We start from the raw sequence: 103,523 nt of genomic DNA, 5'->3' as shown, positions 1-103,523 counted from the left end.
ATCCACTAAAATGGGTCACATATAAATAATAAAATTATTAATATAGACACTTTTAGCAATTTGTTTCCCTTAATCCCCAGTTATATGGATAACCCGGTCAAGTGGAAACAGACTGAAATGTGCTCAAGGAAGCTGTATTCACTGTTTCCTCCAGTTGGTTAGCTATGTCTGAAAGACTTTACAAACGTGTAAAGTAAAAAGGGAAGTTTTCTGCTACTTTTTGAGGGAAATTTATACAGTAAGGCAAAAATGGCTACTCTGTTCCCTCTGCATAGACAACATGTTGTTACTTTCTTCCCACCTCTCTGTGTAGAAGGCGATTGAGAGGGACAGCACATAACCCAGGATTGGTTTCCTTTGGAAAAAGAGACCACTGGAGGCTTAGGGCATTTTGTTAATATTTGAGTTTATTTACAAATACACAACGTAAGCACAGGTGGAGGGAAACAGTGCAACACCCGCCTTCCACTTTTAGCACCGCTTGTTTCCCTCGAACTTTCCTTGGCTATGAGCGGCGGGCGCGGCGCTACGGAGCCCTCTTCGAACTCTGGGCAGCAGGCGGCGGCGAAGAGAGGCGGAGTTTGCGAGCTGTATGCAGATGAGGCGCCGCCGCGGAGCATTGTGGGGAGGCGAGAACCGGGGCGCGAGGCGGGCATGGAAAGGTCGGAGCTCCGTCAGGCTGGGCCGGTAGATGATGCCCGGCTGCGGGCGAGCGAAGGGAAGCGAGGACGGGGCCCTCGGCCGGGCCTTGGTGTGCTCGCTGTGCCTTGAAGAGGTGCGGGAGGAAGGCGGCCCGGGTCCTGTCTGAAGAGAAAGCATACTTACCTGGCAGGGGAGACACCTTGATCATGAAGGAGGTTTTCCCAGGGTGAGGCTCATCCATTGCACTGCGGGTGTGCTGACCCCTGCGATTTCCCCAAATGCGGGAAACTCGACTGCATAATTTGTGGTAGTGGGGGACTGCGTTCGCGCTTTCCCCTGACAATTCATGTGCAAAAAACAGACGAGAAAATGCTTGGTGTTATGTTAAGGCTGGGTTGTTTTCTGCTAGCTAGTTTTTACTTTAACGCAGGAACTGTGTAAGTGGGAAAATAATATTTGTATGTTAGGACACCACCGCAGCGAACAGATGCAAGAGCTGTCATCGGCTCTTTTGACTTGTAACTTATTAGGTTGATGCGGAGCAGTTAGTAAGCGCTCTTTGGGTTTTGCTCAATCGGCTACAATGCCATCTAACAGTTACCGGTCCAGTCCACATTTTACTAGCTTCTCCACAATAATATCACAGGGGATTTTGTCGAAAGCCTTAAAGCAGTGTTCCCAATTGCTAATTAATGAGGACTCCCTATTTTTCAAAAGCCAAGCCACGGACCCCCTACTTTTGAAAATTTTGATAACTCTATGGTAGTTACCTCTGCAAAGAATTTGCACTCTATGGTAGTTTCTTCTGCAAAAAAATTTTTTTAACACAATGTGGGTTAAAGATAAAGGGACCCCTGACCATTAAGTCCAGTCCCCCTAATAAACAAAGGATTTTAGGTATACTAAAAAACAGACTAGGGCTGAGCGATACCTGATTTTCAACGTCGTGATATAACAGCAGTTAAACATTACAATATTCCGATATATCACGATGTCTGAATGAAATTGGGGATCAAGCGTGAGGATGTGTATTGAAATTGGCTGCCTTGCTCTCTCCCATGAGGAGCGATAGAATGCTGCGTATTGCAAGGTTAGAATCGTTTTCCCGCAAAACCGATTTTGGCCAATATATTGAAAGATCGCAGAGCGCTAAAACAGATTAAAAAAAATTATATTACCATACAAAAGGGATAAAATAATTAGAACAAGTGAAGGCGGTGAAAACATCTGGAAGCAGTCCGATATTAACGAAAAGCACACGACAAACAGCATTTTCTCTTCTATTTTTTGTACATGAATTGCCAGGGGAAAGCGCGAACGCAGTCCCCCACTACCACAAATTATGCAGTCGAGTTTCCCGCATTTGGGGAAATCGCAGGGGTCAGCACACCCGCAGTGCAATGGATGAGCCTCACCCTGGGAAAACCTCCTTCATGATCAAGGTGTCTCCCCTGCCAGGTAAGTATGCTTTCTCTTCAGACCGGACCCGGGCCGCCTTCCTCCCGCACCTCTTCAAGGCACAGCGAGTATACCAAGGCCCGGCCGAGGGCCCCGTCCTCGCTTCCCTTCGCTCGCCCGCAGCCGGACAGCATCTACCGGCCCAGCCTGACGGAGCTTCGACCTTTCCATGCCCGCCTTGCGCCCCGGTTCGCGCCTCCCCACAATGCTCCGCGGCGCCGCCTCATCTGCATGCGGGAGTCTCTCCGCCTCCTCACGCCCTTCCCTGCCAAGCCGCGTTCAGGCCAAAGAGGGGGCGGAGCTGCTGAGTCTCAGTCCCAGCGGCCGCCTCTCTGTTTAGGGCACCGCCGGAGGAAGAAGAGAAGTTGGTTTAAGGCAGAGTTTCTTCGTTCGCCTTGTCGTCCTCGCGCTGCCGAGCACCCGGCTTGCAAGGGCGATGACCAGGCACGCTTTGGCTCCACAGCCCAGGAGACAGGGCGGGAGAAATAGATTTCAGTATTCGCTCACATTCCCAGCCCATTTTTCCGGCCTCTTTTGCTCTGCTCCTCCCATGCCCTCCCCCAGCTACTGAGTTTTGCTCAGGACAAACTTTAAAAACCGAAAATTTATGACAGTATAGTTAACAAAATACCACAGAGAGAGCGATTAGAGCTACTCTCACGAGGAGAAGCTACTGGACAAAACAGAGTGGCAGAGAAGACAATCCACACGAACATGACCGGTTGCCTCGGGATTAAAAAGAAACCCCCGGGCCGTGGGGAAACGGTGAAAACCCACTAAGAATAAATAATCTGAAAGTGACAGCAACCTGGAAAAGAAACCTCTTTTAGCTGAACAATACTGAACGTCTACAGTAGTTCCTCTGCACTCTTGCTCGTTCCATGGACACCGTAGGATGGCGCTGCTGGAAAGCCGTTGTCTCCAGAGAAGCACATATTTGAAATAATTTATTGTCACTTGTACAACTTGTATACAGTGAGATTACACGTGCACCCCCCACTCAGCTCTCTTAGTCTTAATTCCCCTCGTTTACTGACTCACACCCACCAAACCTGAAAGTCAGTTGCCCAGTTGTTATTTTTCATTCAGCAGTCTAACAGCCCAGGGTAAAGCTGTTCTTTACCCTGTTGGTATGACTAATCATGCTTCTATATCTTCTGCCAGAGGGCAAGAGATCAAGAAAGTGCCGTCCAGGGTGTGAATCATCCCTGAGAATTTTCCTCACTCTCCTGAGGCAACGTTCTTCTGCTATTTCATCCAGCGGTTTCACGGGACAGCCCATAATATCTTGTGCTGTATTCACCACCCTCTGTAGGCACTTCCTATCAGTTGGTGTCAAACCAGCGTACCACACCCTGATGCAGTATGGAAGGACACTTTCTATTGTGGACGGGTAGAAGGAGACGCGGGTGGTGCTGTGGGTAAAACCTCAGTGCTTAGGACTTGCCGATCGCATGGTCGGCGGTTCGAATCCCTGCGGCGGGGTGAGCTCCCGTCGTTCGGTCCCAGCTCCTGCCCACCTAGCAGTTCGAAAGCCCCCTTAAGTTCAAGTAGATAAATAGGTACCGCTTTATAGCGGGAAGGTAAATGGCGTTTCCGTGTGCTGTGCTGGTGCTGGCTCGCCAGAGCAGACTTGTCACTCTGGCCATGTGACCCGGAAGTGTCTGCAGACAGCGCTGGCCCCCGACCTCTTAAGTGAGATGAGCACACAACCCTGGAGTCGGACACGACTGGCCCATAGGGGCAGGGGTACCTTTACCTTTACCTAGAAGGAGATCATCAAATGTTGATTGACATCGTTCCTCAATACTCTGAGGAGATGGAGTCTCTGTTGGGGTTTCTTAACCACCTGGGTTGTATTTATTTTCCAAGTAAGGTCTTCACTGAGATAAACTCCTAGGAATTTAAAGGAAGAGACTCACTCCACACAGCCCTCCCCGATGTACAGCAGGGCTAGTTCTCCTCTCTTTCTCCGAAAGTCCAACACCATCTCCTTTCTCTTGCAGATATTAAGGAGCTAGTTGTTCCCAAGGCACCATGTAGATATTTTTTATATATTATGTATTCATATATATGAAGGCCAGACAACTTCCTACGGAGACCTGTGGAAAACACACGTTAATATTAGAACGTAAGATTAAATGCCCTTCGGGATGAGATCCAAGGCCCACTAGGGACAACACTCTTCTCACAGCAGACAAGCCCACGAGCAGGCTGTGAGCACAGCAACCCTTTCCCCGCTCGTGATTCCCAGGCGGTTTTCTGAAAGCTCTCCGAACTACGACAAAAAGGCAACTGAAAACATTGAGCAAAACAGAAGTCAAAAACTTCGTAAACCCAAGTATTTTTATTCAGCAACACACGCTAAATCTGCTTTTGTACACCAGTTATCAGGGGAAAGCGCGAACGCAGTCCCCCACTACCACAAATTATGCAGTCGAGTTTCCCGCATTTGGGGAAATCGCAGGGGTCAGCACACCCGCAGTGCAATGGATGAGCCTCACCCTGGGAAAACCTCCTTCATGATCAAGGTGTCTCCCCTGCCAGGTAAGTATGCTTTCTCATCAGACCGGACCCGGGCCGCCGCCACCCCGCACCTCTTCAAAGCACAGCGAACATACCAAGCCCCACCCGAGGGCCCGGTCCTCGCTTCCCTTCGCTCGCTCGCAGTCGGGCGTCATCTACCGGCCCAGCCTGACGGAGCCCCGATCTCTTCGTGCTCGCCTCGCGCCCCGGTTCTCGCCTCCCCACAATGCTCCGCGGCGGCGCCTCATCTGCATACAGCTCGCAAACTCCACCTGAAATATACTCAGAGTCGCAAAGTGATTTCATGCTCTTTATTCAGCTCATAGTGGTGAGGAGGAATGAATGAAAGTCCCCTCAAGGTATCTGCTTTATATACATTATTTACACAATGGGCTGCACATGATTGGCTAATTCCGGAATTCTACTGTAAGCCAATCAGGTTGTGGATTCACTTCTATCTGGAGCATGATTGGGTGGTTCCTGCCAACCAATCATATTGCTGCATTGTTCTAGGACCAATCTGACTGCTGCATTCTGAATCCTATTGTTCTAGGACCAATCAGACTGCTGCAGTTTGGATCCTATTCAACTCAGTACATAACACCCCTCCCCTCTAAGTTCCAGTCCTGCCCGGGAGGTCGCATTCATAGTCCTCGAGGTACGCCGGTGGCCTACGTGTGCGTTGCGGCCTAGGGTGTTCCCTGGTCCGGGGTTCAGGTTCTGGCTCATGTTCCAAGGATGCTGGCTGTGATGGGCCTGTCTGGTCTGGTGCAACCGGCTCGCTCAGTCGTGGTTCTGGTTCCGGTGTCCTTTTGGCTTCGCGGGTCCTTTCTGTATTTACTGATTCTGCCTCTCCTGCTGGCCCCTCCTGCTCTATGGGCCTCACTGCCCCTCTGTTCCCTTGGGACTCCTCTGACCTTTCCTCCTCCTGGTTTTCTCCCGGGAATCGTCGCCGTATCTGGTCGCAGTGGCGGCGCCAGCATTGCCCCCCATCCGTTAGCACCTCGTACGACACTGGACCAGTGACCCTGGTGACTGTGGCGGGTACCCATGCTGGGCCTGCCCCAAAATTCTTTGCGTACACTGGGTCCTGGGCCTCGAAGGTCCGGGGGTTCCTGCCTTCCCCCACCACTACCTCATCCTGAGCTCTATCGGGGTGAAGGCGGTCCAATCTGATTGCAAGGCGCCGACCCATTAGTAGTTCAGCGGGGCTCCGGCCAGTTGTTGAGCTGGGGGTGCTGTGTTGTGCTAGGAGGAATGTGGCAAGGCGGTACTCCCAATCCCCTTGCGTCATGCGGCGAAGGGTGTCCTTGGTGGTCCGCACCATGCGTTCTGCTTGGCCATTGGTGGCAGGGTGGAATGGCGCCGAACGGATGTGGCGGATGGCGTTCTGCGCTGTGAAGGTTTGGAATTCTCCTGACGTAAATGCAGTCCCGTTGTCTGAGACGAGAGTGTCAGGGAGCCCGTGGGTTGCAAACAGCCTGCGTAGTACCCGGATGGCTGCGGAAGTAGAAGTGGACGGTACCAGTGCGACTTCCAGCCATTTGGTGTAGGAGTCCACCACTATGAAGAATGTTTTCCCCTGAAAGGGGCCAGCGAAGTCCACATGCAGGCGTGACCATGGTGCTCGGGCGGACTCCCAGGACTGGACTGGGGCCCTTGGGGGATCTGGGCGGGATTCTTGGCAGGCCTGGCAGTGTTTGACCCAGGCCTCTATCTCTCCGTCGATCCCCGGCCACCACACATAACTCCTGGCAAGGGCCTTCATTCTTACTACCCCTGGGTGTGTCTCGTGTAGGGCTGTGAGGACCGTTTTGCGGAGGGGCTGGGGAACAACGACCCTGCTTCCCCATAACAGGCACCCCTTGTGGGCCGACAGTTCATGTTTGCGGGTTGTGTAGCCGGCGAATTCTGGCCCGGGGCTGCTGCTGGGCCATCCCCTCCACACCCAGTCCAGGACGCGGGAGATGACCCTATCTTTCTTGGAATGGTGTGCAACTTCTTGTGCCTGAATGGGGCGGTCGGGAAGCAGCTCCAGGCTCATAACCTCTTGTGCAGGTGCTGGGTCGGGGCCTGTTTCCGGTAGTGGTAGCCTGCTGAGGGCGTCCGCATGGCCCATCGCCTTCCCAGGGCGGTGAATCAGTGCATACTGGTAGCTGGCAAGGAAAATTGACCACCTGAGGACACGAGGAGACAGCACTTGGGGGGTCTGCTTTTCGGAGGCAAACAAGCCAAGCAAGGGCTTGTGGTCAGTCACCACGGTGAAGGGCCGCCCGTACAAGAAATCATGGAATTTTTTTACTCCCTTCACGATTGCCAGACCCTCCTTGTCGATTTGCGAGTAGTTCCGCTCGGTTGCGTTGAGTGTCTGGGAAAAGTATGCCACCGGTACCTCTCTTCCATCCGGGAGTTGGTGTCCCAGGACAGCGCCAATGCCATAGGGTGAGGCGTCGCATGCTAGCACCACCGGCAGCCTCTCGTCGAAGTGTGCCAAGACCGAGTTTGAGACAAGCAAGTCCTTGACTGCCTGGAATGCGGCCTCCTGGCGCTGGCCCCACACCCAAGGGGCCCGCTTGTCCAGGAGTCTGTGTAGGGGCTCCGCTACCGCCGCCTTGTGGGGAAGGAAGGAATGGTAAAAGTTCAATAGTCCCAAGAAGGCCTGAAGTTCAGTCTTGTTCTTGGGCGCTGGGGCATCACAAATGGCCCGTACCTTGTCCCCAGTCGGGTGGACCCCTTCTGCGTCCACCATAAATCCCAGAAAGTCCACCTGAGGCACTCCTAGTAGACATTTTTCCCGCTTCACCTTGAGACCCGCCGTCTGGAAACGGTGCAGAACGGTGCGGAGGCGGTCCTCAAACTCCTCTGGTGTGGGCCCGGCAATCAACACATCATCGAAGAAGGGGGTGACGCCAGGAATCCCTTTAAGGAGAGAGTCCATTAGATTCTGGAATATGCCTGGTGCCACGCTGACACCGAATTGCAGCCGCTTTACCCTGAACGCTCCTCTGTGCGTCACAATCGTCTGTGCCTCTGCTGTGGCCTCATCTACTGGCAGTTGTTGATATGCTTGGGCCAAGTCCAGCTTGCCAAAAATTTTCGACCCAGCCAGGGTGGCAAGGACATGGCTGACCACTGGCACTGGGTATGCATGGGCCGTGAGGGCCTTGTTTATGGTACATTTGTAGTCTGCGCAGATGCGGACCGAACCATTCGGCTTGACGGGTGTGACGATTGGGGTTTCCCAGGGGGCATTAGGCACCGGCTCCAGCACGCCTTGCTCCACGAGTCGGTCCAATTCCTCGTCTATACGGGGTTTCAGGGCGAACGGGACCCGGCGGGCCTTGAGCCTGACTGGTCGTACTGCGGGGTCAAGCTGTAGAGCAATGGGGGGGCCCGTATACTGTCCCAATTTCCCATCAAAAACCCCCGGAAATTCCTTGCATATGGCGTCCACGTCCACTTGTAAGCTTGTGTGGTTCACCCCGGTGACGGCTAGCCCCAGTGGTCCAAACCATGCCAATCCCAGTAAGCTAATGTAGGGGCCCTTGACCACAAGCAAGTCCAGTTGCCGCGTCCGCCCTCGGTATTGCACCCTGAAGGTCCCCACCCCCATTGTGGGGACCTTACGTTTCTGGAAGTCCCGGAGGGTGAATGGGGCCGGCCTGAGTTTGGGACCCCCAGTAGGACACAGTTTCCTTAAGGTCCTTGCCGAGATTATGGATAGAGTTGAACCCGTGTCAAGCTCCATGCGGCATGGGGCCCCCTCTATCTGTACCTCTACATAAATTTTCTCTACGTTGGGGTGGGGCAACTGGTATACCTGGAAGTCCGTGAGCTCCGTCGAGTTGCCTTGGTGTGCTGGGCCCCGGGACCTGGGGCTCTTGGATTGGTCATCTGATGCCTGGCGTCGGGTGGGCCGAGCTCGACACACCCGGGCGATGTGTCCCAATTTTCTGCACTGCCTGCACTCTGCGTTGCGGAAACGGCAGGTCCTCCTCTCGTGACTGTCTCCACAGCTTGCGCAGTTCCCTGCTTCTCGTCGAGGCAGCTGTGGTATGTGGGCTGCTTGAGTGCGCTGCTGTACTCGGTGCACCTCCTCCCTGTTGGATCCTGAGTCGTCGGTGAGGTCTTCGTGGTGGACCCTCGGTTGGGACGGCTGGCTCGGCCGTGCCTCTTGCGTCGACCTCTCGGCAGCTTCCGTTGCCAGGGCCTCCTCCAGAGCGACCTGGAACGTTAGGTCCTTCTTAGCGTAGAGGCGTCGTTGCAGCTTCTCATCCTTCAGGCCACCGACGAGGCGGTCACGAAGCATGTTCTCCAGCTCTGAGAAGTTGCAGAACCGGGCAGCTTGGCGGAGAGAGGTCACAAACCCAGTTATGGTTTCCCCAGGGGCTTGCCGCTTTGCATAGAAGGCATTTCGACGAGCCACCACAGAGGGCTGTGGCGAAAAGTGCCCCTTCAGCTGTTCCATTATTGTTTTGTATGGAACAGTAGCGACGTCTTCGGGTGCAAGGAGAGCCCGGGCGATTTCAAACGTCTCCTCTCCGCAGACGCTGAAGAATATCGCCCTCTTCTTGGCGTCTTCTTCATCGGTGACCCCTTTGGCTTCTAGGAGGAAGGTGAAACGGGAGGCATACGCTTCCCAGTCTCCAGATGCTGGGTTGAACGGCGAGAAGCTGCTGTCGGTTGCCATTCTGAGTTCCTTGTGTCCCGGAGCTGAAGCCTGGATACACGGTGCGAGGCAGCGGTGCGGCAGGTGGCGGTGCTGCGGTGCTGTGTGTGGCAGTCAGCTCAGCGGGATCCCACCTTCGTCGCCAGTGAAATATACTCAGAGTCGCAAAGTGATTTCATGCTCTTTATTCAGCTCATAGTGGTGAGGAGGAATGAATGAAAGTCCCCTCAAGGTATCTGCTTTATATACATTATTTACACAATGGGCTGCACATGATTGGCTAATTCCGGAATTCTACTGTAAGCCAATCAGGTTGTGGATTCACTTCTATCTGGAGCATGATTGGGTGGTTCCTGCCAACCAATCATATTGCTGCATTGTTCTAGGACCAATCTGACTGCTGCATTCTGAATCCTATTGTTCTAGGACCAATCAGACTGCTGCAGTTTGGATCCTATTCAACTCAGTACATAACACCACCCCTCCGCACAACCCTAGAGTCGGACACAGGCAGGGGTACTTTTACCTTTACCTTATATTCCTTTGTATGCCAACCACAAAAGGAGGAAGTGTTGGAGCGGAGAGAAGGCAGTTGGGGGAGGGGTTACCATACCTCCATTATCCTTTCTATGGGGATGAATAATTTGTCAGTGGTAGATGCTTTGCAAGCAGAAAGTCCCAGGTTCACTCCATATAGTTTTTTTTAAAGGATCAGGTAGGTGTTGTGAAAACATTCTGCCACAGTACCTGCAAACCTACTGTTAGATCTGATATATATAAGACCAGTTAAAAGGTAAAGGTAAAGGGACCCCTGACCATTAGGTCCAGTCGTGGCTGACTCTGGGGTTGCAGCGCTCATCTTGCTTTATTGGCCGAGGGAGCCGGCGTACAGCTTCCGGGTCATGTGGCCAGCATGACTTAGCCGCTTCTGGCGAACCAGAGCAGCGCATGGAAACGCCGTTTACCTTCCTGCCGGAGCGGTACCTATTTATCTACTTGCACTTTGACGTGCTTTTGAACTGCTAGGTTGGCAGGAGCAGGGACCAAGCAACGGGAGCTCATCCCGTTGCGGGGATTCAAACCGCCGACCTTCTGATCGGCAAGTCCTAGGCTCTGTGGTTTAACCCACAACGCCACCGTGTCCCATAAGACCAATTACTCCCATAAGACCAATGTTCTAAATTATCTCTTCTGGAGACAGATTTGTGTTGCTTGTTATTGTTGTTTGTAATATCAATGTGTGCATGTAACTAGACCTTAAGGCTGGAACCAATATTTATCTCTGTGGTGGAACAGAAGTAGTTTCCTTTTTAACATTACAGTGGCATTGTTTGTTTTCTTCGGAATCAAAACTCCCTTTTTCATGTTTCTGTGTCCCTTTTTGTTTTGTGCTGTATTGTAAAAAAAAACCCTGAAATCTGATATGATGAAAGGTGGTGCAAAAATGTTTTAAATAAAGGGGTGCATTAATGTTCAGGTGTTTTAATACTTCCATACTAAGTAAACTAACTTTGTTAGGGGTGGGGGGAAAACCTCAGTTTGCTATGTATTTTTATTAAATTTTATTGATGGGGGGGCAGCAGCCCCACTCTGCCTGTGCCCATGGGTGTATGTATTTTATATGCTATAGACATTCAAGTATCAAACACAGGTTGAGGAACATTTTTCATCCCGAGGGCCTCATTCTCTTTCGGGCAATCTTCCAGGAGCCACATATCTGTGATGGACAGGACTAGATGCAAAACTGGGCAAAGCAACAAATGTAAATTTTACCTTTGTATAGGAGGCTAGTTTCTGCAGTCTCACGCTTCTCCATCCTGGCAAGCAAGTGGCAATATTCGAGTTAAATGACACATACCAGCCAGGCAAGAACACTCAAGGAGTGTGTGAAGCAGGGGTGGTGGCTGTGGAAAGTCTCAAGGTCTTGGAGGCCTTGTCACTGGCCATGCAGAAAGTCAAGCAGAGCTACCTAACATCCTGGCAAGGCCGGCATGGGAAGAAATCACATGTTTCTTTTTACCCACATTAAGGCGTGACATTATTACCATACTTCAATGGCTCATTTATGAATCAGATTTGATTCCTACAAGTCATTTTCTGTCTCCCTGTGTTGGGCATTACAACTCATTCAAGAAAACGGATCCGAAACACACACGCTGGAGTATACAGAACAAACCACAAAACTGCTTTAAAAATTCTTTATTTTCATAAAATGCATACGTAATCAGCAAATGTTCCTATAAATTAAGCTTAGCAAGTACAGGGCAACTCTGTAGCAAACAATCCTGCTATAACAGGAATAATAATTAATCTGCAATTTTAGTGAGTGGCTTTCAAGGAAACACACATTTTCACTTTATTGTATGAAACAAAACAAAGCAATGCAAAGTGCTGTTTTGGGTGTGTGCAACACTTACAAATGACTCAACAGTAGTTGTTCTTTAGTATATATTGCCAGCATCCTACATTTAGGTGGCACAAGAGCTTCTGTTTCACTTGATTTTTTTCAAGTTTTCTTGTTTCTCAAGTTTATTTATTACTTACATTTATAAACTACTCACCATCCTGTAAGATGATCCCAGGGCAGATGATGCACAATAACGCAATAAATTTAAATGTAATTAAAATGGCACTAAACCCATAAAAAGTCCAGTAGCATCATGAAAAAAAGCTGTACCCACTCAACGACTTCCTAATGCCTCTGTGAAGAGAAATGTTCTAAAATCTATCAACGGTGGTGGGTCTGCCTTCTCACCAGAGGGAAGGGGAGGTTCCACACACAGCAGCCACCAAGGGCAGCCTTATCTTGCATCACCACATAGCAAAGCCACCCTATTTCCCCTTCTTTCCTTCCTTGATTTGTCAAGTTCCATAACAGTCGTGCAGAAATGCTTTGGGAGTCACAGAAGTAAAAGACACCATTGTGGATAAAGCAACTGCTGCTTTGTTCTGCTTTTTTTTGCCAGGTAAGGCTAGCAGGACTCGTTAAAAAGAAAATTTTACTGATACAAAAATGAACCAAGGGTCTAGAGTAACCAATGATGTGGGAGAGGAAAAGGCCTCTTACCTTTGGTGTGCCAGTTGACTTCTAAGTGGCTACAGCATGGTTCAATGTGGGCAAGTCACCTTCTGAACTTCCACTGAAACCACTGTCTTCTAGACAGTGTGAAGTAGAGAATAGCGTATTGGACTGAACCAGGGTTTCAACCCATCTTCAGTTGCAAAGGTCATTGGAGGACCTCAGGCCAGTCACACACAGAGTTCAATCTCTTGCACAGGGTGGTTCTGAAGATAAATGGAATAATCCCTCTACTCCTCAGAGGAACAGTAGGATACAAAGGTGAAGCACACATGCATATAGTGTCAAGGTAAAGGGTCCAGCTTAGTTCCTTAATCATTTAATGAGCAAAAAAATTCTTATTAGAATCCAGTTCCTATTAGAATATAGACTTTCCCCATGGCTTACATTTAAGATACTTTAGATATCTTAATTCTGCCACTGACTGGGAAGATCAGGAGAATGTGTGAATGCATGCATTGCAGAAAATATTCACATATGAATATTTTGCTAAGCATTTCCTGATTTTAAATTTTAGCCAGCACCTAGGAGCAGTATTTCTTCTTCTTCCTGGGACTAGAGAAGAATCGCACAACAACAGTACTGGAAAATGTCATATTAGTGAATTCACAGTATTTGACAGCCTCTCAGAGTATACCAAAATATCAGAATAAAGGAAAAATAATTGACTAGGAGGGAGAAAACTGCACCAATGAGCTAGAATATCCTTCTGGAGATACATACAATTTCCTGAGATTACACTTTATTGTGTCCAATATAATGCAATAGAAGAAACATTACAATGGACATAGTAAGGAGTAAATTAATTGAGATTTCACTTTGCTGTTAGATAAACGGAGGCTAGCAAGTCATTCCCAGTTTAGTCGAGTGTATTCAATTCAGAGAGAAAATGTAAAGTGGATCAATAAAAACTGGGCAAAACAAGAAGTCAAGACTTATGCAAAGAAGCATCACTGAGCTTTAGGGCAGATTTAAGCGCAGAGATACAATGCAAATACTCAGTTGAGTATGGGAATTGCCTATACTGAGGAACGCCATGTGAACTGATGTAGTGATGTAAATTTCTGCCTAGGACTTGCGCTGTGGTGGCTCTTTCCCACATGCAAGCCATCACCTGATGCCGTGATCCTGGACAGACATATATGCATGTATATAAACTCTTTCAGTCAACTCCCCAGCCTCCAAAATTTAGGAATATGAAAGCAATAGGTTTCTGGAAAAAATGACGAGTTTAAGATTTCATTATGTTCAAATGACAAACTACATTTTACTATTACATGCCCAAGTCTCAGGCTATGAGGACATCAGAAGCTTTTGCTGTTGTTTTCAATTAACTGCAATTTATTGTTCAGGAGTGCCTTACCTTGTATACTCCTCCCTGGTCACTTCAATCTTGGGGATAGCTCAATTGGTAGAGCACAAGACTCTTAATTTCAGGGTTGTGGGTTCATGCCCCACGTTGGGCAAAAGATTCCTGCATTGCAGGGGTTGGACTTGATGCTCCTTGTGGTCTGTTCCAACTCTACAATTCTATGAGAGACACTCTTAGTACTGCCATGATTCCAAGGTTCATCTTATGTTCATTTAAGTGTGGTAGTACATGGAATTAGAAAAGTCCTTCCAATGAACATTAGGCAGGCACCTAAAGTATTGACATTTAGGTGCTTGCTTAAAACTCACCAGTTCATCCGGTCTTTCTCTGAAATCTAGTTATGTTGGTGTATTCATTTGACCTACTGATTTGTGATGCATCTTTGTTTTATGGATGTGATATTATTGTTCGCCTCCCATGTATTTTTCTTGGTGATCCAGAAAATGCTAAACAAACAAATGAATGTTTCGTCCAAACCTAAAACTGTGGTTAATTTTAAGTGTGGTTTACGGAAACAAGCCCACTTCATGAGCCATGGCTTGAAGTTGGCTTGTTTCCTTAAACCATAACCACAGTTTATTTGGGTTCAGACATAAAGCTAAACTGTAGTTTGTATGTTTTCAATTCTCTTTTTATCTATCACAACAGTGTTGAAGGATTATTTTGCTGATGAATCCCAAGCTTGTTCAATTAACACTAAATTACGGTATATGAATGAGGCCATTAGTTCTCACATTATGCTTCTTAAAGGTAGGAATTTAGAGGATAATTTCTGTTATCCTAAACCATGTATGTATGAGGTACACGGACTATGGCACATATATAGGCTTTGTGTATGCCATGATTTCACAGGAATGCAGTTAGGAGCAGAATGTGGTGGTGGATACAGAATCTGGTTGAGTGCCTCAGGTTATTTTTCAAAAAAGCAAATCTCTGGTTTTCTGGATGAAATCCCAAAAGCCAGAGGCTAAATAAGATTTTCAGAGGTTGTCGTTGGGCTCAAAATTCCTCATCCTCTTCATGGACTGGTAAAAAAAGCAATATTATGCATAAGAAGCCATCATCACAATTATTTCTGCCTTTATTCATCAGCTTATCTCACAAAGATTTTATGTACAATATAAAGAAGTAATTTTTTTTAATTACACACAATATTCTTTAGTACAGACTATACACAACCCTGGGTAACTGAGAGTACCTGCTACTTTGCTAGAACTGCTCTACTGTGTCTCCTGTTCAACTTCTATTTCTTATAGAAACTGTGGAAACTGATTTTAAGTTAATGTTAAACTTCAACTTGGAAAAGGATGTCATGGAAAAATATGTTTACATCTCCATCATGTTCTGTACACCATGTTCTATACATCCTTCTGCTTCATAACTACACCTATGTACTTACCTTATTTGCATATGATCCCCACTGTCAGAACAGCACCCTGTCAGTCATGATGCAGGTCAAGAAATAGACAAAATGGGGTTTTTCCATTAAACAATATATTTATTTTGTGGCTCCATTCATAACACAGCAGTAGGATTTATCTGCACTATTAAATATTTTATTTTAATTGAAATTAATATATCTCCTATGCTATATAACAGGTGTAACCATCCTGCCAATTAGACTTAATGAAGAACCATTCTACTATAGTGGAGCACTTGTCTATTGAAAGAATCAAAACACAACTTGGGACGACATCGGCAGAGTTCACTACTGCAGCTATCAAATGTCACAATTCAGCCTAAGGCAATCCTAACGACCGCTCATTCCATTATATGTGACTTGTAAACATAATAGTGTCTATTTTTGAAAGAGCAGTTCCCAAAGAATGCAAGCTGCCATGCTTATTATAGATGCATTTGATCATGGACTCCCATGGTTAGTATCAATATGCATCAAAGTATCATACACAGTGAAGTCATTGTATGGCGAAATCATCCTCATCTTCAGCATGAGGATCACCCTTGTCTTCTCCTGCTTTCGGTCACAGAGTCTGGTAGTAAGTGATACAGGGTTGTATTCAACAGAGAACTAAGGTGAACATCCCATCAGTTCAAGGATTCTACCTTTCATAACTGGAGTTCCTCCTGTCCCTCTGTGCACCTCCTAAATCTGTTCTGGAGGTTCCCCAAACACTTTGGAGATTTGTGGACAGGGCAGGGCAAGGCATGCACAGAGGGAGGGAGGGAAAGAAATCCCATTGTGCTAACACAAGAATTTGAGTACTGCCCACACCGTCCCTATGGAGGTACCATTTGTGTAGCTGGATGATGGTCACACCCAATTTTGGAATAAGTCCCTATGATGCAGGAGGCAACACAATCCAGAGTGAAGCAAACTGTAACCGAATATAGAATATACACACTTAAAAGTAGTTGGGAAGAAGGTGAAGGGTGGAACCAGAATGACAAGTGAGAAAATGTAAGGGGAAGAAGTTGCAGTGTGCCTTCTCCAGCCCCAGGTAAGTAACTGTAAAATCTTTAGAAAGATTTGTAAATTTACACAGCATCAATGTATATTATCCTATCACATACACTCTGGTGACCCACAACTCCCACAAATATAAAACAACAATCCCCAAAGTAATGAAAATATAGTAGAGAGAAAAAAGAAGAAACTAGAAAAAGTAACATGAGAGAGAAGGGTGATGGGGTTGTGTTAGTGCAAATCGATAGGAGCGCTCATGCTTAAAAACTGAAATAAAACCAACTTTTCTGCCAGATTAAAACAAATTGAATGTGAAAGGCACTTTGGTCAAGTGATATGTGAGGAAAATGGATTTTTGTGTGCAAGGATACTGGTTTATCCATCTCTGTTCTGCAAAAACCATTTGTCAGAATGCGAAGAGGCTATGAAAACACTGGACAGGTGTCTGTGGCAGTGATGGACTGGATGCGAGCCAATAAACGGAGGCTGAATCCTGATAGGATGGAAACACTTGGGTGTTTTCCACGAATCAGAATTAGGTGTATACCCTTTTTCTGGGAGATGCTGCACTCCCCCTAAAAGATCAGCCTGAGAGTGCTCCGAGCTCCCAACTTGTCACTGAAGTCTCAACTGGCTTCTGTGGCTAGGAGTGCTGAAGCCCAACTTAGGCTGGTTTGCTAGCTTTAGCTGTTCCTGGGCTGGGATAGCCTGCCCTTTGTTGTCCATGCTCTAGTAACCTCCTTGGAGTATAGGTGGTGGCCATTTTAGGTGCGTTCAGCTGACGCGCGATCGTTGACACGCAGGTTCTTTTGAACCCAAAAGAAGGCGGAATGAGGGCGGGACATGTTTATAGACACTCTGCCAACATGCACAAGGGCCAGGAGTGGAATTCCCATGAGAAATGGTCGCCACCGGTACTTGATGGTCCGGGAGCTCCAGGTGGTGCAGAATGCAACTGCTACATTAGCAAGTAGGGCAGCCGGATGGGACCATAACAACAACAACAATAATGGTACTCAAGTGGTATGTCCCAAGTCATTGATCAAAGCATTCCACCCTCCTACTCAGGAGTGTACCAGTGAATTATAGTATTGACAACATTTCCCCTACGCATTTTAGGAAGCCAGATAGATACAGGAAGTATTCAGTGTTTCTCATAAACACCTCATTCCAAGCTCAAAGATCAAGGAGTCCACTAACTTTTAATACTAAGCTGATAGTAAAATGCAAATTGCTCTTAGTGAGGGCAACCAATGTGCCATTTACACAAAGAATATTGCATACATTATTTAATACCTACCCTGTTTTTCAATTACAATTCTACAAAGCTGTGACAGATAATTATTCAGAAGCTGAATAATTATCACTTTGAGGATGTCAAACATGTGGAATGAAAGCCTCCATAAATTACTTTTATAATTCATTAGTTTATTATTTTTTTGCTACTATTCAAATAGTCATTAATGACCCAAGTACATGGGTCCTATTGAAGTTCATGGGTCTAATGATGGGTGGGGACTCAAGACAGCCTTTTCAGAAGTGGTGCCCAAGATCTGAACAGCCTCCCAAGGGACAGCTGCCTCATCCCTCTTCTGCTTTTAGATAGACAGCGAAGATCGTTTTATTTCAACAAGCTTTTGTAGATTATTTCCCTCATATTATTTCATCCTGTCAAGCCCTTTTAAACCATTTTCAAGACTGTCATGGTTTCATTTATTTCATCATTTTTTCTGACTATAAGTTGTCTTGAAAATCATTGTTAGAAAGGCAGGACATACATGCTGAAAAATAAAGCCAAGGCAATGCGTCTCCCACGTGGACTGTCCACAACTGTTCTTCAGAGGCATTCCATGGAGTCTCAAAGAAAGTAAAAGGAAAAAGAAAAGAAAACTATGAAAAAATAGGTGTCACTCTTGTTGGTCCATTGGAATATCCATTACATACTTCCAGTCATATTGGTTCAAGTAAATACTATTTCAATTGTTCATCTCTTTCTTCCCCCTCTTGCCACCTCTCCCTTCTTGCAAAAGGGGGTGTATGGGGTGTTAGAGGAGGAGCAGGACCTGGGGGGGCATCATGCTCCGTCTGGGGTAGTTTGTCCATCTTTGGTCCCCATCTTGCATTCAGATCTCACCTGTGGCTCCTAGAAGCTGTCAGCACAAGACTTGAAAATGGCTTTGACTGGCCAGCTAAATCAGGTGAGGGTAGCTGATGGGTCTCAAATCCTCGGTGAGTTAGGGACTTCTGCTGCATGTGAAGACAGGCTCCAGTGGATTGAGTGGACGAGACCAATAGTGGGACCAATGGTCAAGAACGTGGGTTCTGTATGTGATGTAGAGGGAAGGGAGGGGCAGATGGGGCTTGTCAATCTGAGAACGTAGCGCATCTGGGAAAAGGAAAACACCTAAACATCAGCTGCCTTGTGGGATATCTTCGGGAGAAGAAAAGTCTAACGAGGAAACCCTACACAAATCCGGAATGCAGTCCCTAAGACAGCAGGATGGCATCCAGCAACTCCTGCAGCCAAGCTGGTGCCAAACGTATTGCTCTGCTTTCCTTTGGACCACATAAATGAGGCCGAGAGGGGAGTCTTGTTGTCTTGGCAGCCCAGGACCTCCATACAGGCTGCCCACGCTTGTGCCCTGCAGAGGTCACTTTGGTGCTGCTTATGCAGCAGTTTGACTTCACCCTCAGGGGCGCACTCCACTATCTCGCTTGAGATACAGATGCAAACAATCGCTACATATCGTATGTGCGGCAAGTTGTCCATAGGTGGTGCTATCAAACCATAGGAGTCAGGGAAAGGTGAATGAACACATAGAACAGGAATAGAAGAATTGCAACCACAAATATATAAATGACTCCACATAATGTAATGAACTATAATATGACGCTTGGTAGTATCAAAAGGCACCAAAGTTGTGACTGAAAATGATGGTAAACCAGCCATTAAAGTACAGTACAATTACTTATATCCAAATATAGTATGACAGGGAGATTCAGACCTGAGTTAGACAAGATGCAGTGAGAATCCTAGGTCTTCCATTTCCCCTCCTTCATTCTGCAAAGAGCAGTAAGCCACAACAGCCAGCTTAACTAAGTACCATGCGGAAGTAAGTTGGTTTATATATGAAAGGCATCACTACATAAAAACTCACAATTCAGTCACCTCTGCAGAGTTCAAACATGAGATTCTCCTGAGCATCTTTATCTGAAAGATCCAGTTGTTATTCCAGCAATGTAGGTTCCCTTTGTCTTCTCACAAAATTGTGAGTTTCATTTAGAAACAAAGAGTGCAACTCTTGAACTTCATAAGGTCACAAGAGCTTCTAATTTCCCATGTCTCCTCGTAATTACTGTGAAATGCAGGCCCACAAATAGCTTGCCAAATAATAAAAAGTCACAGTGCGACAAAATAGGAAAGTATACATATGAATAAGCTTTTGTAGCCATTTAACATTCTGCACTGTATCCAAATATTCTATTGTTCATTCTGGGAACAGTTTCCAAATTATACATAATTAATCAGACTAGAAAATGTCAAGTAAACAAATATATTACAATGATAAACCATTCATTAAATACTAAACAGTGGCCCTCCTTCAATACAGCAAAAAATGCCCTCCTCATTACTAATGTACCCGTGAATAAAAATAATTTGCTAGGCAATCACAAACTGATTGGCTAAGAAGAGTTAATGAAGCATATTTCAAGACCACCACCACCACCCTTTTTCTAAAAGAAAACTAAGATAGCAATGGTCTCATTCAAACGATTTGGCACCTTCTCCATCCATATAATTCATAACACAAACCACTGAATTGGAACTCAAAAAGGACAAAAGCAGTTCATTGCATTTGTTCGTTAGCAAGCATGCAAAACGGAGCATGTAACAAGACAGAGAGAACATTGTATGTAAAGTTGCTTGACCATCCTCCTTGAGGCAAATCATTTTCTCTCCAACATAAAATAAAGCCTTCTTCTTAGGACAGTTGAAATGGCTTTTAATCTCCATGCACACACTAATGCTTTCTGGCGTTAATGTGCACATTTAATTTTGTGTGTGAAGAATAAAATTGTTTTGAACAGGAAGTTTATAAGGAAACACGGCATGTTAATGACCAAGGGCTCCGACATTCCGCAAAGAGTTGAAGGGATCATCTTTTTAAGCAAACCACACAAACACACACACACACACAAATTAGAGCAGCCTATATAATATATGGTCGACTAAGTCATTCACTAGGTTCGTAGTGAAAGTTTATTGTTCTGTTTTCTAGTACAATAAACTACAAAGTTTGTACAGTAAAAAATAACAACAGCCACAAAGCAACAATGCAATTGTAATGCTGACATTCTGCGACAGTACAGAAGAAGAAATGTCCATGGCCTCATCTTTCCACTCTACTGCACGCATAAAAGCTAGAACTACTAATTTTAACACAAAAACCTTTCACATTTAGATGCAAGCTCCATATAACTCGGGGGTGCTGGATATCACCAGGTAGAATTCCAAGGAATGCAATAGGGAAGAACACAAAAAAACGAAATTTCAAAAGAAAAGAACCGCACAACTCTCCAGAGGGCGAATGACAAGTTCCACGTCACCCTGTGTTCAGTTCTCATCAAAGCAAACTGCCTGCAGGGAAAAGGAAACTGTTACAGAAAAGTAGTTAAGTTTTGGGGACTGTGAGAAAAAAGCAGACTGCTGATCAGTAGTCAGGCTTTCCCTCAATTTTTTGAACTGTGGCATTCCAATACCCTCCAGCCACCATGCAACATATAGAGGAGATTGGACATCAAATAGACATGCACAACTGACAAGTCTATCAATGCCCTAATGTCCAAATTATTATCGAGCGGACAACGCTATCATTGTTCATTCTTTAGGTCATTCTCAAAAACTCACCAAGACACAGGAGCTCTTACCTTGTAGGTAGAAAAATTCTACTTGACAAATTGCGTCAGATGTACTTTGTGCGATTGAGGGCTCTCTCAGCAAAATGACCACTTTCATCGGTGATTTTCTCCCAATCCGTTTGTCCCACCACAAAACCAATGGCCCTCTTTCTGTCTGCATCCTTTTTTTCTTCAAGGTCTGCCCACCTTACCTACGAAGAACACAGCATTGGGATGATACTCAGTTCCAGAAACGAAGTGAGACATTTTTGCCAATAATACGGTTTTGCGCTCAGCGAAGGCTTCGGACAACTTAGAAAAAGGGAAGGCAACTTTACTGGTTCCGCATTCTAGAATGCTCAAAGATTTGAGGCCCTCACAAGTTTGCAAGTAGAATTTATTTAGTGTCATATTTATTTATTAAATTTAGATCCCACATCTTCTTCCGAAGAGCATAGGAGCTAGTGCTCTGAATGTGCAAAGCAGGGAGCCTTTCACGAAGACTTTTGCCCCCTCTTCAGCAGATGCGAAACTGTTCACAAGGAATTCGCTGGGGGAAAAGAGTGAACCTGTCCCAGTTGCCAAGACAAGAGAGATGACATTCCTTCGCTCGGCTCCATTTGCGTTTAGTTTAGTAGTTGGGCAGGAAGGGGATATGTATAAAGATGCACATCCAAATGTGGGTCTTACTACTGTAAGGGAGTGCAGATGATGTCCAGATGTGATTCTTCCATTTGATTTGCATGGCATTACTTTCAATGGGATGCATGGGACAAGGAAACTGCAGGCGCACTGTAGCAAGTTGTCCAGGCAACGAGGATGTGCTCCCTTCCCACCACAACAGATGCAGGTGCGAAAGTGGAAAGAAGTGCAGGGTTTTTTCCTGTGTCCCCACACCCCCTTCCAATGTTTGGTACAAAAAATCAAACATCATTAAAATTTGGCTTAGCACTAAGTAGAACCAATCCTTCTTCAGGGAACCTGTACAAACTTCAGGACAGCTCTAATGTGTGTACTCAAGCCATACTGCAAATCTACCAAATACCAAATATTTTCCATTTCCCTACTTATTTACTGTTTCCACATCTTCTTACTAAGTAGCCTCTGCTGCCTTTAGCTATAAATGTGTACTACTAAGCTTTGCTATCTCCCCTGTTTTTACAGGAGCATGACGAGATACGAATTTTTAGAAGAAATTTTCAGAAAGAGAAATTGAATCTAACGGACATTAAAATGAAAGCAATGGCCCCACAGTGCTTCCAGACATAGATTAGCTGAACTAAACATATAGTTCATGCTTTAGGGAAAACTTTCTGGGTGAGACCCTCTGAGACATTAAACCAAAATTACTTTATTACCCTCTTCTTTCCAGGTTCAGAAGCACGGGTATCATAATCATCTGGAAGCTGAAGATAATCTTCCATTCTGCTGGCAATTGCTTCCCAATCACGCTTCCTCTTAGCACCAGTTCGCAAGCCATCCAATTTGTCTGAGAACAAACATACAGCCTCAGGGTTAAAGGGGAAAAGCACACTTGTGTAATGCCCAATACAAACAAGATGCAAGGGAATGCTTTCAGAAGGGCAAGTTGCTATCTTATAGCAGTGGTATATGCAAATTCTTGGGTGTCTTCGTGAGTAAAATGGCAAAACCCATTGTCACTTTTTTGAAGCATCAATCTGTGATGATCCGGGAGAACAATTTGTGCTGGATAATCATACAACAGGCCATATAATGTAGCGATACTTGAACATGTTTTTGAAACGATACAAATTTAAATACTAAAGGAAGTTTTTAATACCTTGTGTTATGCCAACACTGTGGCAAATGCGTATCAGTGCACCTGCCAGATATCTACATTTATTTTTGAAAGACTATAAGACAGCTTTTGAACTGCCTGTGTTGGAGTCAAGGACATTTGACTTGTGGTGCAGAGCACCAGCCATAAAAGGAATAAACCCACAAGTTTCTCACTTTCTTCCTTTGATTGAACGGGTATGACTGTCCTCATGTGAAGTTCAGTATTACTGTTCTAATAAACTTTTGGTGTGGTCAATTTTTCCTGAACATTAATCTTTAAGAATGTGTATTATCAGGAAGCAGTTGCTACTGCCGAGAAGCAAACTGGTATGAATAGGTGAAATTTGTGTCAGAGCTCACAAATATTTTCTATATGCATAATTTGCTCCCACCCACCCAGGTTCATAATGTACTACACAATTCAAATAACGTACTACACAATTCAAAATTATTTATACCAATCTATTTTAAGTGTACAACAGTATGTTTAATGCTATAGGTTGTCTAAATGGTTCCCAGAGATTGCTATTAAAAATTAGCAAACCTCAAACTATCTGTTTGTAGGCAGAGCTTTGCCTTGCCTATTTGCCAGAAAGCAGAAAATATCAATGTAAAGAACTGCAAAAATTAGCTTATTTATTAATCCAGTGAACCAAAGTAGCAGCTATATCTAATTTAACATCAAACGACAAAATAATTTTCTGTAAATCAGAACAAAAAATGTTAAGTATGAAATAAATTCCATTCAAATAACCTAAACCCTATTTTTCTATTTTTGCTGGAACTACTTCAAGCCTGAATGATGATATATAAAAATTACTCAAAATTATATTATTTGGAAGAATATTTATCTATTATTTAGCTACACTTACATTAACCTGTTTTTAAAAGTTAAAAACGCAAACTATATCCAATTAAAAATGGCAGTTACAGCTCCAAAGATACCATCTGCCAATAGTCAGATAAAAGTATTGTTAACATTCTGCAATAATAGAAGTGTTTTGAAATCTGAGTGTTATGCACAACATTGCTCAGAAAAAAAACATTTTCTATCAAAGAGTTTAGAATCATGAATAGAAACAATTAATGTATAAATGCCATGTTAGCAGATATCTTTACATATTCATTTAAGATTAGAAGTATATAAGATATGTTGGAACTTGTACAAAAGAGGGCCAGGAGCCAAAATGTGCTTGTGTATACGTTGCAGATTTTTCTTTCCATATGTCATTCTTCAATGCTGCATGAAAATATGTTCCAGAACATCACCCCATCTTCAAAGCAACATTGGGGGCGGGGCTATAGGAGGGGAGAAAATCGCTGCAGCTCATGCAGCTCCTTGGACACTCATCCAGGAATCAAATTGTTCTGAATGAAAGCATAAACTGGCATATCTGATCATCAGCATAGAAGTGTTTATTCCCTCATTCAGGTGGGATATGAATGATGTATGCAATAGAAAAGTGAGAAAGAGGTACTGAACAAAAAGTCCTTGTTCATTCAGCGATCTGTTTCATAATATTTCGTTCCTTTTCACAATGTATTTTTAAAACGTGATGTAATTTTAAAAGGTATTATGGCACAATTTCTCCTGCTTATTTCCAATATGGAAGCCCTTCAAGCTTCTGATCAAATGCCATTCACATTGATATGGCTGTATTGTTTTCTGACCATGATGCATATGTTTTATACAAATATGCTATAGTGAGTAAACGTCTGCTTAAGCTTTTTTCTGTAGTTATTCCACAAGCACATCCATGGTACACTGAGGATTCCAATCACTGAGGTTTTTTCACTGCTTTAGTGACCTCGTTGCATTGTTATGTGTGGTGTTCTTTCTGTTGCCTGCATTTAACTTCCTTGTAAAATAAATTTCCACGAGGAAAGAAAAAAGTGATGTGAACCTTAAAATGCAAAATTCAACAAATACTTACCTCAATAAACATAAAATAAACAAAGAACAGCTTAAGATATAAGGTGCCAATAGTGATAGCCATTTCACACATTGTTTTTATAAAACAGTGGAGACGAACATTAGATCTATCTTTTCCATGAAGTTTGATTTGGTACCAAAATAATGTGGAAAAAAATGAATGAAAAGAGTCACTGCAAATGTGAAGTTGTTAGATGGACTCACGATCACTTAGCAGCAGTTACATTTTTAGCTGAGGTAATAATTCATTTGGAAGCAGGTAGGTATGCAAGAAAATTTCAGGTACATAGTATTCAGACGAATGCCAATGCAGCATTTTATGTTATAGGCAACATTTACTACAATAAAAGGTTTAGCGTTTTACATACATCTATGAATCAGGAATCTAACACAGTGGCATTTCATTGAGGTTTATGAGGGAGCACTCACAGGGGAAAACATTTGGATCAGATTGCAACATTCAACAGCATTTTGTTTCAGAGCAACTTGGGATGATGAGCAGTATTCCTACACTACCTAAATGATTTTCTTTCTAAGTTGCCCTCGTAAAATAACTTTCACCAGGAGGGATGGGATGTGGGGTATGTCAGCTATGAATATCGCTGGCCATGGTACTTCTGGTATGTTAAGTTGGGAACAGGAGGGACTGTGCTTCTGTTCCTATGTGACCAGTCAGTTCCAAAAGGTACTCTGCTCCATGGAATTTATGCTGCAGGGTTCCAAAAATATCCATCTTGAGTTCCTTGCTGTGTAATGTGCGTCTGAAATGACTGAGAGAGGTCACCTGCAGACCTGGTCTGAATTGCCATCAGTATTAACATTTGACACACGATTCTCTTTCCATCTACATCAAAATGGACTACAGAAGCTCTGAACATGTTTGAAATTGGGAAAGAGGTTGGAAAAATAAAGATAGACCTTCTGATTAGCTTTAATCAGATGAAAGGTTAAACATTCTTTTTGTCAGAGTGGTCAACCAGACACTTCAGGGAATCCCACCAGAATGGTATGAGGCCAACAACCCCCCCCCACCCCTTGCTGGTACCCAGGAACTGGTAGTTAGAAACACTGCAAAGTAAGACTGAAGTACTGTTGGCTGGTGATGTAGTTGAGCAAGAAAGGATTTGGACAGTTCTTGGTGGGCTTGCATTCACCCTAAAGGATACCAAAGCCTGGTATTGTTAGGTCTGGTCTTGCAGATAACTTGAGTACCCTTCATGGCTCATAGCACCTTTTAAGCAACCTCACTTGGTACACAAGCCGTGGTCATTTTTTGAAAAACAAGATCTGACCAGAGTTATGCATGCCTTGATAACCTCCAGATTAGATCAGTGCTATTTGCTTTAAGTGAGATATCCTTTCAAGATCATCCAGAAATTTCAAATAATTTAGAACAAAGTGGCAAGTCTTACCTAGAACCGATAAGACTGATAGAAGGAACATTCTCAACAGCACTTAAAGAGGTTTCCTGTCTTCCAATTTGTTTCTAGGCACAATTCATGATGTTGGCTCTAATTTACAGAGCTCTAAAGCATTGGCTTGGGGCCAGGTTAGCTGAAAAACCACCTATTTCCTAACAAACATGCCCAGTTATTGTCTTCACAGGTTCTACTAAGCATGCCCCTACCTTTGAGTTGACATGGAGGGCAACGAAGGCTGGTGCCTTCTGGCTCATTGCACCATCTGTAGAGCTCCCTCTAATGTCCATTTGCTTAGTACCTTCCTTCGACCGTTTTCAAGATGCCAGCGAAAGGCATTGGCTCTTTGCATACCCTTTATTACCTTTGTTTTCACGGCTGTCTTAAAACTGCTTTGAGAGATGGTTAAAATTGCTTCTAACCCCCATCACCCCAATTGTCAACAGTTATGTTTTGACAATGGACTGAATTATTTATTTACATGAATTTCAATACCCTTGGAAGCTGCCTCAAATCAAAGCTGAGAGCTGAAGCACTAACATTTTAAAAGTAAATTAATGTAGGATTCTTCCTTATATAAAAAATGTTACTGCTGGAAGTTTTACATACAATGTTCTTATGAGACTACTGGTTTGTTTACAACAGTCACATAAAGACAAATTGTGCCTCTGCAGTGAGTATGTGACCCCAACAATTATCAGTTCACGAACTTATCTACACACACCTCATTCAGCGTCCACCCAACCATAAGGGCAACACGGTAAGACAGATGTTTCCTACTATTTGTTACAGTGCAACAGTTAGAAATTACAGGAACCCCCAGGTACAGAGTAAGTGAAGGGTGTTTCCTATATAATTCTGCCATTTCCTCCCCACTGAATGTAGTATGCACAGCTGAATGTCTTCTATGCAAATCACGATGTACTGCTATCTCCTGCTTCGGCACCTCCAGAATTACCATCAGAAACCTTGGCCACCAGTTCCAAGTCACTAAATATCTAATTTAACCTAATGGACTGAAAGCTCATGAAACTACTATAATACTGAGACGATAGTAAGGAACACTCTCTGAACTTGAACAGGGACTGAATATGTAAAAACTCTCAATTATGCATTTGTATATAAAATTAATTACTGAATGCAAAAGGAAAAACTTCCTATAGTTACTATAGTTAGTCAGATATACAAGAGTATATAAGGTCAAAATGCACACACTCCCATAAGAAAATTATGTACCGGTAACTATTTACGAACTATGTTAAATCCATCAAGATTTTACACTACGCAGGTATGACAAAATATGACATTGAATTAGAGACAGTAATATATACATTTCTTGCATGTGAAGACTTTATTGGGTAGATTCTTTTCAACTACTTAGCTCTCCAGCATGAGATTTTGGCTGATATTAGGAATTTACGATGCTCTTTTGGGATTTCAGTAGCACATCCAACAGAACTTAGCAGCAGAAAAGGTGAAAAGGCTATTTTATGCAAATAGTACAAGCAGTGAAATAGTCTCTTTATACTGCACCCTAACACTGAGTATGAGCGTATACACTGTGTGTGTATGTATTGTGAGCATGCACCAATATTCAAATTCAAACTCTGAAGGGTCACCACACACACTTTGTTTTCCAGCTTATGCTACATACTCTCAATGTAATCCAAAGCAGAGCGATAGCTTCTCAGATAGCATGTTCAATTAATCAATTCTAAATTGATTATGGAAACCCCTTTCCTCTGTTGTATGATTGACACCAACCCAGACTGATATAGATATCTGCTCTGCAGTTTAATATAGATGATTTTATTTACTGTTTCAGATGATTTTTTAACTTTAGTATTGCCGTTGTGTATTACATTGACTTTTACAGCACTGAGACTGCTGTGATAAAGGGCAGGTTATCAGTGCTTTAAATACATAGACAAATGCTGAATATGCCTGCAGTACCTAAAATCCTGGAAGTTGAAGGTACAATGGAACCTCGGAAGCCGAACGTAATCTGCTCTGGAAGAACATTCGACTTCCGAAACGTTCAAATTCAGAGGCGCGGCTTCCAGCTGGCTGACAGCTGGGCTTTTTGCAGATCAGAAGTCGAACGTTCAGATTCCGAGGAATGTTTGAAAACCAGAACATTTACTTTCGACGTTCGGGAGCCGAAATGTTCGGGAATGAAGTGGTTTGAGAACCGAGGTTCTACTTTACAATGAAGGGAATCGGGTACAGTGGTACCTCAGGTTACATACACTTCAGGTTACAGACTCCACTAACCCAGAAATAGTGCTTCAGGTTAAGAACTTGGCTTCAGGATAAGAACAGAAATCATGCTCCGGTAGCACGAGGCCCCATTAGCTAAAGTGGTGCTTCAGGTTAAGAACAGTTTCAGGTTAAGTACGGACCTCCGGAACGAATTAAGTACTTAACCTGAGGTACCACTGTGCTTTATTAGTATTTTGTCCAGCAAAGCTTTCAAGACTGATGTTGGAAAGCAGCACTAATGGTTTAGTTCAATCTGTTTAACAGAGAAACTAAAAAGTAATGGGAGTTCCTTTATGCCAACATACATCGTATTGTTCGGCATTATGTATATATTATTTCTTTGATTATTTCTTTGACAAATGTGCTAATAAAATTGATTTCAATGGTCAGGCCAACTTCCTTTTGAATAAGGTTTATTCCTATGAATCCTATGAAACAAAAGCTGCACTTCTACAAGGCTTTTCGATGCATTATTTAGGCTGGTCAATTAAATTACTGCATTATGGCAGTAGTATAAGAGGAAGCATGCTATTAAATAAGATGGTTGAAAATAAACGTAAGACAGAAACAAGATGAAGTATGGGCTTCATATCTTCACTCAGAAGTACTGAGGCTTAATTACATGTAAAGAATGAACTGACACTTGATGTCATCACAAGTTGACCAAACTTTCTAGTAACAGTACTTAGACATACTTGTGGTCATTTGTTGTTCCCAACTATGCTAAAGCAAAGCATAATGCCGAGCAACGTATGAAAACTAATCAGTTTAATATAAATGCCTCGTAAATAAAATTATAGTGTAAAGAAGAATATAAATTGATTCTATTATCCTCAGCAGCTCAGCAGGAAATGCAAATGCAACTCACTTATTTGAATGCTAGAATAAAAGTAACATCATTACGCAAACCACACAAAAAGCTACAAGTTAAAGGATTCGATTATTTGTACCTTTTCCAACAATAAAAGGTAAGTGCATATTACACAGCTCAGAGATATTTGTATTTTCAGAAATGGCATACCCAATTCATATCATTTTGCCTTAGGCAAGTGTTCAGAGCTGCAAACAAGAGATGTGCAAATACTGTCATATATATTTTACTTGGAAAAAAGAAATGAAATACCCACCTAGTTTTGCTTCAGAAGTATCCATCTCCCATTTGCTTTTCGGAATGTAACCCTAAATCATATACAGAGAGAAGCTCGAAGGATTAGAGAGAGATAAGAGACATAACATACATTTTAATTTGCAAAAGCATTATACTGTAAACATTTCCTTAGGGCTACCTGAATGAGAACTGTGAATGGGAAGAATGTTTTTTAAAATGCAAACTACTACAAAATAATAATAATCATAATTCCATCATATCCAGTGCAAGATATCACTCTCAGTAAATAAAGGGCTCCTGAGTCAGTTTACAGCAACAACAGTAGAAAGACATATTACATACTTCTCAATGTGGCATGATCTGAAGTATATTTGTGACAAGTCACAGAGACCCATGCACATCATGGCTCTCCAGATTTCCCCAACTCTGTGTGCTGCATCATAATGCCCTAATTTTTGGGAGGGGGAGAGGGTGGAGCAGGAAGGAGGCTTAAGAGGTTCTAGGGTTTGAGTAAAGAGTTTTACCCATTGTTATTTGCATTCTTTTCAGAATATTTTCCACAAACATAGGATCAAATTATTTATTCTGAAACAGGTATCTTTTTTCAACCGTACAGAAGAATTCCGCAATTTGTGTTCCGACTACATAGTGTATTTTTATTAAACAATTTTATAATGGCACAAATATTTAATATGAGAGAACATAAAAATGCCGTGTGAATCCAGTTTTATTCCTTTGGCTAGCTTTAGATTATATTTTATATATGAGGATATCTCCATATGCTCAGCTTGAGTTTGATGATGTTTATGTTATATGGTGCTAGTCACAGATGTAATGCCAAGTGTAATGTGTGAACTTAAACAAGTCCGGTTCCGATCCAACGGAGCATGTCTGAAGTACTTCATGAGTAACTTGCTTTTTCAAAAATAAGAAGAAATCCCATCAACCGGCTATTTGGTAGCAAATGGGACTGAATACAGTGCTTGTTCTTTCTCCTGAGCAGCTGACACTATTTCAGCTTTGTAAAGAAAACAATGTTTATGCAGCCCGGGCAGCTGGATTGGAAAGCGGTACTGAGAAATAAACACATGTTTTGTGAACAAGACTGCCCCATTCAGCTACCGACACACATGCACGGGCCCTAAGTAGACCAAAGTGAAAGTCTGTAATAACAAAAGTACAACCCTAACAATCATTCTTTATTAAGATTTTATGTGAACGGTGTGTCTCAACTGAATATAACAAACATTTAACTTCATCCAGATAGGACAGATGTACAGTTAGTTGGTAGAAAACCTGATCTAGAAGCAGATGTACAACCTGTTTTGGATGTACTCTGCATTCCTTTTGATGAATCAGGTTTGTAGCATGAAGAATGCTCCTTGTTCCAGTGCTGATTTTCAAGATTGTGACTTGGGAGTGTCTTTTACCTACTTAGCCTGTTATACCAGCTGCTACCTTCCCTGGAAAATTCACATCTGGTTGTAGTCATTTATGCACCACAAAACTTTGTAACCCGCGCTACATGGGGTTGCCCTTGAAAAGTGTCCCAAGACTTTAAATAGTGCAAAATACCACAGCCAGGTTGCCAGCAGGAACGAGCCAGTCAGAGCATATTATTCCAAGTACTGGTTGATCTGCATTGTCTGCTGATTGGTTTCCAAATTGAGTTCAAGGTGTTTGTTCATACCTTTAAAGCCCTACACATCTTGGGCCCTATGTATCTTAAAGGCCAATGTATCTCTGGTAATTACTACCTCAAGGGCACGCACAATGCAAAGTTTGACGCTTGATAGGTAACGAGTTTGGTGAATGTCCACCAAATTTTTAGTAGTACTGCTAGTTCTATGAAATGCTCTCCCTAGAAAGAATCACCTAGCCCCAAAACGGTATGCCTCCAGGTGCTAGTCAAAAACTTGACTCTTTGGGAAGATGTTTGGAGCCTGGTGATTCTGTTCTCTCACGTATGAGTTATTCCATAGTCCCGTGTTTCCACTGAAATGACCATGTTGTCTATTTTTGTTCTGCCACTGCGTACTTTTGCTTTGGTTTTTACTGTGCTCTTTCTATTGACCATGTTGCTACCTGTCTGGATTATTTATATAATAAAGCATGATATAAATATTTTAAATAAACAAACCTTGTAAACCCTTATAGGTAATTCAGTTCATATAAATCCAATGAATGAGTCTGAATTCCATAAGTACATTTAGTTTCCTCATTTTAGAAATTCAGGAGTTTACTGCTTCTGTGAGAATGTTATTAATCTGATCCTTAGTTCAAACCATGAAAAACAAACAACAGAGGCCGAAGACAGAAGTGAAAAAAGGCAGAGGAGGAACTCTTTCTTCTTCTGATAGCCCCACAACTGCTTTTCTCATTCCTTCTCCACCCACCCTTTTGAAATACTGCCCCGGTTGTTGCGTTTCCTTACAAAACAAATTGAGGGAAATGTACACAAAATTTTGTATAGTGTGTAATTTGGCCCTCACTTCTGCTATAAAGAAATGGCATAACACCAATGGAGTAATTCCGATTTGAATGAAAGAATGAAAAGCAAAGAACCTCTCAAATGGCGCAATATCCCTATGTATTTAGAATATTTCCCAGCTATTAGGCATTGGGCCAAATTTCTTCAAGCTGTTTTCAATGGCGCTGAACCTTACCTGTGAGTTCTTCTCACAAAATGGGGCTTCCCTCTCCACTGCAACTTTCTGCACACCAAGAAAAGCAGTTCCTGAGGGTTTGGAGACCCTCTGGAAGGGCATGAAATAAGCATGGAAAGACTGCAATGGGAAGGGAGAAGTGCTGAACATATGTAGTATCTTCCCTTGTGTAAGGAGAAGTACCTTTTGCTTGGCATCTTTGGGTCCAAACCATTGTCATAGTGGATCAGAAAATGTGGATCAAGAAGTGGTGAAATAAAAGAAAGTGCACAGTAAGAATAAATGGACTGTTATTCCAATGGAGGGCTGTAGAAAGTAGAGTCCCCCGAGATTTGGTATTGGGACAGGCACTTTTTAACAATGTAGAATTAGGGGAGAGAAGTGAGGAGGCCAAGTTTGCTGATGTTCACAGTCATTAAAACAAAAAGAGATTGTGAAGAGCTCTGAAAGGACCTCTCCAAACTGTGATAATGGATGACTAAAATGGCAAATGCATTTCAATGTAAAGAAGAGTAAAGTGATACACGACGGTGCAAAAAATATAAATCTCACGTATATGTTCAAGCAGTCTGAACTAGTGTTGACTGACCAGGAACAAGACCTTGGGGTCGTAGTGCATAGCTCGATGGATATGTGAATATGTTGACCCAGTGTGCAGCAGCTGTGAAAAAGGCAAATTCCATGCTTCGGATCGTTAGGAAGGGAACTGAAAATAAAATTGCCGATATCATAATGCCATTTCACAAATCTATAGTGCGACCGCATTTGGAATACCGTGTGCCTTTCTGGTTGCCTATCCTTAAAAAAGATATTGTAGAATTGGAGAAGGTTCAGGAAAGGGCAACCAAAATGATAAAGGGGATGGAGCATCTCCCCTGTGAGAGAAGGTTAAAAACATTTCAGGCTCTTTGGTTTAGAGAAAAGCTGAGCCAGAGGCAACATGATAGAAGTGCATTGCGCCATGTACGTTATGGAGAAAATAGATAATTCCCCCCTCTCTCATAGCAACAGAATTCATGGACATCCATCCAACGAAGCTGAATGTTTCGAGATTCAGGAAAGATAAAAGAAAGTACTTCTTCACATAGTACACAAATTATGGAATTCTATCCATAAGAGGCAGTGATGGCCACCAACTTTAGAAGAGAGGCTTTAAAAGAGAATTAGACAAATGCCATCAAGGGCTACTGACCCTGATAGTTGTGTCCACTGTCAGAGGAAGTATGCTTCTGAATAGCAGCTGCTTAAGTGCTGTTGCTGGGGGAAGGTCCAGGACGCTGGTGACCTTCCTTTGCCAAGGTCATAAGTCAGTCTTAGGCTAACAAGCTTTGGTATTTGTCCATCCATCTGGTGTTTGAAGATCTTCAGGAACAATGACAACCTCCAAACCGGTCCTCTCAGTCCCTCACTGAGTCAGCAGAAAACAACGCCCCAAAGACTAAACCAGACGCATCGATGACTACATATTTATGAACTGTTCTCAATAGACCTAACTTTTAGTTTAACAGTATAAACCACATTTGTGTGGATTTTTAATAGCTGCTATCCTTCATCCTAATAGTTGTTTCTCATTAACATTCAGAAGGGGATTATTGGGAAACAGTCAGGAAAAGACTACCCTCCTGAGGAAGGCAACATCCTCATGGTCTTTTACATGGTCTGTAAAAGATCTGTGTCCCCCCCACAAAAAAAATATCTACTTGATGGTGCTGGATCTGCAGACTTTTAAACAAGAGAACTCAGTGGCTATACCAGATGAACAGACTTTGAGCATCTGTAGCTCTTACACCTTGTGAGGTAAATACTGAATACTCTATGAACATAAAGTCAAAACCATTGCTCTTTGAGTTGGAGTATATCATTCAAATAGTTCACCTTGCATATGCATTTAGAGTTCCAAGCTCCAGCTTAATAGGAAGCTCAACCAGCAGTCCACTTTTGTACAAAGCCTTAGAACTGAAATTAAGACAGCAAAAATACTTACAATGATGAAGTACTACAAATAGAAATAATTGATTCTAGAGCGTGGAAACGTCCTTGTGTCCTCATATAATTCACAATGGACCTCCCCACAAGCAGTAGTACTATAAATATGTCACCCTCAAAATATGTAATAATAATTATGTATCAACTATATATCTGATACACTCATTTTATAACCCTTTAAAATGGTTATATTCCTGTTTGGGTTCTGTAAACAAAAAATGATTTAAAATAAAACTCAAATACAATACTGTAAACGTTCTATCCTTTCAAAAATAAAAATTTGAAAAGTAAATAAACAATTTACCAATTTGAAACATGTCACTAACAAGCTTCTAAAAATGGCTCTTGGCCCAATATACCAGGGAGGAATTAGGAGTTCTGAATATATATGCACTGTGAAGCATTTTGATTATATCACAACTTAAATGTATCCACTATCATAAAGTTTCACTCATTTGAGACATGGAATTATATCTCGTTGTACGTTTAACCTCCAGTATCTTTGTCTTCCAGGTTACCCAGACTTTTATTCTTGCCATCAGCAGAACTTCCAAAGATCTCAGGAACCAGTTGCTGGATGCTTTGAGAGATATCAAAATGTTACCAGTCATTGCTGGGGCATCTCCTCTCATCTCTAGCTACTGCTGCTCAACTTCCAGGCAGATCAACAAAGCCAACTGAATTCCAGGTGCTGGGATTTGGCTGTTTGCGGTGCATACATAAATATATACATGTTGTTGTTGTTTAGTCGTTTCCGACTCTTCGTGACCCCATGGACCAGAGCATGCCAGGCACTCCTGTCTTCCACTGCCTCTCGCAGTTTGGTCAAACTCATGCTGGTAGCTTCGAGAACACTGTCCAACCATCTCGTCCTCTGTCGTCCCCTTCTCCTTGTGCCCTCCATCTTTCCCAACATTAGGGTCTTTTCCAGGGAGTCTTCTCTTCTCATGAGGTGGCCAAAGTATTGGAGCCTCAGCTTCACGATCTGTCCTTCCAGTGAGCACTCAGGGCTGATTTACATATACATATACATATACATATACATATACATATACATATACATGTGTGTGCACGAGAGAGAATAATCAAAGAAACATGGTCTCCATAAAACAGTCAGGATCACCTCAGCTTTGCTCGTTCAAATTATTGTCACCAAAAAGCAGGAATATGTATCAAAGTCCAAAGAGGCCGTTCCACTGGCATGATGCTCGTAGCTTCCAGCTGTTTTTTCCAGTACCTTGAGTAACTGTTTTACCTTGATATTGGTTATTTCTTTGTCAGAGATGCATCAATTATTTCTTGACATGTCTCTGAATACAGCACCTTCTCATGGTTCAATTATGTATGAATCTCAGAAATCTCATAAGTAAGCTGCAGAACCCAAGAATAGTCAAAATCAACTGATGCATGGCACTTTGTCTTCTTCAGGAACTTCAATTCAGAATTCTTTTTGGGGTGAACTGGTTCAGGATCTTGTAGTTCATAAAGTGTTAACTGTGCCCTATTATCACTGAAGGGGAGGGAAGGTACCAGTGGAACTTCCTTGATGAGTTGTTCAACAGTGGAATGTAAGACCTGTAAGTGCTGTTCAACAGTCGAAACGACTACCTTCCATATCTCAGAAATAAGTAATGGCACCAAAAGCTTAATTGGATTTCTTCTTTTTTAGTGGGGAGGCTTGGCCTGGTTAGGAAAGACAGGACAAATCTGGCACAATACACACAATCCAGCTGTTCTCTCTCTTGGACATCTTGGCTGGGGATTGTGAACTGCCATATGCTGTAGCAACAACCCACTTCCCACAGGCAACGGATTCTGTGTTGGGCTGTTGTCCGATTTCTTCCTGACTTTGGTGTTGCATTAGAAAGAAGGGCCTATCTGGTTGTCAGCTTCTTAACCAAGCAATCTTGGGTCTTCTAACTTCCTCTAAGCCATTAAACATATAATCTCCACTCACGCAGAGCAAAGGAAACAACCACCTCCCTTTGGCTATGAGCCTTATGTTCCAATGTTCCAGTCCATTGGAACATGTAATGCTGGTGGTCAACAAAAGAGGTTTAAAGACTCTCTCAAGGCAAATCTAAAAAAATGTAGTATAAACACCAACAACTCGGAAACACTGGCCTGCGAGCACTCCAATTGGAGAACAGCTTTTACCACAGGTGTCATGGGCGTTGAAGACTCTCAAACTCAGGACAAAAGGAAGAAAGGTACATAGAGGAAGGCGTGCTTGGCAAACCCTCACCATGATCAACTCTCGCCCGGAAACCTATGTCCCCACTGTGGAAGGACGTGTGGATCCAGAATTGGCCTCCACAGTCACTTACTGTTACTCACTGTTAAAACCGTGTTTATGGAAGACAATCTTACTTGGCTACGAGTGATCACCAAAGAAGAAGTAGTTCAAATGTTTTAGCCCTAAGTTTCTACAGAAAACACTGCCCACATGGAACATGAAGAAAACTATCCTTGTCTGCCATAGTAAAGTTATGCAGGTCCTCCCACAAGTGCTTATGACCAGTCTCAGTGAAGATTTTTCCTGTCTCATTCCCATCTTTAAGAGCTTTTAACCTCAGGTGATAGAGATGACATATACGCTTCTGGCAGAAACACTCAGTACTACCACAGTCTTTCATGGCACAGTCTACAGCAGAGATTGCAGGGGACTGTTCATGCCCTTTTAAAATATCTGAGAGACTCATGCACTTGAACAGCAATGACATGAGGAACATCTCTCAGATCTCTTAGAAGATAGTCTTACCATTTGAATTCCAGTTGATTTCCAGCTGGAAATTTTGGTCACCTGGGACCATGCCCTGATGTGCCTGTGGAATATACTATCTGCATTTCGCCTAAAATGGCTACTACTCCAAAAGCAGTCTCCATGCTAGGCCAAAAAGAATAAAAAGAGAATGTCTGTGGAATTATCCTGCCCTTCAACCAAGGTGCTAGCAGGATGTGAAGATGGAAAGTGGAATATAGAATCCAAGAAAGGATCGTTAGTACTGTGTTTCAGCATATCCTAACATTTTCTACTTTGTAGTCCCCTTCAAGAGGAAAGAGAGTGAAAGATGCAGATCAATGTCCCCCTCTCAGTCATCGGTGACTACATTAATGATGTGTCTTGCCTCTGCATCAGAGTTCCAGAGGAGTTCTGTCCTCCATTCAGGAGGCAGTATTGAAAGTACTTTCTTGCAGGAATGTCATGTTTAAAGAGATCTGCTTTTTGGAGTTGGGAGAACAATTTGCCTCTTTGCTGACTGCTCTCTTATCAGCTGAATGAGAAGGAAATATTTTACTTAAGATCTTCAAAGGCTGAAATTCTGTAGTGGGGGCTTGCTTCTGAATAAACAAGCACAGGATTTCACTCCAAGAGCTATTTCTTATAGCTAGAAAAAGTTTAGTTAAGAACAATTCTTCAGAAAACTGCAAAACGAAACTAACAATCTGAACATCTCTTTCTACATTCAAGATTTCCAAGAAAATTTCTCCATTCTAAAATAATGAAGTATAAATCCAGAACCCCCATATTGTTGGAAATGGTATCAGCCAGGGGGAGGGGATTTGGATTTTAGTGCAGACAGAATCCCTGTTAGGCACTGTAATAAGATAAATTTGTTTATGGGGTTGGGCTGATGTGTTTCCTACCAGTTCACTCTCTTCTTCCTCTGCATCTTTTTTGTTTTCGTCTTTCTGATCTTCAATGTTTGCATCAAAATCCTCCATCTCCACCTAGGACAAGGTACAATTTGAAAACTACACATTACCTGTTTGTTAGAGATGTTGCAGCATTAACTTTGTACTTAAATAAGAGAGACTCAAAAACATTTTTTTGAACCAAAGATATGTACATTCTATACAAGTAAGATTTATCTTTTCTACAGAACTGTACCGTATTTATTTATTCTTCTATTTCTCATCTCAGAAATTGATGAGAAATTTGCAACTTGCCTTTCTGTTCCACACACCTTCTTTAATACTGATAACTTTACATTACAATACTTCTCTTTCTCTCCACATATATGCAAATATGTTCCTTTTAAAACCCGCTCAAAATTCCTACGCTTTCTTACAGTGGCAGACAACTTAAAAAGTCTTGAGCAGATGACTTCCTTTAGACACTTGTTTTGCCTGTATTAAGTGTGAAAATGTGTATTTGTACCCATAGTATGCTGTACAGGATCCTAAGTCACTGGCCCATGCAATTACAGTAATCTCCTTCAGAAAGCTAAGATATTTACTCAAGAGTGAAAGAGAGAAAGACTTTACTTTATGGAATGATATCAGGTAAACCACTATGTTTTGCTGTGTGTTTCCTCATGGGAGTCCTGTGGAGGCTTCAGGAGTGTACAATTCTTCCAGATGTCTACTACTTTTCAATTTAAGATTTCACTAAACAATGAATCTGTAGTCAAATCCTGTACCTGCTTTCTACTTTAATAACTACAGTGGTACCTCGCTTACATACGCTTCAGGTTACAGATACCGCTAAGCCAGAAATAGTACCTCGGGTTAAGAACTTTGCTTCAGGATGAGAACAGAAATTGTGCTCCAACGGCGCGGTGGCAGCGGGAGGCCCCATTAGCTAAAGTGGTGCTTCAGGTTAAGAACAGACCTCCGGAATGAATTAAGTACTTAACCCAAGGTACCACTGTATTCATCTTTTCTACAGCTATGAATATCATATGCATGGATAAGTTGGCTTCTTGGAAATCTCACCTCTTCAATAGCAGCATCTTGTAGCAAAGAGCGAATGTCTAAACGTATCATATGACGGGGTGCTGTTTCCCAATGATCAGCCATCTGGAATTGGGAAATGAGAGTTGGAGCAGTTTCTACAATATTTAGTATAAAGAATGCTTTGGCTACTAGGACCAATGTGGTACCATAAAATGCAGTACCTTCAAAAGAGACAAGTTTGCCTCCCCTACCCCCCCACAAGGATGAGTAATTCTTGTAGCTCTAAGAAAATGTTAGTTACCTCTGTGACTCCAAAACTTTATAAAGTTACCTTGCTGATCTCCTTGAGCTTGCGTCCATGGACATTTCTCTTGCAACAAGTTTGGTTGTCTGCAGTAATTTCAGCAAGGTAGACCTAGAAAGCATGGTGTTGGGGGGGGAGAGAGAATGTGCTCAGAAACATCTGATTCATCCCCAACATATTTTCCAAAGTAAGCTTGGTGAACTAAGGAGAAGGAGTGTGTGCAAATTTAAATGGAAAAGGCAAGGCTAAAAGAAAGCACGGATCAGTGCCAAGGATCCATTTGGACTTCTGTGTGGAAAACTACTGGCCTGTGTGCTCATGCCCCTCAGTCATTTCTTGGATTTTATTGCTCTTTTCTAGAGAGGCTTTCAAAGTAATTAACAACAGAACAACAAATGTATTATAAAAACAAAGCACTGTAAAGGCAGCATTAAACTATGTGGCAAACTCAAAACAACAATTCCCCAGTCAACTACAGCACCTGCATCAGGAACTTTTTATTGTCTTTCTTTAGGTGGAGACAAAAAAAATGGTACTCTGATGGCAGGGAATTCCACAACTGGCTGCCATTCTAAGTTGCAAAAGGGGAAAGTGGGCCGTATTATTTTCTTCGGATTTCCACACGGCTTCCTACCTTCCACACCCCATCACCCTGCTAGTTTTTTTCTATCATGGCCTGGTTAGATATGCTTCCAATTCAGGCCAGGATCTCTGCTTGGGCAAAAATCTAGTTTAGGCCTTGCCCTTATGTTTCACTCACCTTGCACTCTGCCTCCAGCCTGCTTGTTTCCCCCCTTACTGACTGCTTCAGGGCATCTTAGACCCTTGCATGACCCCTCAATTTCAACTGAGGCCATTAAGAGAGATTTAAGAGGCTACCTAACATGACATCAGACAATTGGTCCATCTAGCTCAGAACTGTCTACCCTGACTGGCAGTGGTTTGCCAGGGTGTCAGATAGGAATAATTCCCAGCCCTACCTGCTGATATCAGGGACTGAACCTGAAATTTTCTGGGCTCCAATCACCCCCTTAACATTCTTGGCAGTACTGTCCTTATAACCTACAGGTACCCAAGTTTGAGTTTGCCTTGGCTGTCAATGGCTCAGTGTTAATGCTCAGGGTTCAAGGGCATGGAAAACCTGTTTTAGAGCAGCTAACAATGACAGAGATTATCCAGTAATGTTTACCTCAAAACCTTTTGTTTTTGCAGCACTCCAGAACTGCTCAAAATGGCGTACTCTGTCATTAATGGCATCAAGGATGATAAAGGGGAAAAACCCATCATCCAAAGTCTTTTTGAAAGTTTTGAATAAGCTGGCACGATAGATTTCTTCCATATCAGCTTCATATTCATACTCCAAAATCTGCTCCAGAAAAAGAGAAGGTTAGCTAAAAGAAGAACAAGCCTTCTTGCTAAAATCTGAAATTCAGTTACTGCTATCACATATGCTGGTAAATATATCACATATACTGGTAAATACTACATAATAAAATTGTAAGGATGCCATCATACTGCAGTTCCCATGACTGCCAATAGATGGCCATGGGAACATTCAGGACTTCAAAGCGCAACATGGTGCTGTCTGAAAGCCCTGTGCAGCCCAGCTTTCCCATCTGTGCCTCCTGTTGTCATTGAACGCTACTGCAGTGGTCCATACGTAATGGAGAAGAAATATGTTGCAAAAGTTGGATCCAGACATATGCTGGAGGAAGATGGTTTTTTTTTTGTTTTTTTAAAAACCAATTATTCCTCCCCCCTACAGTCCCCCATATCCTAAGAAAATATGTTCCAGAGGATTGGGAGGAAGGGCAAAGAGTTGAAAAATCACCTTTCCCCTTCATCTAGGGAGAATCTCTGCTGGATCTTAGTGCCTTCCACAAACAGAAGGATCCTTTCTGTAGTCAGGTGGGACTCTATGGATCTAACACAATGAGTTAATCAACAACTGAAATGGAGTACCTTCTTTTTAACTCTTTTCTTTGTATCAGGGTCTCTCTCTTCTTTCTCTATTTCAGTGATAAAATAGTCGTCCAGGCTGAGCACTCTGGGTGCAGCTCCTCCACATTCAACTTCTTTATCCTGGGAAGGAAACACACAATAAATAGCCTGCATTTATGGTGCAAGTGCTTCAACTCAGAACATACAGCACCCCCTCACAGTTAGTAAGAGGGAATTCTGTTTTCCCCTCTTCATTTCAAGTCAATCCAGCCACTATATATTTTAGAGCTCTGAATGATTAAATAAAGGAAACTGTGCACTCAGACAGCTGGGACCAAAATGCAAGCGTGTTCCACTCTTCAGTGAAGACTGAAGATGCCAAAGAAAGCTGCTGGTTATTCACTCACCCTGATAAGCTTAGCAACATGTGTCTTTCCACTGCCTGGCAATCCTCTCATGATAATGACAATCTAAAACAAAGACAGCATAAATTAATTGTGTTATTATTTACATATTCATTGCATTTAAACACCGCCTTTCTGCCAAGGCACCCAAGGTGGTTTACACTTCTTTATTGTAACAACTTCACTGTTCTCTCACTGGGAGCTGCTGAGAGAAACATTTTGCAACCACAGAATCAACCAGGCACCACATTTAGCAGCATGAGGAATGATAATGGTAGACCAGTCAACTCCCCTTCTTGCTTGCTACTCAAACATGGCAGCCCCTGTGTGGGGATTGCTTTCACCCTCACTGGGTAGCAAGCAAGGAGAGGGGAGATCTGGCTGTGCTTGGAGAGCAGAACTGCACCCAAATTCAGTCAAACTTTGGAATGCATGGGAATCTGTCTGGGGAGATTACACATTACATAAACATTAGCTGAAGTGTCTATTTCTCATGCATTTTGTTGTTTAAGATTAGAAAGCCACATTCACACTACTCACTCGCTCTGGTCTACTCTCCCTTCCGGGTGGCTTCAGTATATCATCCACATTTTTAGATTCTGGTTTCCTCTCTACACGAGGGGCAGGTGGTGGTTGTCGGGGTAACGATGGAGCAGAAATGGGCATTCTTTCTTCAGGGTAATTTCTGCGGTCACCTTAACACGAAGTTCACACAAGAGAGAAAAACAAAATTAACTAAAATTATGCACTGAATGAAGAAACCATTAGTTCCTAAGAGACTTCCACTACTGTTTCCAATATGCTTTGTGGGCAATTTACTCATTAGTTTGTACATTTCATTGATTTATTTTAAAGTGAAGTTTCTAAACTGGAACAAAAACAAAGAAGAACCCCAAAAGATGGCATAGTGCAATAAAAATGAATGAATTATATTTTCCCTTCAAGCTAGAAACTTTGATACTGACTTCTTCTGTGGTTTAGGAAAGTTAATTAACCTCCGTTTCAGGAGAAAGAATGTGCTACTTTGATTTTAGCCACAAGGACAAACAACAGAAATGATTATGAGAAAATTAATCTCTCAGAAATAGGATAAATTAAGGTGTGTTCTCATATGTACTGAATAATAGACATATTGCTTGAATTGGAACATGTATGCAAGGCATAAGAATTTTCTATTACCACGTGTAGCACAATTTCCAAATACACCTTTGCATAATCCTTTTTTTGGGGGGGGGATATATAAAATCAAGAAATGTGCAGCACCTGCTTTGTACATGTGATACCCCCTTGGGTGATTCATGAATGAAGAAACCTAAGAGCCTGTCTGCATGAAAGTGTTACTGTAAGAATGAGATAGATTATTCATATCCTTGTATATAGGACAACGGCTGCAATTCTACATGCACTTAGAAAGAAGCAAGTCACAATGAACTCAGTGGGACTTACTTTTTAGTAAACATGCATAGGATTGCACTGTATATAATTATAATGGACTGTATCTAATGTTGGGTGAAAAGAGTTCTACTTGTGTAACAGGACTTCACCTTCCTCTCCTTTCATTATGCACCCCCAAAATCTTCTCCAGAGGGTCCCCCAATCCCTATAGCAGAATTTGAGGGTGCATGGGAAGATTGCAGGGGAGAAGAGGTGAGGGAAGTTCTGTTGCACAAGAGGAAGTTTACTGCATGAGCAAAGCAGTGTACTGCATGCAGCCCAGTATCTATTCAGTACATGCAAAGGCTTCGGATACTGAAAATACTCACGAGTCTCAAACTTCATAGTTATTGCTCAAGGCAGGGAAGGGGAACCTGTGGCCTTCTGATGTTGTTGAACTCAAACTGCTATGATTCCACACTAGCCTGGCCAATAGTCAGAAGTTGGGTCTTACTGATATTAATAATCAGACAGACCGAACAGAGTTCTTTATTTATTATAGATGTATCTATACTGCCCTTCAATCAAATTCCTGGGGTGCTTCACATAAAAATGTTCCATTACATTGTAATGCAAATATGATTATCCTTAAAACCCCTGTCTTTGAAGCAAGGAGGGTCAAATATATAAATGCAACTTCAATCACTGATAATACTTTTATCCTTAATTGTAAGGAACAAGTAAGCGAGTTCATATTCCCAAATTCATTCTGAGACCTCAATATTCTAATATTTCTTCAAGGTTGAAGATTTATACCTCCAAACATCGGAGGCCCATGATCATAAGGTGGACGGTCAGGTTTTCTGTCATATGATTGTCTTTCAAATCCTCCCCGTCTTGAGTTTGAATGGTCTTTGTCACGATAGGACTGAGCTCTTGAAGGAGATGGCCGGCTAAATGAAGACAGCATATTGTAACACAAACTGCATGATTTCTTTGAATATTACACATTTAACAAAAATGTACACGAGATTCTCTGATAAACCAATTCCTGGCCAATCCTATACTTTGCTGCTGGATGCAATGACTATCCTTTATTAAGCCCACCCCAAGTACCGTATTTTTCGCCCTATAGGACGCACTTTTTCCCCTCCAAAAATGAAGGGGAAATGTGTGTGCGTCCTATGGGGCGAATGCAGGCTTTCGCTGAAGCCTGGAGAGCGAGAGGCGTCGGTGCGCACCAACCCCTCTCGCTCTCCAGGCTTCAGGAAGCTATCCGCAAGCCTTGCGCGCCCGGGGGGAGTTCCCCCGGGCGCGCAAGGCTTGCGGGCGGCAGCCTGCAGCCCGGAGCGCCCTCCGGAGGACGCCTCGTGCTTCGCGCAGGTGTCCACAAGCCTTGTGCGCCCGGGGGAACTCCCCCCGGGCGCGCAAGGCTTGCGGATAGCAGCCTGTTCTGGGGGCTGGGGTCGGGGGAAGCTCGGGCTAATAATTTTTTTTTTATTCATCCCCCCCCCCAAATGAGGTGCGTCCTATGGGCCAGTGCGCCCTATAGGGAGAAAAACACGGTAATATATCTCTGTATGAAACAGTTACAATCTCAGCCGTACACCTTTCAACCAATATACACCTTTCAACCAAGAGGGGAAGAAAATTTTAAATGCCTGTGCTACCATGGCACATGCTCAGAAGGCTTCAGCTCACAAGCAGGACATGAGTACAAGAGTGCTCACTTCACTTGTGATTCCCAGCAACTGGTATGCATACTCCCTCTGAGTGTGGAAGCAGAACATGATACTCACATGTACAAAAATCAAAAAGAGAAGTGACAGTTCAAAAACTCAGCACCGCAACCTGTATGAAGACACACTTCTGAATCCTACTTATTCCTCCTTTATTACATACCTGTCATCTCGTTGATAGCGTTCTTTGTCAAATCTTTCCCGTTCATGTTCTCCAGAAATACGGTCCCTGTATGGCTCTCTCTCTCGCCTGAAGTCTCTGTGATCAATATTGACATTATTTTGCCGCTCAAAATAAGCATCTCTTTCCTTGAGATATCGATCCCGTTGGCCTGGGTGTTCTGGAAAATGAAGTCAAAATAATTTTAAGAGTTATTCTACAGGATCGCAGAATGGGGTAGACGCATCAAGTAGCAGATTTCTTGGGTTGAACTACTTGACGACAGCTAGGGATTGCATGTTTGGATGCTCCTTCATTTTAAACACGCCATTCAAGACAAAACACAAACAACAAGGAGAAGGCTATTCTAAATCTCTCTTCCCCAACGTGCTAGTTTTCTACGTATAGGGAGCTTTTTATATAAGGGGGCATTCCACCCTACCTTCAGTCTGGTACAGTCTTGAATTCTACCACCTCAGTCTACATCAGCCACCCTCAACCTGGTGCCCCAACAACCATGGCCAATAGGAATTATAGATGAAAACACCTGGAGCGCATCAGGTTGGGAATGGGGATGGCTGTTGTTCTTCATAGTATCTAGAACAACTCTTTTGAGTATTTACAAGAATTCAAGACATGGTGAAAGCCATGTTGCTTTAAAAAGGAGGTGGAATGCGTGTATGTTTTAACAAGGAACCTACCAAATATCAAACTGATGCCTGCCTTCTACTTAAAAGAGACGTCTCAGAGACACCAAAGTACACCCACCTTTTGAAAAGGGCTGCCTCTCATGAGGAGCTTCTGGACGCAGAGTTATACGCTCCCCATAAGGAATTTGTCCACCTTTACTACTGGTTATATCTGTCAAATACAAATTAGCAATAATAAAATTAAGAGATATTGCCCTAGATACCATCTTTGAATAAATGCATTCAGACCATCACCAGCAGCTTGAACATCTTGGAGGCTGGGGAAGAAGATTTACCATCCCTGCCCCCCTCAACATTTCCCTTTGGCTTTTGTCAATCTCTGCAGGAGGAATGATGATGGTAGTCGGCTGCAAGCCATCTAGCCTGGTGAGGAGACTCCTCCCACTCTGAACTGCAGCTATTAAGCCCTTGGAGTGCAGTAAGACTAGAGCCAAGAACAGGAACTTTATTGTCAGTTAACTTTTTTTTGTTTTGTTCTGTAATGTATTTAAGTCCAGCTTAATTCTTCTGCAGTACTGAATTTATTCTGTTTGCTGAATTGTTGGTTTTTGTCCTATTTGAATGTACCCATATGTTTTGAATACCGCTTCTCTCCATCCTGCCCCACTAATGTTTTGTAGTCTGAAAATAAGTGGATGCCTCTTATAATCTGGTTGGGTGGGCACAACTTGGTGTAGAAAGGCAACTAAAAATAAATTAAGCCAAACTAAATCAGCCAACCAATAAGTGTCATTTCTTTAACAAAGACACTGGCTCGAGGGACAATAACAGGAAACAGATGCCTTTTTTGTTTTAAAGAAGAGCTCTATAAATTGCTTAGTCATCAAACAGCATTTGCCACAATGTGGTACTGTGCATTACTTACAAAGCTTTAATTAAATTAAAAACAGGCATTCCCCAGCTAGAGCTCTCATGAGAAAAACACCACAGGGAGAAAAACTAGCAATGCTTTAATTTATTGATGGCTAATTGTTTTGTTTCCAAAAAACAAAATAACAGATGCCAATAAGGAACCTTAAGTAGAAACACAAAAAAAATCACAAAACTGGTTTTGATTAGTGGGTCCCCCACTTAATCAAATCTTGTCTGCAAGGAGGAACTGGGGTGTTTCGATATAGCAGCAACCTGACACAACAGTGTATGTTTCAACATAACATAACAAAAGCATTAAAAAAGCAGAACTGCCTCCCTCAATCATTCCAATGTCAAACCAGTCCAGTATTCTGTTTCCAAACTGTTCATATTTTTATAAACCTCCACCATGTTATCTTTTCTCTAAACATTTTAGCCTGAAATGTTTTAGCTATTCCTTAGACGGAAGGTGCTATTAGGTTTTGTGAACCATTCGGACACACGATCAGTTTATGAATACCTAGGTTACCAATATCTTCTCCTTTACATCATATTCTTGCAGTAAAATGGCAAGTTCAGACTGAACAATGGCAGTTATAGAGGCTGCAAATTGGCAGTTTATTATTTATCTGCATAAGGCCCAAAGTATTATTTGTTATTTCTACATATTAGCCATCTCATAACACAAATACTCTAGATCATATTCTGTATAGGAAGGACTAAAACAAGAGCCCTTTCTCATTCTAGTTCATAGACAGGCTAGATGATTTAAGGATCAGGGAATCAGACATAACATCAAATTTCTCTATTAAATTATGAATGTAAAGATGCCCTAAAGGGCCCATTTTTAATGCACAGAATGTAGACCAGCACACTCCTCTGATGAGAATTATATTGGCTATTTTTTTTTTAATGCTACAGGCATAATCATTCTGTTAATTAGTATTATTAAGATAAACAGTATTCACCTTGCCCATGGCCATGTCCATGCCCGTAGTCAACAGTCTGATGAATAATTGGTGGCTTGGAAAGTTGTGCTATACCCGACCCAAAGGAAGTTGCGACTGTCGATGAAGGTAATGAGAGATCTGATGCAGGTAAGTCATTCTCGGATTTTAACCCTTTATCTTCACTGCTATCCCAAAGTCCCTGGAAAGAATCTTCATCCCAACGTTCTTGGTTCATGGCAGGTGATGATTTGACCATAGCAGCTGGACCTTGAGAGGCTGCTGCAGTTGAAATGGGAATTGGAGTACTTGGCTGTGTTGGTGGACCAGGCATTTTTACCGATGGGAGGGGGCCCTTTGTCGCTGGGACAGATGGCTTTGCAAGTGCAGCACCTGGCTTGGCTGTTGGGGCAGCTTTCCGAAACATGACGGGTGGCTTTACTATTACAGCTGGCGTAGGCTTAATAGATTGCTCCTCTACTGGTATGTCAGCGTGCATTTCAGAAGAGGCCTAAATAAAAGGATGTTTTAAAATAAAAGGTACATGAAATTAATAGCAATTTAAAAAATGTTGTCAGATACTGTCATAGCAAATGTGTACTTTGATACTTAAAACAGGCCTTTTGGGGTACAACATCAACAAAAGGGTACAAAGAAAAGGCTAATTCTTTTTTTTAAGGTGGTTACATGGAATTTACAATATTGAAACTTATCATAAGGAATTTGTATACAACTTGTGTCTGTTGCTGCCTTAGCAATCTCAGTTGCCCAATGCGCCTTCTCATCTAAAGTTCTTTTGTGGCCAGGTCAAGTTTTGTAAATCACCCAAATGTGGAGCAGCCATAGTAGTAAAAACAAAATATGACAAAACACAGCTACAGATAAAGTTGCGGCTACCTGGTGGTGATATGTTATAAATATTATAAAAGTGTTGTTTTGCTTGCCATGAAGCAGTGGTAAGTCATTACTTCCTCCACATGGTTGTGTCTTTGCGATTTCTCTAAGAAGAGAAATTTACAAATGTTCAATCCAGCCCTCAGTTAATAAGGAGTGCTTTTTCTTAGCCACACCTGACAGGCACCCAGTAACTCCCATCCATGTTTTCATAATCTCAGGGATCAGCTGCTCTAGCATGCTCTATGTGGGGCCACCCTTTAATGAAATGGAAAACTTGCCACCAGTAGAAACGAAGTGGCCCAGCCGAATTCAAAATGATGGTGATTTCCTAAAGTCCTATATAGTCCAAATCCAGTACAATACAAAAAACAAAAAACACATGCATCACAGTAAAGTCACACTCGCACAATATTTTCCATAGCAAGACTTAATTTACCTGAAAGTTATCCTTCCTAGCAATTTGTGGTCTAGGAATTTCCTGTGTTGACAGTTCAGGAACAAATTCATTCATCTTCTTCATATGTTCTTTCTGTTCTCTGCAGTCAAAAAATCATATTATTCAGCTTAAATGTTCTTTTAAAAACCACAAAAGGTATATACATTTGTCTTAAACAAGATTTTAAGAACCACCACATTTACTTATGTTCATCTGTGGCACCAACACTGTGGAACGCCCTCTCTAAGGAGGCCTGCCAGGCTAAGAAGCTAGTGAATTTTAAGCAACAAACTAAAAATTGGCTACTTTGCAAAGCATTTAAACTAATATTTCCAAAACTTTACACCACAATCCACCTGGAGCACTTGAAAATTGCTGAGCATCTTGCTGGACCACTTAATTATTGTTCTGCTTACTGTCACAATTGTAATGCACTGTGAAATATTATGTATGCTTCTAAATTGTGTTCTTATTGTTTCTTTTGTTTCTTATATAATATTTTACTGTATTACAACTTGAATTTTATGGAACTGATCTGCCCTTAAATATTTTTCATCTCATTTTGCTTGGCAGTTTGCAATTTTAGGATTTTGGCAGGTTTTTTCTGCTTCAGTCGATTCTTTTTAGTGCATTTTGATTTATTGCTCTATTGTTTTAATATAGTACTGTTAGCCACTTTAGGCTGTCATTTGGCAAGCAGGAAACACAAATGTTTCCAACAAAATGTGCCACTTTTCTCAGTGCCAAAAACGAACATTTGATCCTTCACAGAGAACATTTAGCTCCCAAGGTACATTTCTTTTTCACACCAGCTCAAATCTCATTGCAATTTCTGAGGATATCATTTTGGTGTTGAGAGAGAGAATTCAAGCCTTTGTGATCAGAATTCTCACATATTCCAAAAGGACGTCTGCAGACCACTTTCCTAGTTCAGTAAATGGCGAAACACACCACTGCTGACAACAGGAACTAGCAATAGAGATTTTTCTACATATCAGTGGAAGCTGCCTGGTACGGACTGGCAGCAGCTCTCCAGGGTTTCCCAGCCCCGCCCAGAGATGCCAGGGACTGAACCTGGGACCTCTGCATGCTCTAGCACTTGTTCCTGTCTCAAGAGTTATAAATGTCACATCATATGCACTGCTTGAAAATCTAGATTTGATGTATCCATGGAGTGCAGTGTAATATGACTGCTTGGCAACTTTACACAAGAGTAACTTAAAACCAAGCACAACAAAATGTGAAGTGACCTCCTTTAAGGCAATATTAGTGTGAGTGGACTTTGTACCGCTTCATGTGAACTGATAGACAATGCTGGACCTTTTGTTTTCATTGGCTCCCTTTTCTGAATTTCTTAAAAATACTGCAGGTCTGCATGAACAAGGTTCTCCTGCCTGAATATTTACTACTCAGTTTTAAGGATAAGCGTGATCACCGCCAGCTACCTTATTTGACTTTTTTCTAGCATAGGTATGCTATGTGCAGAACTGTTCTTGATTCTATGGGAGGTTCTTCAACATTAAAAAAAACACCTATTTTAACTTCATTAGTTTAAGACTGATAAAAAGTGCTGTTTAAAGCATAGTTATCTCAATGACCCTTGACTTATTAAACTTGCATACCCTTCCATCATCTAAGCTGACCAAAATGTTCACAGCTATTTACCACCTAATTATATGTATTTTTGCAATTTGCAAGAGGGAATGGAAGGCGGAGGGGAGTTGAAAAAGCAGGCTTTTCCAAAGCCAAATAAACAAGAACAGCAGCCAACTCACCGTAGCATTTTTAGCTCTTGGGCAGCCTTCAGGATTATTTCATGTTGCCTTTGACTAAGGACCATTACACCTCCCAATGACGACTCAGAGGCTAAATTTGGCTCGTCTCCCAGCAATTCAGATGAGCGTGGTGGCAGAGGTGGCGGATCCAGACGATCATCTAAACGTGGGAATCTGTCGATTTCATCTGAGTACCACCTATCCGAAAATCTTTCCCTTTCCCAATCACCCCTGTCGGGTGGGAAATCAGATGGTTCCCTCCATGTGTCATGTCTCTCTGGATACTCTCGAATTCTGAGCTCCCCCCGGTCTCTGGAATCTCTGTCGTAGAAATCCCTCTCTCTCTCCTCCAGCCATCGCTCCTCACGGTATCTGTCTAAAGGAGGAAGTGGAGGAAGGGGTGGCAAAGGTGGGAGAGGAGGTATGTCCAGATCACTAAGCGTATCTCTGTCGCCCAGTGGTCTAAGGTAATCTCTGTCCCAGTCTCTCTCTGAATCACGATCATACATATCCAAGGGTCTTCGGACCCTGTCCAGATCTCTGTCTAGCTCTCTCTCTCTCCCCAATGGCCTTTCCCAGTCATCCCAATATGGTTCTCGTCTATCAAGATCAGCAGATATTGGAGGTAAAGGAGGTAGAGGGGGAAGAGGTGAAAGAGGTTGCAATGGATGACGGTGTGCTGACAAGTCATCTCTCTCATATGGGTCAAGAGGATCATCATGGTATCGCTGGTCGCGCTCAACCCAGTATCTGTCTCTTTCCCAATCCTCCAGTCGTCTGCGCTCTAGAGGAGGAATATCTTGGTATTCAAATGAGCGTTCCTCTTCCATGCCTGCCTCTCCGTAAGACCATGGAGGCCTGGGTGGTTCTTCACGAAATGGAGGCAAATTATCCATACCACCTCCAAGGCCTGTGTCACGTCTGTGCATATCCCTCTCCCGGCTACTAGGCCTTCTGACTGGGTCTCTCTCCCGGCTACTAGGTTGCCGTCCTGGTCCCCTTTCACGGTTACTAGCCAGCCGGTCCAGTCCCCTTTCCTGACTACTGGGTTGCCTGCCTAAGCCCTTTTCCCGGCAATCTGCATGGACTCTCTCTCTGCTGCCCATCTGGGGAGCTGGTTCCCTGTCTCTAGCTGGTAACCCTCTGTCTTGGCTTCTCGATTGCCTTTCCAATGCCCCTTCCTGGTTGCTCGACTGTCCACCCACCCCAGATTCCCAACTGCCCGACTGGCCCTCTGGCATCCTGTTGTGGGGTCCTGGCCCACTGTTTACATCTCTGCCACCTATATCTCTGGTCAGACCTCTACCTCTGTTTGGTACTCCCCTTCCTCTGGCATCATCAAATCGGCCTCGGCCCCTACCTCTATTGTCTTCCATTCTACCCTGGCCCCTGCCCCTGCCTGCTGGCCCTTTGGCCTGGTTATCTCCCAGCTTGATTTGTCCCCTCTCCCGGCTTTCCAGTTTAGTTGGCTCCTTGCTCTGATTATTTTCAGAAGAAGTCAGTTTGTTTTCTGCAGAATTCAACTCTTTATTTCCCATTGGCGCTGGTAGTAACATTTTCTTCCCCCCTGGAACAGTGGAACCTGGTGTCTGATGGAGAACACCCGAAGTAAGAGGTTTTTTTGATTCTTCTGTTTGCAGTTCAGTCTCTGCAGAGCTTGGTTTCTTTGTTTCTGACATTGTTTCTCTGCCCTCTTTTCTGGATGAATTTTGCTGTGCTTTAGACATGACTGTACCTGGCTGAACAGAACCAGTAACCTTTGTATCTGGTCTAGGTTTAGATTTATTTGCCACTGTCTGATTATTGCTCATATCAGTAAAAGATTCCTTATGTTCTGTCTGATGGTTCTGTTGTCCCAAAGGAGGCCTAGGCCCCCGCCACCGTGGTCCACTTGCTTGGGAAGCCTGCATTTGTGAAGTGCCTGAGGGAGTATAAAATGCTGCTGCTGGGCCCCGGGGGATTGTCCCCTGTTTGCCTGAAGATCCATCGACAAGCTGATTTTGAAATCTTGGCCTTGGACCATCGAAACGTTGCCCTTGAAAATGAGGTCCTTGCTGTCTTGCAGGTTCAAATTTATCAAAGTCTCTTCCTCGTGGTGCATCAAATCTGTGTATTTAGAAACGAGACATTTTATTCAAGTAATAGATTTTGTGAGACTTTTTTATATAAAACAACTCCATAAATCCTCTTGGAAACAGCTGCCAAATTAAAATCTCATTAAGTAATAGCGATACACAAAATTAACCAAAATATTAGATTTGCTGCATGCGAACGGAGCATGACAGAAACAAGTATTGGATTCACCCATATCTATGCTCATCTTCTCCATCTCTTCCTCAGATAGAAAGGAATGTCTGACTCAAGGGTTAGACTCAAGAACCACCTTATTTGGTTCATGGGGTGAAAGATGAAGACACATGCAGTATTCTACTGAGTCAGGTGTCTTCATCCTTTGGGAAAAGCAGATAGAGGTTGAGGCACAGGTATGTGTGAGCCTGGGATTTACTTCCTGTCCTTTTAGGTGTAAGAAGTAGTGTCTGACCAAGTTCTGGGCTCCAGAGAACCTAGAAGTCTCACACTTCAGAAAACATAATTTTAAAGCATTTATTAAATTATAAACTGAAGATGACAACTGAGATTACACTGGTGTTACAAACAATAACAATTTATAATACAATATCTTCCTCTTATCCCTTTTTTGTGTGCGCAAACAAGACACCTGCAGAGCAATCACTTTTGCTGCTTTCAGGTGGGCACTGAAAATGATTTTACTTAGGAAGACTTTTGCTTTGTTAGGTAGCTGCTAGTTGTTGGTTTTTTGTTTTTTTTTTAAAAAAACTATATATAAACTGTTGCTAATTTTGTGTAAAGTGGGATATTACTAAATAGAGCAGCAGGAACAAAAGCACAAACTCTGCTTTTGGTTTGTTTTTTGTGAGACCAGAATTATACATTTGGCAGCAGACCTGAGTGCCCTGTGAACAGCAGCAGTTGAGTGACTGGGAGAGGGGGCTTAACTCTGGCTCCAATTCCCTTTTCACTGACAACCTCCCTCATGCTTTTCCCCAAGATGCATTTGAGGCATCATGGAGGAAAGTAACTGCCATACTGGGATGTGCATGGATTTACTCCTTCCTTCACCCTGCAGCCCACATCTGAGTACACTCTGCATGTAAGTTTTATTTTTAATCCTCCATTTCCCCTGAGTATATGGATGCCTCCATCTTGTTTGTGAGTGAAGCTGTTTTGACTACAAAGCTTCTGGCACTTAACCTCATTAGCATTATGAGGACTGGTACTACAGGCTTCCACAGATTTGGTTCAAGCATTGCCCCTCACCAAGAGAATTATCAAGTAAAGAACAGACAATTCTATTGGTTTCTAAGGACACTCATGGTGGCTAAATTCCTAATGCTTCAATATTGGAAGGAGGATATGGTGCCACCCCTGTGCACCATAATCATGGACAGAGGACATGACAACAGGCAGCATATGAGAAGGTGACCTTCTGTAAACATAAGGAAGATGGGGAAGCCTCCTACTAAAGGTCTATTTACTTGAATATCTGGTCACTGGGTTTGTTCTGGACCACCAGCTGCTCCCCCTTTCCCTTTGGAACATTCAATTAAAAAGCTACTAACAACACACAAAATGAAAAAAAAAAAAAAGACCTGGCTTTGGGTATTTCAAGAAATACTCTGGAAGAACGTATGAGGTTAAAATATGGTAAAGCATAAGATTAAAATAGGCCAGGGATACCATTGGGCAGGCAACAACCACTAAATGAGCACAGTCACATGAAATACCATGTCCTACTGGCAAAGCACACAGGATTACATAACAATATTTAAGAGTGTTTCTACTGTACTATCATCCAAAACAGCATTGCCATACAAAAATGAGACAGAAAGAAAACCTACCTTGACACCCTTGGACCTTCATGGTGCTGTCCCCTGGCAGAATCAGGAAACCCGGCTGACCTCCCTGGTCTGCTCTGATAGGTAGTAGTGGTGCTGGTGGTGGATGCAGATGAGAAGGACACTGTAGAGTGAGGTTTTACTTCAGCAGAAGTTAGTTCTGATGAAACAGAACCAAATGGCATTGCCTGTTTGCCCAGAGGCGCATAAGAACTGCCTTGGTCTGAAGTGCTAGCAGATGATGTCACATTTGAGTGGTAATTCTGGGTGGCAGATGTATCAGTAGTTTTAAAAGAAAAGGAAGCAGGGGTGGGAAGAAGAGGTGGCCTGGTTGCATCCATTGTAGCGTGGGTCATGGCAGGAGAAACCGTAGCCTTAAATGAAAAGGAAGAAGCAGAAGGGGTGGGAAGCAGGCCTGGCCTGACAATATCCATGGCCGGGGTGATGACGGGTGTATCATTACCTTTAAAAGGAAAAGCAGGGGTAGGAAGCAGAGGTGGCCTGGTTGCCTCCATGTTCTGGGACGTGGCAGGAGACTCAGTTACTTTAAATGAAAAAGAAGCAGCGGTAGGGGTAGGAAGCAGACCTTGCTTGGCCATCTCCGTAGTCTGGGGAGTGGGAAGTGACTCTTTAAATGAGTAAGAGGCAGGAGAAGGAAATGGAGGTGGCCTGGTTGTCTCTGAGGCCTGTGAGGTGGTAGAAGACTCAGTTACTTTAAATGAAAAAGAAGCTGCGGAAGGAGTAGGAAGTAGACCTGGCCTGGGCATTTCTGTACTTTGGGTAGTGGGAAGTGACTCAGTAACTTTAAAAGAACCAGGAGTAGGGTACAAATTTGGCCTCGGTGTTTCAGTGCTCTGGGTGCTCTGAGGACCAGATTCTTGTGAAATAGGCATATCAGACTTTTGTGGGCCAGAAGAGAATCCAGTGGAAGGTGGAGGCAGCGCAGCTGAGGGCAAAGTAGGCTGCCCAACGGACATACCACTTTGTACTGTTTGAGAATATGCAGAAAATGCAGGCGGCAAAGTTACACTCCCAGTATACTGACTGGTCATGTTCCGAAGAGACTTCACTTTCTCCTGAAGGTGGGTGTAAGTGACTTTCATCTGTCCCTGCCACATTTTCCACTGTTTCTCACACTCATGAAGTTGGTCTTTGTGAGGGTAGGCCTGGATTTGATCCTGCCACTGCTGAAATTCACGTTCCCACTCCTTGTAAAGTGGCTGGAACTGTTTGTTCTGTGTTTCATAATGCTGTAGCTGCGTATCCACTGACATTGTCTGCCAGAAAGAAAAAGTAGTAAGGAACACCTTTAAGTTAGTTCAATGTACTCACAATGCTTTAGACCAGGGGTCTGCAACCCGCGGCTCCGGAGCCGCATGTGGCTCTTTTACACCTTTGCCGCGGCTCCGTGGCGGATACTAGCGAGGGGAGGAGGTGCATTGTGCGCCCCAACACTCCCCACTGTGGCGGGCGCTGTACTGGCTGTGACGTTGCATGGGGGCGGTGCGTGCGTTAGTCACGCACCGTCCCGACGTCACCTTCCCGTCCGCTGTCAGATCGTGGCTCCAGAGATATATTTGTTTTAAATGTCGCAATGGTTTTGCGGCTCTCAGTTTTTTTTTCTTCGGAAACGGGTCCAAGTGGCTCTTTTTGTCTTAAAGGTTGCAGACCCCTGCTTTAGACACAAACATATCTTAATTGTCGCATAGCAAAGCACAGGTCTGTACACTGAACACTGTTCATGCTTTCCAACAGCTTATATGAAATTGTTGTGCTTTAAAGGTGAAGTCATAGATTTGGGCCTTTGAACTTTATTTTTCTTTAATATCACAGATTCACCCCCTACCAAACTAAAATGATTCTACACTCTGACTCTAAATATATTGCATGATTAAACCTACTGAAAAAATGGAAATTCTTTCTACATAGTCTATTTAGATTAGTGAACATATTTTTTAGTTTTCTTCTCACAAGGAAGATGCTTCAATATACAGTATTACTTTTCTTCTTCTCGGTTCAATTTCTTGCCTATTCTTCATTGATTCACTATTACAGGGCAGGTTACAGCATAAAACAAGACTGAAATGTTAGCTTCTTGTCTGCTTTTTAGAAGTTAACATGTAGTCAATGAGCAAAGGTCCACATCAGAGTTGGGGAACTTTCTTCTCTGATGGTTCAGATCTGTATCTGCCTCATGGGTCAAAATCTGGCAGTTTGCCCATCAGTCATAATGATGTCAAGGTGATGATGCTCTTTGAAGGCGCACCCCCAGAGCAGCTCCAAAGAGGCTTGCTCCAGCATCACAAATGAGTTTGCATTGAAACGCCTGCTTAAATGGAGATCCCTCCCTCCACTTCAGCAGGGGCTTCAGTGCAAGTCCTAGAGCAAGGCACAATCTAACCACTCACTGGTAGATCAGGATCAGCGGATGGGTGATTGAAGCAAGCCTTGCTCAAAGCAAAAGAATAATCGGGAGCTCACTTTACTCTCCCAGTTGTTCATTTGGAGCCACCTTGGTAACTGCTCCACACCTGAGGTGACATACAATGTGGTGGGACAGAAGGCTGCGCTTTACCAAGAACAGCTTGCTGGGCCAAACTGGGACCTCTAACAGGCCAAAGCTGACCTGTGGACCACCATGAAGAGTCATGAAACTCTGTTAGCACCATTAAATTGTATTAAGTATCTCACTCAAGTGGGAAAAATATGGATCAAATCATATTACTTTAATGACTCACTGGCAAGTGCGACAACTGTATGATCTGTTGGTAGCGCTGTAGAATTTGTTGCAACTGTGCATGCTGCTGCATTATTCTCTGATACTGGAAACCCACTCGCTGCTGTGGATGCTGTTGCCATTGTGTGGCTGCCGCCTGTAGCTGCTGTAATCTCAAACTTTCCTCAGGATCCTCTGGTGGTTCAATGCTCAACTGGAGGAATAAGCAAATATCAAATAATAGAAAACTTGTTCAATCATACAGCACATCAGTTATACAGCTCTAATCATTGTCAGTACTAGGGAAAGTAGTTGTACATGCCCGAAAGCAAGCAAATACAGAGGGTTTTGTCCCATCCTCCCCTTCTTCAACAAGTTAAATAGTCCAGGCACAGAATAGTGTAAGTGCATGCCTATGGTAGAAAGTATATCTGACCACAAGTCAGAGCAGGATTATCCCAGTTCCGCCTTTTCAAATACAGATTTTAATTTTTATTTTTAGTGAGAATCTCCTACCAAAAAACAAAACAAAAAACAAACAAAACAAAACAAAAACACACACAAGAGCACTACTTTTGGTTGCCAGAACACATAAAAACTAAACAGGTATTGTACAACTATCAGAATTTATTGCACTATCATATCTCTAGATATGCTAGTGAAATAAATTCTGATAGTTGCCCTATTCCATGATCTGTTGTGCAAGATACTGGTGTTTTCAAGCTAGCAGTTTGCAGCTGCATTGCTTCTATATCGTAACACAAACTAGGTCGGGGAATAGCGGGGTGGCGGCGCTCCGCCTCCCCGCTCTCCCCCGAGCTTGTGGGGCTGGCGATGGGGAGAAGCAAGCTTGCTTCTCCCCACCCCCAGCCTCCAAACCAGGTCGGGGAATAGTGGGGTGGCGGTGCTCTGCCTCCCCGCTCTCCCTCGAGCTTGTGGGGCTGGCGATGGGGAGAAGCAAGCTTGCTTCTCCCCACCCCCAGCCTCCAAACTAGGTCGGGGGAATAGCGGGGTGGCGGCGCTCCGCCTCCCCGCTGTCCCCCGATCTTGTGGGGCCAGCCTCCAAACCAGGTCGGGGAATAGCGGGATGGCGGCGCTTCGCCTCCCTGCTGTCCCCCGAGCTTGTGGGGCTGCCCGATATCTGCACCAATCGGGATACAGGCTGTTATCCGCAAGCCTGGAGAGCCCGCGGGTTTCCCCTTCATTTTTGGAGGGGAAAAAGTGTGTCCTATAGGGCGAAAAATACGGTAAGTAAATTAGTTACTTAAGTCTACTGACTGCAAACCATAAATCCTCACTCACAGGAGAGTGGCCTCCACAAGACACCAGGGCATCACATATAACCCAGAATAATTGTAATCAGATTACAATGGTAAATAGCTGAAACATAACTCTGTCCAATAAATCTATGCATAGCATATTAACAAAACTTTAATTGTTTAGCTTAAATAAGGACTTATTGCCAGATAGAAACTTAGGTAAGTACAAGCTGTTGGTAATCTGAGATATTAAGACACATCCACAATGCTTTTATATTTGTTGGAAGCCACCCAAAGTGGCTGGCGGCAACCTAGTCAGAAGGGTGGGTTACACATAAAAATATATATATATTATTATTATCTAGGTTGCGCTCACAGTAAAAGTTACTACACAGAAGCAGAGCCAGTAAGGTCCAGATCTTTTACTGTTGCAGACTGAGCAAACAGAAAAATAACTTCCAGTTTGCAGGCTTTTCATATACAGATACAGAGTGTCCCTGTTGCTCTAATTCCAAGGCTTCAACTGCAATAGTAACATCAACACAAAACTAGCTGGCATACCTTAATCACATCAATATAACTAGAGTTCCAAGGCCATTACCACAGCAAATGGCTCATTTGACCTTACACCTCACACATCAGGTGATTTATGCCCATGATGGAAATTCCTTCCTTCCTATGCCCAGCTACTCCAACACAAACCTATACCAGTTAGCATAAGAATCTCGTGCACTGCAAGGACTCACTTAACTCAGACATCCTCAGTTAAACTAATACGTGATAGGCAAATTCTGATTCCAAGGAAGACGGCAAAAATCCTGACTGAATAATCTTAACACCGTATGGACACCAACAGTTGGCCCCAAACTAAGGTTGTAATCATATACACATTTGCCTAGAAATAAGAACCACTGAAAACTAGCTAATGGAACTAGCTAATAAGTAGATCTGTTTAGCTTTATGCTGTTAAGTTTGTTGAACTTTAGTTGAAGTACAGTCCCATTGATTTTAGTGTAATCAAAGTATTGTCTAAGTACAGCTAAATTAGTCTGGACACCTGATTGTCAAGTCCAGTCACAGATGACTCTGGGGTTGCGGCGCTCATCTCACTTTACAGGCCAAGGAAACTGGTGTTTGTCCGCAGACAGTTTTTCTGGGTCATGTGGCCAGCATGACTAAGCCGCTTCTGGTGCAATGAAACACCGAAACCAGAGCAGCGGAAACGCAGTTTACCTTCCCGCTGTAGTGGTACCTATTTATCTACTTGAACTTTTTGGCATGCTTTCAAACTGCTAGGTTGACAGGAGCTGGGACTGAACAACGGGAGCTCACCCCGTCGCGGGGATTTGAACTGCTGACCTTCTGATCGGCAAGCCCAAGAGGCTCGGTGGTTTAGACCACAGCGCCACCCGCGTCCTACCTTGGGGCTATAAAATGAGATAAAAGTGTTCCAAAAAAAGAACAAACAGATGCTGGACCAAGACTTTAGGGTTACTGGGGATATTTAATTCTTCCAGAGTAGTCAAATTATCACTTTAGGACCATACCACTTTTAATGATGGCTGATGAACTAATTAATTGGTGATGTGCCCAGGAATTTATTTACCTAATACTTGCCCTTGTAAATAATACATCATTTTAAGTCTTAGCAATTAAATCCAATCACCAGAAATAACAATTCACTCTTGTCAGTAACTGTAGGAGAAATCCTACATACACTGAATGCTTCAAATCAAGAGAAGAGATGTATTGTATCTTCGTATTATTTTATGGTATTTTATGCTTTATTGTATTTGCACATTATGTTGTACACTTCCTTCCTATTTTAAAATAAAAATACAGAAATATAACTGGCCTATCACAACATATGAAATCCATAGAATGGTCAGAATAGAATGTAAAGGAGGTGTTGGTGCTTTGTGTGTCAGTGAGGGTACCGAATCCAAAATTCAGAAATAGAAAAACAAACTTCTGGGCAGAGAACAGCACACCAAAAGAGTAAGTAAAATATAAGGAACACACTTAATATTAAACCATAGTTTAAAATGAACTATGGTTTAGCACAATGCGTATGCTGTTTAAAAGTCCACACCACAGCTCCCCAGCTCACAGCTTTATTGCACCAGGGAGGAAACAAACCAGAAGCTGGCTTTGCATTATGTATAAACCTACTCTCATGGTTTCTTTATCTCCAGACAAATTATGAGTGCTGGTTCACATGCCAGTCTCTGCTTTGTTTCCTCCTTGGCACACCAGTCAAAAGTGGGGGATCAGCATAGTGCAGACTTCTGAGCAGCATGCAACAGAATTTATTTTTAACATTACATGCAAACTGGGCTAATATCACTCCCCTATCCCAAACTTTGATGGTGATCTTTAAATGCAAAAGGTAGTTAGGTAGGCAATTGAAACAGAAGATGAAATAATTGTGGGTTACTTCAACCACCCCTAAACTGGCTGGGTAACAGGTCATGGCAGAGTCAAAATTTCTAGATAGAAAGAGTTTGGATCCTAATTGCCTGGGACTGGCAACACTGATCAAATCTCAGTCAAACTCAACATTCAAAATATCAGAAAACTGCCAACAAACTCAACACAGTCATACTTAATTTAAAACAAAAAGATCTGCAAAAAAAAAGAGGATTCCTATTAAACTGAAGAGAGAACAAACTCTGGCAAACTGAATGCAAATCAACAATAAAACAAGAAAAAATCAACAACCTGAGAGACACATTGAAGTTATTAAAATAAATATTAAACAAAACTAAGACTCACAGCAGAATGTTACAATGTGGAGTGCTCAGTCTCTAAACTGTTCCCCCCTCCTTCAGGGACACTCCATTCTTCCCCTTTTCAGATGTTTGTTTAAACCTAACAGATGACACTCAACATTCTGCAACCACTGAACATGCTCAGTCTTCACTGGGCTGTTTTTGGGAAAGTTCCCACCCATCTATGCTCTTTTTCCTAAAGTTTTTTTTCTACCTCTGCAATCTTTGGATACCTTTGAACATGAAAATACCTCCATCTTAGTTTGCAGCTGTCCCATTTTGATTACAATCCTCTCAGCACTCACCAACTGAGATTGTGATATGATCAGAACACACTCTACAGAGAAAACCAACTAGTGGAGGTAGCAGAAACATTTAAGATGATAAAGGTGTAAAAAGAATACTGAAGGACTATAGCAAAACTGCAAAAATTATTATTTCTATCGGTCAAAATTGTTGGTCAGTTAATTAAATATGTAATAGTATTAAAGTCAACCTTCTTATCTAAAATGCATTTTGATATAAAGAGGGCATCCAGGTAGTTACAGAGCTGCCAGCCCAATTTCAGTTCCATAAAAAATGAAAGAAAGCATTAAGAATTGTCAAACATAAGAACAAGAAGTCTTACTAAAAGAGGATAAGTATTGCCTCAACAAAGGGAAATATTAACTTTCTACATTTCTTTTGAGGATACATATTACAGATGACCAAAAGGTTTTTGGCTAAGTCATTTGGTCAATGTATAAGTGGAGAGACTCTTACAGATTAGGATAAAAAATAAGGAAGATGAGGACGTAGTGATAAAATGGGCAGGAAGGGACATAGGAAGTTGCTTTATAACAAGTCAGAACACTGGTCTATCTACCTCAGTACTGTCTACACTGAATGACAGTAACCCCTCCAAGCAGGAGTGTTTCTCAGTCGTATCTAAAGACTGAAAATGCAACCACTTGCTAGTAAAACATGTGCTCTACTACGGAGTCACCATTTACACAACAGAGGGACAATGGATCCCACAGAGATCTTTATAGGGGCTTGCTGGGTTATATTATTAATAATTCATCTGCAATAGGATTGAACAATGTGGCAGTTACGTCTGTAGATGACACCTAATTAGTTAGGATGGTAAAATCCCAGGCAGTTGTGAAAAGCTTTAAAAAGAATTTATCCAAAATGGAAAATAAGGATTAAAATACAAGTACCTAAGATTCCATGTAAGCAAAATGTGATGCGTATAATTTCAAAAAACTATAACCTTATTATATGCATACTAGTGGCACCCAATCTGGCTGCAACTACTCAGGAAATAAAGACAGTCACTGGTTGAGATGACTTTATAAAAGGAGAAGACTAATTCATGGAGAACAAACTTGTGAAAATGTAGTAACTTGACAAGTAAACAGTATCCATGATACAGAGTCAGTCAGTCTCTCTCTCTCTGTATGAGATGCTGCCAGGCAGGGTGGGGAGGAAATACAAGGTGCCTATCACCAGCATTGTCTGATTCACAGTGGATAAATAAGACTAGACTTATCTCTGTGAATTATGGTTTGCTCCAGCATGGCAACCCTTATGGTCTTAAAGCTTGATCCTAATATGGAGATGTTATTGTTTTACAGTGTTGGAAATATGTAATGCAACTTCTTCCTGAACGCAAAGTCAACACAGAAGCACAAATAATTATACTGTGTTATCGTTTGGTACCTTCAAGTAATGAAGATACCCAAAAGAAACTTTGAATAGCGTTACCTTCTTTGAGACTTTCCACTCCACATACAGACATCCCCCAATGCACACGGCATTTTCACAAGATGATTAAACTCCACATGACAGAACGCTAAACATTCTGAACTGGACGTCAAAACGGCCAGCCATTTGCTAGCAAAACATGTGCTCTACTACAGGGTCACCATTTACAGAACAGAGGGACAATGGATCCCACAGAGATCTTTATAGGGACTTGCAGTTCATTTCTGATTCATTTACATTTATCTCCTCAACCTATGCTGAAGATGCAAGGAAGATTTATACACTTGCTATGAAATGTATTTTAAAAAAACTTCAATACTTTGTTAAGAAAAGCACATAAACCCAATGACTGTTGTCTTTAAGGCTTGCATCAGGGCCATGTAAACCACAACTGATCAGCAAAAGTTCTCATAAATCATCCCTGTGTTCTAAGCCTACTGCACCAGGGCCCTATTTTTTTCAATCAGTCCTTCCAGACAATCTGAAATGACAAAAGAATGAACACAACACATAATGACACCTCTGTGCACAGCATACCTTCGGCTCAACAGATGACAAAGGAAGGTCATCACCTTTGGGCTGCAGTAATTTGGGCTCAGAAAGCAAAGGGGGGTCAGAAAGCACATCAGAAATGGGTATTTCCCTTTCTTCTTGCCTCTGCTCAGGAGCATCATTTACCACTCCTAGACCTGATGGCAGCTGCTGTCCCAGTGCATGTGCTTTTGCCTTTTGCTGCAGAGTAAGCAGATGCTGTTGATACCAAAATTGCTGCTGTTCCTATAACAAAAAAAGATGAGAAGTACAGTAGTATCTCGGCTTAAGAGACAAGGTCATATCCTAGAAAGAAAGCTACATTAACCACTGAAAAATGGCAAATGTGCCTCATTTTCAAAGGACACTTGGACCTACTTTTGAAAAAACCAAGAGTAGCATCCAACACTGCAGTCTCGTTTGTTCAGCAGACTTCTGAATGCACAATGTAAGTTATCCTCCTTCTTCTGCCACACCAGCAAGCCCCTGTGTGCCCTCAAAGTCTGCTTGAGAGAATTGGAGAACCCTCTGAAATAAATTTTGGGGGTACACAGAAGGAAGGGGAGGTCCCATTCCACAAGAGGAAATTTTCTGGCACAGCACTGGATACGACCCCAGGTTGCTACAGCTATTCTTTTGGAGTAAGGATCAAAAGGCACAATGAAAATATAGGCCTTTAATAGGATTTTAATTATGGAATGGTTTTGTAATTGGTGGCCTTTAATCTGTCAATAATCATAACATTTTTATCATTTTTGCTTAAACATCGAGTGTCCATGTTTCCTTTATTTTACTTCCTTTCATTATGACTGATTCTGTTTTTCAATCTGGCCTAGGGTACAGTATTGTCAGAAGGGCAGGGCAAGAAAGTTTCAAATAAATTCATATATAAATAACAGAAAAATGGGGTTTATAGTTTTAAAATTACTTTTGTACTGTGATTTATACTGTTTTATCTAAGCTGTACATTGTTTCAGAATAAATCTCAAAGTGGAACATCAGATAAAGCAATTCAGAATAAAACAAATTCAAGATTTAAAGAAAACATTCCAGATCCTTCACGTGACATTTTGATTTCCCCAGTCACCAATCTAGTATCCAGCAATCTCCATGTGGTTGCAAATGGACTGGTAACAGTCGCAAAATGCGCTTGGCCAATTTCTAACATTCTCAGAAGCGAGCTGGTCTGGCCCATGGTGACCCTCCTAAGCACGCTTTGCACAAGTGGGGACATTAATACATACATCCCTGTTGTCCCATAAGTGCAAGAAGCTCAGCAAGAACCCAACACCAAATTTTTAAGCATTACAATGACCTGTACAAACCAATGATATTAGACAGAGTGTTTTTAAAATGTTTTTAAAAAATTTCTTTTGGATTTTTTGTATGTGGGGGGTGGGGGTGGGATGGATGTTTGGTTGGGCTTGGGGAATTATTTTTTTTTATTTTGATGTTTTTGTAATTTTTACATTTTTTTTGTTTGTATTGTTTTATTGGTTTTGTTTGTTTGTTTAAGGTGTTATTTTGTTCTTAGGGGGAGGGGTCAGGGCTGCCGGGGAGTGGGCCCCAGCCCACAAAATGGCTGGGGCATGTTCCACAGGGGGGGATGCAGTGGGACAACCGATCTTAGTGATCACGGGTAGGAGGAGGAGTTACGCTAAGACTAGACCATGTCATTACAGAGGGGGCAGGTTTAGTTGTTGTCTGAGGACTATTCCTACCTCCGGGTCTGGTCCTGACCGGATGGATACTAGAATCAGCAAGGGATACCCACATGACCTGAAGGTGCTGCCGTGCAATGCCAGGTCAATGATTCATAAGACCACTGCCATCCATGACTTGATCATGGATGGAGGACTTGACCTGGCATGTGTAACAGAGACTTGGACGAGTGAAACCAACCACCTGTCTCCTTGATCCTTGCCCATCCTGGCTTATAAAAGCTAGCCGGGAAGGACTGGGCGATGGGCTTCGTGGGGTGGTGAATGCTTCCCTCCGTGAGGGAGCCTTCCCAGACCCGCTGAAAGAGGCGGTTATTAAACCGCTTCTTAAAAAACCATCTTTAGATGCGGCCACAATGACCAACTATCGCCCAGTCTCAAATCTTCCATTCTCGGGCAAGGTGATTGAGCGAGCGGTTGCCGAACAACTCCAGGCACGCCTGGAAGAAGCGGACCATTTGGATCCCTTCCAGTCGGGATTCAGGCCTCATCATGGGACTGAAACTGCCTTGGTCGCACTGGTTGATGATCTCCGGCGGGCTAGGGACAAAGGTGAGAGCTGTTTCCTAGTTCTGCTGGATCTCTCAGCGGCATTTGATACCATCGACCATAACATCCTTCTGGACCGTCTTGAGGGGCTGGGAGCTGGGGGCACTGTCATACAGTGGTTCCGCTCCTTCCTCCTGGGCCGTGTTCAGAAAGTGGTGGTGGGGGATGAGTGTTCAGACCCCTGGGCCTTAGGGTTCTGTCCTCTCCCCCATGCTTTTCAACATTTACATGCAGCCGCTGGGAGAGATCATCAGGAGGTTTGGGCTGGGTGTTCATCAGTATGCGGATGATACCCAGCTCTACCTCTCTTTTAAATCAGAACCAGTGAAGGCGGTGAAGGTCCTGTGTGGAGGCGGTTGGAGGATGGATGGCGGCTAACAGATTGAGGTTGAATCCTGACAAGACAGAAGTACTGTTTTTGGGGGACAGGAGGCGGGCAGGTGTGGAGGATTCCCTGGTCCTGAATGGGGTAACTGTGCCCCTGAAGGATCAGGTGTGCAGCCTGGGAGTCATTTTGGACTCACAGCTGTCCATGGAGGCACAGGTCAAATCTGTGTCCAGGGCAGCTGTTTACCAGCTCCATCTGGTACGTAGGCTGAGACCCTATCTGCCTGCGGACTGTCTCGCCAGAGTGGTGCATGCTCTGGTTATCTCCCGCTTGGACTACTGCAATGCACTCTATGTGGGGCTACCTTTGAAGGTGACTCGGAAACTACAACTAATCCAGAATGCTAGACTGGTGACTGGGGGCGGCCGCCGAGACCATATAACACCGGTCTTGAAAGACCTACATTGGCTCCCAGTACGTTTCCGAGCACAATTCAAAGTGTTGGTGCTGACCTTTAAAGCCCTAAACGGCCTCGGTCCAGTATACCTGAAGGAGCGTCTCCACCCCCATCATTCTGCCCGGACGCTGAGGTCCAGCGCCGAGCGCCTTCTGGCGGTTCCCTCATTGCGAGAAGCAAAGCTACAGGGAACCAGGCAGAGGGCCTTCTTGGTAGTGGCGCCTGCCCTGTGGAACGCCCTTCCAGCAGATGTCAAAGCGATAAACAACTACCTGACATTCAGAAGACATCTTAAGGCAGCCCTGTTCAGGGAAGTTTTTAACGTGTGATATTTTCCTGTATTTTTGGTTTCTATGGAAGCCACCCAGAGTGGCTGGGGAGGCCCAGCCAGATGGGCGGGGTATAAATAATAAATTATTATTATTATTATTATTATTATTATTATTATTATTATGTGCTTATATGCTTGCTTAAACAAGGAACATGTTTCCCCCCAGATTCTACAGTAAAAAACACCATTGTGTAGGTTACACTTTCAATCTGCTTCAGATTTACCATTTTGTCTGCCCTGGGTCTGTTGTAGCCCAATTTTTCTTCAGCATCTGTTGGTGCTAAAGGCACCAACTGTATTTGTTTTCTTTCAAAATATGCATAAACACAGGGAGAATACCGGCATTTTAGAACATGTTGGATGTCGAAATGCTGCTTAGATGTATGCTAAAATATGGAGAAATGCATGGTTGGCTTTGTCTTAATCTGTAGTTGCTTTGTAGCTTCACTCCAATTACTGTACTCTGTAGCTACAAAGACCCATCTCTGCTGTAATACTAATTTTTCACCATTTCCTGATTCTTTGCTTAAAGGAAGGTGATGTTTAAATAAATTCTACAAACATTTAAAAATTGTATTTATGATAAGTGTTTCAAAGAGGTCAATAAAACATTTCTCCCTTTCTTTGGAGCTATTCTCATTCTCTTGTGGGGAGGATTCAGGTCTTTAAAAAAAGCCTGCAGAAATTTTGCTTTCTTAAGTTTTGAAAGCAAAATTATATAGAGAGAATCCTCTGCTGATACCTCTGAAGTCATCAGTTATTATAGATTGGCCATTTCTGTTTTCTGGTTAATTATTTAAAACTGTGATGATTGTGATGTGTACACATGTCCACATGCACTCATTTCTAATAACATTTATTTATCTGTGAAACTGATTAACATGAAAACCCCCTCTTTATTCATTTTTCATAGTAGACTACAGAACACATAGAATATGATTGGGTCACATAGATATATGGTCTCCCTATCAGGATTACTTACACTATATAAAGTTTATACTGTAAATATCTGGGCAACTACTGATTGCGGAAAAATTAAAGATGTGCCAGTACAGCCAATACTGCATGTATCTAATTTCCCTTTTCCTCAAAATTCCTGTTTTCTGTCTGAGCGACCAGAACAGCCCCAATCCCCTGTGTTTTTTATTGAGAAAGTCTCACTGAGATCAATGGGACATACAATGCAATCCTTACCCCCAGATACAGTAGTTAGGAAATGGTATATCTCCCCAAATTAAACCAGTAGAAGCATGTCAGTGTAAAAGACAAAAGAAGGGTTCTGTCAAGGGGGGTGGTGAATGGGTATGTTGAAGGCATGGAGAGAGATAACAAAATTGCACTGCATCCTAACACTGTCTATTCATTGGTTCCACTCCCACCCACAGAACCTGACATAATTTACACCACCCAACATGCAGGTATAATAACTAAATTCACCCCAGGAGACAATGGAAGGGCAGAAAGTGCAGGTTTAGACTGCTACCCCTCCTTCTACCAGAAGCAGTAAGAATACAGCTGATCCGCTGACTAATTATTAGTAAGATTTGACTTCCTAATAGCTTAAGAAATGATTTTATAAATATGATAAAATGATATGAGTGGCTGGGGAAACCCAGCCAGATGGGCGGGGTATAAAAAATAAAAAATAATAAATTATTATGATGACTCAACTAACAGGTCAGTAATCTACCCCTATCACTTGGTATAGAAATCTTACAATTAAAGATCTGAAAACTGGCTTGAGAACTGGCTCACAAACTGGCTTACTCTCAGCAATCAAAATTTTAAACAAATACAAATGAAAATGTACTGTACAATGTAACATAAAAGTTAGGACATATCCCTTTTTCTCCCTGCCTTACACATAACTGAGCTTAAACAAATTGCATAGAAGGAGAAAGAAGAATCTGAGCATGCACCATTCTGAATCCCTGCTCCAACCTCACAGGATACTAGCATCAATGAAGTATACATTTTTCATTCTTTCTATCTTAGAAATTTTCAACTGTTACATGAAGAAATTACAGATCTGCTCTGCAAAAGGCTTCAAAGAAAGGCACCCCTTTCTTTTCCACTTCTCATATACTCTCATGTATTTTTCACAGGAATTGTAAAATTAATGTTAGATCATTATGGGGTGGCAAGTCTGCCTGGATACGTGTGCCTAAGTGCTAATTCCCTTTTGTACAGTTATAAACAAAGCACCACAATAATTATTAATAGTAGCTATATATGCATGGAACAAGAATACCACAGAGTTCAGAGAATAGTAGAAAACACACAGGCAAATATCACATGTGTTATTTTCCCCTCCAGCATTCTCCCTTATAGTAAAGTATGCACTGGAACTGCATGGTATACCACTGACAGCAATCCTATGACTATTTATCAGGTTGAGTTACCTTTTCTGAAGGTAACTAAATAGGAAAATAAAATCACTGCTGTCATTCCCTCATCAATTGTGAGTGACTGAAATGGACATGGAGCCCCAGGGAGTGAAATGGTTACATCACAATCCAAGGTACATAATTCTATACCAGCCCCTTTCAAATGCCACAAAAATCATAGTTAGAAACAAACCATGGCTTGCTGTGAATGAGCAACATGTTCAAATCATACTCGCTCTGCTCCTAAAGGAGGAAATGAATCTTATTTCAAATCAAAAAAGGAAAGGAATTGCAGCACAAGCCTTCTCAGAAGTGCTTTCTTAGTCCCCAACACATGGGACTGCCTGTGATTTTCAGAGTTGAAAAGATTTCCGCTTAACTCTGAGGCACTCAGTTTCTTAAAAAGACAAACAAAAACCCAATGTTCTAGGCCTGAGGCTTCTTAGCTTCTATTAAGCCCCCCCCATCCACTTTTTGAAACAAAAAAATATAAAGGTGCATTAAAGCCAATTTATTTGTTACTGTTTTCTAAAATGAAAGCACTTCCTTCAGAGAGAAGATATGAACTTATGCATGCTTGTCCAGGCAGACTTAGCGCCCACATGGCGCTAACCTGTGAGTTTTCACATTTCCTACACAAAAGTCCTTTTTTGTTTGGGAAAAGCATAATTTATCAAGCAGCCCCAATATGACAGTAGAAAAGAAATAACTCAGCAATAAATGAAAGTAGGAATGCCAGCAGCTCCTCCCCACTCATCAGATGGCCATTCTGATAACCAGGAAGGAGATAATTTGCATCATCAGGGCATTGGGTTGGGCAGTTTAAAATCCCTCCTCTCTTTTCATCCAGGATTGTGTGCACTTTTTAACCACCATCAAAACTGGTGAGGTCTCTCTCATGGGTCTAGTCAAGACTAGGCTCCTGGGTGGGAGGTCAGTTATCTTTGCTTTAGACCTTATGACCTAATTTTAACCAAGATGCCTCCTATTTAAATGAGAACCTGCTATTCCATCTTGTCAATTTTATCTTACTCCAACTCCCACCTATGCACATCTCACCCCTGGGTCCTATCAAGCTATTCAAACTAGGGCGGGCACATCAGTCTTACCTGGGCGGTCATTGTGGAGGGGTCTGCGTGCAGGGCGGCTTGCTGTCGCTCACACCTAATATCTATGTCTGGACCACTGCCTTGTCTTAACTCCTGAGGTTCAAGAGCAGGCTGAGGAATCTGGGATGGGGCGAAGCGCGAGTCGGATGGAGTAACGGGCTGGCCCGGTTGGCAAGCTGAGGTCTGGGGCGTGGGTGGGTAAGCCTGGGACTGGTAAGGCTGAGAAACGGCTGGAGGAGGGTGTTCCGAAAAGGTGCGTGGAGCTGCCTTCGGCAACTTCGAACGGGGCTGGTAGGGCTGCGACGAGGAGTTCTGTGGCGGCAGAGCCTGAGACATGTAAGGGTCCGTCTCAAGGGAGGGTCCTGGGGGCATGTACGGCTGGGCAGGTGACTGTGGCGGAGAGGACAGGTCCATGTCCATATCCATGCGAGGGCTGGCCACGGGGCCATGGGGCTTCCACTCATCCCGAGGCGGCTCCTTGACATCCTCTCCGAGAGGCAGGGGAGGCCTCGGGGCATTGTGGAGCAGCGCGTCCCGCGGGAGAGGCGGCGGCGAGGGCTCGCGGTGCTTGAACGGCTTCGGATAGCTGCGCGCCGAGGGCGGCCCTTGGGGCAGCGGCGGCTGCCAGGAAGCGGCGGGGGGAGCAGCGCTGGGCAGCGGCGGCGGCGGCGGCAGGCTCGGGGGAGGCCCGCCGGGTGGCGGGGGAGGCCCGCCTAACAACACCGACTGCAGCTGCTTCTGGTGCATTTGCTGGAGCTGCTGCAGCTGGACCAGGTGCTGCTCCTGCAGGCTCAGGAAGCCGGACGTGCCGGCGGCGGCCGTCGCGGCGCCAGGAGCCGCCGACGAAGCCGCGTAGCTGCCCAGAGCCGGCGGCGGCATGGCGCTAGGCAGCACCGCCGGAGGAGGCCCGGCCATTGGCGGCGGAGGCATCATGGTGGGCGGGGGAGGGTAAGCCCCAGGGGCCGCCCCGTACAAACCCCACGCCGGGAACATGGAGCCGGGAAGCGGTTCTCAGGAGGCGGCAGCGGCGGCGGCGGCGCCTAAACACAGGCCGCGAAAGCGGCGGGTGGCGACGGGGTCGCGTGCGGTCCACTGCGCCTGCGTGGATAGCCGGAGTCATAGAGAGCGACTTCCTCAAGATAGAGTGTTTCCGGTCCGGCCCCAGGCAACTGACTCCACGGAGCAACAAACTGGGCGCTCCCTGCGAGAACGCCTTGGCCAAGGCAGGACTATGTCGCCTGGAACAAGCCTGTAGCCTTGTCGCAGAACTTCAGCTTTTATAATAACGTCCATCAAATATGCCCCTCCCCTTCCATACCGGTTTTTTATTGGTATGATTTCATTATTTGGAAATATAAGTGATGCCAACCTTGTGGAACTTGTTCAGCATTCTGTTCTGGAAGTGGGCAACTAGATGCTTCTGAGAAGCCCACAAGTAGGACCAGAGCAAGATGGATCCTGCATTACTTTGGCAACTGAAAGAAACAAAAACATTACCGTCCTTCCAACTCACATTGGGCCACCAACCTTTTGGGATTAGTGGGCACATTTCAGATGCTGAGGGAGTGCTGAGGTTGGCATTTCCCTAAAATCATAGAATTGTAGAGTTGGAAGGGACCCCCAAGGGTTCTCCAGTTCAACCCCCTGCAGTGCAGGAATCACAGCTAAAGCACCCATGACAGATGGCCATCCTACCTCTGCTTAAAAACCTCCAGGGAAGGAGAGCCCACAACCTCACGAGGGAGATCGTTCCACTGTCAAACAGCTCTCACTGTCAGAAAATTCTTCCTGATGTTTAGTTGGAATTTCCTTTCTTGTAACTTGAAGCCATTGGTTCGAGTCCTACCCTCCAGACCAGGAGAAAACAAACTTGTTCACTCTTCCATGTGACCCTTTAGATATTTGAAGATGGCTATCATAGCTCCCTCTCAGTCTCCTCACCCATCTCCTTTCAACTGATCCTCATAAGGCTTGGTTTCCAGACCATTGATCGTCTTGGTTGCCCTTTTTTCAACTGCAATATCCTTTTTGAGATGAGGTGACCAGAACTTTACACAATATTCCAAATGTGGTTACACCAAAGATTTCTATAATCACAGTTTTATCTTCAATTCCTTTCCTAATGATCCCTAGAATGGAATTTACCTTTTTCACGGCCACCACACACTAGGTCAACAACTTCATCAAGCTATCTGGTCTGTCACCTCCAGTTCATCAAGCTATCTGGTCTGTCACCCCTAATATGCATCACTTTACCCTTATTTACATTGAAAGGTGCTTGCCCTTCTAAAGCCCATTCGCTTGGTTTGGAGAGGTCATTTTGGAGCTCTTTTCAACCTCTTCTTGTTTTAATGACCTTGAACAATTTAGTATCATCAGCAAATTTGGCCTCCTCACTGTTCAGTTCTAAATGAACGAGTTAAAAAACACTGGTCCCAATACCGATCTCAGGGGAAATCCACTTTCTACCTCTCTCTATTCAGAGAACTGTCCATTTATTCTGACTTTTTGCTTCCTGTGACTCAACTAATTCCTGATCCACAAGAGGATAGTCTTATGACTGACTGCTAAACTTACTCAGGAGTGTTTGGCAAATTACCATATTTCTGCATAACCCCACCAAAAGTAACCTTCCCAACTTTTTGTCATGGGAAACCCCAACTGAAATATTTGCAACTTGAGAAAGGACTTAGATAAAAAAAAGAGAAATTCTCAAAAGCCAATTTCTAAACAATAATGAATATTTATTCTGGAACACATAGCAAGGGTACAGGTCACATGATTTTTCTCGAAGAGACAAGTTTGAAAAAATCAGTTCAGCTTCAAACACTGCAGGAAATAAATTAGAAACAGGAACCTTGTAACAGGCCCAATGTTGTAAAAATTGGCAGTTGGACCCAGCAGACATATCTTGGATGCTTTTCAACAGGTGGTTAAAATCGGGGGGCTCCATAGTCATCAGGCATCCGCTCAATGTTATATCTAGAATGAATGAAGCATTTTGGTCAGTAGTCTATCATAAACCCACCATGGAATGCAGTGAAAACACAATAAGGGTGCCACTGCATTTGCTGGCATTATTTGATTGCATTTGATTAAGTAAGCTCGAATCCATAAAACCCTTTGCTATAGTGATCTGAAGGCCCACAAGGCAACCATCTTTCTGAAGGTAAGCAGGCATGGGTCTGGTCACCACCTGGAAATCTCTTGTATGCCACTTTCTGCTTTGATGGGAAGAGAGCAAACAATAAACAAGGACATGAGAACTGCGAGCTTTTGGAGCCAGGGACCAGTCTTCTTTTTTTTTTTTGGTCTATAAAGAACTATATAAATAATGATGTATTAACTTTTACTTGACATAGCCCTTGTTATTACTTATATAGCATCGCCAATGAGTAGTTCTTTAAAGACTAATAAAAAGCAAGAAGACAGGCTTTGCTCCAAGGAGCTTGCAAATCTTGATTTAATAGGAACATAGGAAGCTGTCTCAAACTATATTAGACCGTTGGGTCTATTTAACTCATTATCATCAAAGATGACTGGCAACAGCTCACCAGAGTTTTGGGCAAGAGTTTTTCCTAGCCCTACATTAAGACACCAGGAATTGAACACGGGACCCTTTGCATACAAAGTATGTGCTCTACCAATGAACTACAGTGGATAACAGAGTTAGGGGCAGAAGGGAGTGGTAACATCAAACATTTATGTGTATGAATAAATGCAGTTACATATACAGGCGACTCCCCACTTACACAGAGGTTACGGTCCAGCCCCATCGCACATAAGTGGGGAGCACCCTGAAGTGTCCTTGTGGCTAGCGAGGAGACTCCAGAGCTTGAAGAGAACGTCCTGTTTGGGCTCTGGTAAGAGACTCCTTGTTGAGGCTGCTCAGCCTCCACGCAGAACAGCTGATGTACAGGGTAGTGCAGCAGCAGCAGCAGCAACTTTCCCGCAGGTCGGCTGTTAAGCGGGGGAGCCGAGCAACCTCAACAAAGCCCCACTGCGCCTCTGGCTCATGAGAAGACCCTCCATGGACATCCTACTCAGGTTCTGGGAAGGGTCTTCTCAGGAGCCACGTACTTCCAGCCACTTCCAGGTTCCTGGCGCTGTGTCTGTGTGCAGTAGCATACGAAAGAGGAACTGCCTGTACTTAGGCTTTCTTTCAGTTTGAGCAGCAGGATATGAACACATTAGCATTCTTCCACTTGTGTTGTGGTTTTCTTATTACTATTAAGCCCTTCCGTTATATAGGTAGACTATCTATAAAACAACAGGCAAAGTTTCAAAATACACTATAACAAAATAAACTGCAATTTAGTTTTGTCAGAATATTACTCTCAAGAGGGAGCTCACCTACCTGTGGTTTGATATATACATTATTGGGACTCCCGGGATCTTCCGTATTCTCCGCTTGAGGTCTCTGTCTACAGTAGCCACTATGTAACACTTGTGCTGCAAGAAAAGAGGATAATCTCGTAACTGAGAAATGAATCAAATGCTGTCTTTCCTTTGGCCATGGAGTGCCAGAGGATACAAATTTCCAGAGGGAAAAAGTTTTTAGACAAACATCAAATCTCCCTCCCTTAAAATATAGTATCTCCAAGGACATGTCCTGAAGAGCTGAGAAGACAGGATCTCCTCTGTTACTATCAACTGTTTGTAGCAGTGGCATCTCCTTCCAAAATACAGTGGTACCTCGGGTTACATACGCTTCAGGTTACAGGCTCCGCTAACCCAGAAATAGTACCTTGGTTTAAGAACTTTGCTTCAGGATGAGAACAGAAATTGTGCAGCGGAAGCAGGAAGCTCCATTAGCTAAAGTGGTGCTTCAGGTTAAGAACAGTTTCAGGTTAAGAACAGACCTCCAGAATGAATTAAGCTCTTAAACTGAGGTACCACTGTAGGCAATATCAGCTACAAGACAGCTTCAATTGAATGTCAGCTTCATTCAGGTCATTAATTTCAGCAAATTAAGCAGTTCTACATACATCTGCATGCCTAGAGAAGAGACATTTCTGGAGGTAGAGGTACCTGAGTGACCCTCTGCACCAAACAGTCATCAGCATAGGTCCCTTTGTGAGTGCAGGGCAAGCGTTCAAATCGTGGGTCTTTTGCTATCCTGTAATATAATCAAACAGAGAATTAAGATAGCATTGGGCCAACTGACATAATTAGAAGAATTAAAAGATACCTAGAAGAAAAACAATTTCTGTCTTTTCCTCACTAGGTATACCCCAAATCTGTAGGTTGCTATTCTCAGCTTAACCTTTATTTCTGACTGTCATCCTGCCTGTCAGATGTATTGCCTGGGTATGCTAACTGCCTGGCCTCCAGCAAATTGAATAATAGGAAGCTTCAAACCCTTCTCCCAGGCATACACTTGGGGTTATATCCAGTGCTCATGCAACAAATTTCATGCACACGACTGAACCTCCTCTTCCCCTTCCCCCACTCACACCCTTAATATCAGAGTCTGGAGGATTGTAAGACCCCCTGAAGCAGATTTGGGGGCATGTGAGAGGCGGAGAGTAAACTGAAGTACAAGTCAAACTCCATTCAATTCTTTTTTTTCCCCTTCAATAATTTTTATTAAGTTTCCGTTTGCCAAATTAAACATATCATACCAATTAGTCCAAATTATATCAATACACATCATAAAGTCCAAATGTTTTCCAAATTAAATTTTTTTTTTGTGGGGGGTACCCATGCTCCTCGATCGTCAGGAATCCAAAGATCCAAATTCATGCTGCTAATGATGTTTCCAGTCCCATCTTCTCATATTTGTCATTTATTCATTTTCCTTTTCTGTCACCTCCGAGTTTTCTCCACAAGTGGATTGAAAGGAACAGTCTTATTTTGTCTCTGTGTGGGTTTTATAATGCTTTCTCGTATGTCCACAATTCCAACCATCATGTTTTTGAGCAGACACTCCATCCTGTCATTCCGGTGAAATACAGTCTAAATGTCCACTCGTTTACTTTCCAGACCCGCTGCCTCATAATTAGTCTTCCAGGAGGATAACAGCCCTTTCTGATTTACGATTCCAGCCTGATATCCAAGCGGTTCTTCCTCCCTAGACCATCCATCTTGCAGCCGAGATCTGCCTACGCATCGAAGCATTTCTTATTGCGTCACTGAGAGAGACTCACTTCTTTCCAAATCTTTCACAGACATATAATTTTTTCCACACAGTTCATTTTCACTCCCACTTGTAAATTAGTCGTCGAGATGGTTTTTTGAGGGGGAGGGTTATCAGGTACTCACATGAAAATAAAATAAAAAAGTCTTCCCCCCCCTTTCGTACCATCTACATACCAACATGTCGGCAGTTCTCTGGTGTTATCTCTGTTCCTTCTGTCCTTCGTCCTTCCGTCTTGATCTTCTTCACTCAGTGGTAAATTTATTAGCAGATAAAAGCATTCCTGATTTCTCTTGAAGCATGTGCATTTATTGGTCCAATTCTTTTCTTCTTTTTAAACATCGCAGCCAGGCTCGCTCCTGAAAGAAGCTGGCGGGGAGCTCTGAGCTTGCCCGAGGGCTTTCCACCTAGTGCCTCTCACCCCCTCCTTCATCCGAACTCGGGGGTGATTTATGGCAACAGCAGGTTCCCTGAAAAGACGAAGGGAGGCTGATGTACTCCCCATATCAGCCTCTAATTACCTCTTGCAAGCTGGACAAGATGTTATTAGCAGCCATCTTTCAAGGCGCCCCAGTGGCCCCAACTCCATTCAGTTCTCTGCCTGCTGTTAGAACACAAAAACCTTCTTGAATTCTTTCTCAGTCTCCTTTGTGTAGCACAATAAACTGCTTTCTGGAAACCTTGATCTAACTGGTGAATCTACAAGCCAGGAAGTTATTCTATGAACTTGATAACCTACTCAAGCTACAAACTTAGGAGGAGGGCAGAATTGAATTCTGCCCAGAAGAGACTGGGAAGATCAACTGCCTTGCTTTCTTCAAAAGGTACATCCAGCCTGGTGAACAAAAGAAGTGATGCAGTGACAAGCTGTCCAAGTTTAATGATTTGGGATCTAGCTCTTGTACCCCAAGGAAGAGTCCCTGTTCTCCACATTCATAAGTTAGACTAGATAAACTCAATAACAGAGTCCAGTTATAGGTCCCTACCTTAGGGCAACACGATACTTTTGCCCCAGTTTCTCAATTTCAGCCATGACACAATCTGTGATACACGGAATACCTACAGGAATACAATAAATATTTAATATCACCAAACTGAATTGCAACAAACTCCTGCAGGTTCCTAAATCAGAAAATATTAGGTTTCAAAACTATGAATATTCATGCAGCCCTCTGAAAGTCAGTCAAATCATTGACAATTATCAGAACAGAAAGCACACTTTTAACTGATCTGCTTTTCATTTCTATTTGTATTATTCTGTGCATCTAACTGATATTTTGAGTAAAACATTAATAAAGACCTCTTTGACAGTTATGGTAAAATCTGATAATCAGCAAACTTTTTTTATTTCATTAATGCAACTATAAAGTTAGCAATAAAGTAGTGATTATTTAAACAGCTGGTAGTCATGATGGATACACTTGTTAAGTCTAACTGGAAAGCATTTAGTGAAAAGCACTAAATGATGATGATGGCAACAACAATAAGAATAATGAAAGCCAGAACCTCATACATTACTGCTACTTTGGTCTTAACAATGTGCCACCATTGATGGAGCTTTTTATAGTCTCAACTTATCACAATGATGTTACCCTGGAACAAGATGTAACAGATCCACATACTTACACTTAGCATAGAGGCAATCCATCATTGACTGCACCAGATCCAGTTTGGCTTTAATGGAAAAATTAATGAAGTTGGTATCAACCAGGATGTAGTAGGGAGGCCCCAGTTGTGTATTATATTGGAAGAACAAACAGGAAGGATATTTAGGGCTGAAATGACAAGCATGGGACAAATCAAGTTACAAAGGGGGAAACAAAACATACTGTCCACAAATGGCATATAACTTCAGAAGTACTTTTTCTCAGCTTACAAACTCTTGAAAATGTATTGAAAAATGTGTCAAAATCCTCAGAGGACAAAACACTCAATAAGTCACATTTACTGCTGAAAGTGTGCTCAAGCATTCTAGTGTGTGTGTATGTGTGTGTGTGGGGGGGGTGCTTTTACATTTCAATCCCCATCTCTTGAGGTCCAACCACATGGTGTTATTCTCAGAATCATCTTTACAGCAGGGACGAACATTTTACAGCAAGAGAAGGGCTTTTAAAAAGCGTTTCCTCAAGCTGTGGAACCTTCTCCCAGTAGATGTCTTTTCTTTTCGAGACAGCTAAGTAAGCCCTTCTGCTCAAAATATTTTGACAGAACACCAAATATCATTTATTCCAATTATTTGTATATGTGCTACTTGTAAGAAGCAAAACACTTAAAATAAAGAAAGTTTGGCCACTTTATCACTGACTTGCAATGTGCCTCCCACTACCTGCTTGATCAGCTCTAGTTTGCTAATGACCCAGATAATAACATGTGTTTGCCAAGCCAAATTAAAAGCACCCACATAACAGTCTTCATGTTAAGACACAGTCCTGAGCATGCTCACCTGAAAGTTAACATCTACTACAGGCATAGGCAAACTCGGCCCTCCAGATGTTTGGAGACTACAATTCCCATCATCCCTGACCACTGGTCCTGTTAGCTAGGGATGATGGGAGCTGTAGTCCCAAAACATCTGGAGGGCCGAGTTTGCCTATGCCTGATCTACTATAATCAATGGGATTTCTTTCTAATTTTGTACTAAGGTAGCCAACAGAATTGATGGGAAATCATTAGATACTTACACCTCTCTCTCTTTTATTGCACTGGAATCATCCTTCTTTTTCTCTTTAGGTTTTGCTCGGTCTGCCTCTTTGCTAGGGGTGGCAAAAAAAAATTTTTTTAAATCATTTGTACACACCATCTACTCAGTAAACCACTGTAGATAACCAAGGGACACTATTGTTGGGAAGAATTGTATCAATATAGAATCACAAGATTAAAAAAAGTTTGGAGATAATTTTGGAGCGCCACACAATCCTACCATTATGAATTTGACTCAATGGGACTTACTTAAGTATAGGATCACTTTGTTAAGTGTTTCAGTCTTGTTAAATATGCAAAACTCTTAGAATTTACACTCCAGTAGTTGCCACTAATAAATATTATCAAGAGACTTACATGCGCTGGTCACGGAGGCTGATCATGCGTTTCATGGCAGCATATTTCTTTGCTTTCTTTTGTTTCCCCTTAAAAGGGAAAAATTAATAATAGACCATTATTTTTAAAAAATACTATAAAACCTGTCATCCTCTTCCACGCACACTACAGTCACAGTCAGTGTTTAATATCTAAGAAAGGAGATGCCAAGACTCAAATCTTTTACCAACAAGACCCAGTTCCTGATATGTGTGGGTGGTAGCTATGGTAACTTATTGGTAACGGAAAGGCACTCCATACATCCTGTTCCTTATTATCTAACATGCATAATAAGAACATCTTTACTCAAATTAGGTTCTCATCAAAACACTCCAAAGTTGGCTTCCCCAGGTTTTAGAGATACAATTGCAGGATCCAGCCAATCATAACCACTGGATGGACATAATTCACATACTTATTGTTTACTGCCTGCAAACCTATCCTCCCCAACAGTGTTCCATATTACTCTAGGATTCACATACCCCAACAGCTGAACTACCCAGAAATGTGAATATCTATAAAGAACATCAAGGAGTAGCAAAGGAAATATTTGGTATATTGACTAGAATGGGGCAAAGACAGAAGCATATTAAAAAATAAATAAATGTAAGGGGCAGACAGGAGCGTAGGTTTTTTTTAAATGTTAGTGTGAAACTATTTTTGGATAGCAGACTCGCCATTATTTCTCCCCCACAACCTCCAGCACCCGTCCCTCCCTCCAACACTTTCTGCTCCCTCACAGCACTAGTCCTGAGAAGTACCTCCCCAACAGCAGAGATAAAGCTAGTCATTTCATGCGCTCGTAAGCGGGATCGAATTTAAAAGCACGCCTGGTGGGATTTTAAAACACTTTCTTAGTTTCTCCCTTGCCCCCGTCTCTGTCCAACATCTAGCATGGTGAGCCGCTCTGGCGAACTCGAGGCGTTTGAGTTATGCCTAACGAAGCTTTTGCTCAGCTGTCGACAATGGATAATAATAATAATAATAATAATAATAATTTATTATTTATACCCAGCCCATCTAGCTGGGTCCCCCCAGCCACTCTGGGGGGACCTATTAAACATTAAAAGCTTAACCTATTAAATAACCTATTAAACATTAAAAGCTTCCAATAATAATAACAATGGAGAATTAAACAAGGACATGGAAGAGCTGTGACAGAACCGCGAGTGAGAGCAGGCAGTTCCCTGCCATGCCACGCCACAACCCCGCACCCGAACCCAGCACTCACCATTTTGGTAGTCCCAGCCACAGCGTTCTTCTCGCCCACTTCCGGCGCGCGCCATGTTCGTTCGCCCAACGCTTTGAGCGTCACTTCCGGCCACTGGCGGCCAGGGGGGCAGAGCGAGCGAGTGAGAGAGAGTGTGTTGTAGCTGGAGTGCGCTGTGGCAGAGCAGGCACGGAACCGACACTGACCGTTAGTCCCATGACCAGCGCGGCTAGTCCCTGACTCGCCTCAGTTGCCTCCCATGAGCGCCGCTTCCCCTTCAGAGAGGAGGCAAGAGAAGGGAGGCATTATTCGGCGGTGGGGTTGGGGTTTCGAGGCGAAGAAGGAAGCAGCCGCCGCCGGCGGGAAGGGGGCGGCGCCCTTGGGAAATCTTCCGCTGCCCTGCAAGGAGGGGGAGCGTCCCGGTTCCTTGAAGTAAAAGCGGGGTGTGGGGGGAGGGATAAGATGTAAAGCGGGCGTGGTGGTCCGAGTCCCGCGAGGGCATCGGGCCCGGTGGTGGGTTTCGTCCTAGTTTCCATTTGGGGCTAAGAAGTAAGTTTGGCCCTCAAACCCCGTTCTTCAGATTGCGCCGGGCCAAATACTCGGGTTGCCGAAAGCCCTGAAATAATTCGGCACCATCTCGTTTTTACTCTCCCCCTGCCTTCCAGAATATTCTGTTCCCCGCCTTTTCCCCTGACGGGACTCAGGTTTACCTCAGGTGTTTGTCTGGTAGAGGGGAGAAAGGGTGATATTGTGGCCACTTGGCATAGTCAGCGTCTGCCTGACACATATTTACTGCCCTCAAATTTTTGTATGCAGAGTTTCCCTCCTTCCTATTCCTTTCCCACTTTGAATTCATCCTGAAGGACAAGTTAGGAAGGAAATCAAGGAGACATGCTCCTTACACTGCTTTCACATGGGAGTCTCAGTTAACCGATTCTAGGAACCATCCTGGCTTTAAAGGTTTCCTGGCTGCCCTGTTGTAGCTAGTTTTGCTTTGTTTCTGTTCCTCCACACTGAAATGTTTGTTCTTCATTGATCTGGAGGATGGTGTTCAGTCCTGAATATGCTGCTCTTCCTGAAAGATCCGAATTGTGAAAGTGTTTATCTTCTTGCTCCCTTTTCTTTTGGATTTTTGTTTGTTTTGATTTTGGTTCCAGTTCTGTCAGTATTGCCCTGTATATTAATCCAGTAATAGTCTGTAGAATTCTGAGTTTGTATAGGAGATCTGTACTTTCACGCCTTTTATAAGTGTGAAATGAAATAATAAATGTTTTAAATTCCCAGTAGGGAATTTAAGCACATCCTATTGATGAATTTCAAACTATTGTAAATACAGTGTAGCTGATTTCACAGCTGTTGTTAAAAAAATGATACAATGATCTTCCAGCTGACCTTTGAATAAGCATTTTGTGGAAACATGCATACAGAAAATCTGGAGTTACGTGGTTCATTGGATTCTTTCCAATTAATTGCTGATTAATTTCTAATCTGATTATTTCAGTATCTTCTGTTGTAGTAGAACAGTTTGGGACTTGCTGGTCAACAGAGTGAAAAAAATTGTTTGCAGGTGTGATGCACTGTAACTAATGATTAGCTGATCCCTTTTAAGCGCAAGCCCTTTTGAAGTTATCAACTCATATAATAATGATGTTAGGTGGGTCGCCTTGCCCTCCTTTCAAAGTGGGCCCATAGAGGTGGGGAGGTAATGGGCTAGTCAGATCCCCATCTGTCTGCCAGAGGTAGGTAATACATTTAGAGAAAAACAGTTTTCCTGATGTGAGATAAAGGCACACTGGTAAATTGCTACTCTTATCTGAATGGCTGCTTTTATAATACAGGCTTATACATAATTGTTCACTTAGTCACTAATGCACATATGCCTGTTTCACCATATACATGCACTGCAGATAGCACACATCCAGTGAAACAGGAGTGTGTAAATGCATTATATGTGACAAAATGCATAGGGAGTTTCTGCACCTCTACATGGAAGTGACTTCTGTGTAGGGAACATTGATATAAGCAAAACTTCCCTCAATTGCTTACATAATTGCTAGCTATAAACATGTGTAAGCTGAGAATGCAGCTTTTAAAAGGACAGCTCTTTAAGACGTTAAGTGTTATCAGGAGCCTTAAGATTGAAGGGAGTACTGTGTCTGGTAGATGATGTGTCTTGGTAACTATGGATATATGGGCTGTTTCGCCTTTATTTTTGAAGTATTTAGCTTTAATGATTTGTGTAACACTTTTATTTATTCTGGCCTACAAGTGAGTTTTGTGCTACAAGAACCAAAATAAAGCTCTCCTTTGTCTACCTTATTTGATTTGAAATGGGATTTAGGGAGGAAGATGAACTCATGGATAGTGGAAACAGTATGACTTGTTAATGGAAGATTGGTTTGGAATATTTCATGTTCATTTTAAAAATAATCCTTATTTACATTTAGCACCTGTAACAGTTTTTTATAGCATGTAAGAAGAAAAAATGCTAGTCATGTTTATTTTTAAAAATTGTTCTTATTAAAGATCTTCTTGGGTTACAAAAGTACATGGAGTTTCTCTGCTTTCAGTTCATAGAGTTCTTTCTACAGATCATTCATATTTGATGTGAGACACTAATGTTATAGGCAGTATAAAGTTGGGGGAAAAGAGGTGGGGAGGGAGAGAAGAGGGGTAGTGAACTTTCATTCTTTATAGTATATGTGCTGTAAGACTTTTGTGTCAGCGTCACATGGGTAGGTTTTATTGCTCGTAAGGTTTATAAAAGGTGGAATTTGGTGGGGCAGTGTAACCTGGCAAAATGACAGAGACCTGGTTTTTTTTGTACTGATGTAGGCAGCACTTACCTGAGAGTAAATCCCATTGTGGCTTGCTTTTGAATAGATATGCATAGGATTGCATTGTTAATTGCATTCTGGATTATAAATTCACATGTGATGGGAATGCAGGTTTGTGCTAGCTGAGCCTGCTAAGTTCAAACACTGCTGCTTGCTTGTGGTCTGTGTGCAAATTATTTCAATGTGACAGAACATTTCCCCTCAGATTATTCTGTAACACTGCACATAGGGAATAAAAAGTTGCTATAGTTTGATGTGGAAGGGGAGTGGGTACCACTGTAGGATTCTAAATATAGAAATCATGATAGCAGTTTACAGGAAAAAACTTCCCAAGTGGATAGCTCAGTTGGTAGAGCGTGAGACTCTTAATACCAGGGTCATGGGTTTGAGCCCTACATTGGGTGAAAGCTTCCTGCATTATGGGGGGGTTGGAATAGATAGATGATCCTCATGGCCTCTTCCAACTCTACAATTCTATGATTTTATAAGTTTAAATAGTCATATTAGAATGATGGGCTTCAGCTCTAATAGTATTTCAGAATCCATATTTATTTGTGCAAGCTGAGGCAGAATATAATTTGGACATTGTTTTCTGAATTTTTGATGTTTTCCGTTAGCTCTGAAAGCAAGTGTGTTGATTAACAGTGCAGTATCCAGAGGAGAAGGGACGCGAGTGGTGCTGTGGGTTAAACCACAGAGCCTAGGACTTGCCGATCAGAAGGTCAGCGGTTTGAATCCCTGCGACGGGGTGAGCTCCCGTTGCTCTGTCCCAGCTCCTGCCAACCTAGCAGTTTGAAAGGACGTCAAAGTGCAAGTAGACAAATAGGTACCGCTCCGGCATGAAGGTAAACGGCGTTTCCGTGTGCTGCTCTGGTTCACCAGAAGCGGCTTAGTCATGCTGGCCACATGACCCGGAAGCTGTACGCCGGCTCCCTCGGCCAATAAAGCAAGATGAGCGCCGCAACCCCAGAGTCGGTCACGACTGGACCTAACGGTCAGGGGTCCCTTTACCTTTACCTTTATCCAGAGGAGAAGATGGCACCCCGCTACCCTTAGCACTGCACAGAAAGACATGGGTATTCTTTAGGTTGAGCTATCCGATAAAAACACTAACTAAAAAGTGACTTCTGCAATCATTACCACCGCAATACTATCCCTCCCTGTACTTTGAATGGCCTAGTACTTCTTTAACTATTCTAAACAACAGTCTTTGCATGCAAATGATTTTCCTAGAGTGTATTATGGAGTAGGGCTTTCAAAGTATTTGGATTTACAAATGGGTTTTATCATTCATGTTATCTTGGGATCAAGGCAAGATCAGGTTATAGAGGATCTGTAAAATTGCCCACTGTTTTGAAGAAAGGATATCTAAAACAAATGCCTTCTGAATGATTTATTCATTCCTCTGGTCATTACCTACTTGTTCTAAGCAGTCTGATGATCCAGATTAGCTCACCAGTCTAATAATTAATGTCATTGTATCCTGGGAACGGGCTAAATAAGTAAAGCAGCTTGCACCTCTGTGCCCTAAGTGTGTTTGATGGCTGCTCCCAGTTGATGCGCTGCATAGGAGAACGTGTCAGCTCTTTTTGCTCTCTTTTGTCTGTCTAGCTGGCATCTTGCCTGTCATTTCATATAAAACAAATGAATCAGAGTTAAATTTACTGAGACTGCCTTTCAGGCAAGGAGAATTCTGAAATAGTGCACCTAAGAACAGTGACAAAGTGCTGAGTTGTCACTAACCTCCAAAGATTAGAAAGGATATTGCCAAGTTTCAGGTCAAAATTTATCCAGAAAATATCTGTCATTTGATCTTGCATGGAGGATGCTAATAGAAGGGCATCTCAGAATGACAGTTTCGTCTCTTGCAGTAGTTACATTTATCACTTCAATGGAGAGAATTCTAAGCCCATATTTTAGTGTTATGGGATTTCTTTGGAAAGAAAAATGCACACATAACCTTTAATAAGGTTCAGTAATGGAGAATTTTGATTGAATTTCCAAGCAGCTCAATAGAGAGCTTGTTTTTGAAGATGGACTTGAAGAAGATACCAGTTTCTTTGCCATGGGGGATAACCCTGCCATGGAAATACTTGTTTAGGCTATTCTTAAGTTCTCAATTTCTGGAAGGTTTGGAATCATTACTATGAATTGACAATAATATAATCCATATCATGTGAAGAAACTCTTATACTTAGACAAGGGTTACCCATGCAAGTCTTTGATCTTTAGTAGGCAGTCCCTAGACTTGATGAAAGATATTGGAGGAGAGGCAACTGCTTCATCTGGTACTCCTCAATACTGAAATGAAACTTTTTTCACAGCCTGGATTAGAATGTAGATGCTAACTAAATTTCCTGGCCCCCACTGTAAAACATACAAGTAGAGGGGGCTTCTTGTAAGTAAGGAGGATCTTTACTCAGGCAAATAATGATACAGTTTCTGCAGCAAACATGAAACGTAAGGAGTAACAGTTCAGGAGTCAGAGCAGGGCAATAAGTTGATAACTGAATGGAAGCAATGAAGGTGTCCCCACATCTTGCTCATCTGGCCTCCCCTGTTCAGCTAGGAAAAGAAGGAATGCTTGGGCAAGTGGGTTTTCCTCAGATATGTTAAAAGGAGGAAACTTGAGACATTTGTTAAAAACCAGTGAAGGTGTTGGATACAATTTCCTAACTCAATAATTTGGAAATGTGTAACAAACAAAAGACTACTAAAGCTACAGACCTCTTGGAGTTGGGGGAAATCGCCAATACTTAACCATGTAAGATTAGAGTAGTAGTTGCTTGATAGTTTAAATGTTTTGCAGGCATTGGTAGTGGTGTATTTTCCCCTTTCCCATTTATAGGTGTGTTTTTTAAAATTCCCCTTTATAGTTCTCACTAAAGAATAATTGGATGACGGTCAGTGTTTTGGACGAAACCGAGCGTGGCATTTCTGAAAACAATTATTTTTGAGGCCCTCCTTTTGTTTCATTCTGAGTAAGAAGACACACTGTTGCCATTGCTAATGGATATAATTGCTGCTGAGTGCCCCCAGGTCCTCCCCTCCCCTGCACTTTGTTGCTGCTGCTTTGCTTTCCAGTGTTGCCACACAGGACTACCACAATCTGATTTTGTGAATGCTGTGCATACGACACATCTGTCCTCTTCCTTTGTCCCCTCTCCAATCCATTATATGTTCAGCTGCATTCTTGTGAAACATTATGGTACACGTACATTTTATATATATAAAAGACGTTTCTACATCCACATCATCTTGGGCAAAGTTGCTCTAAGTTTCAGAACATAAAATCTGGTATATATATATAAAGCTCTAGTGCTGTTGAAGTTATATGATGTGGTCTATTTGCTGATGTCATGCTTGGATTTTGGCTCAGTCAGTTTAAAATGGAAGTGGTGCTATTGAACTGTTTTCTTGTCCAGATTAAAAAAAAAAGAATGCATGTATTGATTATGTATTTATGTTTCACTTCAGGTGATCTCCTAGCAAGTTTTTGAGGGCTGCATAGTGTGACAATGCAGAGTGCCACTACTTGGGATAGTTGCCTAATTGTCGTGTTTGACTCCCGAGCTGTGAACCTGTATTGCAAGTTCCAGGATTATTTGTCTCAATGATGACATTCCCTTCTGCTTCCCCCCCACTGGTTTCTGTATGCTGAACAAAGTTCCTGATGAATGGACACTCCCCTATTGTCTTTCAGGGCATGGGAGCTGGTGTAAAGGTATGCCCTCTCTCCCCAGCCAATCAGTGGAAAATGGTGGTGAACCTAGCTGTGTGGGCTGTGAACTGCAGCTTGATAGAACTACCCATCAGAAAGGAATAAAGCTCAGTATAGACTTTCAGCATAGTTTATTTGCTACTTCTGTTAGCTGACAATACTATAAAATATGTTGCTCTATTAGATGACTGCTGTCTTTTTAAGACTGGACTATTCGGAACAAATTGCTAATGAAAGAATTCTGCATTTACAACAACACTAGTATGTAGCACAATATGGCCTAGGAGCTGATGTGCCATAAAATTCAATATGCCAACCTACCGGTACCCTTTCTGCAGGGCTGAGGTGGGTGACAACTGAGGAGACAACCTTTCTGGTGGTGGTACGTGGTGATGACCCATTTATGGATGCTTGTCTCAGAGAGACTTGCCACAGGTTAAGACCTCTTTATTTGCCCAAAGCTGCTTAATAAAACATGATTCTCTGCTAAGACAGTTGTACTTATGGTGCTATTTGCTGGGTTTTCTGTTGTTGTTGCTGATTCTGCTTTTATACATTTATTCCTTTCTGCTGCTCTGGTATTTCATTTTTATTGTTTAAATTATTCTAAAGTTAGTTAATATTGTGAGCTGCTTTGGAAACTTGTTCAAATTTAAAAGTAGGATATAAGTACAGTGGTGCCTCGCAAGACGAAATTAATTCGTTCCGCAAGTTTTTTCTTCTTGCGAGTTTTTCGTCTTGCGAAGCACGGTTTCCCATAGGAATGCATTGAAAATCAATTAATGCGTTCCTATGGAGACCGCCTTCAGACCAGGTCCGGGGACAGTCTGTCCCCGGACCTCTTCTGAAGGCTGGCAGGGGGAGGAGGGTTTTTCCTCCCCACCGCCAACATTCAGAATGCTGTTCTGAATGTTGGCGGTGGGGAGGAAAACCTTCCTCCCACCGCAAGTCTTCAGGACAGGTCCGGGAACAGAGGAGAAGCGCTGCGCGCCTTCTCCTCTGTTCCTGGACCTGTCGTGAAGGCTTGCGGTGGGAGGAGGGCTTTCCTCCCCACCGCCAACATTCAGAATGCTGTTCTGAATGTTGGCGGTGGGGAGGAAAAACCCTCCTCCCACCGCAAGCCTTCAAGACAGGTCCGGGAACAGAGGAGAAGGAGCGCTGCGCTTCCCCGCTGTCCCCGGAGATTTCCCTATGGGCTTTCGTCTTGCGAAGCAAGCCCATAGGGAAATTCGTCTTGCGAAGCCGCTAAAAATCGGAAAACCCTTTCGTCTTGCGGGTTTTTCGTTTAGCGAGGCATTTGTCTTGCGGGGCACCACTGTACCGGTAAGTTCTGTAAATAAAACTGGCCATGTGTAAGAAATGGACTTACCTATGTTTGTTTTTCAACCTTCACTGGATAATTTCAGTGATCTTCAATTTCTGATACTCAGAATAACCTGATATATAGTGGTGCTTCTAATTTGTTTGTATTACCTTGCTTTGTAATTACCTCGCTTTGTAATTCTGTGCTGCACAACAGCTATATATTAGTCTTATTTGTTTTTCTTTAAATGGAGGGCAGGTTTGAGAAAAAAGGAAGTTTCGGGGAAGTTTGGTGCATTTTCTTAGGGACCAAACACTTTATTGCAAGATTTGCAGTGAAAGGGATATTGAACTAAATCTGCTTTCTGTATTCCAGATGCAGCTGTGATCCTCGGCTGTGTCTCTCATTGAAGGGACCTGATGTTTTACGTTATTGGTAAGCAAATAAAGTATTTTTACAAAATCCAGAAGCAGCCTGTAACTTCTTTTAATTCATTCATGTGGACTTCATTGTCTGTTTTGCTAATACTGTGTTTGTTAACTTACATGCCATTTTCTCCTAGCGTTATCATTGGTCCCGAATCTTCCTCAGTTTCTTTCCTTAGCTTTTGTTGTGGTGACAGCAGTCTTAGAGGCAGACATTTTAGTCGCTGAGGTAGAACATTAGAACATTAAAATGATACTTCCATGCCATGGGGGTAAAATATAATAAATTATGTGTAATTTACAAATTGTTGCCTCAGAATCAACTGTCAATGGTAGAGCTAGCCCTTCTGAGATCTCCAGGGTTAAATGTTGTAAACTCTCAGCTAGAGCCTCCATGGTGATTGATTTTCAATGCCTTCTTGGATTAATAACTACAGTGTATCCCCCCCCCCTTTCTATAGGTGGGATCACAGTATCTGTGGTAGCTTTCTTTTTCACCATTAAGTTCCTCTTTGAACTTGCCGCACGTGTAGTCAGCTTCCTCCAGCATGAGGACCGGGAGCGCAGAGGAGAGCGGACAATTTATGACTACGTGCGAGGCAACTACTTGGACCCCCGCTCTTGCAAAGTCTTCTGGGACTGGAAGGACCCATATGAGGTGGGCCACAGCATGGCCTTCCGAGTACATGTAAGTGAATATTTTCTATTTCCATGAAAACCTAAGGAGTGGATCTAGGTTTTATTTCAAGACAAACGTCTATAGAGATTATGGGACTGTTCCTTGGAGGTTTTGTGCCAGTTTTGTTACTTAGGCTGAACAGCTTAATGCTGGTGGTTATCAACAGCACAGACTACGTTTTTGCTTTTGCAGTGAGTTTGGGTGAGCTTCTGACTTGTAAGTTTAGACTGGTCAAACCTAGTATCGCTCTTTTCTTCTGGGTTTGTTTTTGTTGAATTTGTTTTGCATGCATATTTAAAATTTGGTGGGCACATATCTTGAAGCATGATTGGGCATGATGATTTTTTTTGCAAATGGTGCCAGCATTTATATCAGGGATGTTGTAAGCGGAGAGGGAATAAGCTATCAGTGATTACTAGTCATGTTGGCTGGTATAATACCTCTAGGATCAAAGGCAGCAAATCTGAATACCAGTTGCTGGGAACAACAAGACAAGGCTATTGTGCTCATCATGTTCCACAGGTATCTGGTTAGCCACTCTGGGAAACAGGATGCCAGTTTAGTTAAGCCTCTGGTCTATTCCAGAAGGGCTCTTCTTATGTTCTTCAATAATTACAGAACCGTTCATCACATAATATTGGGCACTAATTGTGATATAGCATATTAAGATGCTGTTTTGCATTTATTTTTCAAATCCCCATGCAGTTATTCTATAAGAATGGCCAGCCCTTCCCTGCTCTTCGTCCTGTGGGCCTGCGAGTTCACATCTGCCATGTGGAGCTAGCAATGGATATTCCTGTGACCCAGGAAGTACTTCAGGAGCCCAGTTCCAATGTGGTGAAGGTGGCATTTACTGTGCGGAAGGCTGGGCGCTATGAAATCAGCATAAAACTTGGAGGCTTGAATGTGGCATATAGCCCTTACTACAAAGTCTTTCAGCCAGGTAAGGCCTTTTTGGGCCAATAACAAACCAAGGCATAGAAAGGAGAGCATGTCTTGTAATACGCCCCTTGTAATATTACTTGCGAGTCTAAGCTGGGTGTTATTACTTATTTCAGGAATGGTGGTTCCTTCGAAAACCAAAATTGTTTGCCACTTCTCCACTTTGGTGCTGACATGTGGGCAGCCTCACACTCTGCAGATAGTTCCCAGAGATGAGTATAATAATCCTACCAGTAACTCGGTATCACTGATAGATGAGCACAACTACAGCCTCTCAATCCATGAGGTGAGTCCATCTCTGCTCTATCTTCTCTAAGACTGGAATACACTGATATAGTCTAACTTATATTCCTTTTGTCTAGCTTGGTCCCCAAGAAGAAGAACCTTCTGATGTTTTGTTTGAAAAGTCTGTGGTGTCTAATCGACAGACTTATCAAGTTTTCCTGAGACTCACCCTACTCCGTAGGGGATGTTTCCGTGCCTGCATCTCCTACCAAAGCCAGCCTATTAGCAATGGAGAGTTCGATATAATTGTTTTAAATGGTAAGTTTAGAAAAATACATTATTTTTACTGCCATGTTAACTCCCACGATGCTGTTGCCAGCCATTACAAGTTAATATGTATTTCATTTATTGCATTTGTATCTTGCCTGTTGTCCAGCAGTATCAGTCTGACATTTTAGCCTCATAACAAGTGAGGTTTGTATCTTGCAGAGAGTGAAAAGAGTATCGTGGAGCGAAATGTTTCTACCTCAGGGGTCAGTATCTATTTTGAGGCCTACCTTTACAATGCTAGTAGCTATGCCAATACCCAGTGGCAACTTCCACCCCTGCATTGGGGTTCCTCTCAGCGCCGACCTTCCACTGCTACTGAAGATGAGGATGAAGACTCTCCTTCTGACAGCCAGACCCCTGAGAAAGTGAAGAAGCCAAAAAAAGTGTATTGCTATGTTTCACCCAAGGTAAGACTAGTTCGTCTATTCCCTAGTTGCACAGGATTTATTGCTATTATGTGTGGCTGTGTTATCAATCTGCTTCCAGGAACCATTTCCCTATGGTTGTTGGCCATTATTACTGTTGTGAGAGACTGTGTATTGTGCTATGAAACAGCTGGTGTATGTTTCCAAGCATATATTGTAGACAAAATTGTTCAGGACTTCTTGGATTATTGCTCTGCTAACCAGAGAACTGACCTGTGGCTACATTTTATGGTGGCTGCTGGGTTGTCAGCAAAAATGGAGTTGACCATTGTTCAAGTTCTTTCAGATTGGTTCATTTTTTAAAATATGTGACTCTCCATTGTTTTTGTTCTTTTACTTCAAAGCAATTCTCAGTAAAGGAGTTCTACTTGAAGATCATTCCCTGGCGCCTCTTTACCTTCAGAGTGTGTCCTGGCACCAAGGTATGTTGGTAAAATTCCCCAGTGAATAATTGGATTTGTTTTGTGAAAGGTATATTCCGTTTGTCAGCCTAATCACATAAGATTGAAAACTTTCACTGTTAGGTTTTTAGATTTGCTTGGGAGCCTGCTGTGGTTTTCTATATTGCATCCTGCAATATAGCTTTCAGGTTCTTTTTTTCTTGTAATTTTCCTCCTTCCCTAATGAAGCACGTACTGAGGCTCATTCTACAAGAATTGCAATTTATAAAACCTTCATCTCAGCTGTAGGCTTGCCAGCAGCTTTGCTATTAACTGGTTCTGAGCAGATAGAGGGGCAAGGAAATGTGCCCAGGGGGTAACCTTGCCACATCTGATCAATGTGCTGTGCTTTCTGGTAAATGATTCCCCGCCCTTTCCTGCATTTCTTTGCTGCTAGTTTTCTTACCACGGGCCTGACCCTGTGCACAAACTGCTGACGTTAGTGGTGGATGATGGGATCCAGCCTCCTGTAGAGCTGAGCTGCAAGGAGAGGAACATCTTGGCGGCAACTTTCATTCGCTCGCTGCATAAAAATATAGGTAAAAAGAGTCTGGGGCATAAAATTCTGTGGCATGGTATCTAATGCATGACAGCTTGCATAACACATACTACAGAGGACAGCTGCCATTCTATGGTGTAGACTGCAAATATTTTCATAATGGATTGCATCCTTTTTATGTTGTGGTGTGCTGCTTAGCTCAATGTTTGTTTATAAATGTTGAGTAGTTCAGTTTGATTTAGGATATTGTAATTGTTATAGAGCAATCAAACACGTTTCCCCTGTTTTTGGTAAATTTGACTCCATTGCTCTCTTCCTGATATCTCTTTAGAGGAGTTCACATAACTATCTATGTATGTGTTGAGGTTATGCATTCTCTCCCTCCCCCTCCTAACTTCTTTAGTGCTTCTAAACAAATATATTTATTTAACCTCTCCAGCTTGGTCTCAGAATAGGGAGGTTTAAACCCTGAGCCCATGTGTATGTGATAGAGCCAGTGTGTGTGCGCAAATACAAATATGAGGAAATACAAATAGAGGGCAAATACAAATAGAGACAAGGAAATGATAATGAATGCAATGTTTATGTTCTGTCTCCACAAAATAGTCTTTACAATTTTTTAAAACTATGATATGTGTCCCTTTGTTTCCTCAAATCCTTTGTACTGAATTTTTTTTACTCCTTTTGGGATGATAATCTGTCATATTTTATGACATTTCTGAAACTCATATGACCTTGTAAGGTATTTTGAAGGAAACAGATATGACAATGGGCTTGTTGGTTTCAGGAGGCTCAGAGACCTTTCAGGACAAAGTAAACTTCTTCCAGAGGGAGCTGCGCCAGGTGCACATGAAGAGGCCCCATTCAAAAGTTACTCTAAAAGTCAGCCGCCACAACCTTCTGGAATCGGTGAGTGTGTCTGTGATACAGAAAGCTTGGAGTGTAGCATAGTTTTAGAGAAGTTCTGTAGATCATTTCCTTCCTGTTCCATGTTCTTTCACCTTAAGCTGTAGAATGGACTAGAGTGATATGAATTCAGGGTGATAGTTTATTCACACATATTCTGATTTTACATCTTCCTCTAAAATATTTAATTGCCTATGACCAGAGAAGCCTTCATTAAACCAACTATTAGTCATTTTTAATGTGGCAAAGCCTCAATAAGAAGCAAGGCAGCCCAGGGCAGGAAGCACAGAAACCATCAGCTCCTGACAGAACCATCAGCAGCCTGAGAGAGATGCTTGGGCAGCTGCTCCCCCACCTCTGCTGGAGCTGCTAAAGACCCGTATGCCGTGAGGGAACCCAGGCCAGGAAGCATGCGTACCATCAACTCCCAGTTTGCTGAATGTACTTGTCCTCCTGCATTTTATATACTGTATTAGTTTTATTGTTTTAAAATTGTAAACCAGCTTGGGGGCCTTGACAGAAAGGTGGTACATAAATCCAGGGAATACATAAATAATAAGTTTGGGGAAGGGGTAGGAGGACGTGAATCCTAGTCTCCTTGTTATGCAAACTCTTACAACATAATTAGTTTTAGTGCGGCAGACAGATAAAATCAAGGGAATTAAACTTCCAAGGGTGGGGGAAACGAAAACATTTTAAGTGGAAGATGAAGATTATCGTGAGTGTGAACTAGAGGATGTGCTGTCACTGGTAAGCAGCAAATGGCTTTAAATCATTTGACTGTCTACTATATCAGAGCCAAGAGTTGCCATAGGGTTTTTTTTTTTGTTTTCTGGTTTTGCTGTAGCTATAAATGGAACAGAGATTCTATGGCTTGACATTTCTAGTCGTTTTAAATATTTTGTTCAAAGCAAGCTTAGTCTTGAGGGAGCACTGCATTAAAGTGATAGTATGTGTCATGAGGGCAAGTGATGAAACACTTTTATTTGTGAGCACTTAGGAAATGAGGACGAGAGCTCTTCAAAGATTTATAATAAAAAAACCCCAGAACTTTCAGTCCCTATAGCTCAGTAGTGTGGATCCTTTTCATGTCAAGAACCACATTACCTCAGTGGGGAGTATTACTTATAACTCTTAAATTGTGCTTTATAGATCCAATAATCTCTTAGATCACAGCAGGTGGGGTCAACACCCAAAGTAGGCAAAACCTTTTCTTTGTGTCATTCCCTCCAATCAGTTTTTCTCTCACTCTCACTCTCCTCTTCTCCTTATTCTCCTCTTTTCTGCAAACAACTGCTTGCACTGTCCTTGCACAAAATACTGCATATGAAAGGCAATCAGGATTAGTTAGCATGGAAATGCTGCAGTCTGTTGTAGGATGAACAAACTGCTCTGTTCTTCTGCTAGCAGCTCTCTGGTCATGGAAAGAAGCTTTTCTCTCTCCCTCTCCAGTATAAAAATGTAACAGACTAAAAGTTTGCAAATGGAAAGGAATATGGATTGGTGCCTGAAACTAGTGCTTTCCTACAGCTCCCATAAGGTCATCCTTCTCTCACTTTAAGCTCCACCTCTACAATGAGATGATAGCAGTGTTCTGCTTGTCATCCTACAAGAGGGTGGAGGCAATCTCCACACTAGGCCTCAGCCCTGTATACCAGAAGGAGCATCTCCATCCCCATTGTTCAACCCAAACACTAAAATCCAGCACCAAGGGCCTTCTGGAGGTTCCCACACTGCGAGGACTGAAGCTACAGGGAACCAGGCAGAGGGCCTTCTCAGTAGTGATGCCCAGCCTGTGAAATGCCCTCCTATTAGATGTTATATAACATTTAGGAAACATCTGAAGGCAGCCCTGTATAGGGAAGCTTTTTGAGGTTTAAGGTTTTATTATGTTTTTTTTACGTCCTGTAAGCCATTCAGAGTGGCTGGGGCAACCCAGTCAGATGGGCGGGGTACAAATAATTCATTCATTCATTCATTCATTCATTCTGTATGCATATACATAGGGGCCGAAGCATAATCCCAGTGGCCAAGCGGTAGAAACCTTGGACTGACTTTTCTTTACTAATATCTCAATCATAACAAAATAAAAAAAATCCTTCCAGTAGCACCTTAGAGACCAACTAATAGGTTTACCACACCTATCAGCCAACCACCCCTTCCCACCACCCTTCTGAGTAATACCCCTCCCCACCCTCTCACTATATATAAGGGTCTGGTGACTTCTGTTTCAGTGTATCTGAAGACGTGTGCATGCACACGAAAGCTCATACCAAGAACAAACTTAGTTGGTCTCTGAGGTGCTATGGGAAGGAATTTTTTTATTTTGTTTCGACTATAGCAGACCAACATGGCTACCTACCTGTAACTATCTCAATCCTAAGTATGTTTACTTGAAAGTCCCACTGCTCATCAGGAAAGTGTGTAGGATTGCAGCCTAAGATTTGGAAGAAGGAGTAAAGACTAATTCTCAGACTAGCAGATAACATAAAGCAAATAAAGGCTATATAAACTACAATTCAGAAGAATATAGATCCATTAGTAATTTTGTCTTTAAACAGACAAAATATTTATACAGCATGAATGTGTATGCTCATTTTTGTATGTGGTAGATATGCATACACACACATTAGAAATAAAAACAGAATGCAAAATAAGGCGATAAACTGACATGCAAAAATGCTACTGAGAAGAATCTGGGAGTTGTGTCTGAGTACCAAAGAAGTGACCTTACAGTAGCAATGGTAAGTGGTATTTTCAGCCAACTGTAGAAGAGAAGCTCTGAAGGGGGATGAGTGTTAAATACTACTACAATTCTCCACTGAAGAGCAGTATCTACAGATGAGAGAGGCAGTAGAAATAAGTATTGGAGAATTGCGTGTTCTTGAAAATGAGATCTCATGTTAGCCCTCTTGGTTGCAAACATCAGTTTATACTGCGTTTTCCTTATGTTCCTAGTCACTGAGGGCAACAAGGAATTTTTCTGTTTCTGACTGGAGCAAAAACTTTGAAGTGATTTTCCAGGATGAAGAAGGTGAGTTAACCTGTAATTGCATTATTGTTGCCAGAAAAAGAGTGTTTGGGTTTCTACTACTAGCAACCAATTTTTTCTGAAGTTTCCATAATATCTCACAAGCATCTATAGATTTATTCTCCAATCACCTTCATACTGGCTATATAGTAAAGCTAAGTGAAAACGCTATTGCACTTAAGTTCTGCTTGCAGGCTGCCATGGCCACTGTAAGAACAGGATTCTGAGCTAGATGGGTCTTTAGCCTGGTCAGGTTTTGTGAATCCCAATCCAGGTAATTTACATTACATCCTTTTATTATCTTGTCTGAGTATAAGGTGCCTGGTGTGCTAGAAAGAACTAATGGGAGGAAAAAGTATATGGGTGTTACATTTATCCCACTTTGTGTAGAGGACCATGTAGTATGGTACTCCCTCTAAAGTGAAGAGTTTTTTCTTGACAGGTGTGTTTTAGAAGGCATAGGATTACCTCAAGATCTAACTGGTCTCTGATTTGTTCTGTCTTGTAGCCTTGGACTGGGGAGGTCCTCGCAGAGAGTGGTTTGAATTGATCTGTAAAGCTTTATTTGACACTACCAATCAACTTTTTACCCGCTTCAGTGACAACAACCAAGCTCTGGTTGGTATTTTCCTGTCATTCATTGGTGGAAACAGGAAACATTGCAGCTGTTCATGTTTTCTGTAGAGAATTCACATTCTTTTTCAGACTTTTTCTAGTTTCTCCTGTAAGCAGAAAGAGAATTGGTTTGCCTCTTTCATGGGGGTACTAAAAGGCAAACTTAAACAGGAAGATGAATTCTCATGAGTAGTACAGATAAATTCTATGGCAGGTATGAGAAGTGCAATCTGTAATTTGATTTCCTAAGTCATATTTTCTAAAATATAGAAAGTAATACTGTTTCTTTGCAAACTATATATGGCATGCTCATGTACCGGCATGCCTGTTTCAGTGCTGTTGAGAATACACTCAGAAAAACAGTCTTTAAAGGATGTGAAGATCTTTGACCACAGGGTACAACAAGAAGAGTACATGGGGTTTTTTCAGGTGTTAAATCTAATTCTAAGTTAGAGCTAATTCTAAGCTGTAGTAACTGTGAGCTGCCTTGTTTGTAGGTACATCCCAACCCCAACCGGTCACCTTTTCTGCGGCTGAAAGTGTATGAATTCGCAGGGCGCTTGGTTGGAAAGTGCCTCTATGAGTCATCTTTGGGAGGGGCTTACAAGCAGCTGGTGAGAGCTCGTTTCACCCGGTCTTTTTTGGCTCAAATCATAGGATTGCGGATGCATTATAAGGTAAAATTGCCTGTGGGTTTTGTTTTGCTTTCGAGTATAAAGCAGAGACCAAGCACGATTCCACAGCACAAACTAAATTTGTTTTCTTTCCTTCCCCTTCTCTATCTCCTTTTTCCTCTTAGTATTTTGAGACAGATGACCCAGAGTTCTATAAATCTAAAGTTTGCTTCATCCTGAATAATGATGTCAGTGAGATGGAGCTAGTCTTTGCTGAGGAAAAATACAGCAGATCAGGACAACTTGAGAAGGTAAGAGCCATTGGTTAGGATGGTGCAATTTGAAATCCCTTTTTCCGCCATGGGGAAAGGAGCAATGTCTCAATAGGAGGGGAAAGATGTGAAGGGTTCATCATTGTGTGGATTTATAGAGTAGATGGGACTCCACTCATAAATTCTCTCATGCCTTGTTTTCAGGAGGTTGAGCTGGTAACAGGTGGTGCTCAAATGCCAGTTACAAATGAGAATAAAATTTTCTACCTGAATCTGCTTGCACAGTACAGACTGGCGAATCAGGTTAGAGAGGAAGTGGAACACTTCTTGAAAGGTAATGTGTATGGTCTGCACTTTTTTTTATTAATGTTGTTCAAAATTGTGCTTTGTTGATGCCCTTGCCTGGCTGGCATGATTTTTATCTATTCTGCTCTCATCTTCTAGGTCTCAATGAACTGGTCCCTGAAAACCTCCTTGCTATTTTTGATGAAAATGAACTTGAGGTAAACTAAGATATTTGCTGTCTTTGATCCTGTTGCACCTTCCTCAGATGAATGTGAGATAGCTGGGGGTAAGGAAGAGTGGGGAACCCCCATTCACAAGCATTCCCTGTACGGATATAGTAACAAAAATAATTTTAACCATACCAATTTTTATGAGGCTTTCCATATAAACTAGATAAACTTTTACCCAGCACAAAATATATGTTCACTCAAAACTCTTAGTTTCTACTGGTTTGCTAGGCAATTTCAAGTGCCTTTCCAATCTCTGCTCTTCCCTTCCTGTGCCTTGTAATAATAAAGAAACAATTGCCTGATTCTATGACCCCACCACTTAAAAGTCTCCTATCCAACCCTGCAGTTTAAACAACACTCTGGTGCTCTAGTTCAGATTGATTACTTCTCACTCTGTACCTTACCTACTGTTCCCTACAGTATATGCCACATCCGAGATATAATGTCATTAGACTTCTTTTTCCCCAGAAGTTTGCATACAGTACTGTCATAGTTAACAAGGGTAATTTGGACACATGTTTGAGTTACCAAGTCCCCAGTGCTGCATTAGAGCAGAAAGTTTTAAAACCTAGAAGGAGTGATAGCTCTAGCTTTTAATCCTGAGCATCAAAAATACAAAGCTGACTGTGTTAATTGAATGGTACCTAGTTTAAAGGAAAAAAGACAACTGTACTCTGACTGAAACTTTATTTTCTTCCAGTTGCTGATGTGTGGTACTGGAGACATCAGTGTCTGTGATTTCAAAGCACATGCTGTAGTAGTGGGAGGTTCTTGGCATTTCCGAGAGAAGGTAAGAAAGATTAATTGCCTGCTCTACCAGACTGGATTGGTTGTACTTTGTGTAGGTCATAACTGAGACAGTGATTATGTATGTCTTCATGAGGAAACACTACTTCGTTTTCCTTTGGCTGGCTTTTAGACCTCATGAAAGCTCTTTATACGTGCATCTTTTACGCTTTCTCAGTTAAGGGCAATGCTTCCTTTGGGCCAGATCTTTAAGTTACTTAGCAACAGCAAACATTTGTGCACTCCTGTAATTTTATTACAAGGTTCCAAAAAAACCATCAAAAGTAGCAGTGGAGCTTAAAGTGAAATATCGCTTTGGGAGGTGTGATTATGGTAGCATACATTAATTCATTTTCTGGCCTGTCCTCATAACTGGGTGGTTTGCAAGAAATTTGGTAGCTTTTCCCCCTGTCCACTGTTCTTGCTTCCCATACCTCTTGCTGTGTCTTCCAGGTTATGCGGTGGTTTTGGACAGTAGTCTCCAGTTTCACACAAGAGGAACTGGCCAGGCTGTTGCAGTTCACCACTGGTTCTTCTCAGCTGCCTCCTGGAGGATTTGCTGCACTTTGCCCATCTTTCCAGATCATTGCAGCTCCGACGCACAGTACACTGCCAACAGCCCATACTTGGTGAGTACCGGTACCTGTCACTGAGTCTTTCTGTTATCTGCAGCAAGCTGATCATGAACAGCCTTCCGCTGATCTTGCCCATGTGTTTTTTGAGATAATTTTTAATGCCGTATAACTGCTCAGGTGGGTTACCCTTGCCTATGAAATGCTGAAAGCATTATGTGTACATGTCTCATGCTATGTACTAGTTTTGTTCTTTCTTTCAGTTTTAACCAGCTGTGCCTCCCCACTTACGATTCCTATGAAGAGGTGCACAAGATGCTGCAGCTGGCCATCAGCGAGGGCTGTGAGGGTTTTGGCATGCTCTGACTCCCACAGGAGGAGTCCATCTGGCTTCCTTAATTCTTCAGGGCATTGCCCAGCCCCACTTCACTACTCCAGTCTCATGCCCAACCTAAGGGCAATGGAGAACGGAGCAGAGGCACCACGCAAACAGAAATGTCAATCTGCAATGTCACATGGAGGCCTCCCCATGGCTGAAGTACATTATTGGGAGCACATATTGCCCCTTCCCCTTCCCAGTATGGTACATGAAATGGAGTGGAGTTCTTCTCTCGAGGTGACATGGTACTTGCATTTCACAGGACGTTACTTGTCTGGTTTTCTGAAGGAAGAAAGCTCATAAGCAAAGAGTTCCAATTTGTTACAGGAAGAGATTTGTAACTTACAATATTCCAGTTGCTTTGGGGATGAATGGACCACTATGGAGCTCTAAATCCCCAGATTATGGGAAGCCTTAATACTTTTCCATGCCTTTGCCCAAGTTTTCACACAAGTTAATCCCCTTTCCACTTGGATGTTACTGGAAGGCATAAAATCACCCCCACCTTGCTTTTTAATTTTCTTAGCCACTTTCCCCTGGATGCTGTCAGCACTTATTCTTGCAGAAGAGGGAAGGCAGCATTTATGTCACTGGATTACTAGTGCTGATATTGACAGTGACCTCGTTCTACCTCTACCAAGAGCTGGCAACAGGATATTATTTCTGCAGTGGCAGCAGCTTCTGTTGCCTTTGCCACGGAACTGGAAGAAACTTGTTTCTCCTCCCATCCCTATTTCTGACCATGGTCATGAACTTTGGCAGGAGCTTGTTTTCCCTACCATCCAACTAATTTCCCTTCCTCATAGGATAGATGAATGTATCTACCTGAGGTCTGATGCATATGCTAGCACTGACCTTTTGGGGTACTTAGAATGGGGTGGTGGTAGGCCAAGAGGCAGCTATGATTGTATGCATCAAACATACATTTGTATGCAGGTAGAGTGAGGTGATCAGTATTGGATTGGGCCCAGTAGCTCATTCTCTCTCCTATTCTACACAGACGGGCGTCTACCTCTCCCACATGACAGCCAGAGTATTCTCCAGCATGCTTCGGGCAGAGAATTGTTAAATAAGGTATTGCTGCTACCTGTGTCCTTCCCCCCGCCCCTGATAACCTGCTTTTTTGTGTTCTGAGCATTCCATGACATTTGGAGTGGGGTGTGGTTAAACTGCGGGTGCTTATCCAGGCAGTAATGAAGTGGGTCTGCAAGGCAACACATTGCACTACCCACACTTCAGACTACATGAGGAAGCCAAGATGAGCTTTCATGTACAACTGACCTCTTAATTCTGAACACGTCCTTTCCACTGCTCCCATTTCCTTGGCAATGAAGGAGTGGGAATTCAGGGATCTCAGCTGGCAGTCTAGCCATTTTTTTGTCAGCAAAGCCAAAATCTGATTGGATTGTGAACTGAATATTTTGTTGGCACCGGAAGTGCATTTCTCCTGGTCAGGAGAGAGATGTTGGTGGCTGTTACTAAATGGGAAGAGCCTACAATATGACTGCTTGGATTGAGGGAGTCCCCGTCCCCCCCCAGACTAGACTCTTAATTGGATGTCTCATAAGAACAAACTTAGGAAAAATACAATTTATAGTTGTGCCAGCATTTTTAGTTCAATCATTCTGCCATAGATTGGGGCTATAGCATTCTTCAGATGACACATTTTGTTATTATTATTTTTAGATAGCTGTACTCCCCCCGCCCAACATAAACAGAATCATTTGCAGATCAGAGGGGAAAAGACAATTTGCAAACTTGCTTAAGTAGAAGTTCAAGCCATTATTTTGCCAAAAATGTTAGAACTCTGAGTATTGGGACAACTCAGGAATCCCTTCCTTTTGGGGCATTTTTAGAGACCACCACTGTATTTTCCTTCATGGCAAGCATATTTCCCCTCCTTCAAGCAGTTGCTCTTTTTAAAAGCATGTACATGCCATCTTATTGCACTAAGGGCGGCTTCTGTAATCAGTGCAGTTAGGGCTCCTGAATGCCTTTTGATGCTACCCACTCCTCTCCCCAGGGACCAAAAGGAGGTTATGCTGTGCAGCTCAGCCAGTTGATGGTTGTAGGGTGCTGCTTGGTGCTGTTCCAGTCCTTTGTCTTGTTCCCTGGTCTACTGGAGGCTTTTCCAGCCATGGCTCGAGGTTGGTTCTGCTACATCTTCCTCAGGAATCCCCTCCTTTCTTCTTTAGAGCTCAGCTGTTTTTATACTGAGGACTGAGTGGCTGGATATTCAGCAGACATCCTCTGCTTGAAACCACTCACCTAATAAAATGTATTTGGCACTTCTTGCCTCTTTGCAGATGCGAAGGATTTTCTTTTTACACAAGCACAGTCAGAGCAGTGGTGGATGCTGCTAGTTCTTCGCTTAATAATGCACTTGTGTGTTTTCTCCTACTCTTGCCCCCATCATCAGCAGGTCCATTCTTCCCAACGCTTTATAATTTCAATGCACAGGCTCTGATTTTCCTAAATCTTACTTGTTCTTTCCTAACCTTGTGTGTTGCCCTGATTCCCGTGCGAAGACATGGTACGGGCTGTGCTCTAGCCATCTATACTGTGTGTATGCGTGTCTTCTGAGGAGGTTTGCTCCTTTTCATTGGCCCTAATTTGTTCCATCTAATGTTAAGTGCATTGGTTTCTAGGATAGCGGTTATGCTCATGGTACAGTCTCAAGTAGATCTCTTTCACCTGGAGCTGCTGTGGATACCAGAGGACTTGGCCTGCATCTGCGAACTTATCTTGCATGTTTTAGAAACCAAGACCTATTACTTTAGTTTGGCCAAGGCCTGTTTCCAGATAGCCAGCTCCAAAAGGAATTAAGCAAGATTATGTAATCCTCTAATAGATTATTCTGTAAATAGTTTGTACAATAAATAAAATATTTAAAATTTGGTGTGCTTGTCATATATAATGAAAATTTCTCTTGTATTGTTTTTCATGCAAGGCTTCTCTGAATAGTTTCCATCCCATTTCTTAAGACAATTTTATTACTGACATTTTGGCACCAACTCTGTTGTAGTGCAAACTATGGCTTCAAATTACAAAGTTTCAAAATGAATGTAAGCAACAGTGGTGCTTGCATGTTTGAAGCCCACTCCCAAAATAATTTTCCTGAGGCACTTGCCAGAACTTGGGTAGGATTGAAGTGAAAAGCTGGCTTCACAAAATAAATTGGGATTATCCTAGCAATTGCTTGGACACAGCCATTTACATGCTATTATTGGACATGTATTTCAAACTAAAAAGGAGTGATTTTTGTGATCCTAACTCCACAGATCACTTCCCTCTAT

The 103,523-nt window shown here is 42.7% G+C and overlaps 3 protein-coding genes across 6 annotated transcripts; 1 reads left to right on the top strand and 2 right to left on the bottom strand.

Moving 5' to 3' along the window:
• Window positions 1-20,414: 20,414 nt before the first annotated feature.
• On the bottom strand, window positions 20,415-71,402 carry YLPM1 (YLP motif containing 1). 4 transcript variants are annotated; one of them, XM_083608654.1, is made up of 21 exons: window positions 70,288-71,400; window positions 63,412-63,651; window positions 57,118-57,309; window positions 54,383-55,656; window positions 50,463-52,568; window positions 48,688-48,787; window positions 47,376-47,865; window positions 45,614-45,706; window positions 44,849-45,026; window positions 43,763-43,899; window positions 42,113-42,267; window positions 41,576-41,638; window positions 41,190-41,309; window positions 40,417-40,593; window positions 39,255-39,338; window positions 38,963-39,046; window positions 37,892-37,975; window positions 29,611-29,662; window positions 22,429-22,559; window positions 21,101-21,282; window positions 20,415-20,810 (listed from the first exon to the last, which is right to left on the bottom strand). In XM_083608654.1, the coding sequence occupies exons 1-20, from the start codon at window positions 71,278-71,280 to the stop codon at window positions 21,136-21,138; spliced, it is 6,900 nt and encodes a 2,299-aa protein (XP_083464780.1). In that variant the 5' UTR covers window positions 71,281-71,400; the 3' UTR covers window positions 20,415-20,810; window positions 21,101-21,135. The 4 variants fall into 4 exon arrangements, 2 of the variants coding, with proteins under 2 accessions (XP_083464780.1, XP_083464781.1); XR_014546893.1 differs by lacking the exon at window positions 29,611-29,662; XM_083608655.1 differs by lacking the exon at window positions 63,412-63,651 and having other exon boundaries at window positions 70,288-71,402.
• Window positions 71,403-73,010: 1,608 nt separating this feature from the next.
• FCF1 (FCF1 rRNA-processing protein) lies at window positions 73,011-80,800 on the bottom strand. Its single transcript, XM_083621067.1, has 8 exons — window positions 80,733-80,800; window positions 79,484-79,551; window positions 79,108-79,179; window positions 78,053-78,201; window positions 77,413-77,485; window positions 75,319-75,406; window positions 74,645-74,739; window positions 73,011-73,269 (listed from the first exon to the last, which is right to left on the bottom strand). The coding sequence occupies exons 1-8, from the start codon at window positions 80,733-80,735 to the stop codon at window positions 73,221-73,223; spliced, it is 597 nt and encodes a 198-aa protein (XP_083477193.1). The 5' UTR covers window positions 80,736-80,800; the 3' UTR covers window positions 73,011-73,220.
• A 59-nt stretch (window positions 80,801-80,859) lies between these two features.
• On the top strand, window positions 80,860-103,124 carry AREL1 (apoptosis resistant E3 ubiquitin protein ligase 1). Its single transcript, XM_083612630.1, has 20 exons — window positions 80,860-80,999; window positions 87,026-87,272; window positions 88,948-89,007; window positions 89,459-89,685; window positions 90,382-90,619; window positions 90,735-90,904; window positions 90,981-91,161; window positions 91,333-91,580; window positions 91,943-92,020; window positions 92,436-92,577; window positions 93,325-93,446; window positions 96,402-96,477; window positions 96,983-97,092; window positions 97,587-97,766; window positions 97,889-98,014; window positions 98,180-98,309; window positions 98,420-98,478; window positions 99,191-99,280; window positions 99,730-99,905; window positions 100,112-103,124. Exons 3-20 carry the CDS (start codon window positions 88,992-88,994, stop codon window positions 100,212-100,214), a joined length of 2,472 nt encoding a protein of 823 aa, XP_083468756.1. The 5' UTR covers window positions 80,860-80,999; window positions 87,026-87,272; window positions 88,948-88,991; the 3' UTR covers window positions 100,215-103,124.
• The last annotated feature ends 399 nt before the right edge of the window (window positions 103,125-103,523 follow it).

Source organism: Podarcis filfolensis (assembly GCF_964270895.1).
Source record: "Podarcis filfolensis genome assembly, chromosome: 1".
Taxonomy (NCBI): Eukaryota; Metazoa; Chordata; class Lepidosauria; order Squamata; family Lacertidae; genus Podarcis; species Podarcis filfolensis.
This window is presented reverse-complemented; position numbering and strand designations above follow the sequence as displayed.

Bases quoted from the DNA above. Each gene is read 5' to 3' on its own strand.
- AREL1 (XM_083612630.1), top strand. The intron at 98,015-98,179 runs GTAAGAGCCATT...CCTTGTTTTCAG, and splicing joins GATCAGGACAACTTGAGAAG to GAGGTTGAGCTGGTAACAGG. The intron at 98,310-98,419 runs GTAATGTGTATG...CTCATCTTCTAG, and splicing joins AGTGGAACACTTCTTGAAAG to GTCTCAATGAACTGGTCCCT.
- YLPM1 (XM_083608654.1), bottom strand. From the start codon at position 71,280: ATGTTCCCGGCGTGGGGTTTGTACGGGGCGGCCCCTGGGGCTTACCCT. The intron at 37,976-38,962 runs GTGAGATTTCCA...ACCTTGTCCTAG, and splicing joins AAGATGCTGCTATTGAAGAG to GTGGAGATGGAGGATTTTGA. The intron at 22,560-29,610 runs GTGGGTATTTCA...GTTTGTTCTCAG, and splicing joins TACTTCTGAAGCAAAACTAG to ACAAATTGGATGGCTTGCGA.
- FCF1 (XM_083621067.1), bottom strand. The intron at 79,180-79,483 runs GTAAGTCTCTTG...TGCCACCCCTAG, and splicing joins AGCCTCCGTGACCAGCGCAT to CAAAGAGGCAGACCGAGCAA. The intron at 77,486-78,052 runs GTAAGTATGTGG...GTATTCCTGTAG, and splicing joins GGATTGCCTCTATGCTAAGT to GTATTCCGTGTATCACAGAT.